We start from the raw sequence: 143661 nt of genomic DNA, 5'->3' as shown, positions 1-143661 counted from the left end.
GCTAGAAGATAGACAATTCAAGAAGAAAAACAGAGGAGGCCGAAACTAGATGGGGACCCAGAGACTTACACTCACACTTATACGTTAAAGGTCACCTTTCGGGTTACCTTTAAAGGTCACTCGAATGGGAATTAACCCATTACTCTATCGAATCACAGCCTTAAGGCGGAGCTTATATGTCCCCTAGAAATTTTGTTTTACCGAACGGCGGGGCTCTCCCTTCAAGCCAGCGTACCCTAGACACAAGATGGCGGCAAGCATTATCCCGTGACGTCATCTGACTATCCAGTTGGAGCAGTGATGGTGTCGCCGCAGTGTTGTAAATTTTAGTGTTAATTTTAGTTTCTTCGCATTATTGCAAATGATGCAGACAATACTTGGCCTGCTTAGCAGGAGAAACTGAATGAAGAAAGGGCCCACACGTCATCATCCCCATCGTCAGCCTGACCGCGCCCACTGCCGGGCGAACGCCTTTCCCATAAACCTCCCATTAACCCTGTCCTGTGCCAGCTGCTGCCCCTTTATCCAAGCACACTTCAATTCCGTTCAATTCATTTATTTTCAACTCGAGGTCGAAGGCCCCCAGGTGAAAATCGGTTTTATGACAGCTTAAAAAGTGTCTGTGGGCGGACACATACAAGGCAGCACAGGACGCAGCATAAATTACAGTGTGAGTTCACATCTTCAAAATTTTAAACAAATCCAGAATACAATGTTTTAACAAATCAAACGTGATTCGGTTTGATGTGGTTTATGGGGGTTTAACGTCCCAAAGCGACTCAGGCTATGAGGGACGCCGTAGTGAAGGGCTCCGGAAATTTCGACCTCCTGGGGTTCTTTAACGTGCACTGACATCGCATAGTACACGGGCCTCTAGAATTTCGCCTCCATCGAAATTCGACCGCTGCGACCGGGATCGAACCCGCGTCTTTCGGGCCAGCAGCCGAGCGCCGTAACCACTCAGCCACCGCGGCGGCGTAAAACGTGATTCGTGAAAATTCAAGTAATTAGCGTTCTGCCTCAGTTCAAAACTGAAGGCTGAAAAATATTGCGTATTTTATCCATATGTAGTCAGCGGAGCAATAAAAAAGCCTTTGTACCAAATTGAATTAAGTTTTCTGTAGTGTACATTCGAAAAAGATGTGAAGGTACTTTAACTGGCAAGCTTCTATAACGTCGCAAAATTTTAAATATAGAAACCTACACGGTGGACGAAAACTTACCGTGGTAGTGGGATTGTTTGAGCATATAACGAAGTAGAATTGTGTGCACCTTGCCGCGCGAGAGACCCTGCATATTGTTAGACGGAGGACTCAAGCAACTACACTCAAAGAGTGGGAATGCTAGATTGAGTACGCCAGATATTACAAACGATTGGTGACTGCAATCGATCAACCTCTCCCCGCTTAGAATGAGGCCGTTTGTAGGCCTTGCTTACCGCTCCCGGAAACCCTTACGCAGCGACCTCTACTGCCTGCTCGCGGCCTTTACACTGTGCGAAAGCGGTCCGTGTAAGCAAAGCGTGCAGGGCCAAGCGTGTAACTCACGCAGCAGCTCGGCTGCTGGAGTGAGGGTGTAACCCTCTCTTTCTCACAAGCGGAAAGTCATGCACAAGTACCGTAATGATGCGAATTTAGGCAGCGTTTCAAGCGTCGTCGGCATCTGTGGTGGAATTGGTTGGTTTCTTTTTTTAAGGCGACAGCGTTAAGGAGCTCTTGTCGAAGAAAATCCGGTGCCGTCGTCGGCGTCGTTGACCGTGAACGAAAGATCCACGAAAAATCCCCAGAGAACCCAAGTAGGCCACCGAGGTCACGTGGCCTTGTGGCGCCATCACAACCTGACCACCGGAATGTGAGCAAAACTGACCATTGGGGCAGGTCGCAGTTAAATTAATGAATGGTCGCTGTAGGTTACGGGCCACAACAACCTAGATCGCACAAGTCCCACCGGTGGCAGCACCTGCCATCGCAGGGCAATAGAGCATCACTTAAGCGCTGCAACACTGCGCCTGGCGCGGTATGAGAAGTCCCAGAGATCTATGAATGTTAAGTTGAGAATGGCCAATTGTGCATATATGGGCATTAGGGAATAACCAGTTCTGCATATATGGGCGTCATACCCTTAAGGCGCAGCTTAAATGTCCCCTCCAACCATTTTTATGCATGAAATGCATTACACAGTTACATTTTCATTCTGTCGTCACCGATATCCTGCTACCTACTCAGCTGGCGTCGGCTCATTTTCGTTTAATCGTCTGCGAAGATCGGGCAGTATCTATGAACGTGTTGATTTTCGGAGGGTCGAGATTAGAGGTCCTTTTATGCGAAAGCATTGTTGTCCCATTAGCACAAAAACCGGCGTCCACTCAAGCAGCACAGGTAATTGGCCCAATATAGCCACAAGATGGTCCCATCCTGGTCCTTTGTAGGGCCAGCCTTTGCCAATACGGTCAGAGCGCCAGTGCATGGTGTCACAACACATGTAAGCTGGCATGTATAGTCATGAATGACGAAACGTAACACACTAGGACCTATGAAAGTCAGCTCTCATGAATCATAGTAATATTGCAACGTATATCTCAGCACTTTACAAGTAATGTAAATGTAAGGTGAATAGAGTTCGTACAAAGTATCCGTAGTCAAGACTTACGATTCATAATCATAATGCCACGCAGCATGACTCAGCACTTTAATGCATTCGTATTCTTACACGCAAGCGGTCTTAAGTGTGTCTGCCAATTTTTTACCCTCAAGAGGAATGGAACGCTTGGGATGCAAAACGAGTTACTCGACGTGTCGTCACGCAGGTTGGTCACGTGGTGCGGTGCGGTGGGACTGCGAGCGCCGCGAAACAGCGAGTTCGTGGCCGGTGTAGCTTTCGCTACAAAACCAAAACCTTTTCGGTTCTAAACTTATGACATATTATGTACACTAGCAGAAAAATACAACACTTGTTTGCTGCCGTGAACGACACACTGTCGTGTATATCAACATAGAAACAAATAATTATCTCATTTTTAACATTATTTGGTCTGGTCGCCGGAGTTGCTATTATTGTCGTTACTGTTATCGTTCAGACGCCTTGGTCTTTTTGGCTGTTTGAAATATGCCGTCAGAGGCTAAATTTGCGATTGACAGGTGGAAGGTGATGTCACCGGACCGGGCAATCCTCATTGGCTGGAGCGAAGTGACGTCAGTTCCGCTAGAGGCATCAAGAGCTCTAATGCTGTCGCGTTGACAACACAGAATTAGGGGTCCCTGCGAATTTTTTTCATTCTCAGAATTCACTTCGCCGCCCTAATAGACCAACGGTTATTTCTTCTCCGCAATGCATGCTTCTCCCCAAATCCATTTGTTCTTGATTTCCCCCAGGATGCCATAAACGCGAGCGTGATCTCCTAACGACGCTGCTCTTTTTGTCATATGTCTCTGCTACTCCGGTATTTTTTGCTTTTTGTCGCTCCAGTGTGCTTCTTTTTCCCGTTTAGAACTTTTTCTGCCCTCTAAGCTTCTCACCCTACACCCAAAACACGAATACGCCTACATGGTATACCCGCCGCGGCGGCTCAGTGGTTAGGGCGCTCGGCTACTGATCCCGAGTTCCCGGGTTCGAGCCCGACCGCGGGGGCTGCGTTTTTATGGAGGCAAAACACTAAGGCGCCCGTCTGCTGTGCGATGCCAGTGCACGTTAAAGATCCCCAGGTGGTCGAAATTGTTCCGGTGCCCTCCACTACGGCACCTCTAATTCCTCCTTTATTCTTTCACTCCCTTCTTTCGCTCCCTCGTTTATCCCTTCCCTTACGGCGCGGTTCAGGTGTCCAACGATATATGAGACAGATACTGCGCCATTTCCTTTCCCCCAAAACCAAATATTATTATTATTATTATTATTTTTATTATTATTCACTCCCTTCTTTATCCCTTCCCTTACGGCGCGGTTAAGGTGTCCGCCGATATGTGAGCCAGATATTGCGCCATTTCCTTTCCCCAGAAACGAATTATTATTATTATTATTATTATTATTATTATTATTATTATTAATATTATTGTTATTATTATTATATGGTACAAAGAAGGGCGTAGTCTGTCCTCTAGCGCATTCCTTATATAAAAGAGATTGCTCTAGAGTACAGATTACTCCCTTTTTACTACACTGTTTAAACTTCATAGAAAGGATATATATATATATATATATATATATATATATATATATATATATATATATATATATATATATATATATATATATATATATATATATATATATATATATATATATGTATATATAAGGACATGAGACTCGTTTTGGACAGAGTTATGAAGGGACCCAACAGTCACCGAAACCAAGGTGCATAGGGGAATGTTTTTATTATTTTTTTACTGTGTAGTGCTAACCAGTGGGATAATAATACTTAGATTGATCTATTGATACGTCCGCCGCTATGGACGAGGGTGGCGCTGGTGACCACTCTCAAGGTTCGCTTACACTCAATAAACATAGATACCCACGAGGGCAGCAGATTGGACAGCCGTCGCCGTAGCTCAGTTGGTAAGAGCACCGGACGCGATATTCGGAGGTCGTGGGTTCGGATCCCACCGGCGGCATGGTTGTTTTTTCTGCTGATTTATAAGTAATTTTCTTTAAGCGATAGATCAATCAAGTATTATTGTCCCACTGGTTAGCACTACACATTAAAAAATAATAAAACATTCCCCTATGCACCTTGCTTTCGGTGACTCTTGGCTCCCTTCATAAGTTTATATATATATATATATATATATATATATATATATATATATATAATGTTGCTTATATATTCATTTTTTCACTAATATTGTTTATAATTAGGTCTTTTTGGGTGCTTAGGTTTTCATAAATTTTTCTTTATATTTTCTGCAATCTTTTTGTTGTAAGGCTCGCGAAGCGCTAAGTTCGCATCGATACGGTAGTGCACGTTCGTCTGTTGAGGCAGGGAGCGCCGCTTTGAGCAGACGACGGAAAGCGGCACTAAAGCCGACGCAGGTGGAGGAAGCCGGCGATTCCTAATTCCCTTCGGGGCCAAGGTCCTTTTATCTCACCGGTCCGTCCTTCGCAGAGGAGGTGCGCTGAATTAACCTTCAAAACGGCTTCGCGGCAGCGTAAACAAGATATTATCGCGATGTTAGTAAACTTTTATCGACGCGGTGTACAAGGGCTGCTGCTTGAACAATGCACGCCGCCGCAAGGGCCACCACCACCGCTATAAGCATCTCGGCCACGCGTCTTTCAAGGTCAAGCCTGAGACTGAGTGGGCCGATACACAGGTGCCTTGGTGAAGATGAAGCGAGCAAACGAGACTGAATGAAATGCAGACGCTTAACAACTTGAGAAAAAGGAACTCGAAAGCACAGAAATAAGGCCTATTTTAATAATAATAACAATCGGTTTTTGGGGAAAGGAAATGGCGCAGTATCTCTCATATATCTTTGGACACCTGAACCGCGCCGTAGGATAAGGGACAAGGGAGGGAGTGAAAGAAGAAAGGAAGAAGGAGGTGCCGTAGTGGAGGGCTCCGGAATAATTTCGACCACCTGGGTATCTTTAACGTGCACTGACATCGCACAGCACACGGGCGCCTTAGCGTTTTGCCTCCTTAAAAACGCAGCCGCCGCGGTCGGGTTGGAACCCGGGAACTCCGGATCAGTAGTCGAGCGCCCTAACCACTGAGCCACCGCGGCGGGTCTATTTTGCTGTAAATTATTCATGACGGATTTAACCGACCGACCGACCGACCGACCACCGACCGAAGGAAGCCAAAAGTCACCGAAATTTTGAGCGTAAGGGAGTGTTTCGTCCACGCGGGCCCGATGCCGGCCGAAAAAAAAAATTGAAAATTGGTTTTTGTGGAAAGGAAAAGGCGCAGTATCTGTTTCACATGCATCTCTGCGGACACCGGAACCGCACCGTAAGCGAAGGGACAAAGGAGGCGCCGATAGAAGAAAGGTGCCGTAGTGGAGGGCTCCGGAATAATTTCTACCACTCGGGGATCTTTAACGTGCACTGACATCGCAGAGCACACGGGAGCCTTTGGCGTTACGCCTCCATCGAAACGCGGCCGCAGCGGTCGGGTTTGAACCCGTGTACTCCGGATCAGTAGCCGAGCGCGCTAACCACTGAGTAACCGCGGCGGGTGCGATTCCATTTCAATGGAGGCGAAATGCTAGCAGCCCATGTACACAGTGGTCAAAATGTACACTGTCGTCTGTGGTCTAAAAGAACCCAAGGTGGTCTAAGTTTCCGGAGTCCTCCGCTGCGGCATATCTCATCGCCTGAAAAGCTCTGATACGTTAAACCCATATAAAACCCAAACCAAAAGTTCGTTCATCTAGCACGTTCATCTATAGCGGCGGACGTAGTACGACCTGCATTTCCGGTGAACACTGCATGGTGAACTCTCTCAAGGTTAGGTTACATGCAACATATATACCCCGGAAAGTAGCAGATTGGACAGCCGTTGCCGTAGCTCAGTTGGTACAGCAAGGAAATCGAAATAGAGTGGTCGTGGGTTCGGATCCTACCGGTGGCACGTGTCTGTTTTTTCTTCTATGTATACTTTCCAATAAATTAACTTCTAGCGATAAAGTGCACTACTAATTTTCCACTGAACAACATGACGAATTTAAAAAAAAAAAGAACACTCCCTGCTTTCCTTTCTTCTCCACCCTCGTCTGATTATAATAATAATAATAATTGGTTTTTGGGGGAAAGGAAATGGCGCAGTATCTGTCTCATATATCGTTGGACACCTGAACCGCGCCGCAAGAGAAGGGTTAAAGGAGGGAGTGAAAGAAGAAAGGAAGGAAGATGTGCCGTAGTGGAGGGCTCCGGAATAATTTCGACCACCTGGGGATCTTTAACGTGCACTGACATCGCACAGCACACGGGCGCCTTAGCGTTTTGCCTCCATAAAAACGCAGCCGCCGCGGTCGGGTTCGAGCCCGGGAACTCCGGATCAGTAGCCGAGCGCCCTAACCACTGAGCCACCGCGGCGGGGCCGAATAAATTTTCATTTTTTCCTGCGTACCGTAAGAGAGTTGACTTCCCCGCGACATTGAATGACACCGCAAAGGGATGCTGCAGGCTTCTTTTTAGTTGTTCATTGACTTGTTCCCTGGGATCTGTAATATGTAAGTATTTGTTCGGCTTTAGGTCCAGAAATCTTGGACATCAATTTTAATTGTAAGGCAACAGGAATATATTAAGGTAGTTTTGCAGATATGAAGGCGATAATCCATTTTTCCGATGCGTAACAAAATATTTTTATTAAAGTTTGTCCATTGCTCGTATTGAGTATTGGTAATATTGCCAAAAATACGAATTGGGAAAGTTCTCGACGATATATCAAGGAGGTTAATAGCAAAAAATGGAAGCGTGCCGAAGGCAGATCTGCGGATATCATTTTTATAGTAAATCTTACGGTGAAAAAATTATGATTTATGAACTATTTCCTGTTTAAAAATGCGCTACTCCCGAACTTCTAGATGTGGGATTTGCATTACGATCTGCAGTATGAAATAAGTTCTCAGAGCTCATGAGCGCTAATGGGAATGTAGGTGTGTAAACTCAGCACACAACCACGTCCCTGTCACAACTGGGGTTACTGAACACACTCACTGGAATAACATTTGCACCACACATCTGTCTCTGAAGATCACATTACATTAACGCTAAACGTCCAGTGATTTTATTTTGTTGCTTCGTCACTAAAAGATGTCGCCATGAAATGAAGTCACGTTGGCGTTTCGCGAAAGTTTACAGGCTTTATTCTAAATTGGGATTTCACGCCTGGCGGTGGCAACAACGGTTTGTTTACATATTTTAAGCTAATGGCACAATCTAAATGATAAATAAACAAAACTTTCAAGCGTGCTATGGTACACCTTGCAACACTGTTTCATTTTTGTTGTAAAGTGTATTTCTCCTTTTTACAAGTTCAACTATAAGTGCATATGCAGGCCCGGATAAGATGCGTACAGTACACTCGCGTGCGCCATTCATCAAGAGTTTCGCACGATGCAGATGCATCTATTTATGCATCTACGCAGATGTATCATAATTGTCAAATGAAACGCGAACAGGAAAACTGAAGGCTGAGTACAAGAATACAGAATATTAAGCTATAGGTTAACCAAACCTTGCACTCAACGGTTTTCGCTCCATATAAGGGAAAATTAGGCGCACTAGTGTTCAAATTTCTTCAGCTAAAATTTTGTTGTGTTGTTGTTGCCATTTTCTTTGTGTTGTTCCCGTTCAGTCTCACGCTAACTGTACTTAGGTATGTGTAAATATTCATAGATATAGAGGTAAATATAAGTACTAGTTAAGTCAGTTAAAGCTTGTTTATAATTACACACTCCGGTTGAAGATAACACGGAAACACGAATCAGGCACACTATAGATGAACGTAATAGTATGAAAAACTGTATTTCGTCTGCTGTTCGAATTGGAGTCCAGCCTGGTAGTACCTACGCCCGCCGTAAAAAGCTTGTGCAATGCGACTTTGGCGGAGAAATTTTAATTTCTTCGCATTCAGAGCAGACTGCTTCCCGTGAAATGGCGCGCTGTGTGTGAATCAGGCTTCGTATGCCAGTTTTGGGCTGAGATCAAACCAGGAAATGCTGTTAGGTTTAATTTTTTTTTCAATATGGAGCTCCTCAATTTCCGACTCCGGGCGTTCATTGAACTAAATAATGTTTTCTCAAAGAAAACTGGAGGCGGTGAAAGAATAATAATAATAATAATAGTAATAATAATAATAATAATAATAATAATAATAATAACAATAATAATAATAATAATAATAATAATAATAATAATAATAATAATAATAATAATAATAATAATAATAATAATAATAATAATAATAATAATTCGTTTTGGAGGGAAAGGAAATGGCGCAATATCTGTCTCATATATCTTTGGACACCTGAACCGCGCAGTAAGGGAAGGGATAAAGGAGGTAGCGAAAGAAGAAAGGAAGAAGAGGTACCGTAGTGGAGGGCTCCGGAATAATTTCGACCACCTGGGGATCCTTAACGTGCACTGACATCGCACAGCACACGGGCGCCTTAGCGTTTTTCCTCCATAAGAACGCAGCCGCCGCGGTCGGGTTCCAACCCGGGAACTCCGGATCAGTAGTCGAGCGCGGTGAAACCAGCGAACTTTAGAATTTGCAGCATTCGCTACGCTATTAGTGAGGCAACATGCACACAAAAAACAACCTTTTTTGGAATAAAAACTTCCCGTTAATTATTATTCAAGTCCGAGGCAGAAAAGGCAATAAATTAATTTTTTTTTTATGAACCAACTAAGCGTCCTTTTTCCTACCACACGCTTGCAGCTGACCTCGCTCTTTATACCAGCAATCCGTAGGTCGCCTCAGATCACGTGCACTATAGACTATATACTACAAGCGGTACAGGGACCGATGGTATCGCTCTCAGCGGTCCGACTATCAGCGTATCGAAGATGGCGTCCGCGGATAGCTTCCCCCAAGGCTCCGCGCCCTCAATGGGCTTGCACGATCACACGCCACGTGGCTTAGAGCCAGAACTATACAAAGCCTTGCCGCGTCTGTGCGAATCTGTCTCGCTGCACAGAAGGTCGCGGGTTGGAATCTCACGCGATGCTTGTCTCAAGGGCGGCAGGCGTAGAGGCCACGCGACGGCCACTGTCGCTTTAGCTGCGCTCAAGGTGCCCTGAAGGGAAGCCCCGACTGTCGGGAGCGCAGGCAGGATATTCATTCGACGTGAGATAATCTCGGGCGTTTGTAAAATATGGGAGTTGGCAAGCACGTGCGAAAGCTTAAGAAGGGGCAAGCACAGTGATGTGTTCGCTATCATTGACTCGGGAAGAACGCGAAATAGAGACACAGGAGAGAGAGCACGCAAAGCGGGCGGTCAACTGTTTCCTGAATAGTCGTGTTATATAGCTTTTTCCTATATAATATGGATGAAGACGGATGGAAAAGAGATTCAGAACTTGACCCGCCGCGATGGCTCAGTGGTTATGGCGGTCGGCTACTGATCCGGAGTTCCCGGGTTCGAACCCGACCGCGGCGGCTGCGTTTTTAATAATAATTGGCTGTTTTGGGGGAAAGGAAATGGCGCAGTATCTGCCTCATATATCGTTGGACACCTGAATCGCGCCGTAAGGGATCGGATAAACGAGGGAGTGAAAGAAGAAAGGGAGAAAGAGCTGCCGTAGTGGAGGGCTCCGGAATAATTTCGACCACCTGGGGATCTTTAACGTGCACTGACATCGCACAGCACACGGGCGCCTTAGCGTTTTTCCTCCATAAAAACGCAGCCGCCGCGGTCGGGTTCGAACCCGGGAACTCCGGATCAGTAGTCGAGCGCCCTAACCACTGAGCCACCGCGGCGGGTCAATTTTCTTCTCTGTCCACCTTTCCCTAATCGTCATAGCTCTCAAAATGCTTAAAACGTTTTTTTTTTCGCTTGTCTAGAAAAGAAACTACGGATATTTTATTGCACGTTTCCCTTTACTTCTCCTTTCTTCAAATCCTTATTTTTTTCTTTGTTTCCCCAATTATTCGACCTTCTAAAAACTGTGTAATGTGTTTTTCATTGCCCGTTCCCTTTCCGGTTCCTTGCTCTCCTTACAACGCCTCATCCCTTTTTTTTCCGGCGTCTCTCATAGCCCGAGTTGCTTTGGGACGTTAAACCCCTATAAACCATAAACCAAACCTTTCTTTTTTCCTTATTTTCATTGCACAAGCCTGCACACCTGTTTTTTGGAGGAAAAACGCTAAGGCGCCCGCGTGCTGTGCGATGTCAGTGCACGTTAAAGAGCCCCAGGTGGTCGAAACTATCCGAAGCCTTCACTACGGCACCTATTTCTTCCTTTCTTCTTTCACCCCCTCCTTTATTCCTTCCCTTACGGCGTGGTTCAGGTGTCCAACGATATATGAGGAAGATACTGCGCCATTTCCTTTCCCCAAAAACCAATTATATAAAAAAATAACGGGAAGCGCTGCAAAACAGCATGCGCACAGAAAATTGGCACCACATCTAAGGCGACGATCAGTACCGGTTTCCGCGTAAAGCTCGAGATCGTGGCTGCTTGCTTGGAAAACTGACAGATCCACTGAGTAACTGACTGACTGATTCATCGATTAGTTGATTACTTGGTTGGTTGATTCAATGTCTGACTGGGTGGCTTGATTGGTTCAGCAACTCGTTGGTCAATTGATTGATTGATTTCTAAAGATATGCCGCTGCCATTTGTGCACTCATTGTTAATAATTCATTAAGTGTTATCTGGTAATGTCAACGCAACACGTTCGCCAACCTGTTTGTGTACATACTCCTTTCAGTGTTTTTTAGACACTACTACTTATAGAGCGACTATGAATCACTAGATCTTGCTCACGATTGGCGACGGAAATCTAGGACGTGTTAACCGTGGTACATGTGGTAATGTTTATGCAAGCGCTTCCAACAATATCGACGCTTTTTGATAGTGCCGTTCTGTATCTAATCGCCGGCGATATATCACATAGTTGTTCACTTCATAACAGATAGCGCTACTCACAGGAGATGGTGAACCCTTGCTATTAAAAGAGGACATCCAATTCCGTGTTAGATACCATGTAGTCCCAGCATCACGTCTCTTCCTCATGAGCGAAAAAAAAATTCCAACTCTAATGCTTTCCATTCTAAGACATCTCCTTCATTTCACACACAAGATGGATCAAGGCCACGTACCTCACTGATGCGTACGTGCACCAGCTTCCACGTGCTTTTAGAGTACGTATACGTCTTCTAATGCCACGCAAATACGAGCAAGCGACATCTGCCAGCAAGGTCATTGAACAGGGAAAGAAAATCTTGAAACGATAACGACAGTTCCACTTTCGCCGCTCCCAATTTCTCTCCTGCTTTCTTTCTGGTCGCTTTCTTGGACAACTTTTCTTTACCATGTTACGTGTTTCCTTCTATCTTGCCATTTTTACTACACTCCCCCCCTCCCCCAGCCCCCTCCCAAACTCCTACTCCCGTCTCTAATCGTCCGTCCCCTGCTCCGTAAGAACGCGTACACACGGCACGCAGAGAAACTGGGACAACAGGTGTTAAACGAGGCGAGCGCAAAATCAAACAGAAAAGCGAATGAGCTGTCAGTCAAGCTGAGCATGCAGAGTATGAGTAATCCTGGCGTCGGAGTTCCATGCAGTATTGCTGTAAATGCTGCCGGCGGGTAGCCGGCCCAGTTAACAGGCGACTCTTGTCGAACCGGTTAACTTCAGAGTTATTTTTTCCTTTACCCCTCAGTTCGCTCCTTATAAGCGTACAGGAAAGTACAACACTGATTTTCCTGAATTTTTATGCCTGCTCTAAGCGAGAATTACTGAAACATCCTTTCTAAAGTTGCACGAACAATTAATGCTGGCTACCGGGAAAAAGATAATCGGCTTAGTAAGTAAAAAAAAGGGGGTATAGAGACGACAGGATAGAAGCACAACTTTCACCTTTAAAGTTGAAAGTTGCGCTTCTGTCCTGTAAAAACTAGCCCGTCAGAAAACCTTACTCCTACAACGTGTCTCACAACGTACCCCCTTTGCCAAAAGTTACCGAGCATCAGGTTTTTGCTTCTCAACCGTATAACGGAGCCTTTACGGCACCCCTAAAGACCGAAAGGCGTCAAAACGTGAGGACAGGGGTTCATCTTATTTTACAGAGAGGTTCAGAGCTCAAGGGCTGCCACAAGTGCTTCACTACGCGGCTAAGAAACAAATAACCGTTGCCCGGTTACTTTTGGCAAAGAGTGTTCGTGAGGCATCTGGACATTAAAACCGAACATCACCAAATAAGTTTTCTTTACACGCATGAATCCTTCGATTTTTTTTTTCGAATTCCACGCAGAAGGTAAGAGGCCCTTATTTTTGAGCACTCGCCGGGCGTTTTGTGTGCTTATAGTGCTTGTATACTTCCACTCACCGTCCGTAATGCTGCACGTAACTAATCGTCGGGGAGTTGCGCTCGTTCGCCGTCTGCTCCTACCGAGCGCCCGAAGCAGATGACGGCATTGAAAGTGCGCTTGCGCAGAGGGGCACGTTGATCGAGCGAGGAATTGCGCGCCTGGGTATAGCCGCCGTCGTCTGCAACGATTCGTGACCGCCTGCTGTGCGACGCGCCCCGCAAACGAAATTGAATAAGCAAAGCGTAAACATCTGCGAGCTCGAAGACACGCGAAAGGGAAAACCAGAGCGAAGGCTACGCATCGCTGCCTGTCGTGAATGTGTCCTCAAAAAAAAAAAAAGTATCAGAAGAAGCCGTCGTTCTCTCTGCGAAGAAAGTATAGTGTATGGAAAGTTTGAAAGCGTGCATCCTGAGCTCTCTACGTCTTTCGGTTTCTTTTGAACGCGGCTTGAAAAATGGCCAGTAAGGATATGACTCAAGCCGAAACAAAGACAGATGCGCCATGTTTTTCTGTCCCCGCCACCTACTTAATGCGTGGCAATGGAACTGCAAGGGGTTCCGCCGCAAGCGAGGCAACCCGCAGCAGTACGCCCAAAATTCGGACATCCCCCCTGATATCATCGCCCTCCAGGAAACTCATGGCCCAGTGAAACTACCTGGCTATAAACCATACTTCCCCCTATAGATGTCACCGTTCCCGACACCGCTATTTTGATTCAACGCAACTTGCCCACCGTCCAACACTCCTTAGGCGACAGCGTATACAGCGTCTTGCTCGAACTCCTCCCTCGTAAAAGGGGCAACCAAAGCCTCTTCATTCTTAACCTTTATAGCTCTCCAAAAAACAGAAGACGCTACTTCACCCCCTTTCTTTCTCGTATCAACAAGCTCGCGCACCATTCAGGTCTCCTCATTATAGGCGGTTTCAATGTTCACCACCCCGCTTGGGGTTACCACGCCGCCAACCGAAAGGGTAACAATCTGTGGTTACGAGCACAGGAGCTGGACTTCACCCTTGTTACTGATCCTTCACACCCCCACCCGCGCAGGAAACAGTGTGTCTGTTGACACTTCACCTGATCTAACATTCTGCAAAAACGTGCGGATCGATCGGTGGCTCAAGACTGGGGATACCTTTGACAGCGACCACTATATCCTTGCGATCACCCTCAGCACGTCCCCGTACCGTCGGAAAGGTCGCCCGACCCTAATCACTGACTGGGACAAGTTTCGTTCCCCACGTGTTGAGAACACCCCTACCCGGATTAATAACCTGGACGAGTGGATCTCAATCTCTGCAGGCAGATGTCTCTGCTACTGCTCAGGAATCACCTGCCACGGCCGATCAATCCAATACAGACATCAGTCTCCTCCACCTATGGCAGGCCCGCGAAAGCATGCAAAAACCACTGGAAAACACAACGCCACAATAGAACGCTTCGGCGTCGAATAGCTCAGATAGACAAACAGATTGAGGCGCACACTCTGGAATTGGCTCTCCAGCAATGGGGTCAAATTTGTGACAACATGCGTGACCAGCTCGGGCTAACCCGCACCGGGCACCTTCTCCTACCTTTTAGACCCGGACGGTTGCAAAACATCCCAACGAGACAGCATTTCCCGCATAGTCCATCAAAACCCCGGCTCAAACCAGGATCTTCTCGATGAAATTCGTGTGCGGTATCTCAATACTACTTCCCCAGACCCCTTCCACCCCCCCCCCCCCCCCCCCCATCATGGGTTGTGCCAACCCTGCCCTAGATGCGGAGATTTCGGAGGCTGAGGTAAGATTCGCTCTCACTCAGCTCCTATAGCTCTGCCCCGGGACCGGACTGCATTTCCAACAAAGCTCTCCGTAATTTAGATGGCCCGTCCATTGAGGCTCTCACTGCCCTTATGAATGATTGCTGGAGATAGGGTGAAATCCCTGCAGCATGGAAACATGGACGCGTGACTTTCATACCGAAGCCAGGCAAACGACTAGCGCTCGAGCACCTCCACCCCATCTCCCTCACTTACTGTGCTGGGAAACTGATGGAGCACATCATTCCCACCATCTTAATCATTATATTGAAGATAACCATCCCCTACCTCACACCATGATTGGCTTCGGCTCAAATCTCTCTACGCAAGACATGATGCTCCAGCTCTCTCTCGAGATACTGTGCCCCTCTACCAGAGCGGGCACAAAGGCTATTCTAGGGCTTGATTTAACTAAAGCATTTGACAGCGTCTCGCACGGAGCTATTCCCGCTAACCTTTCTCTACTCAATCCTGGTCACCGTACCTACGAATATATACGCACTTTCCTGTCTGGTCATACAGCTGAACTTAGCTTTGGCTCTCTCTTCTCAGACCCTATAACCCTCGGTAGCAATGGCACTCCCCAAGAATTCGTTCTCTCCCCATATCTTTTCAATGTCGCCTTGCTCACGCTACATTCTAAATTAGACGCTATCTCCCAGCTATCCCATACTTTATGCGCAGACGACATCACCTTCTGGGTTTTAACAGGCAACGATGCTGAGGTTGAATCCACACTTCAACAAACGGTGGATGCCATTGAGCGCCACGTAACCGGAGCCGACCTCTCGTGCTCTCCTCAGAAGTACAAGCTGCTACTCATCTGAGGTCAACCCGCCCTCCACGGCCATCCTCCCATTTGCATTACTCCTAGTGGCCAACCCACACTCGAAATATCCACCATTAGGGTATTGGGGCTTCTCATCCAGAGCAATCTGAAAAATACGGACACTCTGGCTAAACTCACATCTCTGTCTCGAAGACCATTTGCCTAATTCGTCGCATTGCTTATAAACATAGAGGCATGCGAGAGGCTGACTTCCGACGTCTTGTTCAGGAGTTTGTTATCAGTCGCCTCATAAATAACCTCCCTTACCTCTACCTTAGCTGCCAGGAACGGGACCGCGTTGACTGCTCTATTAGGCAGGCATACAAGGTGGCTCTCCATCTCCCCCACTGGAACACCACGCAAAAACTACTGGCATTAGGGATCTACAACACTGTGACGGAGCTCTCGGAAGCTCATCTCACTTCTCAGTACGAGCCTCTCACCCACATCTCCACGGGACGTCGCATATTCGACAAGCTTGGAATAAGCTTCGAAACGACCGGCGCCGACAAGGCCCAGCGTCTGTCCCATGTCCACAGCAACCTTATCGTTATCCCTCTTTCTAAAAACATGCATTCAGAGTATCATGTCGTTAGCCGCAAGGACAGGGCTAAGTCTCTGCATAAAAAAGTATTTAACAGATCAGACAGCGGTCTACGTCGACGCCACCGAATACCCCGATCAGGATGTTTTTTCACTCGCGGTTGTGAACTAGTGTGGACGGCCGTTGGTTGCGTACTCTATTCCCGTCAGATCGTCTGAAGAGGCCGAGGAGGCGGCCACAGCGATGGTCTCCAATGATGATCCATAACAGCGCGATAGACGGGCGGCCAATAAACGTTTTTAGTTGTGAGTCAGCGCTCTGTGTTGTGTGCTCTCTTCTCTGTCCCGTCTGTCGCGCTGTTATGGATCATAGTAAGCACCAACTCGCCCAACAAATGGTATGGTCTCCACCTCTACAGAAACCATCTTCAGCGACTCTAAATCTGCGATTCGTAATTTCGCCAAAGGCCGGGTCTACCCTGTCACCCTATCTCCCCTCCACTCCACCAACCTCCAACTCCGCCCGATCCAATTGATCTGGGTCCCTGCTCACTCATCCCATCCAGGGAATGAGGCGGCCCACAATCATGCCCGAGGATTCATCGAGCGGGGTGTGGTGTCGCCCGTCTTGCGGACGGCGAGAGACGTATGGTTACATTTCATGACAACCATGCACTACCGTTTAGGTAGACTTCTATATCCCCCTGCACATATTTCTCTCACCAAACCCCAATAGGTTGCGTAGAGGAAAATCCAAACGAACACTTTCCCAACCCCGCGATATATGCCCGCATATATCCTGGGGTCTACTCTCCCTCCTGTCAACTATGTGGCCAACATTCCACTCTATCCCACATACTCTGGGCCTGCCCTCGCGTTTGCAGCTCTCGAATCCAGACCAGTGGGAGGTAGCATTGCTCAGTTCCGACTCGAACACACAGATACGAGTTGTGACAAGAGCCCTAGAAGTCGCCGAACGCCACGGTCTCATGACCACTTGATGGGGCTATAACCCCAACCATTTGCTAACTTGTCGACGAAAATAAAGTTCATCCTCCTCCTGCCCTATTTCGACAGAGGTGACGAACTAGAGTGGGCTCGAAACAAGCACAGCAAAGGAATGAATAGAGCTGATGTAGACAGGATCGCACGGCTCACAGGTGTCGTCTGCGTTCAACGAAAATCGGTTCATATTTCTCTCTTTTCTTTGACGCTCAATGACAGCGTCATGTTCAAGTTTCTTCAGCAAAAAAAAAAAAATCTTCGAAAAAGTAAAGCAGGACATTCACCTGTGCAACGAAGCTGGTCGGGTGGTCTCCTTTGGCATACCTCGAGCATGACAATTGCTTCTGGTAGGCATGGGCGGTATCGAAGATACATGTGTCTTCGATACTATCTCTCGATCTCGATACATTTTGTGTCTTGGTATAAAGTATCGCTTGCCAAAAATGAAAGTACCCCAGTATCGGTATCGAAAGACGTTTTCAGTACATTGTGTATTTCAATGATAGTAGACACCAGAAAAATAAAGAAGTGTACCACATATTTTGCGGCTGCAATGAGTGAGACTTCGGGGCGGGGACGCTTGCTCAGGCGGTATACTGTAGCGCACCGAAAAAAAAGGGAAGAATTGGAAAGAGACGATGACAATGCCGTTGGTTCGACCAATCATCTTTCTACGTTCGTTGGTTGCTTTGCAGATAGACGACATATATGTTACGCTTCTGTTCACTTGATGACACAAGGGACGAAGAGACAGACACACTGTTATGGTAGAAACAGCACCTCTTCACCCCTATTTCAAGTTGAGACGGTTGCCAACCGAAATGAAAAACTTGTGCCTTCAACCTCAGGATTTTACGGAGCATCTGCTGTTTACTTGGTAGGCACGATAATGGTCACGCATGCTTCCACACACGAGTAAATGGGGTCATTAGCGACGTCAGCATCAAAAGAATGAGCTGACGCATTCATTTCGTTTGGAGGAACAACGCTACAGTAAGCCGTGCTTCTGAAGAGGCGCTAGTGAAACTTGAGTTTCTTGAGTTTAACTCGAGTATCCTCGAGTTGACGTGGCTATGCTTCACTTTTATTCGTTGATAAGTCACTTTCATCAAATACAACACAGCCACGTACTAATGTGCTCCTGTAGACAGTTTTTTTTTTTTTCATTTACATCGCTTAAAACACGTCAGCATTGCGGGGCTCTTTCGAACCAGCGATCTGAGGAAATACTCTCTCTTACTAGCGTTGAGTAAAAAAAAAGTGTTAAAAACAGAGCTTATGCTTTGCCTAATAAAAACTTAGCCCTTCTATATTTCTGGCTTTGCTTCTTTCCTTTACCGAAGAATGTTGAACTTAAAACGTCTGTTAAGCATATACTCTTACAAAGATTTCTATACACACTTTATAGACTGCCCATAGACTTTTGTCTATGAAGTCCATAAACTTCTATAGACCAATCCTACAGAGTAGTCTATACGTAACACAAATCCTACAGACAGTCTATAGACAATCTAGATTTATGGCCATACACTTCTAGTAGACTTGCCTCTACAGACAGTGTGTAGACTATGAATAGACAAAAGGAAAGATCTATAGGAAGGCAATAGAGTCTGTAAGAGGTCTATATACCATTTTCATAAGGGTTGTGCTGTGAAGCATAGTGCTGGAAGAATGTTCAAATTCAAACGTCGGTTAAGCATATAGTCTGTTATGCATAGTTGACTTTCCCAAGCACACGGAGCTTGCACCTTTTTGAACAGGGCAAATACAGAGGCAAACGGTATAATACTACAGTGACACACATATAGCATCAAAAACAGTTTTAAGTTTATTCGTACGTGGCTCAGTGCTCAGAGACCAGCTCGCATGAAGAACATTAGCTTAAAAAAGGATTTTGCTAGGCTGCTAATGGAAATGATCATTTAAACGTCACCATGGCTTTATTCTAATGGTTTTAAAACTTCGAAAAAGCCTTTGACAAAGTTCCACACAAGCGGCTTTTTTTTTTAAGCTATCGCATCTTAATCTCGATTCCCTTGTTCTTGCCTTGGTTCGTAACTTTCTAACTAACCGGCAACAGCTTGTTTCTCTATTCCTTTCTTTTCTAGACACGAAATGGTTCAACCATACTCTCCTGCAGGGATTTAAAATGTAGCCTGCATCATTGACTTTGTCCAAATAACGCTAGACACTTCGAGAAAAAATTTCAAAAGTCGTGTGGACAAATGTAGACGCCGTGCTGCAAATGTTTACGGCTTGCCATCGTCTGCTTAATTCTTTGATTTTAGATTTTCATTGCGTTAGAGGTCATTATTTTGGCGGGTATACTGAAATGCGCCGTCCAAGTTGCGCGCATACTGGAAAATCTCACGGTGTTTAATCAAAATCACCGAGCTAGTCGAGTTACTTTCGCTATTAGATATTCAGTCCGTACGCTGCCTGCAATGTAAATGTTTAATGCTCTAATATATTATCAGCCTACGCCACCACTCACTCGCCTCTGTGTCACAAAAACATATCGAACGAATCAGAACGGGTTACAAAAAGTGTAAGAAATGGTTCTGTGGTTACGGATTTCCATAACCGCAGAAAGATTGAGTTCGATCCGGGGCGCAGTGGGCTCATTTCTGTGGAGCCGCAAAGCAAAAACACCTCACCACTGTAATCTCAGTGTTCGTTAAAAGAGTCCAGGTAGTCCAAATTAATTTCGAGCCCTCCGCTAGTGCCAGCCTCATAGCCTGCACCATCGTTATGGCACGAAGACATTCATTAACCTAACCTAATAACAGCGCGAGCGCACGAAAAATCACTCGCGCGACGCGCGAGGGAGCCACCGGCACAGCTTTCTGGACTAGCAGACGAGTTCGATCCGTTTTTCGTCTGCGACGAGGAAAATCCAAAGACGGCTCTTGCGACGAATGCTCGGCGATAAACAAGGTAACAATAGAAGATAGCATAATCGAAAGATGCACGCGACAGACGGGAAGCGAGTGAGCCTGTATTAGAAGTGGGAGAGAGAGAGAGAAAAAGTGAGGAAAAGCGCACTAAGGATTGTCGCCGTCTGCTACGCGCATATAGCGGTGCTTTCTTATTTTCCTATTTTACCTCACCCTCTGCGTACTCCAAAGAAGCGTCGGTCCTTGACCCAGATTGCGTGCCAGTCGGGCCTGCTCCTACCCCTGCTCCTTCTCCTTCATGTGTAATGTTGTCGTCTGCTTATGCGGCTCGCTCGTTTTCGGGCTTTGGCTTTGGCTCGGTGTTTGGCTCTTCCTTTGCGTCTTCGATCCTCTCCCCCGTTTCCCTTTTCCTTCCTTTCACGCCACTTCGCCGATGCGGAAATAAGGAATAAATAAAGTAACAGTGGGGGAGAAGGGTGGGGCGCGTTAGGGAGAGGCGATTAGGCGGACAAAAGAGCTGCTCCAGGAATAGAAGGGAACACTTTCGATGTCGGCAGACCTTGGAAAGACAACAAGATGATGGAAGGGAGTGCTTGAGGACGGAGCTAGAATATCGGTGTGGGCCATTGACGAAGCAGACGACATGCTGTAATACGGTTCTGCTCTAACTCGTTTTGTGCTTCATATAATTGCGAAAGGGAAACCTTTCCTTGAACGGCAGGGTGATATATCGAGTCGCTCGTTTTAATGTCACTGCGGCCCGCGCGAAAGCTAAAATTAGAGTGTTATTCGCGTCTTTTGCATGTAACCTTTCCGGAAGCGTCGACATTCAGTTACTGAATGGCGTACTGAAAATATGCAATAGAACTCTCACCTCCCTGAGGAAGAAACGCAATTGAAGTCTTCTGGAACGTAAAAATTGCTCACACCTTATAATTTTGTCGAGTTAAAGATCGTTCGGCTTAATTCTGCACATGCGGAAGACGAATGGTGTTCATGTGAGCGAGAGAAAAAAAAAACTATTTGTAGTTTCATACACAAGAAAGGAATCTTAACATGGCTCGCGTTACAACAACTGGTAAACAAAGGAAATTTTGCATATGAGAATAAAGATACTAGCAGCAGTAGCAGCAGTGTATTAAAAAGATGCAACTATTGTTCAAAACAGTAGATTAATAAAAAAAAACTTCCAATCTGAGCGCTCTGAACGTTTCAAAAGTAATAAACAACTATTATCATTTTAATATGTCTTCGCTATCATGACTGCGCAGTCAAGTGCATATACGCCCAGTTTCTTTTATTGACAAGTTGTAACCGTAACGTGGGCACGTTAAAGATACCCTTCTTGTGTATGAACCTACGGCTCGCTTTTTCGACCTCACATAAGCCCCACGTGGAACATTGTTAGCCGACCAACCAGCTATGAAGCCGTTCCGTCCATATATTATCTTACAAAAATGCTCATTGAGTTTCATTTGAGCACAAAAATGCTCATTGAGTTTTATTTGAGCACTTATTGAGTTCCTGTTGAGTTCATAACATTTCAATAGAAACTCAAACTAGATCGAGGTCGTTAGGAAGTGAAAACGTCGTCTACTGATATGAGTCAACAGGCAGCCGGCCAATTGTTTACAGGTGAACTAAGTCTCTTTAATAACTTGTGTCAACAAGCGGCCAGTTGCTTAGAAGTAAACTGAATCTCAGTTAATTTTGTTCCACAGTTATTTCCCTAAAGCTGAATTTTACACGGAACGCTCAATAAAAACCTGACCAGGGGCGTGTGAATAAGAACTTTTCGGCAATATTTATGAAACATTCACTTGAATCATTGAAAGATTAGTACAAAGGAAAAATAAAAAACGTTCCAGATATGAAGATGTCTACCTCAAGCATCGATTTTTGTACTGAATTAAAGTTTTTTCGCTGTTCGTGCACTAAGGACTCACTTCACTAACTTAACTTTGCACGTAAATATCTTGATTTGTGCCACCCACAGATTGCGTCAATGGCACAGCAATTATTTTCAAAATCTGCAGTTAATAACACCTCACCACTAATGCAAGATTGAACAACCCTCATAGCGAGTATACAAGCATGAGCATGCTTATGCTTTCTTATGATACCGTCTCCACGAGCTTTTTACCTGCTGCTTCCAGTGTGCTGGAGGAGAGGGTATCAGCTGTAAAATTTTGTGATTTCCTGATGACAACAAATGTTGTTTCAGCCAAAGTTGCGCATGCGTTGTTGGTTTCGTGGAAATTTGAGAGCGTATTGTTAGAGTGCATGCGTGATATTTCAAGGAAGGTTAGAATGTATTGCGGACTAGATCATTTATTGCTCTTTTTTCCAAAGATATAATTTAATAAGGTTCTGGTAACGTATTCGTACCAGGTTGTATAGCTGTTACCACTCAGCATAGTGAGTGACGGGGCTCAGTACACATTCAATATCCACCCTATAGAACATATCGGGTGCGCTCAATTGCATCGACTGACACGGCATTCTTTTTCAATTTGAACGTGGTGGACTATTTTTATGGCAACTCAATAAAAAGCTTCAATATCGAGATAGTTTATTACAAAAATGTTCCATTGAACAGAGTGATTTAAACGTAAATTTAAACTTATTAAGTATTTTGCACTTCTGAAATGAGCAGAAGAAATAAAACCTCCCTTTTTTTCAAACTTAGCTGACCTCCTGCCAACGACTCAATGAGTTTACATTATACTGAGCTTCTTTGCCCTGTGCTTGTTTCATGAAGTCCGTACACTTCACCTGTACGCCTGAGGGCGCTCTATACCGCTTGGAGGCTGGAGCAAACCCCCCCCCCCCCCCTATCCAATTTTCAAGTCGCATTTGTACTTCCTCAGAGACCTTTTGAGAAGGCAGCCACGCGCTTTCAATAACACCAAAAACATAAATGAAACAGCGGTTCAAGACAAGCGCAAGTGAAACACGTGTGGGTAGCGCCGCATACACTCTCGATGTTCTGTAAGGTCATGTGAGTGGGCAGACGACATTCTTCGCTTTCGATCCTCGTAAACAACAGACAGGTGACGGACAAACTAAAAGGTGAGTAGCGATGGCGTGCGCGCGGAGTATGGGCATCTTATAAAAATTACCCATCCAAAGCAGACGATCGAGCCATGAATGTAGACGACGCGACTCCCAACAGCAATGCCAAGTCGTCTGCTCACCGACCTAGCAGCCCATGTCTTTCTAATCAAAGAGCAGACGAAAAACACGAACTGAAAACAAGGTGAGAGCTTTCTTTCTTTCTTTCTTTCTTTCTTTCTTTCTTTCTTTCTTTCTTTCTCTCTTTCTTTCTTTCTTTCTTTCTTTCTTTCTTTCTTTTCGGAATAAGTGCGGAGCGACAAGCTCAAGATGGTCCGCGCTCAGTGACGAGCGGAGCGTTTCGAAGACGGTCGACTTTGACCCAGATCGACGCGACTCGCATCGGCGAGCCTTGCAACTACCTTGCAAACGACAAGCGGGCGAGCAGAGCGGCATAAATAATTGACTCCGCTCATTTGTATATCACGCGTATATAGTATGTCGTCGTATACGCTCGCTGTTTCGGCTACCTTCTAGCCTCACGGCCTCGGAGAAGGGCCTAACCACGTTGCAAGTGGGAATAGACCCTAAACGTAAATAGCGTGCGGTTGATATGTTGCAGCCGGGCCCGCATGCCGGCTGCGTTATATCGCGTCCTCCTGGTAAGGGAAGCTGCAGTTGCAGGGCAGCGATTGTCCGACGCGGCGCGAACGTTCTGACCTTGGTCCCAATTCTCGGCATCCAATTCCCCCTCGCCCTCACCGCGTGTGCTCGAGGCAGGAGTGAAAGTTTGGGAGGCAAGGTCGGGACGCTAAACAGGAGTGCGACCGCGAACAGCAAACGTGCGCGGTTCGTTTGGGCATCGTACGTCCTGCCTCGACGCTGCGGCGTTCCTTTGTTTTATTAATGCGAAAGCATTATATGCATGGCTCACGAGGCGGAAAATACGGCACCGTCTTTGTCCATGCCAGACGGTCCGAAAACCGACGTGACCTCATGATGTCAGCAGCAATGCCTACATCATCAGGAAAGAAAGAAAAATAAAATTTCTGAGAGAAAATTTCACCCGAAGTCCGTTTCGAACCCAGTCTTGCACGGACAGATGAGCTTCGCTGGCCACTATGTTAGAGCAATGCGGCATTACCGTTTTTTAACATGGCATTTAATAGACTTAAAATATTTTCTAATTACATGTACTATTCATATAAGCTTTCTAATTAGTGCACTGCGACATCACCGCAGCACAACATCCCGCGCGCTACACTGCCAGCCTCTCGCGCTGGCTCGTCGTCTTCACCAACTTCCATTCGGGCGGCGCGAACTGCTCAACTTCGCTTGCTACTGCATTGGAGTAGTACGCCATCTACGCAGCACAACTCGCATGCATGCTTTCACATTTACAGCACAATCGCCCACAGTAATTTTTTTTTCGCTATCCTCGTAGCGACAACTCTATACAACCGTTGTACGCGGTTTATGCTGGAGCGAACGCAGGCATAACGACCTTTTCCGATGTTTTCGAGAAATTTTTTCAGATGCGCGAACAAGAGCAAAAAAAAAAGTGATCATGATGAACTGATGATTGGCAACACCCGACCACATTCAGTGGCTCAAAAACATGCACCCATGCCTGTACGTCAGTCGACCGTTGGATAGAAACTACTGCGCATGCGTCAGAGGTCTTTAGTCATTTCAGAAGTCTTCGTAAGCGCTTAGACATTCGTTTTATCCGCTTCCTACAGGGAAACGCTTTACGCCTGCCAAGATAGTACAGCAGACGATACACGCGTTGCATCGTCTGCATGCGCGCTGTGCACACGTCACTTTTTCGAGTCGCTTCAACGCCGTGGAAATTTTTCCTCTCCTGTCTGTTTCCCGGGGGCCAAAGACGTACTTGAGAACGCGTTTGCAATTACGCCAAAACGAAGTAAAGAAGGCACAAAACCAACGCAGCGGCAACCATGTTTTAACGGTCCCCGTTTAGTCCGTGAAAATGGAGAAGCCATGACCCAGAAAGAAAGCGGTGGCGCTTCGTGCGTGCAGTAACCGACTTATGCGCAAGGCGAAGTTGCAGACGATGTCGGCGAGTGGATCAGAAGGGGGGAAAAGCGGCACTTGACCCCACGACCTCTGACCGCGGCCTTGTATGTTCAAGCACTGGCCCCTAGAGCTAGCCAAACTTTTATGAAGTCATTAGCGAAGCGATGAACAAGCCAGAGATGAAGTTAGAGAGCGAAATCGACGTAGCCTTCTAGATGCATGCTGACTAGGTTCGTCTGCTATAGAACGCGGAATCAGACGACAATCGTGCGTGCTCTATCAGTAGTAGACAATCAGTGTTTTCTTGCAGCGTATCGTTTTTGCTGCTTCTTTCACTTGATGGAAACGGTGCCTGTGATGCGCCATGAGCGTATGTGCGTATATGCGTATTGTGCGTATGTGCGTATATGCGTATATGCGTATATGCGTATATGCGTATGTGTGCTGTAAGAAAAATAGAAATCGAATTCCAAACAACCTTCTACCTCCTTTCTAACGGCCAAAGGGTAAGGATATGACGATGGCGGCTTGAGAAGCCGGCGAAAGCCGTGCGGGGGGGGGGGGGGGGGGTGAAGTAGCTCAAGGCGAAGCCGATGTATAAGAGTCACCGCGCTTCAAGGTGAAGACTGGCAACAGAGATGGAGCGAAGGGGAGTGGTTGTCGGTTTGTTTTCCGGGAAGAACGGAGGTGGGCGAGGGAGCCAGCGTAATGGAAATGTTGTCCCCTGTTCAATTAAGCCTAACGAGGAAGGTGAGGAGCATGCGCGGAAGTAAGTTGTGAGAGAAACTGATTAGCGGTGTCCTTTATGGTCGGCCAGAGCGTAACGGCGCTGAGTTTTTAAAGTTGGCGGAAAGACCTAGGGCTGTAAAAAATCCATTTTGCGCAATCATCCTGACACAGAATGATTTACACAGCGATCGCTAAGATCCCCCCTCCCCCACCTTTACCACGAGGCACTTTTTTAAGTGGGGCGTATATCTGTCGAAAACAGTTGTCGGGGCTAGGTGCCAATTCATAATGGGAGAAAGCAGAAATTTTTCATCCATTAAGAATTTTCATCACCGAGCGCCCAAATTTCGTTTCGCCGCTGTTGATATCTTGTACAGTGGGCTCTTCAACATGTGGGGTGTTTTTCCTCTAGTGTCTCTTTTAGTCTGGGCCTTTTTCCACCATTATATTTGCTCCTTACTCTTACTAGAAATGCAATTCGCTTAGGAGAGGTTGAAAATAAATGTAGCGAAATACGTTTACCTCAGTACAAAAATTTTATTGTTCCTTTTGTGTGCGTGGGTTCAGTAACGTGCTCCGTCATTTTTTTTAATTTAGTGGTAATGCAACCGACATGTGAAGAGGGTAAGCCATTTTGCATATAGAAATGTATTGATATGAATACTAAACTATTAAAGGAACCGCCTCGACACAAGCGCAAATAAAGAAATTTTTCTTTTTTAGAGCGACATTTGTTTTTCAATAGTGCTGCTCTACTATATATACACTTCCACGTGCCGCGACTGTAGATAGAGCGATTCTGCAGATGTCATGGATTGCTCCACAGGCTCTCTGACACTGTTGCAATTACTTTTGTTGAAGGAATGGGGACGTGGAGCAGCAAAAAACAACAAAAAATAGACATGAGAAAGACACGTCTTTTGTCGGCATATCGTTTGTCTGCTTCTATTGGCACAGCTGCAGGAAAACACCGGGCGGGAGGCAACATTCGGAGAACTTCTCCAGCAAACCTGGGGAACATTCTCGCCGTAATTTCCGACTCGCAGGATAAACAACATCTGGAGACTTTGCTATCTATGGGTCTGTGTTAATTCGAGGTTTCAGAGCAGTTCGGCATTCGACTAAAAATCCTGCACAGAAGCTCTTTCAACGCCTTAAAGCTCGCGCCCCCTTGCGGCGCTTCATGTAAGGGGAGTGGAAACTTCGGGAGGTGAGAACTAGAGCAAGAGTGTACACGAGAGGCCTGTTAAAAGAAAGTGAAGCCAGACGATTGGCTCGAATCAGGTCACACACACCGACTTCCAGAATACCTGTTCAACAAGCGGGTTTAAGAAGAAACACAACAAAAAAATTAGGCACAAAACATCTAAGAATACAAAAGCGCAAAACTTTGTTAACGGAAGGTGTGACCTTGGATTCACGTAACTGGAGCATCGAGCGCGGTGTGAAGATGCAGAAGGCCGAAAAGTACCGAGAATGCGGTAGGCACAATGAAATCCAGATCTGACATAACCAGGTCAATGTTGACCCGTAAACAGCTCCCTGCATAGAAGCCGAAAGGAATAACAAGAAATAGAAAAAAATAAAAAGAAAGCATCCGAACCCGACCCTGGCCGACTCAACTTCCTGACTACTCTACTGCCTCCTTTGGACGGTACGCAATTTTCCTACCCACAATCGCGGGAAGGTCAGAGAGGGCTGCCTTGGCTGAACAAATTATAAAGGAAAAAAGCTGAGGAAGAGAGAAAGGCTGAATGCAACGAGCCCAACGGTCCACCGAAAGCCGCTGGGAACTGGTTCACCATACACGGGGTGAGATTCGGAGTTGCATTTGTTGCTTGTTTACGTCCTCACAAAAGCCCAACCCAGGAAGCGGCGTAAACAACCCACACCTCTACTCATGAGCTTGCAAGAAAAAGAAAAAAATCTAAGGGGGAGTTGAGATAAAATCTAAATAGAAAGAGTCCAAAGATAAGGCGGGCGTGCACCGGAAGCGGTGTGCAAGTCAGGCTTGCTGGCTCCACTGACGCCTTGGAAAAGGGAACCCGAAGAACTAGCAGACGGCATCCAGAGCTTGACGGAACGTCGGCAGACGGTGTGCGGGATTAGGAACAGTACAGTCTGGGTCACGCGCAGACGACATTCGGACTGTTACGTACTTAAATGCAATAAGAGAATCGACACGAAAAGCTTCCGGCTGATGCACACAACATCGAAAGAAGCGTCCTACCCTTCCTCCTGCTCAGGAGAAAGATAAAAAGGAAAAAGCAAACTCAAACAACCAGTACGACACAGTGACAAATACAGCAAAATTTAAGTCAGGCCAGATGAATTTTGCCGGTTTTCTCTTTCGGTTTTTCGGGGGGAGGTGTTCCTTTTGATCGCGTCGCGTTCGATAATCTTCTACGGTGGCCGCAAAGCTCTTCTACTATTCACGGTCACCGCACCACGCTACCTTGTTTTAGTTTGTTTTTTTTCCCTGGTTACTCCCACCCTGCAACTGTTGCGTGAGTTATTTAACACCGTCAAATCTCGAGTGACTCCGGACAGCGGCATCTTTGCATTCCCCATTGAACACGAGACACTCTTTGTCGGGGAATAAAGCCCGACAGGGGCGCCGCTGTGAAGAAATACTTAAAGTGAACTGAGACGCCATCCCCGCTACGCAAAACGGCACGTAGTCTGCACCAGCACTACAGAGCGCGAACGACAGCCGACTCGGCTAGAATGGAGGGAGGCCACCCCGTTTCAGAAATGAATACCCCAACCACACCCCCCGAAAAGGAAAAAAACAAGTACACAAACGATACCGCTTGTATTCTCCGTTTATATTTGGTTTCTATCCAACGTCATTTCCAGCTATTTACTTTGCCGGTCCCCGTTCCGCTGACAGGCTAACAGAAGCCGAATGCCCTTCTTCCATTGTACAAGTGTGTTCATGAGTCCAAGTGAGGAACCGTAAACCGGGTCACATAACTAAACCTAAAAAACCTTCACCGAACCCCCCCCCCCACACACACACACACGCAAAAACACGCACACAGGCGCACGCATAGCAAAATTCTTCTATTTAGATATGGCTCCGTTGAATCAAAATACGGACACATCTACCCACAAACAGGCTTCGAAATCTATGTAGAACAAAAAATACAACGGCTTGAAATAAAACGCAAAAAGGAACAAATACAACAGAACAGGGAGGGGCAGGGGTCGACTTCCTTGAAGGAAGGAACAAGAAAACTGGAGAGGGACGCCAAGCAACAACAAGTAAACAAGGAGCGGGAGGAAACGAGCGGGCAGAAGGAGACACCGTCACTTCCGGTATGCGGGTTCCTCGAGCAGACGCTAGCAAGAAAACGGGGAGTTCCGAGCAGACGGCAAGCAAATAGGAAACAAGCAGCGCCGCGCTGCAGGCGGGGAAGTTCGGTGCGTTGAAAAAGGAGAGAAAAAAAAAACAAAGATGGCGGCGCAGTTAGGCCTAAGAAAGGTGGGCGGTAGTTTTCGAACGAACAAACAAGGCGGCGGGAACCTGACAATTGCAAGAGCAGGCGACACAAAGGGGGGAAAGAGCAAGGCGGAGAAAGTAGAAAGGCGCGGGAGGTGGAGAGGGGAATGAAGGAAGGGAGGCAAGCGGGAACGGTGATAGATTGTGTTGTGCGCGGTGCTAAAAAAACAAAAGTGGGGCGTCGGCGAAAGGGCCCCCTCTGGCGGCGCCATGTTTTTCTGTCGAATATGGGTTAAGGTTACGCGAACCCGGATGGAAGCGAGAGCTCTCCCCTCTCTCTTCCCCGCTGTTGTGTGGCTCGCGTGTCGGCGGATGGAAAAGAACAGAAAAAGAGACTGGGAGAGAGAACGGAAGTCGCGCGTGCAGCTCGCGTGCATGCCGACGCGAGTTCTTGACCTGTTAGCGATCGTCCTAGTGGCTCCGTTGAATGACGCGACCCAGAAGACGGAAATCTGTGCTCTTTTATTATTCTCACTGCTTCATTATTTTTTTGCTTCACGGTAGTTTACTGTCTATTTTTCGCATTTTTTTTCTTGCAGATTTTTCTTCGTGGCGTTTTCTGCGGCAGGGCGTAGTTTATAAGAAAAGAGGGTGAATTTAGAAAGAGAAAGGAGTGGTTGGGTGGTTGGCAGGAAGGATGGAATAAACGTAGAAGAACACGACGGCTCGGCTGTTAAAAACGCATACGAGCGTCCCATCAAAGTGGGTCATGGTTACGAGTCTTTTTTCGGAAATGTCCCGGATGCGCCGTCGAGACGGAAGATAGCGGCGGTGTTCGGTGCTCCTATATCAAAACTAGGACGGCGCCGACAATGCAGGGAAGCCTTTGTTTGAGACCAAGTATTTCCAAATCGCGGCTGTAATAGGATAAAAAAAAAATAAAAGAACGGTATTGACGAAAGCAGGCTACGACCCGCACAGCAAAGCAGCAGACGTTGACAACAGGTGCGTATGCGCGGTCGTGGGTTTCGCTATCGGCCTCCTGCTTCTGCGCGGTGCGTAGATAAGACTTACCGCGCTGTTGTCATATGTTGGTTGTCTGCGGTGAGACCTTAACCCTTGTATCTGATGCTCCACATTTGTGTGACGAATATGCAGCCAAAATAAATTGAGCAAGGTTCCGGCGTCAGTGAAACCTAAGAAAGAAAATGGTAACACCACAGAAGGGTGGGGAGTTCGTCACGGCACTCACTTTGTGCACTGCCGGATTCCGTTCTCGTGTGGCCATTTCTACGTGGGCCAAACAGGCAGGTGCCTCAATGAACGCCTGTTGGAACACGCTAATTCTTTGGGAGGCTCTAGTTCGTCAAAGTTGGTTGCACATTGCAAATCCTGCCTTTGCACTCCGTACTTTGACAACACCGTTGTGCTGTATCGTCATAAAGAGCAAATAGTTCGGGAAGCAGTAGAGGCTTACCATATCTTCTCAAAAGTTGACTCGTGTGTCTCTGTCTCTGAACATATGCCCGATGCCGTTTAAACTTCTGACAGATAATGAGCGAGAAATGGAGTCCCACCTGCATAGCACAGCATTAAAACTGAGAAGGAAACACTTGATGAACAAGCATCTTCAAAGAACGATACAGCGCCACTAAAACGAAGGACCAAGGAAAGGATAGACGCAAGCGCTGTTTAGTTCTTTCAAGATGCAATACCAACTCACCCAGTACACTTTGTTGAATAAGCATTAATGACCCGTGCACCTCTCTTACTGCTTCACCAGGGAATTATACGTTTTCATCGTCAAAATTTCAGGTTTTCTTTCTCTTTTAGTGCACATCCAAGTGCGCAGTCTACAATAAAGGAGCGAAGTTATGTTCCGGGCCCGGAATGCACACATGTAATATAGGCAGCTTCAAGCGCCTCAAACCAATTCAGTACGTGCGTTCACAACTTATCTGTTGTGCCGCTTTTACCAGCGGCCCTTAACAATGGAACAAGTCTGTTACAACGAACTAGTATAACGCTGGTTTTATTTGAATTTAAACGAAGTTGTTGTTGGGCTGATTTGTACGTCCATATAAGTTGTTCTTGGCGCAATATAAATAAATGCAACGCATAGCGATAGAAAATGCACTAACTAGGCCGGCAACGTATCATTTTAATACATGTTAGATACATACATACAAGCGCTCATCCAACGTGGTCTCTATTCTGAATGTATTCATCTTGGGGTCCGAATCCTCGCCTTTACTTTAGACAGCTGTGATTTGTCATGTTTATACCAGTTTCTTCACTGCAGAGCTTACATAGGCAATCTTTAGTTCACATAGGTTCGAGAAAAGCTGTGTGATGACGAACAGTGAGGTTTTATTTAAGTTTATTTTTTTCGGACTGTTAGTTTCGTGAAAAAGGAAAGTAATTACCTTACTAGCTTAGTTATTCCCGCAGAGTTAGAATTTTGCAAATAATTTGCGCCACCTGGTAAAATAACAAGAGCTCCGTGTATAAAAACTACGAATTAATGGTCTGTCCAGGATTCGCTGCAGGGGCCACTGCAACCAATTTTTTAAAGGAACGCCAAAACGTTCAGGTCATGGCCGCTTTACCATGTGGCGCCCGCAATTTTTTGTCTAACGTCGAAATTCGGTCACCTGATTCCCGCGCATACCCGATCCCTTACCTGCCCCACGTTTTAGATTCTTGTACCGTCTCTGTGGACAATGAGGAGAAACCGTTTCGCAACCTGTGCAATACATGCAAGGTTACTCACGTAACAGGTTGACATATGAAACCTTTTTGAAGAGAAGGGAGCTAAAAGGGAATGGGGACGAAGCTAGAAGTTGTGTGGGAATGGAAATGTGAATTGGTGCCGTAAGTCGGAATGCGTTTCCTTTTTGCTGGGCAAAGTAAAATAGGAAAAGAAAGGATCGCACACCAAAAAAATACGGCAGGTAAGGAAGCCAAGAAACGCCCAAAGGAGAGGAACTCGGATTGGAACGGGGCCACTTTCATGGAGAAGACGATTTCTCGCCACATTCCCACGTGCCACTTTTCGAGAGCGGACTGTCGGAAGGGGAGCGGGAGGGCGGGGAAGTGGGGGCGCCACCTACCACGCCACACCACGCCTCGCTCTCCTCTTCACTTTTTCTTTCTTCCGGACCACACACCCCCAAGGCACCGCGTCAAAGGGAGACCGAGAAGGAATGAAGGAAGCAAGAAAAATGCTCTTGAGAGGGGAGCATACTTTGCTTAGCTGGACCTTTTTTCCTTTCTTTGTAGATCACTTTTCTTCTGCTGTCTTCTTCGTTTTAGTTTGACACCACAAAAAGCCTCCTAACGCGCTTTTTTTTTCTACTTTCCTGTTCACTTCGTCTCTATCCATGCATCTGCTTCTTTCCTTCTTTTCCTCTGTTTTCTTTCCTTTTCGTCCCTTCTTTCTTCCCGCTTTTTCATTCCCTCCTTTTTTGCTTTGTCGTCTGCTTCCCGGTCCGGGCGTGTCGTCTGCTTTCTAGCGTCCTTTTCTTCTCGTCTGCTTTCTTCCCTGGCTGCGGCTTCGGCGTCCCTGACTCGCGGAGAAAACGGGTCATTCCAGGCGTTAGGCGTGACCCAAATCCCGCTTCATTTCCCCTTATTTTTTTCTCCTTGCCTTTTCTATTTCCTCTTTCCGTGTAGATGAAGGGAGACGTTGTTTCCCCAGAGCTGTTTGATCCTTGCTGCACTGTTTCCCGTTCTTGTGGCGTGTGCACTCGCGTATGGCGCGCTTTCTTGGGACCACTCCTTTTTCTCATGCGCCTTGCATTCTGTCTATCCCCATGGAGAGCCTCCGTGGCCTACATTGCAGACGACCGCTCCCCTTCTGCGCACTTTCGTACGGGAATGAGGTTGGTCGTTTGGACTGCTCGATAAAGAAATAAACTGAAATTTATTTACGAGCGAGTTTAACCTACTTTTAAAGCAAAGCTGTGCTTCAGGTTTTAGGCCACAACAGAATTACTTACAGCAACTCGTGTATTCTTTGCGTGTTCGAAACCTCGCGCGCCGACGGTGTTTGCAGGAGGAACATGTGTTCGTGCTTCCAGTTGCGACATCACGTGCTTTATTACTCCACTACCATCACCTCGTCTGCATCCTGTTCGCTCTGAAACTGACAGACGTTTGACACATGTGCAGTTGCTGTCTCATCAAGGATTCACCAAAACCTTCACACAGTTCAAGCGTCGCTTGTGGGTTGCAATTAGGCGACCTGTAAGTATTGCAAGACAAGAACTGTCACTTGAATTAAGACGTAATTACTCATTAGCATTCACATTAGCGCAATCATGAGGCTAAAAAGGAGAAATGCTGAATTTTTCTCGCGCACTTAAGTTCCTAATTCAAATCTACTCCGCCTTGGGTGTTTCTCATAAATACACTGTAATAATAACTGACTATTGAAAGCAAGCTGCGTCATTTTTGGATATGACTGATAGCTACGACCTTTTACCGCGAGAGCCGTGAGCGACAAATGAACCTTTTTTGAAGGTTTTCGAAACTTACTGTGAGTCCTGATATCTGTCACTGACCGCTGCTCATTTTCCTGTGCTATTAGGGGCTGAATAAATTACTTCTAAAAAACAGGAGAAACTCAACTATACTAAAGAAGCGAAATCTTTTAACTGAACTAAAGACCAAAATCTTATCAACAACAGGTTGTCTGATCGACAAAGGAAATAAGGTTTATCGCCTAATCGCTTATCACTTTATCATTATATCGCTTGAACATTTTATAGCGCCTAAGCATCAACTTTACTTCAAGTGTTTGCATAATCTTCGTGTAGAGTTGTCTATGAATATGGTTACTGTAGTAGGGTACAACTTAAAAAAAGAACAGCAGTTGCTAACACTGGGCCATTTTCCGCGGCGTACTCTATTACTCCGCTGGCCAATCACAATTGTAAAAATGAAATCAACTTTTTAACTTTGAACTAAACAAGCTAGGTATCAAAATTCTAGAGCTTAAGATTTTTTCTTCTCATTAGCTTCTTGTTTAGATAGCATGAAAAGTTTTAATATCAGACCACTATTTGTCGTGGAGGAATCCTGTGCGGAGGTCCTGAAAGCAGACGGAGCGTAACTGCAGACTTAAGTTTTGTCCAACTATGACAGTGATTACAGAAAGCGAAGAAGAGTCAATGGAAGCACTAAGGAGCAAACGGACTAAGCTGATTATAATAATAATAATAATAATAATAATAATAATAATAATAATAATAATAATAATAATAATAATAATAATAATAATAATAATAATAATAATAATAATAATAATTAATAATAATAATAATAATATTATTATTATTATTATTATTATTATTATTATTATTATTATTATTATTATTATTATTATTATTATTATTATTATTATTATTATTTATTTGAACTTCAAGGGTCCCTGGCGGGACACTAATTGAGGGGTTGGCGCAGGAACTACGGTTAACAATGACATGGCTTCCTCGATGGCAGTCTTGTAATGGGCAGGATCAGGGATTGGCGCTAAGTCGCAGGGAAGGTCATTCCAGTCGCGAGCTGTGTACACAAAAAATAACTTCTGGAATGTAGTAGTGCGTGCACGATGCGGGATGACGCTGTTTGTATGGCCTTTGCGGGGTGTTCGACGGACTGGCAGAATGAGCTAACATAGCTTAGTTGAAGAATGTTAATAAATTTTGTAACAGTAAAATTTTATTTTTTTAAATCGCTTCGGGCACGCCAGGTGCAGTTCTTGGCTGCTGAAGGACTTGACTTAAAGCACACATTACTTTTCGTTCATCCTTTAAGAGTTCACTGTTGTGGAGACTTGGGCACCTTTAGTTACCAACATGTAAAATCACGTTCGAGTCAATTAGAATATATACTTTTATTCATCATATCAGAGGCCAAGACTTAAGCAGCGATAACCGGTGGATGGATTTAAGTGAAAATATAGTTTATGTGAAACAACAACAACAAAATAATAATAATAATAATAATAATAATAATAACAATAATAATAATAATAATAATAATAATAATAATAATAATAAAACGGTATTTACTTTATGTATTGCGATTACGACTTAGGTTAGTATAATAAAAGAAGTTCGTTTAGTTAATTCGGTGCGAAATATTTCCTTCTCCCTTCGCTGTATCGTTTCCGATACGACGAAGTCCTGGCAAGTCCGAGCGGACGCCTCCCGGCCGCTTGCCTGATTTAAGGTACCAGCTGTGCGCAATCTTTCAAACGTGCCCGATGCTCTGCACACGGGGCCCATAAGTGGGCCAGGGTGAAATGAAACGCGAGAGATCGAAAGCCTCGTGTTTCTGCAGCGGCTGCTTCTGCTGCCGCGCTTGTGACACAGTGTTGTTGGTCATATTACTCCCTTTTGATATTGGTCATGCAGTCTAGTGTACATATATGGCTCTCCATTTCATGGGCCAGTGGGTCTTATCGGTCGGGAGATATATGGCCCTTAATTAAAAAAACCTGCGAGTGGAGAGACGATGTATGTACCTAAGCGCATGATGCTGAAAATAGAATTAGTAACCACGTGATTCATCCTTCTCTCTTCGTCATTTATGTTCAGTAACTTTCTTTTTGAGGTATACACTGACACGGTTGCTAACAAGTAAATGGTTCGCAACCAGGACTAGTAAAACTTTAGTAGACACAGATTTCTGCAATCTTTGAAAGGGTAGTAAAGATTTTTAGGAAGGCAGTGGCAGGGAGTATCATAAAGTCAGGCGGGCAGAAGAAATTAGGAGGTCTGCGTGGATAAGGTGGCCGCAGTTGGCTTAGAACAGGGTTAATTGGTAGCGTATTGGATAGGCCGTTATCCTGCAGTGGCCGTAGTTAGGCTGGTGATGATGAGTAAATATTTAGTAACAAAGTACCAATTAACAAGCTGTCACTGGTACTAACAAAGTAGCAGCAAGCAGTCAAAAGTACCGTAAACATCTTCATTTACTCACCTCTTACCAAAGCCTTCTCTTTATTGGAAAAAGTGTTCTACAACGTTCACACACAAAGAGCAATGGGTGCGATTGAGCGACTGCCGTGTCTGCATGATTGCTACCGAGCTCGCATAATGGTGAGGAACAGCAAGTGCCTGCAAGAAAATAAACAGGTAAGGCCACGGGCCAGCTGACCGGAACAACACCGTCACTGAGCACAGACAGAAAGCGCAGGAAAGTAAAGGAGGTGAAAAGAGAAAAAGTTCGAAGGATATAGAGGGTGTGTGAGTGAATGCTTTCGAAATTTACAGAAGATAGGAAGTTGAAAAAAATGGTGGGGTTAAACTATTCTCGAACTATAGTAATATCGAGCGTAAGCTCTATTGTGCTTGGTTTAGCAGCTTGTCTGGAACGGCTGAGTTCTCTGTGGATAGCGAAACTGACTTGCCGACGAGCTACATCCGCCAGATGATCGAATTCGGCCTAACGCTTACGCCGAAGCGAGCGCGCAGACGGCCCATCCACCGGTGCAGCGTCCGTGCCGGCGGCGGCTCTGGTCACGTGACAACGAGATGTCACGAACACAACCACGCTCCGACAGCAATTACCGTAGTTGCCGTGTTTACCGTACGGCAGAGCTAAAGCTCTCTAGTGACGTGTTGCAGTAACTACCCTCATAAAAGTGGTCTATGGACACTCTATAGACTTCTTATATACTCTATTTCCGTCCTACATATAGTTACCTTCGTCTATTTATAGTCTATAGACTGTCTATAGACAAAAGTCTAATACAAGTGTATGGCCATGAATGTATAGATTGTCTATAGACTCTGTGTACGATTTGTATCGCCTATAGACTATTCACTAGGATTTGTCTGTGGACAGTCTATAGACTGTCTAAAGAAATATTTGTAAAGGTATATATCGCCAAATTCGAATTGCCTGCTCCATTGTACAATTGTATGCACTTTCATTCATTTCGTCGATCTCAAAAATAACGATAAGCCACATGGCCATTGCGATTTTTCTCTTGAAAATGAACAAAACGCGATAAATCTAAAGTAATACGATGACACAGTAAGAAGAGGAACATTTTATCTGATCATGAAATGTGGGCGTTTAGGAAAAATATGAGGTAGTGCTGCCTCGCGACCGAGTCGCCATAACAGCGTACAAAGCAGGAAAGGCATCTCAGGCAGACACTTTAACAAAATTCGCTTCCGTCAAGGCATCAAAATAAAATTTTTGGCTCGGAGTCGCATGTTAACTTTGTCGACTGTACATGAGAACATATCATTTTCAAGCAGTAATCACAAAAAAAAGGAATTCAGGTTTTTTCCAAGATTGGCAAATATCAGTGGTGGAAAAGGAGCCATTGCATACAAATCCGGGCTTTAACAGCGCGCTACTGCATGTGTGCACTGTATGGTAACGTATTCCGTGCACTGCGCGGCTGACGGGAATCTACTAAGCACGTAAAAACATTCAGGAAGGGATGCCACACCATCGTTTCCCTGCCCCACAGTGACTCACGCCTCGCCTCGTGGTGCCTTCTTCTGTCCCTGGGATGCACGGAACTTGCAAAGCCAGCTCAAGGTCGCTGGAACCGTTAGGGACGAGCAGCGCTTGTGCAGTACGCAACAACGACCTTCCAGCTTCTCTCGTGCGTCTTCTTCCGGGCGGCGAAAGATTTACAGTGTAGCGTGGCCGGGTCCCAGGGCAGACCATTTTTGCACTGCCCCTCGGAAAAACGAGAGAGGGTTGCTAAATACGCGGCACTGAGTCGTCGTAACCGATGGTTCCGAAATAAGGAAGCGAATCAGTTGGCGCTGCGCGCGTGCGCTGAGGGATTCAGACAAAAACTGGAACTGCAAAGAACTGCCGAGAGCAGGGCTCGAGGGCTGTATCGGTTTAGAAGAACAAATACGCGCAGGGAAAGACAAAAAAAGTAGCAAGGAGGGCAACGGATCAAGAGGCGAAGCATAAAAGTGGAGTAAACAGCACACGGTTTCCCGGAACAAAGCAGACGTTGAAGCGAGCAGACGACGGCAGGAGAAGGAAAGAAGCAGACGATGAAAAGGGGCGGCTGTCTTCGACGATAAATCTTGCCTGACGTTTGCGTAAACCTCAAGTGTACACTTTCTGTTTTTATTAAGTGGAACAGAGGGTCCATGAGGCGTCTTCCTTGACTCTCGGGCGATGAGTGGACTTCTTCAAAGCCCCTTTTTTTTCATTCCTTGCCGTTCCGGGAAAAAGAAATATACAAAAATGTAGCAGGAAGAAGTCTATGTGGACAGCGTTGAGCCGTTACTGAGTAGCGAAAAGGCGATGCTTGAAAGATGGTAGTTAAAAGGAGCGAGAGTCGAACAAGAAAAATAAACGGAAGAAAAAAAAGGCAACGAAAGCCGAGCGGTGCAGCGCTCCAAATGATGACGTAAACTTGAGGCTCGGGTTCCGCCACGTAATACTCAGGTACATTGAGAAAGGCCATATACTCAAACAAAATATACATAGAAAAGAAGTAGCGAAACTCGGGAAGGCTTTAGCGATTCGAAATAGACCACGGCACATACCTGCTGCTGTGCAAATGCAATGAGGTGCCTCAGCTCGTTTGTCTTCTGTTAAGTCCTGGAACAGACGGCGCTGAGGCGTCAATGTGGAGGGTGCAGAGGTGGAGGCAGGCTAAGAAGTAACGCAACACAAAATGGCGTCGCTAGGAAGGCAGACGATATATAGGACAGAGCAGGGTTCATTTCGTCTCCTGCAGGCGTTGCTGTGCTCTGCAGGAGGTGCAAGCGGACTAAAAATAAAAACAAAGTAGAACTGGCGGCTAAGGTATGGAACAGGCAGGAGGTGCCAACATTACGTAGCCCACGCCGATGTCTTGCCGCTTTAGAGTCGTAAATAATGGCCGCTTTTCCGTCTTCCGCTAGCCGTCAAGTTCCGAAATAGCTGGCAACTTAGCCAGTCAGGCGGATGAGCTGGAAGGCGCATTTCAAAACACGCTCTTCTGTCGCGAAGGTGTAACTCTTTGGCTACTTTCTGAGAGCGATATTTTTTTTGTTTTAGAGTTTGTTATTTGTGATCTCACTAGCCTTATCGATCTTCCTCTCAGAATGCCCTTCATTAGGCCGTCTACTGCAACCTAGCTGACCAATCAGGTTCTTGATCACACATATGTTGCCTTTGGCGTGCCAAGGCTTGCCTCATGTCGAAATGATAAAGCACCTCTCCTTCTTTTTTTGTTTTTAGTTTAGTATTTGACGCTCCCACGTGTGTGAGTGACGGGGACCGGCAAATTCGAGCACGTTGACGATTGACATCACTGCACAATAGCACACTTCTTGGATTCTGACGAACGATGGTTACTCGGAGTATTTTCTCCGTTTTCCAAGATAACGTGAAGTAACGCTTACGAAAGCGAAAGCTCAATGAGCTCCGAGAGTTCGAAAACGCGCCCAGGTTGAGTCGTCACTAATTGCTCGGTCTAGCCCCGGGTTACTGGGAACATGTGTCAGGTGCAGGAATTTGGCTCCCGTCAGAATGTACCAACAGAGGAATTCGCCAACTGGGCCGAGTTGTGCAAAAACACAAAGTCTGAAAAATTCTCGTTCCACCATATTCCCACCGACAGAACAACGCCGCATTAACTGAAGGGCCGGTTAAGTTTAGCAGTTCGTGGAAAAGCGTTACGTATTCAGTTGGCAGCTACCACGGCAGAAGTTTTTTCACGCTAGTTCACACCTGTGCGATTGACATTTGTATTTATTAGCAAGCTATGCAGTTCCCTTCCTCAGTGTTGTATCGATACTGCAGCGGTTTAAGCGCCTGAAAACTTCAGCCACCCATCGCTTTTCACTCGTTTGCCTCAACCGGTCTTCGTACTCAGACCTACATTTCGCCCCGTCCGCTTCGAACGTTAAGCACCACATGTGCCCCCAAGACAAGCCTGCCGACTGTCCTTTGCTTTACTTCAAGTGCAGAATATGTGGCATATTTCAAGCACACAGCAACGTTTACAAACTTCAAGCCCGGTATACATCGCGCCCTCCCAGATTCCCCGAATCATTTCATATCCGTTGTATATAAAGTGTGCAGTGTTTCCCGTAGCATCAGACACCCACAGCGCCCTATCCTTCATGACGGAAATGATTGTTTAATGATTGAGCTTTAAGTGCTAAGTTTAAACTTTTGTCGCGCCGCCTGTGGTCTCTAACTTTTCAGCGCTGTTCAAGACATGCAGAAAAAAACATTCAGCATGACATAGGGGTGATGGAGGTCAGTACATGGATTATTTTTTCTTTGCCCACTCCTCTTTTCGTGCTTTACAAGCCTGAAGTCCAAATGTAACACAGCCGAGATTCTTGAAGAGGTGGTCGCAGAGGCCTAGAAAAAAAAAGAAACACTTTACAGGTTGTGCTAAGTTAACGCGACTCCAGTAATATGAACGATTGGAAATAAGGGCTGTTTCCTAGGGAGAAAACTTCTTCAATGTATTTAGGCCTCGCTAATGGCGAAACTTCTGTCCGGAAAACAGGATGAAAATGCGCAGAACTAAAGCGCTATCTTACGAGGTCTAACCGGCTCACCGAGTTTATGTGAAGCTTGACCTGGGGGTGACCTTGCCGAAACCAGAAATATAAATAAAGAAAATAGATATAGACGCGACTGGGAGTCGAACCTGCGGCGTCGCGAACATATAAATCAGCTTCGCTGTCCACTGCACGAGAGCAAAAACTATGCTATCAACGCAGCCGACTGCGCCTCGTGTTAAACTGCAACACACCCTCGCGCTGTGCATTGCACATCGTCACCTTCATCAAATAATACTACTACAAAACTATAATATTCACACTTTTGTGCTATTGTATTGCACATCGTCATCTTCGTCAGCTAATGCTACTGGAGGGCTATAATATTCACACTCTTGTGCTGGGTACTGCACATCGTCATCTTCATCAACTAATACTACTACAAAGCTATAATATTCACACTCTTGTGCTGTGTATTGCACATCGTCATCTTCACCAACTAATACTGCTATCGAACTAATGAACACATTCTCGCGCTGTGCACTGCACATCACCGTTTTCATCAACTAATAATACTGTCAAACTAATATCGTCGTCAGACGTACCGACAGCCCAGCTAAGCAAAACCATGACCCTACAAGGCTAAACACATGCTTTCACACGTCTACTCGGTTTAACTACTTTAAAACCCTACCACTTTTTTTTGTCGCATTGATATTGACAACGATGTCTTGAAACCCTCGACTGCTATTACCCGAGGCTATATATGCTTCCTACAACAAATTAACAGCAAGGACCGTTAACATTTGATGCCAACCACCGACAGCGCCCAACAGTCTTTTATCAGTTCATCCTCCCACCCTGAGACGACGTGACAGTTCGCGCACTGCTGACCGAAACATGTCGTTTTCTGAAGCACGAGGCCTGACAAGTAGTCTCTAAAATGGTACGCTTAACGAATGCAATAGACATCTGCGGCTTACTGTAAAACTACATGATCGGTATGAGATATGTAGGGGCAATGAGTTGACAACATTGTGGCTGTGGCCGGATAATTATCGAGTGTTTACAGTAAAAAGTACTTAGAATGAGAATGTGGTAGGATATTAACGTAGTTAAAGCGGGCAGACGTGCGAAAACATGCAATCATTCTTCGCCTCTTCTTTCTGGCATCTGTATGTGCACGCGGTTCAGGTGTCCAACGATATATGAGACAGATACTGCGCCATTTCCTTTCCCCAAAAACCAATTATTATTATTATTATTATTATTATTATTATTATTATTATTATTATTATTATTATTATTATTATTATTATTATTATTATTATTATTATTATTATTATTATTATTATCAGCCGCCGCGGTGGCTGAGTGGTTACGGCGCTCGGCTGCTGGCCCGAGAGACGCGGGTTCGATCCCGGCCGCGGCGGTCGAATTTCGATGGAGGCGAAATTCTAGAGGCCTGTGTACTGTGCGATGTCAGTGCACGTTAAAGAACCCCAGGTGGTCGAAATTTCCGGAGCCCTTCACTACGGCGTCCCTCAAAGCCTGAGTCGCTTTGGGACGTTAAACCCCCAGAAAACCAAAAAAATTATTATTACTTTTATTATTATTATTATTATTATTATTATTATTATTATTATTATTATTATTATTATTATTATTATTATTATTATTATTATTATTATTATATTATTATTATTATTATGTGCACGCAACCGCGTTTCTAGCTCTTTATATTCACGCCTTCTGCCCATTCGGCGGCAGCTGGAACGACGCCCTCCTTCCATTGGCTACAGCTGGCGCGACGCTCCTACGAACTTACCCGATCTTCCTCCCATTGGCTGCAGCTTGGACGAAGCTCCTCTAACTAACCCGAGCCTACCCGAGTTACTCCGAGGCTTCACACCAGAATCTCGGTTGGGTTTGACCCCGTTAAAGCAGTGCTTTCGAACTAAAAGTGAGGTCCTCGCTCATATGCCCAGGGAGTAACCGTTAATTGCATACTAAAAAAGCGTCCCCTTTGATATCGCTCCGACCTGTTCGCACAGCGGCGCATAATCGTCGTCTGCAAGGTTAGTTCCTCGTTCCCGCTGTTGTACGCGCAATGACGGTATCCTCGTTTCTGTGCGCGCCATTTTCTTTTTCCTTCTCACGATCTTATTTTCCTACGCAACAAGTTTAGGCTGGGGGGGAGTAGCTCGCTCATTTCCATTTCAAGCGTCCGAGGTACAAAGTGGAAGCAGGCGGCGCGCACAACCGAAAGACGCAACGACCTCGTTGTGTCACACACACGCACACCACCCTGCAGAGCGTCCAGTCTCCAGTAGGCCGTTGATGCAGCCGCAACAGACGCCCGCTCTCTTTGCCCTCCTCAGCCAATGAGCGCAGATGAGGTATGCATACGGCTCCTACGATGGTTTCGTCGGCGAATCAGCGCGCACTATTTTTTTTCTCGCGTCGTTTGCTTTCGCGAGAAGCAGACGATGCAGCCACAATGGCAATGGCCAGTGAATCTTTAGCGTTATTTGGAAATTCGCACGCGCTATTTTTTTCTAATGGTTTCGCACTGACCTTTAGCGAAGAAATGATAGGAACGCTGGAACACGCCAACTATGAAACTGGTATAGGGCTTAGTGAATAATTTTTTCTTTGTGTTCGACAGCTGGTAAGAGCACTTTAAGTTTTGGTTACGGAATACTGACGCACAGCTATATAGCTTCACTGGCACCACCAAGCGTTCAGAGCGGTTTAATGGAAACCCAGATGGCCTGTTTGGTGCTGGGAGCACATACCATACTTCATTAATAGGGACATTCAGAATATGGTGACTCTATCGGTTAGGGGACAATAACCGCAGGACAATAACCGAAGGGAGGGGCGTTATTGTCCTGCGCATGCGCACTGTCTCCCCGCTATTCTCCTATGCCCCTAACCGATAGCGTCCCCTATTCTAAACTTCTCTAATAGTCCCCAGCCCTTTAGCGTTCGCGCCCATCAAGACTCCAGAAAGAGGCTCTGGCTAGCGCCGGGCACGTAAGGGGAAAACGGGGCGGGCCCTAGCATTGGCTAGGCTAGCTCGGTGGTGGTGGTAGTGATTTTTTTATTAAAATAATAGTAAAAAAGCAGGAAAAGATTTTTGCTAGCCCCGGCATCTGCCATCGATACTGAAGCACCTGAGCTGGGGCAGCGGAAATAAAGGATAGCAGGCAGAATGGAGAAATTAAATGAAAGAGGTGGGGGGACAGGAAGAGAGCATGGGGGAGAAGTAATATGTACAAACTATTTACAGAATAAAAAATGTGTCCAGGATGTGCGCATGATTAGTTCATTTTAGAGGAATTGAAACACACGCGCACAGCACTGTGTTGGCTACGAAACAGTTCTGGCCACCTGGTGGCTCTAGTGATGTGATTAAGCTGTGCGTTGATACTGCGTCAACTCCAGCGCCAATAGCTCATCTCAAAACTGCGGGAGGGGGGGGGGGGGGAAGCGAGAAGCCTCTTTCATCTTAACACTGGACGCCTTAGATGAATTGCAAAGGTAAAGCTAGCGAGTTAAACTATCAACCAATCTTTCGAACGTATAAGGTAGAGTGATCCAAGTCCGATTGAGCTCCATTTTTGGTCCATACAGGTTCGCTTGTATTGGAGGAATGTAATGCAAGGTCTGCTCTTAGGTCATACAGAAGGTGCAACTAATAGGTATTCAGTCAATAATTGCTCCACACTTATCTCAGGTAGCGCCGTATAAGGTATCATGTGTATATTGTCACGTACTAGTGACGGCAGTCCAGGCAGTGAGGAGGACAGGAGTGTGTAGCTGTGCTCTCTACAAGTCCACCGCGAAACACTTTCTCAACTTCAAGGAAGAATTAAGGACATCCCCTGCATGAAAACTAGTTGCCATTTTATGAAGTATTTAATAAAAAGAAGAAATAGACAGGTGTTTATGTGCAATGCGCAGAACTGACGATAGGTATAGTCCACTAAAATGTCAGTGCCGGCACCAAAAGAATTCAAGCTATGAGAATGTAGAAAAATGCTTGTAGTTTGCGCGTCTGCCACCACGTGCTGCACTGCGCTAAACAGCCAAAATTTACCGGGGGAATTTTTAATGTTCGGTGCACCCCGTTGATTGCCTATGGCCATCCCAACTAGTGGGTGCGCGCGCAGAAAGCACTTTATAAGTCGGATTTTGGAGCACGTAGGACGAGTGGGCCATCAGTATTAGTCTCTTTGCGCACCATCTCCCCGCACTTTGTAGTTTTCTCTCAAATAAGGGTGAAAACATTCCACAGAGTTCAGCGATGTTCAGTCGACAGATGGCGCTAGTTGGAGATGTCTACAAAATCTAGGCGTGAAAACGTCAGCGAAGTTCCCCGATGGGAAGACAGCAGAGTGAGCTTTGCGAGTTTTCAGGAGAGTAGAGAGAGTGAATGGGAACTACGTTAGATGTTTGCCTTCGAGTGTGGAGTCTGGTAATAATGTGGTCGCGGCTGCAAGAAACAGGAATTATCCGACGTAATTATGAAAGGTTTTAGTCCCTGGCGAAGAACACACCATAGAACTTTGAAAACAAGCATGAAACTTCATTTGAGGCACTTAATTTTACAATGCTGGCACACTATGATGAAAGTTAAGCTTTTTTTCTACCTCTTTACACATCGCCACATGAAGATGGCAGTCGTGGTTATAATGGTAATGGCAATGACACTTGAAACTTTTCATTCAGTTTAATAGTTATTTATCGAAAGCCGAGCCGCCGGTGCAGCTCAGTTGTTACGGCGCTCGGCTGCTGACCCGAAACACGCGGGTTCGATCCTGGTCGCAGTGGTCACATTTCGACGGAGGCGAAATGCGAGAGACCCGTGTAGAGTGCGATGTTAGTGCACGTTAAACTACCCCAGGTGGTTGAAATTTCCGGATCCCTTCACTACGGCGTCCCTCACAGCCTGAGTTGCTTTGGGACGTTAAACTCTTACAAATCAAACAATTAATCGAAAACTGACTGAGCCTTATCGCACATCGTCCACAATTTCAGCCAATAAGTGCTTCTAACGTGCGACTTGACATGCAGGACAGTATCGAACATATCGGAAGTCGTCTGCAAACCATGCTCTTAGGTTACGAGGGTGACTGCTGACGCTAAACTTCGAGTGTTGCTCGGCAGGTGGCACCATCCAAGTCAGCAATGACGTTGCAAGCTATTCAGGCTTGTTGCTCGCAATCGTGAAATCCGCCATCTTGGGCTGTGCCCTGCTGCACGGAACGTATTCAGCGCGAATTTAGAAAAAAGCAAGAAAGTCTTGCAGGTATCTTGGACGGCTGCTCGTTTAGTTGCCTAGATATATTTCAGCATTTCATTTCTGGAAGCCTAGATATGCTGTCCTGGAAATCTGCACACCTGTCAGCTCGCGAAATGATTTAAATAAACGCCTTCGGGATTCTGTCCCCTCACGCACCCTTTCTCCGGCGAAGTTCAAGTAGAACATGTTACGTCCTAATGAACTCTCAGTGTCAAATGAATTCAGAATGAAACAACTCAAGCGTGATGACGAAGGTAAAAAAAATAAAACCATTATAACCGAAAAACAAGTAGCAAAAACGAGGATAGTGATCTATTTCGAACACTTAGCATCGCAATCGTTATGCGACATTTAGCCCTGTAAAGACTCGTCTCCCTCAACAAGTATCTTTCTATTTTGTTGTACACGTTTCAGTGGCGCCGTGAGCGTTCGAGTCGACTCCGAAGGTATCACACAAACTCACCCCATACATTACCCAAATGTATTCACGTTCATACCCACCGCGTCGACTCCGAAGGTATCACATAAACTCACCCCATACATTACCCAAATGTATTCACGTTCATACCCACCGCCTTCAAGGTGGCAGCCCCCGAAGAGCAAATGACCCGTGGCAGACGACGCCGCGTAGTGTAGCAGACGACGCCGGCAGAAGGCGCGTTCGCACAACGTAATGTACGCGGCAGCGAAGCCCGGTGACCCAACCGGCGGCGCGCGGTGAAAGGCGCTACGCCACGCTGGCTCGCTTCCTAAAGTGAACGAACTTGAACCAGGGCAGCGACCGACGACAGTGAAAACGCGCGAGGTCGTTGACGCCGCCTCCGCGCTGCGCTGGTCGACGCGGCCGGAGGGCGACGCGCCTTGAGACGCGTGGCCGCCAGCATCGCTGGGACGTCGCGTGAACGCTGTCGCTTTAGCGCGGCACATGAGTCAAATACATGAACTGCAAGAAAGTTCGTTAGGCGTGCTTTGGAGTTAATTGGCAGACAGAGTTCAATGACGGGATGAAAGTGTAATATCCCTCCCTCTAACCCTCTTTGTAAGGAAGGCTGTTCGACGTCCCCGAACGTTTGAGGTGCGCAATATCTTATCACCGGTGTTAGTAGTAACATTAGTATTAGTATACTATCATGGCATTATTAAGGTAGTTGAAGCAAAGTGAAGAGAGCGATTTGGACGCACGACCAAGAGCAAGGAGCAGGACGGAACGCTCTGTCCGCTGTAGCAAGTTTCGGTAAGGCGAAGACAAATCGTCTTGTCGAAACGCTGACCAGTGGCCTGAGTCATTAATCCCGGTATATGTTCAGCTTTGTACTATTGGTAGTATTTCTACATCAAAGTTGAAATCATAATTATGTCTCCATATCAACACTGTGCGATCAACATCTTCTCGATGCTAATTGAACATTGCATTCCCTTTCAGCTGCCAGCTGTTGAGAACGCGTCAGGAGCAGTAGCGTCAACTAAACCATGGAGAACAGAGTGAGTCAAGTCGGTGGAAATATAGGGGCTGATAACCAGTGCTGCCAAATCGTGGGAAATTTCCCATACCGTGGGGAAATCAAGCCACTGAGAAGAAAATAAAATTTTGTATAGTAACCCATTGAAAACCTGGAAAATTTTGGTTTCGCTAAGGACAGGTGTTCTAAATGTGCTTTCTCGGGAAAATGTGCAGTGATGAAGTGAAAATGCTGTTATCATGGCGGCCTGATTAGTGTCGCGAGAAGAAATTTGGCTTGATGTTTCTCTTTAATTTGCTGCCTAGCGTTTGATACAGAGCCCTGGCCCATTCAGGTTCGTTCAGGCCTCGAGTGCTACGTTCTTGGATTTCTTCTAGCTTTAGTGGCAGTGACCCTTCCATTTTAATTGCTTCCAACCACTCCCAGCTCTTTAGTCACACAATCCCCTATGTACGCATGTTGTTGTAAAGGAATTCCTGAAAATTTCTGCGGTCTATACAGGAGAGGCAAGAAAGGAAATGGAAGTAGCCGAGCTGGTCCCCGTCCCAACGAAAAAACTAATAAAAACGAAGTGGTGATTGACGATGATGTGATCAACAACAATTCAGCCCTGCTGTTCATTATTAATGGGCTTTGTATTTATGTTATTTCACTCATTCTTATATTTATTACCTTGGGTGTGTTCAGTCTAAAGTTACTGTATTTTGAAAAAAATATATTTGTTGGAAAAAATGGGGAATTATCAGCCCACAAGTAGGAAAAACAAACTGGCCAAAGCGGCAACACTGCTGATAACAGTCTCTTTCGCTTCTCCACCTAGGAACAGGACGATTACTTCAACATTTTTCCCACCCCCTCATTTTCGCTATTTGTAGGAGTTAAGTTTTATTTTCTATTAGGTAGTGACCATTGCCGACAATGTTTCGAGATGGATTTCTCGTTAATTCCCCTCAGGGAGAAAGAAACCTTTAATGAAGGTCAGATTAAGTCCTGTGCATATGAGATGTGGCATTTTCATTTGTAAAGCATGTATAACTGCCACTCAGATAGCTATACTAACTTCAGGACAGCAAAAAAAAAACACATCACTCCGCAGGAAATGGTTTAAAAATCGAACGGTTACGCGACAGACATACAAACGAAGTAGGCGAAGAACAAAACCACAAGTCTGAAAAGTGTTATTGTACAGAAACTAAAAGTTTGAAAGACGTACTGTTTTCAGATATCCTAAGCCGACTAATAAATCGCAGTAGTAACTGCGGGAGTTTTTGCAGTGTATAATAGTTAAGAAACGCAGCGGTCTCCTTGTGAATACTTTACTAATAGATCCATTACGTTAAAGCCAAACGTTTTCACGAGCTCACAAGCGTAATGTAATCTTACGATTTAGGAAAAGGAATGATTCGCTTAAACTTGCAGATAGTGCTACTAAGAGAGGCAGCCTAGTTTTGTAGTTGTCTATGCAAGTTACAAAAGTCTCTTTTTTTTTACAAAATTTGAACAAACGTCATTAGGCATGTGGCTTGCGAAATCTTATCGCCTTGGCGCTACGTGAAGTGCACGGGAAGCTTGCAGATGAGGGCGTCATGGTATACCACACTATTTTCCTCAATAACATGCTCTTGAATCCTGCTATGCCCTGAGCCTCGGCTTCAGTGTATTACTTGTGAACTGCCTATTGTCTAGTGTTCTGTCTTTCCTCCGGTACTGTTTGCATCCTGGGATCTCATTGTATTGTATATAACTATATATACATACGTATACCATCTACGTCCTGTACAAGTGAATTTAGTTCTGGCTCAAGTACTGCATCTGTGTCTAAGTCACAGCGTGTCTCGGTTCCTTCATTCGACCCGGTCACCACAATCACACCCTAATCGAGAGATCTCGAAAAACTCCAAGATCGCTAGCCCACTTGTTGGAAGATGTAAAAACGAAGATATTGCAAATACAAAGATAGTATTTGATATCCATTCAGCTTCAACCAACTCTGCTTTCCTCATTCTCTCATTAGCAAATAATACTGAATTATTTGGGCAGTATTGCTTCCGCTTAGCAATAAAAGTTGAAATCTGTAGTGACTGATCAAACAGAACTCTTGCTTTTTTACAGAGGAACTCTTAGCACGCGCACCTCTCCTTCTCTGTCCTCTACTGCGCTACAGTGATTGAAAGCGAACTGCCAAGTTGTACCACGCATGCGCAGATCGAGCAGGCAACAGGTGCAAGCGACACTTGCCAGCCCACGTCAGCCTTAGCATGCGCACTTGGCTCCTCGCGGAAGCCGATCGCGCTTGAGACTTTCATGCGTTTCGAATGCTTTGAACAAAAGTCTGTGTAGGAAAATAATTTTCACGTGCTCCTCAGAATGCGCCTCGTCTCATGGAAAAGCATGACTTCATTAAAACAACCAATTACACCGGGTGTTTCAGCGGACACATTCAAAAATTCTTAAAAATAGACTTTTCGAGAATAAAAAGAAAACCTCTACATGAGGAAACGCTCAGCAGCAATGGAGGATAGCAAGTGTAAAAATCGCGGTGATTGGTTGGCTAATTAACTAGCATTTACCAATGTGTTTTTCAAGTGACGAAGGTTGGTGGTTATTGCCATTGACGAGTTTGCAACCACGGAGATGACGAAGCGAATCAGTTTTAAAGCGAAGACAAAGACATTTTCTAAACCCCTTCAGCGCGAGAAAATTAGTCAGAAGAGGTACTACTGGGGCTAGTTGAAAAATCCTTGAAGGTATTGGTGAGCGCTGGAAAAATACGGAAAGGGATGAACACACAGGATGAAACGAGAAAATTTTGTGTTTTTTTTTTCCGCACCAAACCGAAACAGCGCGGGAGGAGCGCCTGAAATCAGTGCAAACGCAACGTCGGTTGATAACGTGCTGCAATGACTGCGGCCGCCAGTTCGAAACTGATGTGTTATTTTCCCTGGCTAGCAAGCCTCGACGCTTAGCTTAGACCGCGACCGACGTTATCTTTTGCTTCTTCGGTCAACCCAAGAAAAAGGATACTCATCGCCGACTACGCGGCAGTCGAATTTTAGGGCTTAACCCTGATAGGCACTGGCCTTGCGCTCTGCCTTTGCAGATACCCCCGTAAGCAGGATTTTCTTTCTTTATTTCGTACCACCCTATTAAAGCTTCGTTAAAGGAATGAAGCCACCACGCTTCCGTGCCAGCATGCAGATTTCAGTTTAGCGCGGCCGGTTTCTTGACATGAATTCTGTAATTTATGTTAAGCGTTTATCTTTTCTTACATTTTATCACCTTGGCAGATAAAATAAACGAGAACGACTCCGTGGCTAAAAACTTTTTGTCATTGTAGGGCGACGTTGCTTCCCGCCAAACGACTCACTTCTGTGGGAGCGTGCGGAAGCAGACGCGTTTCATTTCTTGTAAGTATTGGTAGCCTATGATTAGGAAATTTTGACCACAGGTGTTTAGCAGTTTCGAGTCGTAGAACAAACATCAATGAACCAAGCCACTGCGGTGGCTGAGTGGTTATGGCGCTCGGCTGCTGGCCCGAAAGACACGGGTTCGGCCGTGGCGGTCGAATTTCGATGGAGGTGAAATTCTAGAGGCCCGTACACTGTGCGATGTCAGTGCACGTTAAAGAACCCCAGGTGGTCGAAATTTCCGGAGCCCTTGACTACGGCCTCTCTCATAACCTGAGTCGCTTTGGGTCGTTAAACCCCATAAACCATGAATGAACGAAATTTCCGCATTCTAACCCCATTTTTATCATATCCCCGGAGAAAGAAATGCAAAGGTGATAGATCGGGTGACATAGGAGGCCGGTCTGTGGTTCTATTCTACTGCATCCAATCTATTCGTTAGGATGTATGTACTTGTTCATGAATTGCCGAGCTGATGAAGGAAAATGCGACGGGGTTCAGTAATGCTGGAACCACATTTCTGTTTTCGCCACAACCAGTGGCGACTCTCGGACAAATTAGGAGGCGATGCCCTTTAGGACGCAGCTAATGTTGTACTTCTTTCCGGTGAGGTTCCCGCTAATGAAGTAAGGACAAACAAAACGGCCCTTATAAATGTCCCCCAAAAATTTGCTGACCACCTTACCTGGTGCTTATGCTGACGTAGCCAGCGTAGGTTCTGGTCGCACCAATAATGAACGTTAGGCAATCTGCCACTCGTATCCCTGCGAAATCGGGCCTCGTCAGTCCAAAGCACTCTGCGGAGAAACTCCGTGTCTTCGTCGCATTGAATCAGGCGAAAGAGACGTTTCTGAAAGTTTTCTGGTATCAGCTCTTGGTGAAGGCACACCTGATATGCGTAGTAGCTGTTTCTTGAAAATGACCTCCAAGCTCACTCCTTATGTCCTGGCAGCTTCCCTGACGTTTGCTAAAGGCTTGACGCAGACGAATGCCAGGACACATCAATGTCAGAATCACCGGTAGCAGTGGCTGGTCGCTTCCTTTTCTGAACATGGATTGATCCATTGGTCCCCAATCGATTAAATGTCGATATAAATGTGGGAAGAGTCGGCACACGACGGCCAGGATGTTGGGCAGCACAGTATCGATGCCAGCTGCACGTCCATTCGCGCGCTCACATAAGGGATCACAGTGTCCACCTTCTTGGCAACATAGCATCGGAGTTGCGCTGGCACAGCTATTCTCCAATATTCATGCTGTGACGTTGAAGTTCCGGTCTTTACATGAGCGAGATGACACATGCGCACATTTGGATAATTTGAGACCCTGACACTGCAATGACCATGTCACCCGCACACTATCAGAACAAGCACCTCCTAGGCGAACGTCAACGCTTCTTGTGAAACTTGCGCTAGAAACCAACAACCCCCTAATAGTCTGCAGCCACTGCCGCGCAAGGCATCCTTGCTTCGCGCACGAAACTGTTCTGCGTCTGACGCCCTTCCCAACACGCAGCAATTGCACACGTGCCGTAGCTAAACGTGGCGACTAAATGAACGCATGATGACGCCTCACATACAGCACGTCTGATAGCTACGTCAAAAGTGGCAGGGACGAAAAAAAAAGGAAAGGAAACTGCAGGCTGCGCTTATCAGGACAACCAGCATCGACGCCCACAAGTTGGGATGACCAAACGTTTTCATGCGCCGAGCGACGCGGAAAAAGATAACGCCGCCCGCAGTCTAAGCTGGGTGTTGAGGCTCCCTAGTCGGTAAAATTAGCGCACACGTTTCGAATTGGGCTCCGCAGTCTTCGCATTATGTCATCAGCAGACATCGCTTTTGCCCTAAATTTCCTGCGTTCCTTATGCGCTGAGTTTTGGTTTGGTTCGGAAAAAAGAAAGACTTTTACGCGTTACAAGGCTTTAGAAAATCCCTTTCCTTTACAAACTGACTATGACAGGGAATTTTCATGGCGCAAGGGCATCTGCGGCCGAAGAGCGCCATGGCACAAGAAATTTTTATTTGCTCAAGGTGGGGGTCAGAGACTCATTTACCAAGCTTTTCACCGCGATTAAGCCAAGAACCACGCCACGGGAAAGCTTGTACACGTTGCATAACCGGTGGGTACCCGGTGGCACTGGGGATCGAGCCCCGCACCTCCCGCATGCGAGGCGGATGCTCAACCACTAGGCCGCCGCTTCGGTCGCTTTAAAAACTGATATGGCATAGACCTCTCCGTGGCTACAAACCCGTCATTGGCAATAACCGCCAATCTTCGTTATTTTAAAGGTCAGTTAGTAGGTTTTGCAGAGTTGGCTACCCAATTAGCACGTTTTTTTTTTACAATTACTGACGTCTGCCATAGCTGAGAGTTTCCTCGTGTAGAGATTTTCTTTTTTTTGTCGAAAAAGCTATTTTTAAGAATTTTTTAAAGTATTTGCTGAAGCCCCCGGTATTCACAGTTCAAAGTAGCCCTCTCCACTGCTCCGATTCAAAGTGGACGCCAACAAAACCGTCCATGCATCCAAGGCAAATTTCGTTCCCAGTCTCCAGCCCCCTCTCTGTGAGACTATATTGTGATTTCACGCTGGTCACAAAATGCATCAAGGTATTGTGGTGGGCTGGTTGAGTCGCTTCGCCATAAGTTCCGCTAACAGGTAACTGTCCCTGTGCATTTCCAATTTCCTTTGGACTAATTCTTACTTGTTCCCCGATGTTCTCGAACTTATGAACACTTACGGATAGACTACTGTCGCGCTCTACTTTGCATCTGCGTGTTCGAGGCAGCACCAGTGTGACTTGTAACTACTAGTTTACTTTTAATTTTTTTTTTCCTTTCCCATCTGACGGTGCTGGAAGTCAAGTCAGGGTCGTCCGTTCCCAACCCTAGCGGTCACACTCACCGATCCATAGCCTCTGTCGCCGACGTACAAACTCTAAGAGACTCCTCATCCGCCTGGCAGGTGGGAGGTGCGGGGTTCAATCCCCAGTGTCGCCGAGTACCCACCAGTTTCCCAATGAGTACAAGCTTTCCCATGACCTAGCGGGAAATATTTGTGCAAATTGCTTTAATCAAAAATTGGCAGTGGCTTAGCTCAGCTATGCCAGGGTATACGTAGCGAGAGCTGCAGTTCCCCCTGGTCATGCGCCGCGCACCTGCTGCCCTTCTCCTGTCACCGCGCATGCGCATTCAGGCGCGGGGCCGTCATGTGTAGCCGGGCCGGCCCGGCTCTCCACGCGGTGGCGGCGGCGAACTCTGACGTCATGTGCCGCGCACCTGCTGCTCCTCTCTGGTTTTGCGCATGCGCACTACCGGCCTCCCAGGCTCGCGGCGAAATGCTCGACTGGGTAGCGTAGTGTAGCTCTAGCTACAAAAGTGCGTCTTTGAACCCATATTGTGTATACCAGAACACCTTGTTCCACGGCGTTACTTGGCCAAGGCTGCCCTGCGCCATTGGGATACATAATCATCATCATAACCATCGAAAAGTCTCCTAGAAATATATAGCCAATGATTCCCTAGGGCAGCCAAACTACATCTGTATGTCTTTAAAGTAATTCAGAAAAACGAGGTGAACGATTGTACTTAAAGCAACAGGCACAGCACAGAGCAAGGAGACACGACACGAGGCTATTACAGGTGGGTAGTGGTTGCTCTGTTCATGTTTTCTTCATTTTTATCTCTTTTTTAAAGGAGGTGAAGGGCTTACGGACCGTAGAGCAGCTCAAATCGTGTTATGAGAAAATATATGGTAATGGTTGTTTTCAAGCGACACGAACATAGCATATTAAGAAAGTCGACTTCCTGCAAGAGGTGGCCACGCGCATATACGTTACCAGTCTGTAATTTTGCAAAATAATCAAGTTTCGGAAAACTCCGCAAAACTTGAATATTTGCGTTTAACATTCCATAGTTTTTTTTTTTCTTCTGCCTTCACTGTCGGAACCTGAACAACCGAGACGTTTATCGAAAACCGTTTGAGGCGCATTTTTGGGTGTCAAACTGTCATGCGCTGATTAAAGAGCGGCTGCTCGACATCACTTTAACCCTTGATGGCCAGTTCTATATACTCCGTTTCATACATCAGGTGCAACGCTGTGAAAGGTACGGATGTAGTCCGCACAGAAAAATAAAGGGAGCCGTGTTACTCCGCGCTTGTTCTGTGGCCGAGTGGTATAAGGCACGTGAAAGCGACACCGTGTCGTCAGCAATAACAGTGCCTTTAATCAAACTCACGACAAATGTGCCATGTAATCAGCCTGCAGGCAAATCATTTAACGTGTTTCATTCACCACAATAAACGCACTACTTTTTGGTCGCGGGTGCAGTCAGAGCAAACAAGAGCGCTAGCTTTGGCAGTGTTGCATCTGATGTATGAAAAGCAGCATAAATCGTGCTTAGGTCAAGAGTACTGCCACTTTGTACTCTTAGAGGCAAGAAATAATCGATTTCAATGTAGAAACTTGAGTCTCATATAAAAAAATTTATACATTTCGGTAAGTGGACTTTTCTAAGCAGGCTCTTCTCCCCTATAGAACAAGAAAAGTTCTCTTGTGGAAGTGCTGGCCAATGAACTAATGCTTTCCTACATTCCATCCTTTGTGTTGAGCCCGTTTTAGCCATAGCTAGGTGTTAGGAACCTCTGTTTGGCTAGTTAACGTGCCTATGCTTCGCTAGTGCATGGTCCTTTGAGAGTTTTAGGCATCTCGCCAGCCATGGCTAGAATACGTATTATTCAGCTACATTTGCAGCGCAGCTGTTTAGGCCTTTTCTATGGGTTGAGTGATGACCGTCGTTGAAGCCTCGAGTAGAATCGGGAGCAAAGCAAGGGAGGAGGTTAGAGGTGGAAAGGAGGAATGATGAAGTGCGACGGGGGAGGGGCTTCGATTGGACAGTTTGCACCCTGCAAGTGGCGTTCGCGGACGCTGGCTTGAGCCTGTTCCGCCTGTGTGCATATTACTTGAGATCAAGTACCAAAAGCAACATACCGCACTTGTCGGCGACCGACATCACCACTCCGGTGTGCTTTCCATTCGTGTTACTGAGCATCGTAATTGTTGTCATTCCTGTTTTTTTTTTCAGGCGTCTATTCATCAGTTCAGCAAGGAATGCAGCTCCGCTTGTACTTTTGGTACGAACAATATTATTTCTATTCTTTTGAAACATGGGTTACCGAAAGTGACTAATAGGCCGAAGAAGCTCCTAATCATACTAAGAGAAAATTCAACGACGCGTTGTGTCGGGTTTTCCATTCCCTTCAACTGTCTGTAATGAGGACACGTTACCTGCGACTATGGCGTTGTAAAGCTTAAAATGCGAGATTGATCTCTCCTGGTATACAGCCGTTACTCCTCCATAAATATGCAATAATGCAAACAGGCAGCTTTACTGAGAAAAACGCTACTGCTGCGAAATTAAAATTACCAAGCTAAACCTACTTTCGAGCATTTAAACACAATCATACAGGGCGCACTTGCTCGAAAACACTTAGCAAATCAATAGCAAAATCATAATCATTCTGTCAGTGTCTGGGCAGCGATGAGTGCATTAAAATTTTAGATTGTTTCTCAGGCACGGTTTGCTTGTGAAGCCAGTTATTTTACACCTTGCCTTCCACATCTCAAGCTGGCTGCTCACACTTTCACTTTTCTCTTGAAAAATACGTCTCAGATGCACAGTTTGTGTAGTTCTCCGTTTGTCATATCTTGCGAGCATAACCAAGATCTATCGTGTTTTGTAAAGTCTGTATGGTACGTTCGAAAAGCATTACTGGAAACAATAGCAGGCCTTAGTGCCCACCCAAGTCCAGCATTCTTGAGGTTTGCCTGTTAAAGTAATGGTATTCTTGCGATGCGTAGCAAAACTTTTCTTCTTAAGTTTTTTAAATCGATGGCCCCAATTAGTTAATACTGCCATAAAACACTTATGGGAAACGTTTTTGGCGGCAGCAAAAACTTGAATAGCAGAAAAATGCAAGCCTGCCGAGTGGAGCTCTGAGAATGTATTGATTGACATAATTAAATCTAGGATATGAAAAAAAAATTGTTTCATAAGCTATTTCCCGTTGAAAAATGCTTTTGTCCAAAATTACCGGGTATGTGTGCTAAACACCTTGCCCTGAAAATAAACCAAATTTTTGCAAGCCATATTTGCCAGGTGGCACATTCACCACACCAGCAAGAAATACACAAGACGAAGTTTTCTGTACGCATATAATTTTTTTTTACTTCTCTTTATTGTCGATCCGCCATGAACGCGAAAAAAACCACGCTGACAGACTGTGTACAATACAGGATTGGACGAACGGTTATTCATATATGGGGCATGAACCGCATGCAGAGCGTGTCTCTGGTTTTCATGGAGAGAGATAGAGAGACAGACGGAGGCCGAAAGAAAAGTTGACATGTGCGACGGACAGGCAAGGAAATTGTCAACAACCTTCGCTCCACAACACACTTTCCCACAATATTGGCAAGGCGAAAAATTAATAACACTTTCTGTGCGAGGTGACAATATCAGAGCACACATAGGTGATCGATGAGATTTGCGAGCTTCACAAGAGCAAAGACAAAAATTCCCAACAAATGCTCGCGCGAATGACAGGCTGCAAGAAACAAATTTTCGAACTCTATCAGAAACTTTTGCAACATAATGCCACAAATGTAAAAGAAAAATAACAGAAAAGATTACGGACGCAATTGTGCTTCGTGCCATTAAATTGTCTCACAAATTCTGTTGCAGGCGGTATCCCGGAGACTGTTGTCAAAAGCGTTGCAGACGACAAAAGTAAGTTTTACGCGTCGTCTGCCGTTCTATCGTTCATCGCCAGCCAGTTGAGCTTGTCTTGGTGTTTCCAAAATAAAATGCGTCACTTCCGGTTATGAGCTTATCGGAAGTGAAGAACAATTTTTTGCCAAAACAGTTGTTTACAGTGCAGTCCGACACTACAGGAAACACCCGGCTAGACCTGCGCGAGGTGGCGTTGTTTGAACTTCTCTCTTCTGCTAACAGTTTTAAACTGAACGTGCCACAGGGTTTTGAACCCGAAAAGCGGCTGAACATGGTATTGCCAAGTAGTTACAACGCCTGCACTTGGACAGAAATGTTTGTTGAATGATAAACAGATTTTTTTCCTTTGTGTTATACTGTATTCCAAGTAATACCGAATCAGCACCTCCATTTTTTTTAGCAACCGGGGCTAATATAGCAAACACAGAAGAATAAAAATGGTTTTTTTCTGTGACTGTGACCGCAGTATCATCCGCATTGACCTTTTTAGAATTTCTTTTTGCCTGCGAGCTTAAGTTAGAGACAAACGATTTTGATCAAAGAATAAGGAAAGATAGGTGAAGCTATAAAAATAAAGAGACACTCCTCAAAATGGTTCATGTCACAGTGCTGAATAAGAAAGGATGCGCAATGGATTAGAGAAAGGCACATCAGCGACATTTCATATGAACACAAGACAGGAAACTATGCTAAGAAGAGATATTGCCGTATCACCGTCCGCATACGATGCATTTGGAATTCGACATTTGATAAACCGAGCGGCTCGTCTAAGCTCCCGTACTTGACGTTAATGACGTCACAAAGCGACTTGCGCCTAGCCTTAGAGCACACACAGTTGCTCGGCTGCGTTCGTCTGCCTACTGTGTGAGCAGACGATCAAAATAAATATTGTTTGAGATGTGCTTGTAAAGTATATCTGTACAGTTCAGACAACCTCGTCCGTTATACGTCTGTTACGACCACCGGAGCGCTGGCATTTCAACCGCTAAGATGGCGGTTGCCGGTCCTAAAAAATCCCGACCCCGCATATTTGGCGGTGGCGCTGTTGTCAAAGTGAAATCTTGAAGACTGTGCCTAGAATTTAAGTCGTGAAAGGACAAACGTCAGCATGTTTCCACTACCCATCAACCTTTTGCAGAAAGCGAACTAGCTGGCTGCGAAATTTGAAACTGTGCACATAAACAACAGAAGGACTGCTTTCAATGCAAACAAAGTTTAGTCTTACTTGTTTTATTCGAGTTTAAGAACAGCATAAAGCAGCCGATGATATACTTTTATTGACTATATCTCGACATTTGAGACAAAACTAAAAAGAAGGAGAAATAACATCGATTGACGACAAAAACTGATTCTTCCAGGCACTTCTAACCTGATTAAACATCCGTGGCGTTAACATAAAACAGGTATGGCAGTAAATAAACGAATCAGCCGCTACTAAAGCAATTGAAACACTGAACAAGTGGCATTAACAAGAAACATAACGCGGCAAAAAAAAATTGAAAAATTGCTTAGTACAGCGTAGTTCTAAAGCTGAGATCACCTCAATGGTAAGATCACCTGCCCTACTGTGTTCCTTAACTGGTCTTAAGTGTAATTCGCGTGCTTGAGCAACGCTTGCGAATACACCAACCATCGAATTCCAGACCCTTAAACAGGCGCAGATTTCTCGTCTTATGATGTCGGTTTTGACTGTAACCGAGGCAGGCAACTGCAGAGGCAAGGGCAAGGAAGGAAATCTGACACTGCTGACACACAAGAAGAGCTGAGATTGGAGCGTGAAGAGCCAAACGCGTTACTAGTTAGTTAACCTCCACGCGCAGGCCTCGCTGGTTTTAGCGTCAGTAAAACTGGCGATTGAAGGAAATCAGATTTGGTAATAACTATCAAACTAGAGACCTCAGTGTTTGGTTCTAGAATGAAACGAATCGACGAAAACTAATTATTTTTATGGATGCCGCCTCCGGTAATCGCTAGGAATTCATTATAGCAGATTTAATGCAATGTCATTAAGCATCAAGAGAAAATAACCAGAATATAAAATAAGCACCCCAAAGGGCACTAGTTTGCTGTGCAGCGAACTGCAGTGGCATAGATTTGGCTAAACATCTAAGTTGCACAGATTGCAAATAACGCATTCTTTCTCAAAAGAGGGCTTATGAAGAACTGTAGCTGTAATGGGTAGGCTTAAAAACGTAAGCCGTTATAGCACGACACATTTGCTCAGGTGGGCTTACAGGAAGCGAGAGGCACAACTTTGATTACAAAGAAGTACAGTTACAACCAGAACTAAAGGAAACAGGCTATTAACACCTATACTCAAGTATGGGTTTGAAATTGTCGGTTTGATGTCGAAGTCGTCTTCACTTAAGTGAGTGATCATATTGTTTTCTGAAAGTCTCATGAAGATATGAAAATAAATTTGATCATGTAGTAATAATTACTTTTGTGAATTCTGAGTGTAATTCTTAGGTGGAAATGTTCCCTTTAATAGTGCTTGTGCCTGTACAAAGTGATAAGCAATTACCCCTTCCTGCGTTCGTCGCCATGATCAAAGAGAACATTGTTACTAAACATGAAACCGGCTGAATTGCCTTTCGCTTGCGCCGACTTCTCAAGATCTCGGGCAAAGGCAACCAGAGGAAAATTCACCTCGGGAGCAAAAAAACTAAAATAATAATAGCAACCTTCTTACAGCGTAGAAATGCAGTCGTAAAAGAACAACGAAAACGTGCAGAAGTTGGAGGAGATGAAGAAAAACTCGCTATAAACAGGCAAACAGGGCGTTACAGCAGCACCAGCACTGTTTCGTGCAGTGTCCACGTCATTTTTCTTTACAGTAGTGACACAGTTCTCCACGCAGTGGTCACTCTTACACACGCACACACGCACAAAAACACTCACGTCACCTTCATAGTCATCAGAAGAAAGCCACCACAAATGATCGGCTTCTTTACCCCTCAACAGCAAAAAAAAAATTCGAAGAGTCAGAGAACGGTATCGATATACAGCGTTCGTCAATGTCCTTGTCTTTGCACAACACGTTTGAAACAAAAAAAGTATAAACAGCGTATCTGTGCCATCACGCGTTCCCCCTGCACGCCTGTTTGCACGACAAAACCACCCTGTTCGCTTTTCCGTCACACTAAGAAGTCTCGCTGTTGTCAAGCTCGGCCGGATGCCCATATTCTGACTGACGCTGCCAAATAGGCATGATGCGAAGTCCAGAGTTTTGAGTGACGTCATGAACGTGGCAGGTGTTGGAACCTACTGGCCTTCCGGAACTTCGTCGGCAAGAAAACGGTCATACCTTGGTCTTCTGGTGTCGGCAGTTTGTATTACGGGGCTGCGCTTTATTCCGTTTTGCTCTGACGCCCAGTTCGCAGAGTCAGCATGTTCATGAAATGCTCTTCCAGACAAGACTAAATATGGTTGTGGAGTTGCCAGTGTAGTATTACGTATTTCTTTCGAATTCCCATTTGGATGCATCCGCAAGCTGAGAATAACCGTTCTTGCTGACTCCGAGCTCATCGAAGACAGTGGACAGTGGCCGGTATAAGAACTCTTGGAAGTTCCTGGCAAGAAGAGGGGCCTTCTGTACACCTCAGTTATGTAAGCTACGCCACTAAGGTGACGCGCTAGCTCACAATGGGACAAGATTCAGTAGCACTGTCCCAGCACGAAGTGACCGTGAAGTGACTGCAGTGAGATTGTGCAAGGCTGCAGTCACGAGAGATGATTAGGGTCACAAACATCCAGGAGGAAGTCATCTGACTTGCGATGTTGTCTGAGAGCTTGATCTCTAATCAACGTTTCTTTAAATACTATACCTAAAGAAAGACACAGGTCGGAAATTAATTTGTTTTACCTCTTCATGATTTAAAGATAAAGACCAAATGACGCTAAACGTTAGGCCCGGGCCTCACGGCAAGCACAAAGCCCTGATGTAATTATGTGCCCCGTGTATCATCGGGCATGAATTTATGTCCCGATCGCTTTTGATTGCCTTGAAGGCCCCAACCTTCACCAGCTGGTGCGTTTTAGTTATTGCATTGACAAAAGCCGGTGAATGCGGAGAAGTTTTTGAAACAGCTATTTCTTATTATTCCAGGTTGGAAACCTCACCACGGTCACGCCAAAGTCATGTCATTTGAAGACACTGGAAAGTGCTTGTTCTATGACGGTCACCTGTGTTTCTGCAAGGTGTGGCGTTCAGTTGTCATGACGAGTTTTATCGACTTCGGGGTTTTGTGGCTCAGTTGCCTGCAAGCTGTTCGACATGTGCTGGCGGATGCCTGACCGCTCATCCAGTAGTATCGACCCCGCATACCGGTCTTGTTCCAGGTTCTCCTCTTCCGCCCACGTCGTGGTCTTTGTGTTAATTTCCGAATAGGAGCCCAAAGCTGTCGTCCGCGGCTCTCCGCTGATCTCTCGACACAATAAATAAAAGCACAGCGCGGGCGTGGCGACAATCAGCGGAGAATCACAACGAGTCTTTTTATAACCGCGATTCTTTTAGATCCGGTGCTGACGTCGGTGTGGCGGAAATTCGTGGTAACTTCATGCTAAAGGTTGATAAAACTAGAATGAACATGAAATATGATAATAACGTGAGAAAAATATAAGGCAGTGACAAAACTGATGCCGCATAGATAAACACTGTTCACGGAACCAAGATCAACCATGCCTCCACAGAAGACGAAGTTCACCGCAGCTGGCCGCTGCGCCATGGAAGGAAAAAAAAAGCACAGTGACGTGGAACGTCTTGCACGACAATAGTCGCCGTATTTGGTAATGTTTCATCACTGGTGACATACAACCGCCTTATTAAGGCAATAACTGTCTCTTTACACGATGTATCTCGTCTCAACGTGCTTTTTCCATGGCGTAGAGGCTTGCTGCACAAAAATGTAAGAACTTCGACGCGGTGTGAGGACCTACACTGAGATCGGGACCGCCCAGAATGGGACCCCCGAAAAAGAAATCTTCGAAACCCTGTTTGCTCCAAGGCAAACCACTCAATGCGACTATGGGGACAGTAGGTAGTCATCAGTCACTGACGACACGCAGGGGTGACTCGAACGACCGCTTGACTGGATTGCACAAGACAGTGACACTGACGCAGATGGCAGGAAGGTCTCGCTGGCTGGTTATTGCAGCACCGACTTGTCAGTCACTTTGACGATCACGACGCGGACGAACCAAGAACAAGCGAGGTGACAGCGCCGGTAGGGTTTAGCTGTCTTCTGGATGGCGTCAGGGAACACAATGGCTTCCACCGCCGGAAGGCTCAGTACTAGGTTACGACACGGCTGGTTTTCCACTGGCTGATGGACCAGCAGCTTTGTTGTTCTTTAGCTGCTCGTTTGTTGCAGATGCCGTCGGCTGCGAGAGCCAGGACACAGCAGGACGTGGACGCACACATGTGGAGATGGTAGCGGGACACGGACTACTGGCAGATTGCCCACGGGTCCTGGTATTACGATGAAGGCCGGCAAGACAGCCAGGTCAGGGAAAGGGTGCACGGAGCGTGAGCGCCCAGTCATTTGACGAGCGTCAAGCGCAAAATATGACGTATCCGGGTTGCACAATTTGTCCATTTTTGTGAAGACTGCAGACGGAACCGGTGGTACCGGCCGCAAACATCGGGTGGTGGTGCCAGGTGTTTAGTCAGTGGCAGAAAGCTTGCGTGTTCACACGCACACACACACGCGCACATTCATTTCTTCAAGTGCTACAAGCAGCGCGTGCCCGGACTGGATGGCATCAACTGACCAGAGCCACTGCGCATGCGTGTTTTAGTCTCCTTAAAATGGCGTAGGGACAGCACTGGCGTCATTCTGGCGCTTGCAAAAAGGATGACGTCAAACCGGAAAGGAGCGAACCGAGCGTGTGCCAGCAGCGCTGCCGCGCACGCGTGCCGCAGCTTCCGGTCGTGCGATGGAAGGGAAGTGACGTGCGCTCAACGGCTCCAACCGCGCATGCGCAGTTTGTTCTAGTGCCTCTTCCTTTCACAAGTCGGCGGCGCGCAAGACAAAAGCGTGAGAGCACCTTGGCTTTTAAGGACGAGCAAACGGGGAGGTGGCACAGTTCCGTCAGTGGCTGGGGTTGTCTTCCCGACTACCGTTCATAGAGGGCGCCGGCGTTCCGTTGCTGACGACGGGCGGCGAACGGTTTTCGTCGGCTCTGCCGCGACCATTGCTGCTTCCGCCGTTGTGGTGGTGGTGCATGTGCGACGGCGAGGTCAACTGTTGCATCGCCTGCAGGTGCTGTAGGTGCGGTGGCGGCTGCAGGTGCGGCGGGTGGTCGGGAGCGTGCAGCTCTCCGCCGGGTCCGGCCTGTAGCGGGTGCAGGTGCGGTGGAGGAGGCGCCCCGTTGTGAGGCGACGGACCTCCGCTCATCATCATGTCGCGCAGGTTGGCCACCTCGGCCGCCAGCCGCTGCATCTCGGAGCGAAGCTGGAAGTTCTCCGTCTGCAGGTCTAACCGCGAGTGGGCCGACCTGCACGAAATGCGGGCAATTACCGACGTTAGCGTTAATGGTCGAGGAAAACAACAACAAAATCTCACACGAGCTTGGCACTACTAAATGCAACGTGTCACCGTCGCTGTCCGTCGTGAGTACTGTCATGCAAACAAATTATTTGTCTATGCTGACTTGTGTGACAGGTTTCCATCAGTGTCCATTTGCAGAGTTAGCATTTTAGAGAGTTTAGCAAATAATGAGGCTAACTGAATAAACTGCCAGTCTTTAATTTAGGCGACCTACGATTCATATTGAATAAAAGTGCAGTATTCGATCTTTCACTGCCGTTCTGCGTACAAAACTCAATTAACACGGCGCGGCGTTCAAATCTAATTTAATCTAACCTGTAGCACTACAACAAAAGATATTAGACAAAGGCATGGTGGAGCTCTTCCTCGAACTAGACTCCGGAGATTAAATATAGCGGCTAGACTGACTGGCCAGGTGCCGGAGAGGCTCAGGCCATTCTTAATGTACAACTTCTTAAATGATTACTGTGTACCCCATGGACCATGAACACTGAGGTCAATCCATCCGTGTAAGCCTAGCAAACCGTTTCTTTCAAAAGAAACCATTGAAAAGCGAGTGCCCTCTCTACTTGATTAGTTATAATATGTCCAGCAGAGGCCCAACCAACCGCGAACGTCAAGTCGAAAACGCCCTCGCAATAGTGGCGGTAAGGGATCCGCACCTGTGGTGGTGATGGTGGTGCCCCGCAGCCGAGCCGTTGCGGCTCTTTCGCGAGGACTCGTCCCGGCGCGGAGAGGGTGCGTCCGTGCTCGAGGCGCCGCTGTCGCCGTCCGACGAGGCGGTATCCTCGCGGCCGTGGAACGACGACGAGGAGGAACGCAACTCGGGCGACGACAAGCCGCCGCTGCTGCCATTGCTCCCGTTGACGGTGCCGTTGCTGGATACCATGGCGGAGGCCGTGATGACGACGGCCGCGCCACTTCCCGGCGGAGCGACCACACCGCCCTCCGAGCCACTGATGTGCCACTTGTGCCTGAGCTTGTGCGGAAGGCTGAAGTGGTGCGCCGGAGGACTGTCCTCTGCCGAGGACCATGATCCTGGAATAACAGGAGAGATGTTTGTATAGAAATTATCATCGCTATTATCGTCATCAGCTTTTGCTACATTAGCTGCAGAATCGAGACCCTATCTCGGTGTCTTCCCCTTCTCAACTGTCTGGTCTCACCTCCCAATCTCACTTTCTGCAGCACGCCAACACTAAAAACGATTGTAACTCGATTTCATTCTAATTCGATTCTTCCCATCCTTTCTCGGTGAGCCAAGCGTCGGCGCGCTGCCACTGCCACCGCGACACCACCCAGTCGGCGCATTTGAGGGTAAGAACGCAGAGACATTCAAAAAGAAGAATCGATGTCCTATTCCGCATCATATGTCTATTCACATTCAAAACGCATAGTGGTGCAATAACGTTCGCTCTGATTCACCATAGATCAATATTATCCAAGGTCTTGCACAATGGTTGGCGTCAATTAGTAAGCCGAGAAGGTCTGATATTAGGAGGAGGCGTGGCGTTTAAGAATGTAAAGTTTCTTTGAATAAAGGCGCGCAGTATGCAGCCGTACGGAACAAAAACCACAAAATAAATGTCTGGGCAAAAGTTCCATTCGCAAAAGGAAGAGGAAGCTCTGGTCTTAAGAAACAATGAATTCCACCTCATGACTCCAACTTCCTACTTCATCCTGGTCATCGAGACTTTTGCCCCAGTGCACGCCCACACGCTCTAGACGTCCGCAAGGACAAATGCTTCAGGTACCAGGATACTACAGGAAGTCGGACTCAAGACCCCTAGAGAAGAGTCCCTCTTCAAGTGGATGAGGGACGACAATAACCCTCGGTGTCTGCTCAAGTTCACACATGAAAATAAACGTTACTAATACCTAAGGTCATAAGTCTTTCCAATTTTGCAAGCTCACACTCCAGCGAAATTCTAATAATCGTGTGAGACAGATATCTCTCCATCGGATGACAAACTTCCGCTAACCTGAGGACAACGGTGACGACTCCTGGTCCGTGGCCGCCGTCCTGTGGTCGTCCAGGGCCGGGGGAGGTGCTGCGCACAGCAGGGCTGGCTGGTGCTGTCCATTCAGCTGCTGAGTCAGCTGCTGGTGGTGATGATTTTGGTTCTGATGGTGGTGATTGTGGTGCGGCTGGTGTTGCTGGTGTTGCTGCTGTTGCTGTTGCTGCGCCAGGGACGTCACGTATGGTGTCGGTGATGTGGTCAGGGCTTGGGGGGCCGACGCCGAAGCGGGAGACTGCGGAACCAGGGCCGGAAGTAGCGCGGATAGCAACTTGTTCCGGCGCCCTCGCAGGTCGGTGAGGCCCGCGGCCGGAACCGGAACCGGTACCGGAACGTGGGTGGCCGCCGCTATATCGGCCGGGTGCTGCTGAGGGGCTTGTTCGACCACGAGCGAACCGCGGATTCCGAATTTGTCCCTGAGGGGAGAGACGTTAATTTTGGGAGGATTTTGAGCGCTGGAAAGAAGCAAGGAGGAAAAAACGTTGTAGCCGCAGACGGGGAAGAGCGAACAGCCCTTGCAAAAAATTCTTTACGTAGTCTATAGATTGTCAGTAGACTTTTGTCAATAAAATTTATAGTCGTTCTGTAGGCGACCATATGGATAAGTCTACAGACAATAGAAATCCTGCAGAAAGTCTAAAGACAATCTATAGACTTGTGGTCATGCACTTAAAATAAAAAAAAATTAAATATCTACAGGAAGGCAATAGAGTCTATGAGAAGTACATAGAAAGCCTATACACAATTTTTATGCGGGAGTAGCTGTGCAGTGACACAATCCTTCCTCTCATCACCGGTTCAAGGAAATAGCTACCTATTACTTTTGTGCTGAAAGCTTTAGGCGTACTAGATGTATTATGTGTCAGGCATCTGCCTGTCAGGCATCTGCCTGTTTTGGTAGAAATTAGGAGCTTCTATCACAGTACAACTGCCTCAGGGCGATGCACTTAATGTAAGCAGTGCACGCTTTGAGCCTTTCAGGTGGTGAGCGAAAGGTTATAGTTACACATCGCCGCGGCGACTGCACCACTATCTTCAACTGGAATCAGCGGCTCTATATTGAGACCTTTGGTTACTCAAGACATAGAATAGGTATGGCCGCCGAGACTATAATGGATGTCTGCGCTAGTGAATATGGCACCTAGTATAATTCAGCACAAAATAAACGAGTTTAGCAATATAGTTATGGCGCAAACACCAACCCACACTGGGTACAAAGAACACAAAATTAACACGACTCCAGAATACTCTTGCTGAACGTACACCAACTAGCCCCCACAAGAAGTCTTTCTGAGGGATATTTTTTTCTGCATTGGCCTTCTTGCGCTAGTCAACAACGTCCTTGAGAACCAGACATAGGCCTAATTCTCAAGTATGTGTCCCCTGTCCCGTGTACTGCACTCCGAGTCCTCTCTGTAGCACAGTTCTCTTCCTAAGCATGTACCAAATGACAACGAAACCGCGCCCTTTGTACTGACTCCGAATCCTCTTTCTAGCACAATTATCTTCCCAAACATGCACCATGTAGCCCAACAACGAACTCGTGTAATTTGTACTGACTCTGAGTCCTCTTTGTGGCACAATTATCTTCACAACCATGTACCAAATGTCCCAACAATGAACCCGTGTCCTCTGCACTGACTCCGACTCCTCCCTGTAGCCCAATTCTCTTCCTAAGCACGTACCAAATGGCCCAACTACGAACCCGAGTCCTCTGCACTGATTCCAATTCCTCTCTGTAGTAGTATTCTGTTTTTAAGCATGTACACCCTTTGTCAAAAGTTTAGAGCCCAGGGGGTTTCTCCCAAGCCACACCGTGTGGTTCGTAATGCATCCCCAGCTTTGCAAATCACCTGAAGGTTAGAATTATGGTCCTGCCCACTGCGATATATAAGACTCCCATGAATGCTATCGGAGTCCGCCTCACGACTTTACTTCTGACAAAGGCTGTACGTACCAATTCGCCCAGCAACGAGCCCTTCTAAGAGTGAACAAACAGTGCACGCCGTCCTCACCTGAGCGCGGCGAGCTCAGCGCGCAGCACGGCGTTCTCCTTGGCCAGTTCGAGCACTCGCGTCTCGAGCACCATGTCGTTGAGGCGGCGCTTCTCGCGCGATCGCTTGGCGGCCTCGTTGTTGCGTCGCCGCCGGTCCCAGTACGTGTCGTCCTTCTTGTTGTCCGGTATGAACTCGCGCTGCTTGCGCGTCGGGAAGAGCGGCTCGCGGGCGCGCAGGTCGACGGCTGCCGACGCCGCCACCGCCGCCATGGAGCAGAGCCACTCGCCCGGCCGGGGCTGCTTGGCGATGGGCTCTCCCTCAGTGACCATCATGGCAGACGCCCATGGGCTGCCGGGAGTTGGCCCAAGCGTGGACAGGGAACGATAGAAGAAGAAAGAGGGGGGAAAGGGGACGCGGGAAACGTCACTGAGATGGACTGCGCATATTCGCGACAGACGTACACACCCGCAAGCAGCGGAAAGATGAACTCCCCACACCTCGACTCGAGAATTATAGTGCGAAAGTAGCGCTTAACATGGTCCCAGCCAAGAGAGAGAGAGAATGAAAAGGAAACGCAGGGAGGTTAACCAGATGTGAGTCTCCGGTTTGTGTGAAGCCTAGGGAGTAACTCGAGTATAAGCTCGGGTTAGTTCGGAGGAGTGTCGCGCCAGCTGTAGCCAATGGGAGGCTGACCTTGAAGGTGGCCTTGGTACCCTTGAGGCTTCTTGCTTTGGCGTGACTACTCCATTTAACTACATTTAAGCCCTGCCACTTTTTTGAACTGCAATAATCTCATGATGGCTGGCGGAGCTCTAATAGATGGCCCTTCTTTGACGATTAGCGTTTCTTTTTATTCGACATTTTTCTCCATGATTACAAAGTACAGACATGATCAAACAGACAAATAGGTGACTTGATAGTGCAATCTTACCAGGCGTGTGCAGGAACAGGTGTTTCGACATTTTAGCACAGCGATCAAAATAATCACGACCGTCCTACGAGAAAAACAGCATTACCACGTTAATTTAACTGGTTTTAATCTGCTTCCTCAACTGCTCACTCTACAATGAAGACAATATAACAGTTAATTTGGTGAAAAAGCAAATGGAAGTGGGCAGGGGGAGGTTGCTTACTTTTGCTCACAGGTGTAAGTGTACAAGCAATTAGAAAGGAAACGCTGAATTTTGCAATAAAGAGCCCAGTTTGTGTTTATTTCGGCGAAAGTCGTTTGGAGTTTATTCACCCTAACGGGAACTGCTTACAATTCAGCGATTTGTGAGCATTTCGCCCATTTTTAAGGGAATACCACCGCTATGTATGCAACAAAGATGTCCCCCTCCAAATTGCTTATACCTCTTTACTCTATAAACGACGATAGACCGATATAAAAAACACATCGGTTGTATGGCTTGTTCTTCAGGACCATGACCATAATTCACTGATGATAATACACACAACTTAGACAAAAATTCGTCTGGTCATGAACGATGCCACAGTGATGAAAAATGTCACTGACAAATTTGGGAAGTCATTAACGTTCCGGTGCCTCAAGAGTTCCAAAATCCGTAGTGGTTCCGAAGTCGGGAATTGTGGTCCCGAAAGCCGTAGTATTCTGGAATTATCAACTATGGTTTCGTGGCCGTGGTTCATAAGACGAATATTTGGTGTGTGGCTGCATTTTTCGTTACCGCGAATGACCGTGATAGTGACGACGATGGCCATAGATACACAGATATGAGCTGCCTTATTGTGATTATGGTGGCCTGTTTCCAGCTCCAACACAAACTATTTAATTATCGAGACAAAGAACTTATAAACCTTTAATTGGTAGCTGCGCTGAGGCGAACCGTTCACTTGTGACTGATCCCTTCGGATGATTGGTCCCTTACCCTTCTTCTTACACAGCGAGCGTGAAAAGCCCTTAAGTTCTCTACTCTTAACATTTCTTGGGCTGCCAGAAAAAAGAATATATATCTAACATAAAGCTCCAACATGGCGCGCTGCACATGTTTAGCGCGCCACGGCGGTTCCATCAAGAACAATTTTTCACCACAGGCCGCATTCAGTTACGAAACAAAAAACCGCGAATGAAGAACTGCTCTTATACGTAAATACGGGAATACAGATTTGGCAGAGAAAAAAACAGTTCCACCTCATTTCTTGTTGATTTTTTTCTTCCCTTCGTGTTACACATACGGATAGCGCGGGCCAAATTTTTCGAGCGCCAGGAAATTTGGAAGGAACAAAAACAGGCCGACCTGGAGCACACATCACGCGAGCACCAATATTAGTAACACGCAGAAAAGAACGCGAGTAGTGCTTGCTATCCCAGCGTCGGATCGAGTGCGTCGGAATGACTATCGAAGCAGGTGCGAAGATTCCCTCGACTTCGCAAATGAGCCTGGCGTTGCCAAATTCTGCAGACACGATTGCTACGCAGAGTAGGGAGTGAACTTGACTTTTCGAATTCAGCTGTGCCTTTTTTTTATTTCGGCACGAAAAATAGGAGGTGCTGGCGTAGTCGGTGACGCCACCTAAATTCTGACCTTGAACTAGCCTCATTAGAGTTGAAAGGCTAACGCAGATTGCGATTGCCATTCGTTAATAGCCTCTTGTGAATTTTGCTCTAATTAACGCTTCCCTTAAAGTGGTTTCCAGTTCCGGGATTCTCGTACCGCGTGCTTGTGATGTCCCACCCTTTTAAAGAACCTCCGCTTATAGCGAAACTTTGGCCGACATTGCGATTTCACAAACAGCATAAGTCAACTACCAGCCTAGCTGTCACCTTCACGACAAGAACAGCTCAATTATCCCGATCAAAAGCAGCGCATTCGCAGTTTAGCGTAATTTCAAACTTAACTGAAGTCTTTAATTTCATTTGTACTGATGGCATACGTGTTCACTGGAGCAAAAACGTTACAGACAAATTGGCTCGTCAGGAGAAGTCAGCGTTAAGTTCGAAGCTACAGTCTGCATATGTAACAAGTTTCGTGAGTGGACAGCTAACTTCGCTTTAAAGCTTACAGTGGGTAGTAGCAAGAGTAGGTCAGTGAACAAACGTGAGTTGATGACATCCTAGTAGAAATCAAGAGGAAGAAATGGACTTGGGCAGGGCATGCAATGCGAAGGCAAGATGGTCCTTAAGGGTAACGGAGTGGATTCCAAGAGAAGGCAAGCATAGCATGAGGCAGCAGAAAGTTTGGTGGACGGATGAGATTAAGATTGCGGGGATAGTGTGACCGCACCTAGCATATAACCGGATTAATTGGAGAGATATGGGAGAGGATTTCCCCTTGAAGTGGGTGCAGTGAGATTGATGATGATGACGAGTAACAGCAAAGCATAACACAAGCAGCAGCAATATCAATACTAAATAGTAGCTGTGTGGGAAGCAGGGCCTAATAGTAGTTGCAGTAGTAGTAGCAGTAGTAATAATGACAGGAGAAGCCGTAGCAGTAGTGGCAGCAGTAACAGTAGTGCGACCAGAAGCAGTAGCAGCAGTAGCAGCAGCAACCTCAAGCGGTGGCAGTCGAAATGCCCGCCGTAGTATCGAACTCGAACTGACTTGTCTGCCCAAGCACCCCGTTCGTCGGTCTTCGGCGGACACCGGCTCCCTGCGTACTCTGCGTCCGTACGCTTTTCCTCAATTACCCACGCACACACAAGGCGCCACTACGGAAGGAGCAGTCGGGACAGAAAAGCAACCGCGCGCTGTATACGAAGGCAAACGGGGACGGGAAAAATAGAAAACAAGAAACTCCGGGAGCGAAATAGCGAAGAAAAAAGAAAAAGGCAAACGGAAGGCCCGGTCAGTGAAAGGCATCCTTATCTAGTCCTTCTCCACCTAAACCTCCCTCCTTTAGGCCGACCGTGTAATGGCAGCGATGCACGAGGGCCGAGTACCGAAAGCGTTCGCATCGGCGAGTAAAGGTCGGGCAACTTTCCCTCTCGACGACGGCCACTCAGGCTGCTGCTCCTGCCGCTGCTTCTACCAGTCGTGAGTCAATTCACGGCGCACGCACGCCCTCTCTTCGTGGTGTTCTCGCTAGCGGGAGGGAGGTTCTAAGGGAGTTATTAGTTGCTGGGACCTTCGTGGTCGATCGGCGGCAGATTAGCCCTGCGACGGTCGACGGCTACTGGTTCTCGTCGTTTGCTGCCCCGGGCCACAAGCAGTGGGAGAGGCGGTCGGTAAACACTGCCCAAAAGATCTATTTAGCCTCCCCCATGATCATCACCGGTGATGCTGAGGGTATTTTCTTACGCGTTCGCTTTTTCTTACCTTCGGTAATGTACTTCTTGCCCAATCGCAGTCGGCTGCAGATAGTGGTCACGTTCCTTCGAGAGCTCCCTGCCTTCGCTATTGTGATCCCCCCTACCCCCCACTTATTTTTTCTCACTGTCGTGTTGCGGCTTGTTTTGTTAGCGCGTTAGTTAAATGCACGGATCGTTCTTTGTCGCCCAAATGTCTTGACAAAAGCTGCGGCGTGCTGCTATGGTTAAGCCAACAGAGCGCCGTGAGCTTTCTTTCAGTGCGAAAGCCCTGCTTCAGGAGGCCTGAGCGGCTCACCGAGTTTGTGTAAAGCTTTAACTTGAGGGTGACCTTGTGCAGATCAATTTTAAAGAAATAAATAAAACAAATATTGCCGTGACTGGGATTCTAACCCACGGCGGCGCGAACAGGTCAGCTTCACTGGATAGTGCACGAGAGCACAATGCTATTGCCACAGGCGACCACGCCTAGTGTTAAACAGCAGCATGCCTTCGCGCTGTGCATTGCACAGAGTCGTCTTCCTAAGCTAACACTACTATCGAACTAATATCGCCGCCAGGCGTGGCGACGACCCAGCAGAGCAAAACAATGAACCAATAATCAGGCCAAACATATGCTTTCGCACGTCTACTGGGTATAACTACGTTAAGCCCCTACCACTTCTTTGTAGTGTCTTTCCAGCTGCTTCAATATTCTGGAGACAGACAGCGCGTTCTTAAAAGTGTATGAAGGAAAAAAATTTTGTTGCGTTTTTTTTTTAGAGTTGTGCGTTGAACATACTATACCTGAATCGCCAACTGGAATTCGCCTACTCCTGATAATTTATAATTCAGTTCATTATCTCACGCCACCAACCTTCCGTCTTCAACAGCTGAACGACAGCTACGGCGTCCCAGATTATTTAAGGTGACTACAGGTATATGAAGAAAGCTTTAATCCACTCCACTTCTTTACATGCCAGCCAGGCCCAAGAGGCGGAATGAGAGCAAATTAACAATGCTCCAGTGCCAGCCTAATGTGCCGTTTTAGGTCGCGTGATCCTGTTAGACCAGGGAGTGCATGGGCGCGTTAAAACAATCGCTGCCGTTTATTGGGCCCCTGGGAAAGGCGATTAGTCCAACTTCTTTCTCGAAAGTGGCCCGTCTGCGTCACCTTCGAGGAAACGTCGCCAGACTGCGAGAGGCGATATAATCTCCCGGTCGTCTGCGGCGTCGGTTAACCGATTGCGATCACTGAGGCATCTGATAAACCGCGCCCTGTGTGTATACAGCTCTGTTTGTGACCGCGCTCGTAGAAGTGTAAACCCGCCAAACAACAGGAAAACATAGTAGGAAGCGCTGCCTTGGTGTCCTAGTCTATACTCAGATGCCTCGGGCGCATTTAGTTGCTCATTCAACTCTCTGCTGCACTGTAAACTTGACGGGAGTATAAAGAGAGTAAACTGCCTTCTATCGCACTCTCTTTCACAGGGAGGTTATGCTGCCCAAGTTCTGGGGTAGAGTTCGTTCGCGAAGTTATACGGAATGCTTGCCTTTGGCAAGGAAGGAATATTCGCACTTCTAAGCATAGTAATTTTATGCAGTTACGAATGGAAGGAGTCTTTTAGACGCGCTACCGGAGGTTTTCAGGTTAACTAATAGCGGAGCTTGAAACTTCGGCTAGAGCCCTGGTAACTGCAAGAACTCCGCATGGTTTCAAGAGGGGATCTACATTCGTTGCTAACCATAAGTATTCTCCATTTTTAGCGATGAAAATCTACCCCCGGGCTTGGGCAGCGTACCCTTCCCCTCATGGGGAGTGCGCTAAAGGACTGCTTACAACCTTTTGACTACCTTATAAGGCAATTCGTGTTTAGAGCGGTAGATACATGCGTCGAGCGACAATTCAGCAAATAGAGCTCGACCTCAAGCAAGCAAACACATCTCTGAGCTCTACTCTATTCGCCCGTGATTTGCAAGTTTCCAATGGAACAATGCATTGTACCCACCGCAGTGTGTGTGTGTAGTGACTGTGCAATTTGGCTGCTCAGCGTAGGTTTGCGGGTTGGATCCCGGCCGCGGCGACAGCATTTGATGGAGGTATTAAAAGAACAACAACAAATACAAATACGCCGTGTTTTGAGTATTTGTTGCACGGAAAGGAGCCTCGCTGAAGAAACCAAGGAGAGGCAATCAAAGAGCGCATGTCATACGTAGAGCAGAGCACTGTTGGCTCTTGAAGGTAGCGGAGTAGATTACGAGACAAAGGCAAACAGAGCAGGCGGCAAACGTGATGATATTGGGAAGTTTTTGGTAATAGGGTTTCTACGGACGGCACAGGAAAGGGTTATTTTGAGCGGATATTGGAGATGCTTTTCTGCTGCTGTGCATTGAACCGAAGGGATGATTATGATGAAAAAAAAAAAACTTTGAGGTGGTCGAAATTTCTGAGAGGTCCTCTGTTTATGGTGTCCATCATATCACACGCTGTTGCTCGCAATCGAAAATAATGATTCATTGATCCAATGTCCAGTAGTAGCACATGCAAATTTATAAACGACGATGCAAAACTGGAAACAGCTTCAAAACTTTCAGGTTCTCAGTGAATGACGACGTGAGAGCGAGGATGTACCACAGCCGCTCTCTGAGGAGTGTGCCCAATCCAAAGCTAACCATAGGCTTACTCACTACTCATTACGAGCACCGACAGCACGTTATCAACCATACCCAGAAATTCTAGACAAGAGCGTTATTCAAAGCAATTTTTTCATATATTGTAAAGTTTCACTATAACAGTCAATACATACATATATCTCCTGTTGGCAGGCTTGCATTCATTTATTTTTCTATTAAGGTTACTGCTATCGACAGAAACGTTTCCCATTGGTTTTCTACGGTAGTCTTAACTGCTCGAGTCAAGAGATGGAAAAACTTTAAAAGAAAGGTTTTGCTACGCATCGAAAGATTGGACCATTGCCTTAAATATTTTTATAACACTACGTTACAATATTCCAGTATCAAAAATGTTGTCAAAGAATGCTGGACATGGTGCTCATTCTTCGGCTCGAGTGGCTCTGTCGACCTGGAAAACATTCCTTAGTTGTTTCTTGCTGGTTCCAAAAATTTCTTACGGGTTCTCAGTGAAGGCCACTTCCTAGCGAGAGAACCACCCCTCATGATACTGGTGGTCAAACGTTTAGGGGAATCCCCCAAGGCGAAAAGGATTTGTAATAAGGGAGTAATTAATCATTGGCATCCACCCGAGCACAGTCATACGACTACAAAGGAAAGCTGTACAGCCTTCTCAGAAACTTCGCAGTTAAATAAAAATTCGTCCTGGTCCGGGGTTCAAACCCGAGACCACCATTCCGTAAACTCTTGCCATAAACTACCGGCTATCGTTGCCCAAGAGCTGAGCACGCGCACCGCGACACCGTGCGGAAGTTGGAGGACGCGGGGCGACAGCTCGAATAAGCGACGCCGTCTCACAACGTTCCAACCTCGCCGCAGCCGCCAGAGGACGCCGTGTTGGTAAACAAGGTCTCGGCTGCTGCCGCTCTGGCTGGTCCGCTAATCGATTCCGATATTCCGCCGCCGCCGCGAAGGTTTCGCTTTCGACAGCAGAGGGGAGACCTCGCTGCATTCAAGGAAGCGGCACAAGCTGGAGTGTCAAGGAGAAGGCGTGTGTGTTTGCGGTGTGAGAGCTCGCTGAAAAAGGAGAATGAGAAAGGGGATGGAGTGCATTTTTAGCTCACCGCATTTTTTGCTTTTTCTATCTCCTTTTTTTCTTTCTTTCTTTTTTCCCTCCTTCTTTCTTTCCTTCTTTCTTTCCTTCTTTTCTTCTTTCTTCCTTTCATTAATTCTTTCTTTCTTTGATTTCATTCTTTTCTTTTTCCCTTAGCATGTAGCTGACTTCAGAATGCATTTACTGTGACGCCCATACACAAATAGCGGGCATTTCGTTACAGCTCCTTTACTAGCTCTCACCCTTTGAGGGTGGTTCGTAACTGTTAAATCACCCCGCTAGCTCAAAGCTTACGCCTGTAGTGGGAATGAAAAGCAAGGCAAGACTCCTTATTTCACAACGTAAGGATTCCCGACACAAACAGAACAGCAAAGAAAAAAACTTCAATAAACGCACTGAACCGTGTGGAAACTACTGTTTCGCTATTGTTCACGCAGAGGAATGGCAAAAAAAGATTGTGGAATATCAGACTGCTGCGACGCCCTTGGGACGCTCTTGGGACGCGTCTGCGAAGCGCTTGCGACGCGTCAGCGTCGCGCTGACTATGTCCCGGAGACGTGCTCCGAATGGAACCTTTCATGTAAATGACGTTAGTGGCACGACCAGCTGGCCTGTAAGTTCTGAGCCAACCAGAAAGCCCGATTATCAATACATGGGCCCTAAGGTGCATACAATTTCTCAAAACTACAGAGAGAGAAAAGAGGGGTCACTGTCTATTCTAGTTTCGTAGAGTGCTCCGACTATCAAAGTAATGCTGGAAAGCATACACTTTGCATTAGCTTCGCTAGTTTTTGGCCGAAAACTTGGATTCGTCTACAGAAATCTGGCTTTCTCTCGAAGCAAAGTTGCGAAACGTATCCTGCAGAAATTTCCTTAACTGCACGAATAGCTTACAGGCGTCATGACTAGTACAAATACTGTCTTTACGTGTTGTATTTATACAGTTAAGAATACATAATAGCCGAATGACTAGGCAATCACTGGCGACCAATAGCCAGGCGCAGCCACCTTTGCAATCCTATCCACGTTTTTGCCAAGCCATTATTTTAGGGGCCACTTAAGCTCCGTTTTAGGGGTATGATTCGATAACGTAATGGGTTAATTCCCACATATGCAGCAATCGATGTTCTAATTTACATTCATAGATAACTGGATGTCCTCATACCCCTCCTGGTGCAGTGGTGCAGCTGTTAACCGGATCGCCACTACCCTCAAGAACAAAAACAGCGCAGCAATAGGGACAAGAAAGAAGACGGAACAGGCGCAGGTGGTCCACCTGAATCCTAGGTTCCTCTCTGGGCACCGCCTGCCAGAGTAATGCTCGTGATTTTTCGCTCACAACACCGACGCCGGGTTTTCCGGATAACAGGGCCTTTAACGCTATCGCTTTAATACGAAGTTCGCACTTCCCGACATTCCACGTGAGGATGAAGCATACCTCAAGAAGCTCGCGCAGACGATGGCGCCTTTTTTCACCCTAGGCACTTTTGAGAGTCGTCTATGCCTCGCAGTCGGCACGATTAAAAAGCACCACACGGATTACCTTAATCGAGACACACAGAGAATCTTCTTACTGCGTCCGCCATGAGTTTGGCGCGCACGCGCCTACCCAAAGTTCGCTTCGCGTTCGCTTTTTCTGGTCGCTTTCCTGTCTCGTTCGCACGCGCGCTCGCCGTCGTCTGCATAGCCTCGACCCGATTGGGACTTTCACTCTCGCGCTTGGCGGCCGGAAGGCCACACGCCGCGCAGCGTGGCCGGAGGCTTTACTAGCCGCCATTTTGTTTTTTGTTTTTCACTCGTTATCCTCTCACAGTCCTCCCACGTGACGTCCCTCTCTCGTTCCCCTTGAAGCGCGCTGCGCTCTTCCCTCTAGTAGCCCGCAGTTAGCGCGAGCAGAAAACAAGCAGACGACGACACCGACGACACACACCGTTGTTATTGTAGTTCCTTTCGAGCCAAAAGCGTCGTCGCTCGCGGCCACGGGGACAAAAAAGCAGACGATCGTTTTGGTGTTTTCTTCTGCTTTCTCGGCCGTTTTTGTCGCGGTTAGCCTTCTACGCGATGCTTCCCCTTCTCTCGTCGCGTTTTTTGTACTTTCTTTGCTTTCGCCGCTTTTATTTGTTCGAAGACGCAGAAGAATAGTTCTCGCCAGCTCTTAGGTTCACTTTTAACTTCTTTTGCGAGGAATCAGTTGCAAATATGCAAAGATATCACAAATTTCCGCTGTGTGTCGCCTACTGTCACTGATTCGTTATTTAAATTGTCTACTGTGATGAGTCCACAATAAGTAAACAAAAGTACAAAAAAAATTCTGTAAGGAAATGCTGTACAATTCACACAGATAGTTACAGACAACGCATATTTTAAACACCCTTGAGACTTAGCCAATACTGGCCGTCGCGATGACAGGCCACGGTACGTGCAGTTGCACGAACTTAATGCTCAAGCTGGTGCTAACCAAAGCGTCAGTCAGGATGAAGGAAAAGATAACGTGCAAATATATTCCTACAACTCTAGCCCATGAAAGCGTCACTATTCATTTTCTGTCAAGCTTTTTTGCTGTTATTGCTGCTGTTAGTTTCTATGTAACGTTACTTTAGGACACCCAGTTATGGCATTTCGGCGCTAGCAAATTGGTACCTAATGTAAAGACTAGAAGTGCACTGTCATCTAATGCCAAAGACAAGCCGATCACATTGGTGTCACCCACACGTTCACAATCTACCTACCTGTCATGCAACGAAACAGTGCTGCTAACAGTAATGAACTAAACAGAAAAACCTGCGCATAATAGGCTGAGCGACTTATAAAAACCTTGAACTTTCTTTACAAGGTTGCAACGATAATCGCGTAGTGCGCTCCTGCAAGGATACCAACAGTGTAAAAACGATCACCGACACGTATAAGTCATGCTAATAATCCCTTTTTGACCACTTGACTCTCCTTCAACAACATGCGTGCAAGAAAACTAGACAGCAAAAAAAATCAACATGATCTGTTTTTGACGTGCCCTACGAATCACCGACACAAGATGTATCGAATGTCCTAATCTCAATTTTGTGATCTCAAGCTCAACTTTCGCATATCTACACAACCTGACACGAGCTGTGTGCATCATTTAACCATTTTTTAGCATGTCCAACACGAAATATAATAATGTGGTTTTTACCTGTCCTGAGCGCCTACCGCAGTGGCTAGCTCTGGGCCCTGTTAACGTCACGACCCAACACAGGAAACACGTCACTGCGTAGGACACACTAGTGGTGACGCAATGCGAGGTCGGGTACCAATTCACACACAGCTGCTTTAGCAAACTGCGATTGAGTGTTCAACTTGAAGGACGAAGAGAAAATAGCCTATCCAAATCTAAGGTTTGACCCTCAAGCAAACTGAAGGGTTAGCTTCTCCAAGTGCCCAGTTATAACGCAGTGAAGCACGCTCTGCAGGCTTAACCGTTGCTGATTACAGAACATGTCCATTCCAAGGTGTGTACTAAGCGCGCAATGAAAAAGACACCCAGGCTATCCAAACCTTTCCTTGGACGAAGAAGTGATAGTGATAGCGACACCGCACACCACCGCTCTCTCCTATCAGCACGTACTCATTCCCAAGCCTGAGCCAAGCTCTCCTTATGCGGTTTGACCGTAGTCTTTATCAGTGGGATTTCTTGTCTCGCCATACCTCGTACACTCACCGAATATAATCTCACCTAACCGGTCCTAACTGTGGAAAGCGGAGGCACTGACCCCCACAGAAAGTGACAAGCTCTCTAGAACAACGAGTGAATCCAGGGCGTCTTTCAAAGCCTTAATTTTTCGTCGGGTTGGTGTTACAACTTGATTTTATGTTGCAAATCTTGTTCATTGACGGAAAGAACAGAGCAGCATAACCTATTGCTCGCGAAACCAGGGTTATCTAGCACGTTCATCACTGGATACGCTTTTCTCAGCCCGCCAAAATATTTTAAAGTATTACTGAAAAAAGAGCCCTTTTAAGGCGTTCCACGGTGGGATTTTCTGCATTATTTTTATGTAGCGGTACAAAAAAAAAACGTGGCTAGACGTAACGCAAACATTATGAAACAAAATAAATAGAACAACAAGTATAACAACGTAATTTAATCACAGCGTGCAGTCAACTGCACTAGTTTCTTGTTGCCTTGCTTTCTTTTCACATCTTTTCGCATTTTTTTCTTTCCTGTTATTTCTTCTGGCACCCTCAGCGTTCTTTTGAACGCGAAGAAGAGCAACCGTTTATACCGACCCGGCAACCGCCGACACCGCTTCGCTTCTCAAGGTCATCTTGAGAAATAACAAGCTTTAACTAACCCCCTCCCGCTCCTTAACGGCTGACGTCATTTTGTGTCTGTGTTTGCGTGCCTCTATTTCCTTATCCTCGGGCTGCTGCTTCAAGGACCCCGTCGGCCCTCTGGGCTTCCGAAAATACACCGCCGTTCCAACGCTCTCATCGCTGCTTCGCTCCAGCCTCTAGTTGTGTGGGGAGAAGAGAATTAGAGGCGATTCGCTTTACAGACACGGCAGTAGGAGTAACTCTCGCCGGAGCAATCGATGTCCCCCTTTGGCCTACTTTGTCGTAGTACGTCCTCACTTAAAACTTCCGCCCTAACCTGCTGCTAAGAGAGAATGTCGTTTAGATGGGCTTGAGCTAGTGCCTGTGAACCACGTGGCCTAAGCCGTAGAGGGCCGGGAGAAGGGAATTAGTATGAGTAACTCTCGCCGGAGCAATCAATGTTCCCCGTTGGCCTATTTTGTCGTAGCATGTAGTCACTTAAAATTTTCGCTTTAACCTGCTAATAGCGAAGGTTTTTTAGGTGGGCTTCAGCCTTAAAGCGTCTGTGGACCACGTGGCTAAGCTGTACAGGGCTTCCGCGTCATCTCCAGTCACGTGGTCCAAGTAGGCCTGGCAGTGAATGTTTCTATTCTCTCAGCTCTGGGGTGGCATTCTAGATGAAGTTCAAATGAATTCGTCATGGCGGTAAAGAAAAGGGTAGTTAAGAAACTAACAAAACATAAGCGACACAAGTATTGGTGTGAAGGCACACATTATTTGTGTCAATGAGGTAAGTCCACGCATAAGTATACGGTGGCATAGTTTAACTGACATCTATTAGCGCCGGTGGAGATATACATGTTACAGAGATTGAGGTGTTTTTATTCAGTATTTAGTCGTCCTTTTTTTCAGACTGATTCAAGGCAGCGATTACCAACCCCTCACGCTGAGCTCTCGGGACCTAATATTAACAGTAATAGTTTACGGAGAAGACGCCGTAACTGGCTCGCTTTTCTGTGGCCACCAGGAGCGCATCATAGAGTAGGGGATCAACGAGGTAATGAAAAAGAAAAGTATAGAGAGGACTCCGGATGGTTAGCGTATTCGGCATGTGTCCTGAGACAGCACAATTCTTTTTTCGCCTCTAAATTTACTTACATAAGGACCACCGGTGCGGCGAAGTGCCACTTGAAGCGAGCGTCGCGTTATAAATGCCACGAACGCTAAGCTCGCCGGAAGGAATGCACCAACTCAGCAGCAGGGGAAGGGGGCTTAAAAGAGGCGTCGGGACGCCGTCGCCTCACCACCGTCACCACGGCGGCGACAGAGACCGGCGCTTCAAGGATCTAAATAGTCGGCGCCCAAGCGAGGTCTCGGTCCTTGAGACACACACAAACGCAGAGGGGAGGACAACCTGGGGGACCCGTGCAAAACACACGACTCACAAGCCCTGCGGTTCAAGAACGGGATGTTTGCGTGCTTCCGTTTGGGCCACGAACGGTATGGTCTCTTCTTCTTCGAGCATGCCGACCTAAATAGGCTCCGGCGAACCTCGACGACGCACTCTTTACTCCTGTCTGGTGGGAGAGATATCGGGTACAAACAACGGGCGAGAGAAAGAACCGCGTCTCGTGGCCCAAATTCCGCATGCACCGAATAGCGTTGTGTGTACTTTTGTCTCATAGCAATAAATACATTATCGTCTCCATGGAAATAATTTTCCAGAATAGGACTACTGCACCTGTCGAAGAAAAGTTAATAGGAAGCCAATAGGAAGTCAATAGAAAGGCAATAGGATGCAATAGGATGTCAATAAGGGATGTTCACAATTCCGCAAGTGCGCTTTCTCACATAACTATGTTGCCAAAGACAAGATGGCCGACTTATCTATAAAAAAAAAAACTATGAGGGGTACAGGACAGGGGCTATCGGTGTGGATATAATGTAAGAAGTGCATCTTGAAATAATCAAACAAAATCTAGACGTTCTTGCTTTGTTTAGGCTCGAAAAGCATGGTCAGCCATCTTATCTTGGGCAACATTGTTATGCGGGAAAGCGCGTAATGAACGTAGTTGACTGATGATGATTTTGATGGCGACATGCTCACAAGCGTCGCACCAATGTTAGCCAAGGAATATCCAACCAATATCTAGTCGGACCATTACGATGTCCCCAATCAGCGAAGAGAATTCCGAAGAAAAAAGGCAGAATCCAAGAAGCAGTTTGGAACAGACTGAGTGCCGTCACGCCGTAGATCCCTGAACTGGTTACGAAAAACTGCCACGTGTATTCCGGAACAAAAACCAAAACGATGAAATAAGTGGCGGTGTAGGAGGGCTGTTCATTAGGCGATATAAATGGGCAGGTGGTCATGATTGTGCAATGATTTCACCAAATGACTAATTGCTGGAGTACAAAATAAAATTTGAGAAGACAGAGAACATAAAAGTTGAAAGGGGATTAGAGTACCCCGCATAAAGCTAGGGCGTCCTAACGCAAAGCAAGAACAAAATGGCAGTCGTCAAGGTTTCGTTGGATGGCGTTCAGAGACGCCGCAGTGCCATCTGTCTGGCAGGCGCTTAGCAGACGATAATTGTTGCCAGGAAGCAGAGCCTGAAAAATGAAAAAGAAAAAATAAAGAGGCGAGAAGGAAAGTGCCTAGAGTCTTCTCTCCCGACAGCTGTCAAGTTGACAAATTTGGACAGATTTAGCTGGAAGTAAAGCCAAAACAATCAAAGCGACGGGACTGGCGTAATCGCAAGCCATGCGGACGAACTTTGAAAGAGCTAGTCGTTGTGAAATTGATTTTGTGAAACCAGGGGAGAAAAAAAAATAAGTAAGGCACGTGGGTTTTGCCCCACGTTCTAATGAGCAGCGTGGATGGTAAAAGCTATGCCAGGAAGAGCTGTGCTATAGGAAGGCACGGTCAGAAAAGCTCTTGAATAATTGGTCTGAGCCCTCGCCCAAAAGTTACTCAAGGGTGGCAAGCACCTTCTGTTCCGCAGATTTCTTTGTTTCTCTCTCTTTTCTTTCTTTGTTTTTTGAAGAACCTGCGCCTCTAGAAAGGCGCCATGATGGCAGCCAGGTTTGGTGGAATCTAGATCATGCCAGCACATTTGTTTTTAACCCATATTAAAATTTTTGTGCATTTCTTTTGTTCACTAACTCACTGGATGTTCATTCATTCATTCATTCATTCATTCAGTCATTCATACGCTTAAATTAATTCATTTTTTTAATTCCATGGGCTGTCAGTACTGAAATTCAAATAGAACTGAAAGGTGCGTTAGCTGTAATCATGAATTTGAGTTAATCAGAGGCGGCACTACACTGGAATTAGTCAGTGCAACTATCTGCTTCTCTGCAAGAGAAGCATCGTGTAACGTTGTCTCAGCGCTTTAAGGAGCAATTCCTAGTTGAAAGACTGATCTAAAAACACGAGCTTAGGTTCCGCCTGTTCGCACATACAACAGGAGTGGATTCTCACGAACGCCTCAGTTGCGTTCTTTCCTGCGGTACTAACACCGGCACTGGTTTAAAGTACAACGCGTTCTGTGCGACATCTTTAAGCTGCCCACACTATGAGTGCGATGAGAAAAAGTTATCAATGTTAGTGATTATGTAATACCACAGTGCAAACGACAGATTTTGCATTCAGCGAAGAAAAATCACATTCAGGCAGGCACGCAGGCAGGCGCGCAGAATTAGGTTGGTGAGACTGGTTTTAACTAGGCCTTAAGCAAGACGAAAGGAATCGATGGAAGAATAGAATAAAAAATGTTGCAGGCGATAGAGATACTTAGAGCGGCCGAGCTAACAGCCTTCATTTGTGAAGCCAAAGGCGCCCGCAAAACAAGAAAAAATGAACAAGACAAACACTTTATCAAATTATATCTCACCGAAATAAAACTGGCGAATCGTGTTCATTACGGAAGAAAACGACAGGCATGTGGCAGAGGAAGAATGTATAGCCCAGAGGAAATAGCTCTGGTTAAACCTTTAGTGGCGTGATAGCTACAGCTGGCCGAGTGGTACTTGGTCACGTGACCAACCACGTGACGAACCACGTGATCAGTCACGGAGCCGCACAGCCATCAGCTGTTCCGCACCCCGCCGAAGGCTTGAAATGCTACCGTAATGCAGCTATCCCTACAAAATTGAAATGCGAAACTGCAGAGGCAGCACAATGCAGACTAAAACCAATGCAGACAGCGCTAGCTATTAGGCTCGGCACGCAGAGAACAGAAGCTATTACTGAGATAACAAAGGCGGCAAGATAATAAAATGTCGGATGCAAAGCAAAATAACGACCATGCCTGAAAGGCAACGAATTCACTAGAAAAAGTACGGATTTTAAGCTAAAGCGTAAACGAAAATATCCAGTCGCGATATAAAGAGTGCTAAATTTAGTATGAAGCAAATGAATCACTTGTAAATCAGGAAGGTGGATAGTTTTACCAGTCGGTATATGGTCACATACATTGAAACCAACAGAAGGAACGCAAATACATAGAAGAACACTGTGGAAGGAAAGCATAGACTGAGAAGAGCATGGCGGGAAGGAATGCGTGCCCACTGAAGAACACAAGACAACGCTGGCCAATAAAATTCTATCATGTTCTAAAGAAATTCGAGTTCGGTATGTACACATCTTCGCACAAGCATAACTTCAATACGACCGAGGACAAAAAATGAACATTCACTAATATTTCCTGATATTACTCCGTAAATTTGACGGGCAAGTAATCTTCCAATTTTCTATGTATATCTGCTCGAAACGAATAATCCCCACAGTACATTTTCAACTTCTCTGTACGTAGCATTTTGGAAGGGTTAAGTCCCAATCTAGAGACAGCGACCAATTGAAGAGAGACGTAGAGAAGCGCCAGAGTAGAGCCAGAGTAGTGCCATAGTAGTGCCAGAGTAGCGCCAGAGTAGCGCCAGACTAGCGGTGACAGGCGTTTCTGTCAGGCTCACAACGGCACGAACGCGTCGCGACGTGCGGCAGGGCGCCAAAGATGCCGCCGCCGCTGCGGCGCAAGGTTAACGCCAGCGCGGCATGACCTCATCAGCGCTTTCCGAATCCGGGGCAAGGCGACTGCGCCGCCGTTGATTCGGGAGCCGCTCTTTCTCTGTGTGTGAGAGCGCGCGCGAGGTCGGGCCCATTTTTAAATAGTGCTCGTGGCCATGCCGTCAACGGGCCCTGAGGACTTTTTATAGACGGCGGCTACGGTGGTGAGCTTGTTTGTGCGCGTGCTTTGGGTGGAAGCAGAAGAAGAAGCCAAGCAAGCTGGGACTGCATTGTGGTCTCTTGCGTCACCGCCAGGGCCGCGAGCGCGCAACATTGCAGACGACGACTCATTTGGTGGCGCTCGCAGACGACGACGCGAAGTGGGCAGACGATGCATCGCGTTTAATTGTGTTGACAGCGCATGCCTTAACGCCTCAGACGGAGGAGAGCGAAGAGTGATGATGGCGATGCGGTAAGGTGGCAGGGGTGGTTCCTTTGATAGAAACGAAAATAAAGAAAGGAAAAGCGGTTAAATACGCGCTACGATGACACGCACGGCTTGCGAGACACCTTCGCTGGTTCAGCAAGCGTTCTGGATTACTCATATCGTCAGGGCTTCGTGTAGGAGGCAACTGGCAAGCAGGAGCATTTTTTTTCAATCGCAAACGATAACGCTCGTGGAGTTGCGGTTCTCCTATAATGTGAGGTAAGCTGGTAGTAAGGTAGCCTGAAGTGCTGTTGTGGAAGCCTTTCATGGCTCTTCAGTTAGTGAGAAAGCCGAAGATGTACCAGAACTCATGTAATATATGTGCTGATGAATCTATATCATGGGCCCAAAAACTTTGGAGCATCCCATATCGACGATAGCGGCATAACGGCCGAATGTTCCATGTGATAGCCGCCGCGGTGGCTGAGCGGTTATGGCGCTCGGCTGCCGGCCCGAAAAACGCGGGTTCGATCTCGGCCGCGGCGGTCGAATTTCGATGAAGGCGAAATTCTAGTGGTCCGTGTGCTGTGCGATGTCAGTGCACGTAAAAGAACCCCAGGTGGTCGAAATTTCCGGAGCCCTTCACTACGGCGTCCCTCATAGCCTGAGTCGCTTTGGGACGTTAAACCCCGATAAACCTAAACCTTTTCCATGTAATTATTTTCCCGGTAGAAAGCAGTGGCCAAATTGATTTTGTATAGGCGCGTCGAAAATACCAGAATGTGGCCCGCTGGCCGCGAGCGTTCATGGTTATTCCCAGCTTTCTGTCAAGCTTAACATACGTGCGGGACATCAGTGCAAGAAGAAACCAGAAGTGACATGCGGCGGCGAGCTCCCATGACCAACGGATAACTGTTTTAATTTATTGTTACGGACGCGAATCCGTTAATAAGTGAGACCCAAACCAAAGATACATCTCACAACGCAGCTGCGTATCATCTGGGAAATAACGTGTTTTCAAAGGAAGGGAACTGCAAGCACTTCTTCATCGGGGAGACAAGCCTATCGAAACAGGCCAGACGTTCCTGGAGCCACTCCAAAAGCGATACGCTCTATCCAGAAGCGGCGGACAACTACATCGATACACGGCTAATCGCGCGCACCGAATCAAAAACTGGTCTCGTGAGAGATATTCCCAGATATTCGCGCCGCCTAATTGAGCCTCGATACCCTCTAAACACCTTCAGCATGGGTGCGCTGGTAGGCAGTTTGCAGACGATAATCATTTGCCAGCAGCGAAGCGTCGTCTGCTGCCGGCTTCCGCGTTTGCCGACGATATGTCCTGCACACTTCTGCTACAGCCGGGCGTTCGTGCTAAGAAGTCGTTGCAGACGATATTACAGCGATTTCCATGGCGTTGTGCGAGCAAGGTCCGTACAAGCGGAGCTTCAGAGGTAAGTGGTGGCACCCCCCTTGTGCGTTTGGAGGACGAATTATGCACGATAGAGCGCCGGACTGCTGGGGAGGTCAGGAAGCAGGAAGAAAAGGAAATGAAGAAAAAAATAAAGGGGGCCAGGACGGTGGGAGGAGGAGAAGTGGGAAGTGGTGCCGCCTGTCAGGTTCACTGACCTTCTTTTGCTAGCGCACTGTTCGGGGTCTTCCTGGTTTGCTGCCCTTATGAACGCATGCGGCGGTGAAAGCCAATGCATTTCGACGTTACGTTCGCAGCAAAAGGGTGATTGCCGGTTTATGTCACACTTCAGTTGAAACGTTCACACGACGCTGTCGCTTATTATACATTTGGGCCAGGAAGAGATTCTATATGCATATTTAGAGCTCTCACTAGGCTGACTTTATAATAACAAACAACGATAAACAAAGCGTTCCAGCAGTCAGTGAATTAATAACTGTGTAGCAAAATTATTGAAATAGGAAGTTTGATTTGATGCACAGCGATGCGAACTGGGGAATCTAAATATATCATTTTTTTAGTATCATCTTCGCAGTACGGCTATATAAGAAAATAAAATGCGATAATAAGCGTACAGCATAGACAACTAGTAGCGTGTAGTCTGAGTTTATGAAACACAAGTCTATCGCACACATATTAGCACTTGACAACGTGTGGGTCTTAATTGAGCGCAGACGACTACAATGCAAACAGCATCACTATAAAGAAATGAAAGTTGGAAATCACAAGCATACCGGCTGACATGCACAAAACACAAAACTGACTTTGCCCCACTAAAGTTATAAAAGGCTCAAAGGAGTCACAGCAAACCAAAAATTGCTTAAATCTGGTCCGGATGAAGCAGTTAGCCTTAGAACTCTCTGCCGCGTGCTAGACTCACAGGAGCCACTGCTCACCGGCCGTGGATATCAACTTTTAAGTTGGTCCGCCATAAATTAGCTTGATAGAGAAACGTCGCACCTACAGAACCACAGCTCACTTTTTAGCTCGAACTGTGTCCTGAGAACAAAAAAAAAAAACTCTAATCAAAGTAGAGAGACGTATCCGTGATCATATGACGTCTTGACATCTTGAATCTTGACATCGTGTTCTAGAGAGGCATTTATCGAAAAAACCTGGCAGGTCGGAGAGGGGGAGGGGGTATGATGGGGGGAAGAGGCGGCTTGAGAAGCCTGCATTACTCTAAATACCAGACAAGTTCGGGCATTCAATGTTTCAGTGGTTCGAACCTCTCCAACAGTATCAACCAGAAGCACCACCTACACGCGACCTAAGCTCACGCATCGTTACACAGTTTCGCAGGCATGTCTTGAGGCCATCCTACAAGCACGATCATCCACTTAAATGGCCACCGATATGGGGTCGCGGGCAGATGAAGTCGACACCGGGTCTGATTTCCATTTCAAAAGGTGCAAGGAGGAGGGTCTCATTTCAGTAAGACACAAAGGCACTAACGAACAAGCACCAACAAGAACCTCCGCCTGCAGCTCGTCACTGGGAAAGGTAAATGACCCAGTGCGCGCTGTGACTGAACACGTGAATCACGAAAGGCCAAGACCGATAGCGAGGTACTAAGGGCCAAAGTAGATGCGAGCGGCGCAGGCCGGTCAACTCGACGAACCGCGCCTAACAAGGTACAAAGAGCCACCGCTCTCTAAACAAAAGCCAGAGAAAAATACGAACAAGCGAAACAAAGAAGAGCGCACGAAGCGTGAAACATAAACAAAACAACGTCGTTGACGACGACTAAAAAGAAACAGAAGACAAAAGAAGCGGAGCAGTCGGGAGGGGGTGGGAGAGAAAATGGGTTTGTGCGTACATCGACCTGCCTTCGCCTCGTCCCGCTATGTGCGACGCGTAGCGGTCCGTTCCCGCGCTGTTCTTTTACTTCTTTTCTCTTTCCCGCTTTGCATCCAGTGACGCAACCGTCTTTCCCCGCGCAGTCTTGCTCGCTCTGCATTCGGGCGCCACAGCGCGGGAAGGTAGAGGAACGCGGTTCAACGACCTCTCACTTGGCTTCGGCTGCGGCTAGCACCGGCTCCGTTTATGCGCCGGTTGCGGTGTTGGTGGTGGGTGGCTACGAAAAAAGAAGGTTACGCGGCTGTTCTGTCGCTGTCTTCCCTCCCCTCGGTGCACGGATGCAGGCAATGGACTGAGGGTGAGGACGTAGGAGAGGGGTGGTGATAAAGGGAGGGGGTTAGTGGGTATGGGCTCCCCGGCGGCCGTCAAATGTGGACCACTGCCGCGTTTCGCTGGCGTCGGCCTTCTTCCGCGAGTCAAGGAACCCTGTATGGAAGAGGCGATTCGGGGCCGTCGACCGCGCCGCCCAAGCCGCTCGCTTGCGCATGCAGAAACAGCGGCGTCCGTTATAGAGACGGCAAAGCGACGACATAATAATAAGAAGAAACACCGCTGTTGTGGGCGCCAGCAGTGCATTGTAATTGTGTGACGTCTCTCTGATGCAGGCGGGACTGTGCGGTGGTTGCTCTTGTACAGTGAGCAAGAGAATGCGATTATTTTTTACGTGAGAACTTGTGCATTCCGTTTTGTCATCAGGTTTGGCCGTAATGTACTTTCACCAAAAGTAACCGAGCAATGATAGTTTGTCTCTTACCCGCGTAGCGAAGCAGTTATGGCAGCCCTTAAGCTCTGAATCTGTTTAGTGTAAGGTGAACCCTTCTCGTCACGTTCTGACACTTTTATATCTTCAGCGGTGCAATAAAGGCTACGTTATACGGTTGAGGAGCAAGAACCTGTTGCTCGGTTATTTTTGGCAAAGGTGGTACTGACATCTCGGAAGTCATTCATACGTTAGTAGACTCCCAAAAGTATTTAATTCCGCCGACTTTACGATAACTACATCTTCCTAGCCCCATCCCAAAGATGTGCATTGAGTCATCCAGATCAAATTCGTTTTATAGTAAGTCAGTGAATCAACCAATAAATCAACCCAAAGCAGACAGGGGTGCCTGATACTGATGTATTAAATTTACTTTGTAGCCAAGAAAACATCGAAAGGCGAGAAAATTTAAAGCTAAAATTTACTATCTAAACGCAATATAAGCAATTTACAGTTAACCTTCACCAACACGATCGTCTACTTTTGCCCCTAGTGTTGCTTCTACTCCATATAAATAAGCGCTAGCCAACACGCACAAAACGAAAATCTCTCTTTAGACTGAGGGGGATCATTACTTTAAGTCACTCTGGCCTCGCAACGTTTGTTTTCTGCTCGTGCACGAGCGTTCCAGCCTGCGCTAGGCGTCGTATATTTTCGAAGGCCGCACGTCATTTCGCTCGGTGACTGGTTCCATTTGTTCTTGTACAATTTCCGGCAATTGAACTCTCGTGGAATGCAGGTCAATTGCTTTCCCGTCAGCGAGGGCTGACTGTGACAAGGCTTCACTGCAGGATTCCTCATTTAAATCTCTGTTAAAATTACACCGAGTTGGTCATCCAAAATCCTGTTGTTTCTTCTACAACGAGCTTTGCGCGATAAATGAGTTTCTTCTTTCCTGTCGGATTCTTTTCTGGCAGCTGGGGTCGACACCATCATTTGAAATTTTGCTGTAGTTTGACGCTATTCAGCCGGGCTGCAGTCTACAAGCTACGGAACCGTTTGCACTGTAGATCAATACTTCATCGATGACTCTGAAAAGAGTATTGGTGTTGTTTGCTCTGCGATTTCTCTTTATTAATCGCTTATTTTTAACTTCTCTTTTCTAAAGTTAGGATGCGGACCTTTTGTGGTATTTATTAGCCAGTTCATGTTTGATTTTAACAGTAATAAAAATTTTGCCCTTTTCGTACGCTTCACCTGCACGTTGTCCGTAACGCTCGGTGTTGAATCCTCTGCGTGGCCTAACCCTCTCGTACGTTTGTGCAATGTCACCTAAGGCGCAACCGCAACACATCCGCAAGATGTTGGCAGGAAGTCACGTGGCAGCGAGCGGCAATCCCTGCAGCGCCGCCATGTAGCAGTTGCCTGCGTTGGCGTCAGGGTTAGGAGGATGCTCTGCGCGAGCAGGACGCCGTCTCTAAGCCCACTAACCGGTCGTTACGTTAGCAGGAAGGGTACAAGTTCAATCAGGTGTCTCGGTGTGTTTTCTTATGAATATCCGACATCACCAGGCGTAGTTGACAGCCAGGCTCACTGTAAACTTGGTAACGCTGTAGTATCAGGAAGAAACACATCTGTCTTCCCTAATGCTAGCGACTTCAGCAAAACAATTTTTTAAGACGATGCGCTTATTTTGGAGGTTTTCTAATGTACCATTGTATTTTTCTGCAGTTCTGTCCCCACGATAAGGAATAACGCAGTACTACAGATAATTTGTTTTAACTAAAAGTTCACGAAAAAATGCTAGCAAGAAATCTTTTGTGACGACAGAAAAGTTTGCTGTGTTCTCCCATAGGGAAATCTTGCAAAATGATGCAAATAAGCATTAATCCGCAGTGCATAAGATTTCCGCCAGAGTGAAGCGAATATTATTGACAGGCTACAGAACAGACATTTGCGAATCATTATCACGGCTCGCATCGCCAACATTCTTCTAGCTCTGTCTTCAGGCGTAATTAGTCGCAAGCGAAACTGTTTGAGAAATTGATTGGCCCAGTCAGTAAACGTGAACAGCGGCTCCTGGTCACAGCAAGACACAAAGAACAGGTCAAGAACCACCACAATTTATGAAAGAGGTTATGGTTCTTTCTATACACTCCACATTTTTGAAGCCAGTCACACGCTTCTTTCTTTATCTCCAAAAGCACGTTAAAGTAGTGACCCAGTTTTCGTCTGCCCCACAGAGCAAAGAATGAAGCTTCAAGATTTTTTAGAGCGTAATATATTCCCGTCTCAAGCACATACGCCCTGTGAATCATTTCCAACGGCGTGTTTCGTCATTTCATTATTTTCGAAATGGTCAAGTAAGTATCGTATGGGATGTATACACCCCAGGGGCCATCAGGTCACATTATTATGCGACGATTCTGACAGCGCCATAGGCGGCAGCCCCGTTTGGGCGTCCTAGCTGAGGGGGTTCTGGGCTTAGCGCATGGCTACAATTGTTATTCACAGCACGCTGATACAGTTCATCTCGCCCGGTGACATCACCCACTCTTTCACCGCTGTCTTCGTGCCTTTATTTATTGTTCGCACTTTATACAGCCAAGTGTACGCACAGATAGAGATGGCCAAACGCATGGGCAGGAACAAACACATAGCCAACCCCTATCCTCACCGCGTCCAGCCCGCCTAAATTCAAACGAGCTCGATGTTGTCGTTATTGTTCCACGCGTTTTTACACTTTATCTTTCCACCTTGACCGAAACACGCCTGATGAATTAAGAGCGAAGACCGAAAGCAGTGGTACAACCACGATTGAGGGGAAGGTTATGAGGGAGAGGCGAGTTAGGGCGGAGCATCTTAAAAAAACCGGCCGTCCAAAAGTCAGTCACGCCGCATGGGGGGAATTAGAAGAAACAGGTTCAGCTCGAGATGTAGGGCAAGGTTGGTGCCTGTCCCGCACACGCAGCGTTGGTGCGTTTCAGCGAAACAGAAAAAAGAAAGTACATCGTAACAGAAACAATGAGGTCCTCTTTAAACAAAAATTATGACAAAAGATGGAAGCGCGCGTGCTGCGGGAGGTTAAAGCAAAACAAGAAGGCGCCGTTGATGGCGAGTTACAAAACAGACGAAACTCAGCACCCGTCCCCGGGTGTAACGAATGAGTATCGTCTGCGAAGCAATAATGCAGGCGAAAAAGGCAGGGGCGTTGTCTGCTTGCAACATATATAAGGTCGTCTGCTCGCTCGCAAGAGCAGACGACCTCCCTGCGTGTGTGTGGCAGACGCGTTCATTCGGCACGCTTTGCTGCAGTGTGAAAACGTGGTGGGCAGTTTGAGATGGAGCATGACTACCCGGTGGGTATGGCCGGTTCACGTCCGCGAACTATATGGTTTGCCCTGGATTACCTCTTTTCTTCTTTACTTCGTTTTTCTGACACGTCCCAGCTCTTTCTCTTAATACCTACGAGCAGTGCCGTGATCTTGAAAGAGGCTGGCAGTGCTCGTATACAAGCACCGCAAACAGGGTCACTGACCTCGTCCGCTCATTCAGTCCAGGCAGGACAACTATAGTCGTTCAGTGCGCGATTTATACTGACTGACAAGCACACATCCAAGTCATCAAGCCAGGAGGGAAGTTTAGATGGCATAAAGAACACATGCTGCAAGAAAATTGGGACCGAGATAAGGCTGAAGGGAAGCACCTGCGAAGAGATTCCCACTCCATTATTTGATAACGCAACTCAAACGCCATTTTTCAGTGGTCTCATTGAAGGAGGGAATCGAAGAAGATAGGTTAAACCGAAGGCCGAAACACATGGCAGCGTTTCTTCGGCGTCGCGTCAGCGTCCCGGTTACTGGCGTCACCGGAGGCGAAATTCCGGCGTTTGGAAGGTGCGACTAATACAGACAAACCCCTTCCAGCTACTGAGCCGGAATACCCGGGTTCCAACTCCCACGGCGGCCGCATTTTGATGGAGGCGAAATGGAAAAAGTACCCGTGTGTTGCACGATATCTGCACGTTAAAGATCCTCAGCTGGTCGAAAATATTCCGGAGTCCTCCACTACAGCACCTCTTTCTTCCTTTCTTCTCTGACTCCCACCTTCCTCCGTTCAATTATGCCACGGTTCGGGTGTCCACCGAGATATGTGAGACAGTTAATGCACCATTTTCTTTCCTCAAATACCAATTTTCAATTTTTCCTGTCAAGCGTCGAAATTTCGCCTCCGGCGACGCCATTATCCGAGATGCAGACGCAACGCCAAAGAAACGCTGCCTTGTGGTTCTGCCATTAGTGTTCGGACCATGCTCATAATAAATTTGACGTAACCACGCCTGCAAGTTGCTCTAGGTACTACGTCACATTGTCATGGCAGTGTGGCGTAATAATAATAATAATAATTGGTTTTTGGGGGAAGGAAATGCCGCAGTATCTGTCTCATATATCTTTGGACACCTGAACCGCGCCGTAAGGGAAGGGATAAAGGAGGGAGTGAAAGAAGAAAGGAAGAATAGGTGCCGTAGTGGAGGGCTCCGGAATAATTTCGACCACCTGGGGATCTTTAACGTGCACTGACATCGCACAGCACACGGGCGCCTTAGCGTCAGTGGTAAATGGGTATTTATTAGACTAAGTAACAGTCACGCCTGTCAATTTGACAACAGGCTCTGAATTTATTTGGAACACGTATTTATTTTTTTACGCACCTGAGTATAGCCAGTAAAGATTATCTCTAACCCAATATTTAGTGGTTACGTGGACATAGGTTTTAATAGGTAGCAGGCGGTGGTGTAAGTCGCGTGAATGTTGTGATGACGTCAGGAACATGTGTGTGCAGCTGCAAGTTGGTGGTAACCCTCGAGATAGGTATGATGATAAGGGCGAGGCGTTATAGCAAAACAATGCACGTAAAGGAATTCTCCTTTCCTTATTTTCGCGCAACGATGTCGCGATTAATTTCTTCGTTGATCTATTCATATCCCAACATTCGTACGTAGGGGACTACTTGTCTTCCTGTACGTTTCTCTAGATTAATAGTACGCACGCTTACTTGTCCTATAAACTCGGTCAGGGGTCACTGACCTCCTAAAGGCATGAATTTAGATTATAGTAAGCGATGGATGAATTGTCATCCTGAACACTGTGCCGAAAAGACAAACCGCGGCGGCTGCGTTTTTATGGAGGCAAACCATTAAGGCGCCCGTGTGCTGTGCGAGGTCAGTGCACGTTAAAGATCCCCAGGTGGTCGAAATTATTTCGGAGCCCTCCACTACGGCACCTCTTTCTTCCTTTCTTCTTTCACTCACTTCTTTATTTCTTCCTTTACGGCGCGGTTCAGGTGTCCAACGATATACGTGACAGATACTGCGCCATTTCATTCCCCCCCAAAAACCAATTATCATTAATGAGATGTGGGAGCATGTGTTGTATTGAGCAGGCTATCCATGTGCCACAAGACAATAGCTAGATATCAAGATCGCAGTGGCAAACACTGTTGAACACCACTATTACGCTAAAAAAGGTCGTCTTAAAGATCGTTTTGTGAGAGAACTATAACGGCACCAACTTTCTAGCCAGCAAACGAGTAATACAAATCCAGTTATAACCAAATGCACTGTGAGGCTTCGTTAACAATGTCTTGTCAGTCAATAATAATAATAATAATAATAATAATAATAATAATAATAATAATAATAATAATAATAATAATAATAATAATAATAATAATAATAATAATAATAATAATCGCTTTGAGGGAAAGGAAATGGCGCAGTATCTGTCATATATCGGCGGACACCTGAACCGCGCCGTACGGGAAGGGATAAAGGATGGAGTGAAAGAAGAAATGAAGAAAGAAGTGCCGTAGTGGAGGGCTCCGGAATTATTTCGACCACCTGAGGATTTTAACTTGCACTGACGTTAAAGATCCCCAGGTCGTCAGTCAAAGCGCTTGAATCTATGCGGTCATGTTCTGCCGAACTCAGACAAGTCAGACATATGTAGGTTGAAGGTATATGAGGCGGAGGAACAGAATGGTAAACACGTAACTGCTCGTCGCAGCCGATCAAAATTGCCGACACAGACAGATGAAAGCAAAGTGGCTGTGATCTGGATCATAACAGGATCGAAGCGTCTATCGGGGAAAAAGTATAAAGTAAGGTTGAATAGCACAGACGGGGAAGCAAGCAAGCAAGCCAGAGGACAAGCCAGCGAAAGCCTGAAAAGAAGTCGTTAGAGATTTCCACAGCGCATGCAGACAGGAGCGTTTGCGTGGCAAAAGTCGATCATGCGTGGCAAAAGCAATCTCGCCTACGCAACTGGCTTTAGCAACCAGCCGAAAGACCGGCACAGACACCTGAAGGCCGCGCAAACGCCCATTCCAGGAAAAAGAACAGTAAGATGCAAAGGAAAAAGAAGTAACGAAAAAGAAACAAGAACGGCGAGCTCGCCAGTGTGCCTCGAAATAAACCCCCGTCGCAGGCGACAAAAGAAGCAGCGAGATAACTGCGCGAAACGAAAAAAAAAAAGACAAAGGCTGAAGACACCGCTGCATGCTTGGTCCAACTAAGTCAATAACACGGAGAGGAACGGACACCTGTGAGAGGAAATTTTTCTTTTTCTTCCCCCTCGCCTAGGTTCACTAACAAGAAGAAGCCGGAGAGCAAAATGAGGAACATGGCGCCGGCACACAGCGCGAGCAACAGTAGTAGCGGTGATGCGGGAGGCCAGTGACCGTGCGCCTCCCATTCCCTTGCGTACCCACTTTCGGTTTCAAGGCTTCGGGCAAGGCTCTTTCCTCTCTCGACCGCTAGAGAGATAGCACGAGCCAGCCGACTGGAGAGGGCAACGCGGAAAGAGGGGGAGGGAAAGGGGTGAGCGAAAAGGAAGAAGGTTAGATAAAAGAAAGAGCAACGATAAAGAAACAGATAGAAAAGGGAGGGAAAGGGAAGAGTAAGAACGCTCAGTTGGATTTTGCAAAGGTCGTCGAACCAGCACAGCGTCGGGAGTACGCCGCTGCAAGTGCAACGACCTCAAGAGCAGACGACGCGAGCGGAGCAGACGCGACGGATGCGGGAGGGAGTAGCAGACGACGTTGGCTGTTGCGCTGCTGCCTCTGCGCCGTGCGCTCGAGCACCCGCTTGGCCAACCTGTGGCAGGCGACAAACTTCCCAAGCCTAACGGAGCGGGTTAAAAAACTGAGGGAAATCGATATTTGATTTGCATCGTATATGGTAGCGCTCCTGTACATTTATGAAATGCGCGTACAGAAGCCTTACTTCGTTTCGTACATCAGGTGCAACGCCGTCAAAGCTAGCGCTCTTGTTTGCGCTGCATGCATCCGCGGCCAAAAAGTACTGCGTTCCTTTTGGGGAACGAAACACAGTGAATGTTTTGCCTGCAGGCTTATTACATGACACATTTGTCATGAGTTTGATTAAATGCACTCTTATTGCTGATGACACACCGTCGCTTTCTCGTGCCGTATACCACTCGGCCACAGAACAAGCGCGGAGTAACACGGCTCCCTTTATTTTTCTGTGCGGACTACATCGTACAGCATTGCATCTGATGTATGGAACGAAGTATAGGGGACTTAATAATAATATTAATAATTGGTTTGGGGGAAAGGAAATGGCGCAGTATCTGTCTCATATATCGTTGGACACCTGAACCGCGCCGTAAGGGAAGGGATAAAGGAGGGAGTGAAAGAATAAAGGAAGAAAGAGGTGCCGTAGTGGAGGCCTCCGGAATAATTTCGACCACCTGGGGCTGCATTTTTATGGAGGCAAAACGCTAAGGCGCCCGTGTGCTGTGCGATGTCAGTGCACGTTAAAGATCCCCAGGTGGTAGAAATTATTCCGGAGCCCTCCACTACGGCACCTCTTTCTTCCTTTCTTCTTTCACTCCCTCCTTTATTCCGTCACTTACGGCGCGGTTCAGGTGTCCAACGATATATGAGATAGATACTGCGACATTTCCTTTCCCCAAAAACCAATTATCTTTATCGTGCACTGACATCGCACAGTGCACGTTAAAGATCCCCAGAGGGTCGAAATTATTCCGGAGCCCTCCACTAGGCACCCCTAGGGTTCTTCCTTTCTTCTTTCACTCCCTCTTATGAGCCAAGAGCCCCTATTTGCACATCCTTGATGTGTTCTGTTTCTTCATATTTTGTTTCCTGCGCCTTTTCCCCATCTTTCATTTACGGACATCAGGAAGAGTACGGAAAACTTGCTGCGTGCTCGCTTGAGCCTGGCTGTAGCGGGATAATTATTCTGCAACGTTGTTTTCGTGTCCTACGCATCGTCAGGCTGCACAAAATCTCCGCGAAAAAGTTTTTCTTTGCCTTTTATATTTACTTCTATTAAGCAATAAGCTTAGACTGGCCAGTTATAAATCAGTAAAAACAAGAAGATCTCACTTTCCTGCGCAGCAGACGTCTGCTGGATGGATAGACAGGGCCGTCTGCGAGACTCGCAACTGCCCCAGAGATTTCACAGGGTAACGGTTCAAGACGTCGATTTATACCAGAGTAAGACATGTTCTTCAACAGGTAAAAGATGACGCAACTAAGTCAGTCCGCAGACGGTAATGAAGTAAGCGGAAAGATCCGAGGACATTTGACGGAACGATCTTTGCACAACGTTCTCTAGTAAATGCAGACGTCTGGGACAAGAACGAAAAGATGAACTAAGTGCATTTGCTCAACAGCCAGATGATGTCTAGTTTATGAGGCTAGTATGAGCCAACATGAGTTGACATCTGAATAAGAACAGCCGCTTTTAGAAGGTAGGTTATAAGCCCATGTAAAGCAGCCGGCAAAACAGGGTCATGTGAAATTCAGACGAACGATGGCATCTCATCTTGCACAATAAGCAGACGACGGTGACAACACGACAGAATTTGGCAACTAGTCTGCGAGCTCTTCGGTGGTGACTAGCCTTGAGTGCATTTGAATCGACTTCGCGCACTGGACTTCAGTGCTGGACTAAGATTATCGAAGTGAACCGGGAGAGGTAGACGAACGGCGTTTATGCGGGCAGTCAGCTCTTCAGACTCGAAGCAAGAAGCCCACAAGTGTCAATGTTTGTGACCTGCATGTTCAATTTACAAGGCGGTGAAGAAACGCGTATGAAGAGGGGTGCGTGAACCCAGTGCGTAACCCGCACAAACGCCAGGAGTGATGACGAGAAAAACTACGCGATGAGAACGGCACTCTTTAAGAAGCGTGGGTATATGGAAAGAAGGACAGATTATATTATTTATGTGAGCTTCTATCATACGTCTCCAGCCAGGGCCATTTCCCAGAGACTAACGAAAGAATAATGCAAGAGGCCAGGAGATAATTCAACAAGTTTTCTTTGCATGCAACATTGATTATATCCCGAAGTTTTTTTTTATTTTGCTATTTGAGGAAAATATAAGACCGCAATGTGTTATTGACTCGAAGTGTTCCCATTAATAGCACTAATTTGCGACTTTCCTTACCTCATTGCTGGTCTAAAGCTAAAGACACCTGCGAATGCCCGGATTATAGCCGGAAAATTCAACGGCATGCATGGGAACAACAAAAATACAAACAGAACTGAATAAAAGACCACGATGAGGCTGAGAAAAAATAGAGAGGAGGAATGGACCAGCCAGCCAAGTGATGGAGCGGCGAAACCCGCTGACCCAGTCGCGTTACAAAACCAGTTAACGGAGGCATCGGGAACGAAGCGCTAAAGGCGCCGGCACCATACAAAGAAGCAGCCAACAGCGACGGCAACAAGGCGGACAGACATAGAGAAAAAAAACGAGAATCTTCAAAAAGCGTATCAGAAGAATATAGCGGAAGACAAACAACAGAGTGCCCTGCTCTTTCAGCTCTCCAGTCTCCCCTGCGAAGAACCTGAGAAAAGGCTAGAGGCATGACTGCAGGAGGGAAAGGGGAGATAAAGGCTGAAGCGGAGAGGAGGAGGCAAAATTCACTTTCGCCCCCACCGCGCTTCCCACAGGCTTCGTCGTCCTCTGCGCTTCCTCGACGGGCGGCGTTCAGCAGGTTCAACAGGTGCGGCGTTGGGTCGTTCCGCGCGGCAGCCATACTTACGCCCTTCTCACTCATGCACCTCCTCTCCACACCTCCTCTCTCTCTCTGGCGTTCCGTTAGATGCGAGAGTGGGTGCCCGTTCAACGGCACCGCTGTCGGTCGGCCCTGTCAATGACCTCGACGGCCGAGTGCGTCGACCTTCGCCGCGCGCAGCTCTGCGGCCGCGTGTTCTCGCCGCTGAAGCCTATGCACTTAGCGTATAGTAGGGTATGTAAGATGAAGCGGGTGGATTACCGCGTGGTGGAGCTTGGTGGAGGCTTGCAGTGGAATTTTCTGGAAACTACGCTGGCATCGTGAGCCATTAACGGGACACTCAGTACCAACTGATGTTCACCTGCACCTATAGGTTACCGCGTTCTCACGGCAATGAATCTTAATTCACTGAAAACACAACTTTAATAAGCTAGAAAAAACAAAATAAATTGCCACCCCTAGTGGTGTTCGCAGGCAAACTCCGGTTAGGTTAATGTAGTTTTTATGCACGGATCTCTAAGGCGAGGACAAACTGCGCTGCTCTTCCAAACAGTGATCAAATTTTCGAAATAAAAACAAACTGTTTTGAATTGTTCATACTGTTCTCTTAAGCTTCCTTGAAACTCACCATCAATCCTGGGTTGTTTCAGCTCTTAACTTCAGTGTTCGGAGATAACTGCAGCTCTTAACAGCACCTCCTATCTGCCGGTTGTTCGGAGATAGCCTTCGTACCACCCCCTAACTATGTACCACCAAACCCGGCACATGTCAACCTTGGCAGCTAACTCACTTGAAGTGCATGTAATCAGAATAACCTCACCAAGCTTCAATGTAATAATATTTAACTCTAATTTTTATCTGGAAATGCGTTTAGCAGGGGTCTTTTTCTTGCGGCCGCAGTAACAAGCGAGACAGGCATCAGAGCCACCAGCCAAAGGCTTCGGTGTTGTGCATCGACATTACGCTGTCTTTCCTTCTGCTATTTTTTACCAAATCATACACTATATAAACAATATATCATATTTCCTTCTCTTTAAAAAAATACTCCAGGAAGCGGCCCTCGCTTTCAAGGACCGCTGTCTACTTTCACATAGACATTAGCCAGCAACTCGATTTACCTTATGTTATCAGGCCCCTTTTAAGAAGACAGAGTCTCAGTTTGAAGAATATGTATCTTATTTTGTGCAGCTGCTTTCAGCATGCATTAAGTTTTGTAGTTATCCTCCACCGAACCACCAAGTTTTTCTTTCTGAAAGAATTCCGGCAGTTTTATTCACTGCTAGAGCAAGCTCTGTCCTACACCAATCCTCTCTCGCTGGTGGTTTCCTCTTCCACGAAAATTTAACGCGCGCTACTTTTGAAAACCTTGAACATCTCGGATATATCGTGTGCTGGAGGCTAGAAGGACATACACGGCATAAGATTATAAGCGCTATCGGAGTTCCGGTCTTGCCTGCAGCCGCGTCTAACGGAATCTGAGTCGTCAGATTTTTTTTTCCAGTAGGATTTCAACTTCATGTAACTAGCCAAAGCCTTTAACGTTGAAGCGCTTTCCATAGAACTGTCATCCGATACCATAACATACCATACCGTACACTGCCACACCGTGCTGTGCCGTACCGTACCGTACCATACCTTACCGTACCGGACCTTACCGTGCCTTATTGTACCGTACCTTACTGTACGTTACCGTACCGTACCTCACCGTACCTTACCGCACCGTACCATACTGTAAGCGACAGGGCACGGTGCTGACGTCATCTTTGTCTATGCTTCCGTAGCAAAAATAGTTTATAGGAGACCGCACACCTATGTGCACCATCTCCACATTCTTGATAATCCTGGTTGCTGCCATAATGGCGGCGCCTCTTGACAGCCCGCCGGTACCCTGCGGACGAAAACCGGAGTTGCCTAATCTTTGAACATTCTAAACTGTTCCACTATTGCTACGAAATTGAAAGTTGCAGCAGTCCTGTTGCTGTAAGAAGCGAGCCATTAATGTTTGCCTCTCAAAAGGACGTACAGGTTTACAGGAGATATTCAGAGACCAGAATTGGGAACAGTTGGGGATAAGAGTTAATGGAGAATACCTAAGTAATCTGCGAATAGCTGACGACACTGACTTGCCATGTCAAACAGCGGATGGATTGCAAAGCATGATCGATGACGTAGGCAGGCAAAGTAGAACGGTTGTTCTAAAAATGAATATCCAGAAAACCATGTAATGTTCAACAGTCACGCAAGGCAACAGCAGGTTACAGTTGGAAGCGGGGCGCAGGAAGACGTAAGAGAATGCGTCTACTTAGGGCAAGTAGTGACCGCGGATCCGAAACACGAGAGTAAAATAACTAGAATAACAATGTGGTGGAGCGCATTTGGCAGGTACTCTCAGATCATGTATGGTAGGCTATACATATCTCCCAATAGAAAAGTACATAACAGCTGTACCCTACCGGTACTCAATTAGGGCAGAAATGTGGAGGATAACGAAAAGAGCTCAACATAAATTGAGGACAACGCAGCTAGCTATGGAAAGAAAAAGGATAGGTGTAACGTTAAGAGATGGGAAGAGGACAGAGTGGGCTAGGGAACAAACGCTGGTAAATGAGATCCTACCAGAAATCAATAAGATATGGGCTTGGACAGGACATGTAACGCGTAGGCATTACCACTGATCGTAGTGAAGGGTAAGGGACAGGATTCCAAGAGAGGCAAGCATAGCAAAGGGCGGGAGAACGTACGACAGGTGAACGAGATTTTGAACTTTGCGAGGATAAGGTGACCGCAGCTGACACAGGACCGGGTTAATTCGAGAGATATGGCAGACGCCTTTTTCCTGCAGCGGGCGTAGTCAGGCTGATGATGACGGTTATGATACTGATGATGATTTGCACAAGCATTCTTGGCGGTACCACGATGGTGCCGCAGAAGGTTATTACAGCCTTTTCTCGCCTCCTTATACTCCCTGAAAGCGGCGTTAGGGTGCCTCGATGCCAGCGCCGCCATCGAGGCGCCTTAAGCGGCGTCTCGAACGAGCGACATCTGGAGGCCGAAAAGCGAAACGGAATTCGCGCCGCGAAGCCAGCACGCAAAGGATCATAGTTTTTTTTTTCCTCCACGCAACGGAGCCAGCCGAGCCAAGCCGAGCAGCAGCACGTGGAAAGCGGCCGGCGCTCCGCCCAGCAAACGAGGAGCGGAGGGGCGGGTAAGAAAGAAAATGGATCCAAGGTCGTTCTACACAACTCGCGCTTTCGTTCGGCCGAGAGGGGGCTCTCTCGCGGATGCCAGGAGCGCTCGCTACGCCAAGGACACTCAAGGCCGCTGAGGAGAGCGCGCGGGCTTTAAACGCGAACGCGCAACTATTCAACAATCACGAGCCGCGTGTAAATCGTAAACCGAAGAAGCAACCGATTGGCGCCGCGCCGCGTTCCTGGTTACCATGATCCATAGCGAGCGCTCACGCGCGCCTGCAGCCGTTTTGGGAATACAGTGCTGCGCACACTTAGGGGGAACACGATGCTTGCGTTGCAGCCACGTAACATCAAAATTCGTTATAATATGACAGAAATTAAGAAGGCGCAGGTTTATAACACGTTAGGATGACATCTAGTCAAGACGAATCAGTCTGCAGGACCCAAGGCTAAAACCTGAGCAGTAATCGAAGCTAGGCGAATACAGTAACAGTCGAACCCCGATATAGCGAAACGGTTTATAACGAAATAATGGATATAACGAAGCAACGAGGTTTCCCCTTGGAAGCTCGGCTAACACGGGCTATAACGAAGCTGCAGCTATAACGGAGTAATCGCCGGACACCTTCGACTTCGTTATATCGAGGTTCAGCTGTGTAACCATCTGTCAGAGCGCCGACTCATAAATCCCGGCAACTCAACAAGAAAATAAATTGGAAGAGAATGGACATCTTGTCGTTATTTCATCCATACCTCAGAGTAGTAATTGTGTGCCCCATTTAAGCATCGACCGCGCTGTACTCAAACTCAATACTCAGCAGTGCAATATCTTCTGAGCTTGGCGCTGACGTTATGAACTTAATCAAGCGCGGTTTTTTTTTTTTTGCGACACTCCCATTTCGAGTCTGCTTTGAATATATGTTCGCACTTCGCAGCTTTTCGAACGAAGCTATCGTTTCCGGAACGTCGTATATACTATTTTTAAAAGGGTACAGAACAGACTGTAGTTCGTAAATGTCAGTCATATTGGGTAGTGATTTATTACACATCTTCTGCTAAGAAAAGCTCATGAACACACAGCGCTTTAAAGACAATTTTCAGGCATGATGTGTCGCTTATCGCCTGCTAAAATAAAGAGTAGTAGTAGTGGTTTATTAAAATATTAAAAAGGAAGGATAAGATTTTTGCTAGCCCCGGCGTCTGCCAACGATAGTGAGGCACCTGAGCTGGGGCAGCGAGGATGAAGTATAGCAGGCAGAATGGAGAAATGAAATGAAAGAGGTGAGGGGACAGGAACATGGGATAGGGGGAGATGTATTATACACAAACTATTTACACAATAGGAAATGTGTACAGGTTGCGAGCGCGATTAGTTCATAATCAAACAACAAAACAAAGAGCATACCACGTTTTCTGGTCTCTGCAATGTAAAGTTGCGAAGTTGTCCACATAAGGCAAAAGAAAGTTCACGAAACAAAATCGAACCAATGAGGGGCAGAACCCAAGGATAATGCAAAGTGTGTACGACTGGATTTTTTGTTTATTTATTTCCTTAGGAATTGGAAGGAGTAAACGACAGCCGCAGACGGAAAGCCGAACACGATGCTAAAAGATAATAAAGAGAAGAAAGGGTATAACGAAGTGAGAGGTGCATGCCGGAGGCAGCCAGGCTCTGGCATTTGGGGCCAAGGTAAGGACGCGTCAAACCTATTCACTTGTTTTACCTTTTTTCTTCTCCCTTCTGTCTCTCGCAATTGCCGCGCCACGCAAACTGTAATCGACGTAACATACGACGTAAGCTTCGCGCCCCGATTGCGAGGCAGAGACGTTGGGGCGCACACCGTGCTCGCGCCAGACGACAGGTGTATAGTTTCCGTTTTAAACGCCCCGCTGCCGGGAGAAAAGACTCCGAGTTTAAATCAGTGCTGCGCTTTACTAAAGCCTAGATGGCATAAGAGAGTATGCGGTTTAGGTACCTCCAGGTGCATTGCATTGACGTCGTCAAGTGGCCGCCATGCGGAAAGTGGATGCCGCCATGTTGGACTTCTCTAATCCCTGCTGGAATTAGCTGCGCTGTGAAAGCTATGCCCGGTGCTCCATTAAGGCGTCTGTGACTTCACGGGTAAGCTACGTATTAAGTATAACATGGCCGTGCTACTACAAGCTGGCCCTTCCACTGCTCACCCACTTTTGTACGAACATTACAAACCTAAGGCTTCGCTCGACTAACTGTCCGAAGCTTTATTAACCGAGCATTCCGGGACACAACAAGCGATTCTGCGATTCATTTAATTTCCCTTAGGGAAATTAAATGTACCATATATTTCGTGGGCGTCGTTCTCGAAATAAAAACACCTATCTTACTGAGTGCACGCGTACTAGTTACGCTATAGGTAACTCGCCGTCAAAATCTAGCACTGTAACGGCGAACTGAATTACTGCAATAAACACAAAAGGCGCAGCAGCAAAACGAAGCCGCACAAACGTGCTGAGCGAGAATGTGAGTTCTTAAGGATTTCTCACGAGCTAGGAGGATAAGGCATCGAGCTATCCAAAGCCACCGACATCGAGCCGATGGCGAGGACCTAATCGTGCCTTCCTCAGTGTCGAAGGACGAGTTTGTTGTCTCAATTGGGCCAGGGCTGTCGCTAACAGAACGCGGAACACAGCTTTTGGCTAAGCAAGATACGCTTTGGCTTTTCACCCCCACACCCGGTATATATGTATAAAGATCCGAGTGGTCACAGTAGTTGGGGGCAAGCCCAAAGTGAACCTCTGCCAACAACTATCCCAACTAACTACCCTGTCTCTCTATAAAGACTGACGAATAGGCGACAGAAGCAGTAAAGGGCAGACGAACGTTGACGCTGGGCTGCTGTAGTGGATACCGCCGGCCAATAAAGAGCAGGGGGGGGGGGGCGGAGCAGGCCAATAACACGCCCACAGCAAGCACAGGTAGATGACTCGGCGTCTCTTACGCAACTCTCTCCGGCCCGAGGTCGCCACAGTACGCGAGAAAGCCAGAGAGTTCGTGCGCCAAAAAGGAGAGGTAATCGCCTTCGACAATCTCGCCCCTGGTGCAGAGTAATACGTGGATCGAAGCCATATCGGCGATTACGGCACGTCGGCTCTCGCACCCGCTGTGAATACGGCGCGCGTTACCTTCGCGAGAAGAGAATGAGATAAGGGAAAAGTAAAAACGATCCAGCGTTCTCTTTTAGTTGCCCGTGAAGTCCTCCCCCCCCCCCCCCCCCCCCCCTCCCGCCCTGAGAACGCTCTCGGATTCGAAAAAACATTCGATGTCAAGGCAAACGTGCCCGAGCGAGCAGCGAGGCCCCGTCGTCTGTTACGCACCGCGAAATAGCAGACGACAAGTTCGGCTCCCTGCTCGAGCTAGAACGGGAACGCGAATGGCGCCTCGCTTGGCAGGGTCTCGATTGGAGCAAGTGTTGTAGAGTACGAGAGACTTTCTTCAGAGTTCAGCGCCTTGCCCTGTCTTGTATGTTTGTCTTGCACCATGTTTCCCTTGGGCGCGTCTTTTGGAGTCGTGTCGTTTGGCCAGTGAGTACTTAGTTCCGAAGCCGCGGCACCCTAAGCTTGGACACACTTGTTTCGTCCTCTTTTGGATGATGCAACGCGAACGCTTCAATTTGGTCAATCGGTTCATATGTTCATCCACACACTGAACATGGAACAGTTTGTAGTCATCAATTCTCTTTTTCTGCGAAGTGAGTTTGCGTTTTCGCGTAACAGCGCCAGGAACGTGCACACTAGACTCCACCTTTGTTTATCGCACCATAGAATTTTGCTATTCCGCAACCTACGTTTGGTATTGCAACACACCTTCATTAAATGTTCCCGTTAATCATGAGCGCAACAGTACCTTCTGCCAATTTTAACACATTTTCGCCTCAGGTTAGCATTAAGACGAGTGCGAGTTGCGTCATCTGGAACATCAGTGCAAGGTCTAACGGCAAGGAAGCTCTTTGTGAACATGCAAGCATCGTTATAATGATCAAGAGATGCTTTGGTACGACGTCTGTTTTGCTCCTCTTCATCCCCCTGAACTTCCATCACCTTTTCTGTTCGTAGGGAAATTCACTTCCAGTATTGTTTCTGCCACATGGCCTTAAATTAAAGACACATAGTCGTGTCCGTACTTAATCAGTCACTCTCATTCGTTTCTGACCATGATGTTTAGGCACCTATTTCATGGGTACTAATTTGAAGGCACTCATGTATGGCTCTTGCATTCAAACATTCACATTTACTCCGTAAGAGCATACGAACCAAAACCGATTGACAAAGCAGGCTTTCTGCAAGGGAGCAAGCAATCACGTGTCTGCCTAGAATGGAAAATCGGCGGTTGTACTCCCGAAGGCAGCACTTGAACGGGCTATGTCCCATGAGCTAAACGACACAACACCAGGCTATGAAGCAGTTACGTCGTAGAAAAACAGTGAACTTGAGCGGAAGATTGAACCTCGGGGGAACACTTCTAATTCGGGGGGGGGGGGGGGGGGGGGGCTCGTAATACGACGCGATATCTTTAAGGCTATTAGCTGTAATATACGGAACGACGGGCACACATAGACTTGAAGACAGAAAAACGGTAGGTGGCCCGTCGAATCGAGCCGCCCAGCCTCATCAGCGAATGACAGAACAATTGCAGAAGACATTACGCGGTCGTGCCGTTAGCAGACGCCAGCAATCAGGGGAGCATTAGCAGACGGCCTCGGAACGCGGCGCTGTCGGGCCGCAGCACGTGACAACTTGGCCATGTTTATGGAAGAAAGGACCGCACAGTTGATTCGTTTCATCGCTACGAAGTAGCTCGATGATTAAAAGGACATTAGCAGAGGGAAATTAAAATGTGAGACTAAGCAGACGGCTTCGCGAAATGTTTGAATCGAGCGCTAGCTTGTGACAGCTAAGACAAACAGATTCATAACGTGAATGCTAATGACATTAGCGTGATAAGCTTATCACGCCGAGATACCAAATTTTTCCGGAACTTTACCACGATGAAATTCAACATTGTAGTGGAAAGTTAGAACAGTGCGACGCATTAAAAACTCAGGGGAGCAAAAGCATTATTGGACGCTCAAGAGACGAACACCGTCCACTGATAATCATGTAAGCCGCTTAATAAGAGAATGGCTTGGATGTCAGAGTTAAAATGCGACAGAGGAAAGGTGCATTTGCAGCAGGAAGCTACATCGTAAACCAGTCTTCGACAAGTTATGTCGAAGGATATATGGGCTAAACTAACGCAACCTACGATTCGACAGCAATGAAAATTAGGAGCATAGAAGAAAAAAAAATCCATCAGGCAACCACGTGGCCAGGGGAAAAGGCGTAACCTCCAATCTCAAGTGCCGACCTAAAAATCGAGCATAAACTTGAATTTATTTGCAGCATAAGATACATAACTAAAAGGAACCAGTGGTAAACGAGAGACATTAAACATTATAACCATAATAATGATGCAATGTAAAATAAAAGTTAAAATTAGAATGCAAATAAGAAATAAGAACATTGAAATAAAGCTGATGAGGTCACCAACGCTTATCAGGCAACGCAATCATTGCATCTAGATAAACAAGCAAGTGCGGTGCCTAGCCTAAATTTGGAATGCCCGTTTGCGTTGCGGGCTCAAATTCGAGTCCGGGTGGAAAAAAAGTAGAAAAAAATAGTCCAAGGGAACGGCGTTGTAACTGCGAATGGGGAAATAAATAGTACGTCGGTCTAAGCGTATAAGCTGAAATAGGGTGTAAACAGGCCAAGTAGTGCATCTGGTATCGCGAAGGTCGTTCAACTGGGAAGCAACAATGACGTCACGACAGCTCGCCGGGCAACCTCGTGGCACGGAGACATTCGAAGCGCCCCCTCTCTCACCGGCTCTTCGTAATTTACTTGCTTATTATTATTTGTGTGTCTGTGTGCCAAGAATCGTCCTGTAAAACGCGCAGGGCATAATGAAGCGGGCGCAGTTGCACAAGAGAGCTGAAAGTTGTTCAGCATTAGTCGGAGTAAATAATTTCCTGCCCCGTCAACTTCAAGAAGTATCGCAGTCTAGACGGTCACAATAAAACCAGCGCCAAATATGGGCGATTCTGGGAGTCATTCATGAGATATCCTTTTCCTTTACCAAACTGCAGATGTCCTGCTTTCTTCCTAAATGCCTACCATACAAAAAAGAACAATGTCGTGAAAGTGTTATCGTATATCCTTGGTAGGCCACCCAAAACGACAGTATTAAAGATATGTCTGCGCCAGTAATTTTTTCTTGCTTGCAAACCAGCTTGCATTACGCAGACGGACAGAGGAATTGCTACCTGCTATCTTCACAGGCCTAAGAACTTAGCAGGGACAGCGCACGAGTGGTTATCGTCTGCGTTTGATTCTAAGATGAAATTTGCAGCCGTGCGCACAACCTGAAATGTGTTCTGTCAAATTATTGCTATCACCATCATGAGCTTTATATGAGGTCAGTTCCAGACCATTTGAAAATAAGGCAACAAAAGAAAGCTATTGACCACTGCTCTGCGGCTTATAATTTCATAAAACGACGCCCGAGCTACTTGCGAAAACATCACTTTAGAAGAACTGCAGTGTTTGACAAACGAACTCACCTTGTTTGAAAACAATTGACGAACGCTCGACGAAGAAGACGAGCACGGTAAAGTGTCGGAGCTCAAATCCAAAGAAAGCGAAATAACACAACGTTCACTCGGAATGCAACCACTTGTCTTGGCAATTTGACGACTAGGTGGTTTCGGTTTTGTTCCCGTCTCTAGCACTTCACATGTTTCGCCGCGCGCACACACTTTGGAGTTCAGTCTCCGGATGGGACTTTGCGCATTCAACCATTAACATCAAAGTGTTCACCCTCGAAACTGTACCGTCTGTACATTTCACCGCCTCCCAGCAGGAGCCGCTGCGACGCGCGGAAAATTACGTTTTTGAGCGTTTCACCGGCAAGAGTCACCACCGTCTTCGGAAGATTCTCGAAACCGGCATTCGGCGCCGAAACGGTGCGAAAGCGGACCACTTCCTTTAGCTGCACGCAGGCGCACGACGAAGCTTCCAAGTCAGCGAAGCTGTTGCACGAAATGTGGTTTTTGAGCTAAACACGGCGCCCAGTAAATAAAAAAACACACAGCGATGCTTGCAGAGGCGCTGGGAAGCCGAGAACCGGGCCGTAGTAGCAGAAGACACACAACGCCGGTTGCAGGAGCAGACGACACACGCGCTCGCAGATGACGCCGGAAGAGAAGTTCTAGCAGACGGCAGGCGTGCGCTTTTGTGAAAATTTTCGCGCCAAATACACTGGAAGATGAAGCGCGAAGGCCGCAAAAAGGAACTTTGCAGGAGGTACGCCTTCTTTCACCCACACGAAGGATTCAGGGTTCACGCCGAATCTTGCCGGCGAACGACGAGCGCCATCGAAGAGAGAAGCCCTTCGCTGAGGCGCGCGGCCGATCTTTTTCTGGCAGCGGGCCGTTTCGCGAGCAGCCGCCAGGCACCCAGAGAGAGCGAGAGCTCACTTGGGGAGCGCGCGCGAGCGCGTGTGTGTCTGCGTGCTCCATGACCCAGTTTTGGGCGGGGAGAAGGGAAGCAGGTCAGGGGAACCGGCGCTCGCCCGCTCGCAAGCGGGCCAAGGCCCTCGCTCGTTGGTGTTGCCGCTGGCGGCAGCCGCGCATGCACAAACACACACACAAACGCCGCCGCCACTAACCTCTCCTCCTCCGCTTAGCAGCGAAGAGAAGAGAGTGATTTTGTGAGAGAGAGAGGAAAGAGCGCCGTGAACGACTACGGCGACGAGCCCGGCGGCCGGCAAGTGAAAGCTCTCGCGTAGAGGTTACTGGTCGGTGGCGTGCGCATGCCGCTGGTGGCGCAGACCGTACAACGGTGCGATGACTCCGCGGTCGGCTTCGCGGCGTCGCATCCGCACCCGCTTTCGTCTGCTTTCTTGATTAGCGTCGTCTGCTCACTGGGCTCCCGCGCAATAGTCGCGCAATATTATCACTACGACGACGAGACCAGCGGCCGGCAAGTGAAAGCTATCGCGTAGAGGTTACTGGTCGGTGGCGTGCGTATGCCGCTGGTGGCGCAGACCGTACAACGGTGCGATGACTCCGCGGTCGGCTTCGCGGCGTCGCATCCGCACCCGCTTTCGTCTGCTTTCTTGATTAGCGTCGTCTGCTCACTGGGCCCCCGCGCAATAGTCGCGCAATATTATCACTACGACGACGAGACCAGCGACCGGCAAGTGAAAGCTATCGCGTAGAGGTTACTGGTCGGTGGCGTGCGTATGCCGCTGGTGGCGCAGACCATACAACGGTGCGAAGACTCCGCGGTCGGCTTCGCGGCGTCGCATCCGCACCCGCTTTCGTCTGCTTTCTTTATTAGCGTCGTCTGCTCACTGGGCCCCCGCGCAATAGTCGCGCAATATTATAACCCCGACGACGAGCCCAGCGGCCGACAAGTGAAAGCTATCGCGTAGAGGTTACTGGTCGATGGCGCGCGCATGCCGCTGGTGGCGCAGACCGTACAACGGCGCGATGACTCCGCGGTCGGCTTCGCAGCGTTGCATCCGCACACGTTTTCGTCTGCTTTCTTTATTAGCGTCGTCTGCTCACTGGGCCCCCGCGCAATAGTCGCGCAATATTATAACCCCGACGACGAGCCCAGCGGCCGACAAGTGAAAGCTATCGCGTAGAGGTTACTGGTCGGTGGCGCGCGCATGCCGCTGGTGGCGCAGACCATACAACGGCGCGATGACTCCGCGGTCGGCTTCGCGGCGTTGCATCCGCACCCGTTTTCGTCTGCTTTCTTGATTACCGTCGTCTGCTCACTGGGTCCCCGCGCAATAGTCGCGCAATATTATAACCCCGACGACGAGCCCAGCGGCCGGCAAGTGAAAGCTTTTGCGTAGAAGTTACTGGTCGGTGGCGCGCGTGTGCCGCTGGTGGCGCAGACCATACAACGGTGCGATGACTCCGCGAACGGCTTCGCGGCATCGCATCCGCACCCGCTTTCGTCTGCTTTCTTGATTACCGTCGTCTGCTCACTGGGCCCCCACGCAATAGTCGCGCAATGTTATCATTCCCGGCCGGCGGGGCGTCGTCTGCTCCTAACGACTTAACCCTGCTCGTTTCTTTTTTTTAAAGAAGAAACGGCTTTTCCTCGCACCCTCGTCGGTCTTGGCCATTGCTTTCGCTTTCTTTTTCGCTACCAAACTTTTTTATCGCGGAAACGAGAAGCTGGCTCCACGACAGGTGAAGATTCGCACAATTTTTTAATTTATTTTAATTATGGCGCGCCAATCGAAAACGCTGTCCTCGACCCGGTGCACAGTGGTAACCCGCTTCGCATTGTCTACAAGAGTGCAGTTCGACCCAGATGAACCGGAAAAAGTGCCGTCTGCTTTCTTATGTTTGGGCGGGAATTCGTTTCTCAGCGGCTCTGCCTTTTGCATGTGCTTCCGGGTGGGATGTGAACGGGCGCGCGACTGTTTTTGCATATGATTACAGCGTTCAACGAATCGCAGTAAGTCTTGGAAGGAATACCGATGGTAGAATGCGAGAAGTGGAATCCGAGAGCCCATGTTTCCTAAATATGAAGAAGACATCCTTCTGTCCCGTTGGTCTTCTACGTTGTCGTCTGTTTACGGTGCCAAACGGGAAAGATGGCACAATTCATAGATTTAGGTGAAAAAAAATTACTTATAACAAAAACATGTTAGCAATGTATTAATTGACGCCATGCTCCTTACTCGATAAAAAATGTGTTCTTTTCAAATGTTTGCATGCACCAAATTGCTAATGCGAAATGATGACAGCGTCAAATAAATTATGGCAGTCGTGATATGCATGAATTCCTTTAGCAAAATGGTATATATATATATGCATCCCGAAAGTGCAGCAGTTTGCACACGAGAGCAGCAGATTGGACAGCCGTCGCCGTAGCTCAGTTAGTAAGAGCACCGGACGCGATATTCGGAGGTCGTGGGTTCGAATCCCACCGGCGGCAAGGTTGTTTTTTCTGCTGCTCTATAAGTAATTTTATTTAAGCGATTTATTAATCTAAGTAATAGTATCCCACTCATAAACACAACAGATAAAAAATAATAATAACGTTCCCCTATGCACCTTCGTTTCGATGACTGTTGGCTCCCTTCATAAGTTTCATAAGTATATATATATATATATATATATATATATATATATATATATATATATATGCGTGCGTGCGTGTGTGTGTCGAATGGTATCTTGGCAGCTGACTAAAATGGAAAGCGAAATCAACAAAAGATGAAAAATATAACAGTAAAAAACTTCACTGTTACGGTTCTTATTTTTTGGTAATTTCTTTCTCTTTATACATACACACACACACGCACACACACGTACATACATACATACATACATACATACATACATACATACATACATACATACATACATACATACATACATACATACATACATACATACATACATACATACATACATACATACATACATACATACATACATACATACATACATAATTGGTTTTTGGGGAAAGTAAATGGCGCAGTATCTGCCTCATATATCGTTGGACACCTGTACCGCGCCGTAAGGGAAGGGATAAAGGAGGGAGTGAAAGAAAAAAGGAAGAAAGAGGTACCTCAGTGGAGGGCTCTGGATTAATTTCGACCACCTGGGGATCTTTAACGTGCACTGACATCGCACAGCACACGGGCGCCTTACCGTTTTGCCTCCATAAAAACGCAGCCGCCGCGGTCGGGTTTGAACCCGGGAACTCCAGATCAGTAATACATACATACGCATGTGTGTACATGATTCCAGAATCGTTACGTCATTCAGTTTTCTGTTACGACAGGCATATATGCTACTGCTAATACGACCACTATATTACTCATTTATCTATTTCCAAATACAGCAGGCAGCAGTGCTGCACTGGCAGGAGAGGGTTAGAAAAGGTAAGTTTGCAAAGAACTCTCAAAAGTATTAATATTAGCACATTCAACAACCGAAGCAGGCAGGCGATAAGGTGGCAAGACACCCTGAGCCCCTGTAAGATCTGCGTGAACTGCCTTTGCTGTCAGTCATGCTCGCAAGACGTGTTCATTGTAAATAAAAAATGGCAACTAAGTTTCCCCATTGCATGCAGCGGCGTAAGCATGGCGCCACGGCACCTAACCGCCCATAAAGGGAAGCTGGCCTCCAAACTGTGAGTCACGGAGAGCTGCGTAGCACCTACAACCAATGCGCTGTAAACAACGACCTCGGCATTTAAACGAATGCACGGCATTGAAGCTGGGTCTTGTGGGGGCGGCTATTTTGAAAGCCATTTGGAGAGGAAGGCAAATATCTCATGACGAAGCTCGGCTTCACTAATATGGCGCCTTTGTTGAACATCTTTAAACAGGTTATTGTTTATTGATGCAGTAGTTTTTCTGCATGCTTTCATTTCGAAGTAATTTTTCTCACAATAGGAAGCTTTACTTTTCATTTTCAGTTTATTTCTTCCTAGTTTTCCGTGTACAGAAAACTAAAACGTAAAGGTCAAAAGGTACGATTTGTATCTGACTGGGTCCCTAAACCTTTAACTTAGCTTGGAAACAGCGCAATTTTCTTCTAAAAAAAATACACACTTACCCCACATATAATTACACTGCGGCAATAAAAAGAGGGTGCATATATAGCAGAACATGAAGACGACTGGCACGTGATACATCAAGTAGGACAAGGAATATACATCTTTGGAAAAAAAAAAGATTGCTCGTATCAGTCATCTCTGAAGTGCTCTTAGTTAGAGCTTGCAATGGTAAACAGAAATTCATCAAATAAAATACAGCATTAATGCAGGTCAGTACAATGAATGACTCAGAATACAACAAGTAAAACAATACATCTTGCATGGAAAAGGGATCATTCGTATTATCGATTTGCGAAGTGATTATCAAGTAGAGGCAGCAATAACACCGGAAACCATTAGGACAGATCAAACAGTGTAATGTTGCTCAACTAAGTATTTAACTAAATCTCTCTTGAGGAAGTTTGGTTGAGGAAGTTTCTATTGCAGCGTTAATTTCTCTCTATTGCACATAATCGTTAGCGTGAGAAGTCGGTGAATAAATCAGAATAAATCGATGTTTTTTAAGCGAATAAGCTTGCCATGTACAGATAAAAGGAAGAATAAAGTTCAGATTTCCAGAAACAAAAATTATGAGATGTTTTTCATATGAATTTTACAGAATTTTATCTCCTGAACCTTTTACACCGTCATTTTTACAGCTCTAAGTGCTAAATGGATCAAGAAAGCAGATATTTCAGGGCCACCTACATTATTATTTATAGAGTGTTCGGGATGATCGAAATTTACTTGATCATCTAACCTGGCTCCATATTTCTGCGAGGTATTGTCAATGTATCATTCACTGAAGATAACAATAACTGTCAATGTTATGTATTGTAAATGGTCTAGCACACAAAGCTTATATTACTGTGATAAGTGTAAAGTGAAGGCAGTCAGAATATAAATAAAGTTCTGAATAGTACGCAAAGACATGTGGGCTAGCCATCTGTCCCAAAGTTGCCGAAATATCCTGCAAGACATTTAATTACGTGTCAGCACCTCATACCCGCCTTTGTTTGCATATAAAGCCTTTGTCCTGTTTCTCGCGCAACAAATTTCATCCCAATCAACCGACCACTGTTATGAGGAAAATAATTTCTTCTTTGCGATTTATGTAGATCGGAATGTTAGAGCATAGGCTTCCGTTCAAGATTATGCGGTCCTCAGACCTTTAGTAAAATAGTTGGTAGGTACTAGGAAGATGAGTAGCATCACTTCGGAAGACACGTGTTAACACTTCTGTCTAAACAGTTAGCATGTAAGCATGTAAGTGAACAAAAATTAATTTACATGCTTGGGAGCCACGCCTGGATTTGTAAACTTAATTCCAAAATACTATATGGTGTACGCCGATTATTTACGAACAAAAGAAACAGTGAGTTTTCACCCAGAAACTGGTGGCGCCATCAGCCGCTGGGGAAGCGTTACAAGCACAAAATGTGTTTCGCGTGTCTACTTTCCAGAGGTGGGACACGTCGTCACTGTTGCCTAATGTTATGAAATTCTCCTTGCCTGACCGCGCGACTGACACTGCCGATGTTGAATTTCCGTACTGTACAAAAAAAAAGGGTGAGGTTTATAAACGTGGCTTTAAACAAAACCAACCGCTCAGTACCGCCTCTCCATGAAATGATATGAAATATTCTACAATAGCAGCTACCCCTTTCCGGTAGAAGCATGTTTACCTACCGACGTCATTGAAGCTAAGCGTCTTTCTGCACTTGAGGGTAATCGATGCGCTAAAAATTCTTCCTCGTAAGACAAAAACGCAAGTGATATCGAGTTTCCTAGGCTTGCAAAGAGCTACAAACTCACCCAAGTCCAACGAAGCAAGCGCAACCTAGAAACACACAAATGTGCGCCATTTGTATCCATAACAAGGGCGCGCAATTGATCTGAACTGATTTTTTATGCACACGTTTGCATGTCCACTAAACGAAAGCGTCATCTGCATTCGCATACGTGGGCTGAAAGCGCTCACAAGCGCTTCGCTTCATAAGGGTTTCGGCTTTGTTTTGGAATCAGGATGAGTCGATGACCCAGATTCGGAGATAAAAAAAAAACATCATACGACTACATGATTGTTTCTTGCTCCTGCGTTCTCTATGGCTACCTCTCCTCACCACTTTTTTCACATTTTCCCTCTCTTTTTGTTATCTGATTTCCCTTTCTTCCTACCCATGCACTCTCCACATAGAAACCAGGCGACACTCCAGAGAAAGCGAACGTGCGCGTCTGCACTGACATGCCATCTATCAGTGCGATAACGGCCCCAGTAGAAGAGGCGAGATGTAAGGGAAGATTACATACAGCGGATGCAGTTTTTTTTTCTTGTTTCTTTTTGGTTTGCTTTCCTTCTCACACTGTTTACTCGGAGTTGTAGGGCGGACTACTTTTGGCTTTGCCCGTAGCTGATAAGACCCCGGAGTGTGTCACATGCCCTTATCAGGGCCGCGTCAAAGGATATAGGCATGTCTGACACAATTTCCAGCCTTCCAGTGTTAAGGCGCGCGCATGTGTGCCCCTTTCAGTATCGGGTGATAAGAGCGACGATTTTTCCAGAAAACCGAATCTAATCAACGGTAACATTCGGGAAATGTGTACGTAGCTGAAGTGAAATTAATGGCATATAAAAGAAATGGTTTGGTTTATGGCAATTTAACGTCCCAAAGCAACTCAGGCTATGAGAGACGCCGTAGTGAAGGGCTCCGGAAATTTCGACCACCTGGGGTTCTTTAACGTGCACTGACATCGCACAGTACACGGGCCTCTAGAATTTCGCCTCCATCGAAATTCAACCGCCGCGGCCGGGATCGAACCCGCATCTTTCGGGCCGGCAGCCGAGCGCCATAACCACTCAGCCACCGCGGCGGCTATATAAAAGAAATGGTATGATTATCGCTTTTGTGATATAGGATTCAGAAGCTGGGAAATTTATTCCAGTTTTGGTTGCAAACTATCAAAAATAAGCTGGAACTATACAGGCATATTTACATATATTATATTGCTAAAAGAGAAGATAGAAAAATGAATTCATTAGTATTATTCAAATTGCATCAAGACTCGCAATCTGGATATGTCCGATAAGTGGACATATCAGCTTCGGTCAGCGCTCATTACTTGAAGCTTCAAATGCGGAGGATACGGCTGTATGACTACGCCTAACCCCGTTCTTCCTGTTACGTCATTTAGGCTGACACTGAACTTGCCATATTCCATCAGTAATTGCAGTCCGAAAGTGAATATTCCGGAACTTGTGATGCAAGTACTTGCCTTTTACATAGAGCGCTTGAAAGCTGAAAAAATGCGGCACAATTCGATTTAAAGGCAGCCGGACGTTCTACCCAACCAATAGGATCCGAGAGAGTGTCGACTTCGGCGTCAGCCATTCTTTGCAGCAAGAGACAGTGATCAATTAAGTCAGGCCATTTAGACATGCGAACTTTGTGGACACTTCAAAAATGCAGGCTCTGAAGTTGTGCGCTGAGTTCACCAAAGTTCGTATCTTTTACGTCTTCTACTGAAATGGGGTGGAAGGGAGCTTCTTGACCACATCCCTTCAAAGTGCACATCCTCAGGAGCTCCTAATTCCCGAATCACGTGACCATCATGCTGCACTCCTGCATGGAGGGAGCTCTGACTGGTCAGAATATGAGTACGTTTAGCACTGAGAAACTGCGCGCACAGCTTTAGCTAAAAAACAAAACAAAAGGAAGTGATTTAGTTACCGCCACGATGACAACGTGGCGATGGCGTTTTGGTCCTGAATGCGAGGTAGTGATTTCAATTGCTGGCCCCGGCTTCCAAAATGCCCGTCATCTCAAATTTAAGTGTCCATTGGAAAAACGTAGGTAGTCTACCTGGAGACTGATCAATACTACAGAAACTCTTGTTGTTGCTATATGAATTTCTGTTGTCACGTCCTAAAATACTCAATACTCAAATAATCAATGAATTTTCCTTGCGCACCGGGCTCTCTCTTTTTAAGCCATCGATTTTGGAGGTTGCTTGCGAAAAGTTATCGGCTAATTTTATTGAAAAGTGACGTTGATGCGAGCTCGGTTTGCTCCCTGCTGAGGGAGAAATCTGTAAGCAAAAGCTGCCGCCTTGTAAGGACACCAGATTTCAAAAGTTCCCAAGGTATCCCGTGAGCGATTAGTACAGTCGGGCCACAGTTTTGTTAGCTCCTGAGTCCTTCGACTTCATGCAGTAAACAACGATTTTGTTATCAGTTGCTGGGTCTCTGTAATTTATTGCGCACCTGACTTACAACGGCTACTTCTGGCAAAACTAAGCGGCTGGAAAACTTTTGAGATTCACTGTACAGGATTCTTCTGAACCTCTATTTGACAATTTTTCTGTGGTTAATCCCATCATCTTCATCATCATCAATCTGACTACACCCACTACAGAGCAAAAACCTCTCCAATGTATCTCCAGTTAACCCTGACTTCAATTGAAGACTTTAATTGGTTATGTGCAAACAAGAAAATTCTAAAACGGGAAAAGAAAACTTCAACAGAAGAAAGATGAAAATTTTGTACTATTACAATATTTTACATACAACAATCGTTCCTTATAAAAGTGGATTCGAATATTTTTTAGAACAGAGTACGAAAACGCATCAAACCACCCAGGCATATCTTGCATGGCGCCTGCCTTACTGTCAAAAAAAAAAGTGCGGCGTAAAAGAAAATTGAACAAAAAATAAGCTACTTATGTGCAAAATAGGTCACTCAGAACTACCTCGTCTTCTTCAGCGAGACACAAGTTTCACGTTCTCTCCATTGACTGGCCCGCCTGCAATCGCATACCGGAAGCTCTTGACTGTAGACGCGTCCGCCATCTTAGTCGCCGAGCAGACGATATTTCTCTTTGTTTCTCGCCCAGCGTTCGCCCCCACACACGATTGGCAGGTCCAGAAGGGAACGCTGACGCATCACTGCTGTCGTCTGCTGCCTGATTTCTCGAGAGAACAAGCAAGGTGTCGTGATGCAGCGTGGGCAGCAGCGCCAGGATCTGCTACACCCAAGACGCAAGGCGTGGGCTGCGATCACTGCGCATGAGCAAAAGCTGAGGGAGAGCAGACGAAGACTACGCGGCAACCATGTCGTCTGCACTGGGGCAGATTTCAAAGGGGTGCAAAGCGGGACGACCTCGCCGCCAGCCATCAACAAACGAAAATTATCTGTGGCAGAGTCCGCATGGGCCCTACTTTTTTCGGCGAGAAGCTAAGTTAAAGTCTTTGCGCCGCCAGCCTTTGAAGGCTCCAAACTCAAACCACCAAACTACCCCCAAATACACTATGTTCAGCTTTCTAGGACAAAAAAATTGAATATTAAAAAATTGCAAGGTACTGTTATGGAACAATATTTGTTGCGCTAGTTGGTTAGGATACATGCTAACAGCACACTAAAGATGAGGAACAAGAACAAGAAGTACGGCGTGACAAGCCTCTGTTCTTGTGCATCGTCCTTAGTGCGCTGCTAGCATAGACTTATGGAAATAGTGAAGGTAATGGCCCATTCCTCAGTAAAACACTCAGCGGGACAAGTTGGTGCGTAGCTTCCAGAATTTAAGTGTTCTGAGTGCTGTCTTAGTTGCGCCTGAATTCTGGGGGGCCATTCTTCCGACGTGTAGCAGAAACTTTCTTTTAAAGTTTTACAATCGCTCGCATGGAGCAGTGAAGACTACCACAGCAAAAAAATAAATAAATAGGGAAAGCCTTTTACGATCGCAAAAACGTTAATAGCAAGAAAAAAACGCACGACTGTTCACGGGAGATCTCCGGACATACTGATTGTTACAGTGAAATCTTGCAATATACGAAAAAAAAACACTGCGTTCATTAAATCTTTCCAGTTAAAAAATGTTTTTGTCCAGAATTATTGAGTGTGCTCACCCCGGTATGGAGGCCTTCGAATGGCCCTTTACTCCGGTAGTACGCGCGCCAGTGCTAAAGTATCTGTTTGCATAAGCCGCAGTAATCCATTACTGATTTCAATCTGGTATGTTAACGTTCAGTTTTACTGAAGTAACTTGCAGGCCAGGCACGCTGGCCCATAAGTTAATTGATCGGAAATCAATTGGAGAGGCCTCTACACTGCAGTGGTCCTAGCTGGGCTGGTGATGAAGAATATACGTTACTATCTGCTACAAAGTATATTGCGACGGATATTGTAAACGAAGACGATGTTAACGAAGTACCTCGGTGGTGCGCGTGTTGATGTGTCATTAAGCCTGATGACATCATCGTCATCGTCTGGGCTTGGGTGTCCTGTGCTCTGTGCGGGCCCTGTTATCTCGGCCTGTGCGCTGTGTCCGAGTCTTTCTTGCGTCGTCCTCGCCTTGGGCCACGTAAGATGGTGGAGGCGCGGGGTCACAATATTAATGCCGCGTGCTACAGTGCTGTACCATACCAGAATGTAGTAGCAGCGCTCGTAATAGCAGTACAGCAACACTACAGTGTAGTACAGTAGTGTAGCTCCCACGCCGGACGCGCGCGCGCAGGTGCCTCCTAATGCTCGCCGCCGATGGGAGCCATCGCTTCGGAAAAGCGAAAGTGTCCCCGCGGTGATATTGGCTCGCCGCGAAAGCAGGCGAAAGTGTCCCTCGAACAGAGCGCGGAAAATGCTGTCCTCGGCCCGGCCGCGCACAACGGAGAAGTCACCTTGCGTGTAGTAAACAACAACGCTCCCGGCAGTCGAGAAATGGGGTCATACGTCGAAGTCTTTGCCGTCGCTAGTTCGGCAGCGAGAGAGGTGAGGAGAGGAGGAGGAGACGTGTTTCCCCTTTCCATCTCCTCTTCCTCCTCACTCCAGCTTAACCGTCTCTCTACTCTTCAGACTGTGGCGCCGACGGCGGTCTCTCCCACCCGCTGCCATGTATGCTCACACACACACACATATACCTTAGTTTTCCTTGATTTTTTTTAAGTTGCGCTGTGAGTTCCTCCTCCTGCTTGCTAGCGAGGCTCTTATCACGTGCGCAACCCCGCGGTGACGCAAGACACGTTCGCGCGAGGAGTGTAGTGTGTACATACTTGGTGATGTAGCGCTGTTTTGATTTGGGGGGGTGGGCGTTGTATGCAGTGCGTGTGTGCGCGTTGGCGTTGAAAAGCGGTTCTTAAACGATGTGCGGTTTGATTTACAGCGAAATGCGTTGTTAATGGACAAAGCGTATCGATTCGCCTGCAATACGACGTTGACGCACAGGGTTGTAAACTTTGCCGGGTACGAAATTCCGAACTAAAATCTTGGCATGTACAGGTATGTTCAGTATGACATTGAATAATCAGTCTGCATAGTTCTGTTGTTGCTTGAGCACTCAAGTTGAAGTTTATCATGGACATTATTCATCCAGTGAAAAATGTTCAGAAGGAAAAGTATATTTTTGTTTATATCTTTATTTATTCGTTCTTATTTTTAACCCTTAAAGGCCCTCTGTTTTAAAGTCCTGTACATTCTTACATATATGTGGTTATGATGGGTACGCTGGGTATGGGGTTATGTTTGGTATGTATGATGGGTTATGGTGGGTATGGTGGGTTCTCGTTGTTGGTGCAGCTTCCTGTGTGCTCAGCAGCCACTTTTTGAGTGTTAGCGGATGAAGGTACATGCTGTATGAGCAATGAACTTTGCTAATGGTGGAGCCTTAATCATCTTCATTTCTCCGTCAGAAGAATGCCTTGTAAGTCTGTATTAACTGCTTTTGCTGTAACTCTTGAATGCATTTGTTTTTTAAAGATTTATTATGAGATTGAGCCCTCAGCCCCTCCGTCATGAGTGCCGTGATAGAAGGCCAAACTCCGAGTTTTGAACCAGTAGGTCGACTGCTGTACCGCGACACATGAAACTCGAAGATGTGTCTTGCGGCTAATGACGCCAAATGCCTTTGGTTCGAACGATTCGTCTGATACACTGTTTTAGCCTAAAACAGACAAAAGCTCGTGCGCTGAGTGCTGATCGCGCGATTTAAACTGTCAGTACTCCCAAAGAAGCCTGCAGCAGAAGCTGAGCAGGGAAATGGGAAACGATGGATGGAAAATAGAAAACAATGGATGAAGTGTTCGGGGGCAGCAGACAGTCATCACCTGCTTTGTTTCAGGGGGCTTTGACCACGTGCAAAGAATGTTTGCACGGGCAACGTATTCGTGAGTGTTTGTACTAGAAGCGTGCCGGCATGTCCTTGATATGCGCCATTCAGCACATAAACTTTCGCACACACAGGAAAAATACTAGCTATGCAATGACATCCACATTACAGCCACGTGCATGACAGTACAACCCAAGCTCTTCAAGGCTAATTTTTCTTTGCGAAATTATGAATGCTTCCAAAGAGAAAGGGTAAATTTTGCAGAAAACAAAATAATTCTTCTGGAAACTTTCAACTAAATGTTGTAAACACTCCAGAAATATCAGAACAGTTCGTGCAGCAGTGGACAAATCTTTCATACATTTTTAAACTCTTCAAATTTCATTGCTTTGTCCTTATCTGCAGTTGACATGGCGTATTTAATGGATGAGGTCGACCATGCTCTGCAAGCCGGCTTCCTAGCAATACAGAAGGCCGCCATCGTGTCCTACCAAGAAGTTCTCTTGCGGAATGGTGCACATCTCTTGGGGACGGCGGTAAACGTTCGAGTGAAGTCGCAGACTAAATCATGATCGGCAAAAAAGTGAAGAAACTGAGAGCAGCGTGATATAGTCAGAGCCTCGTTAACCATGCCACTTAAGAAACTGCGAGTCATAATCTGGCAGCAAGTTTCTGGAGGTGTGCTGATTGAAATTCTGCTGAATGCGGCGAATGGGCTGACTGCTCACCCATTGGTGCAGTCCCGCCACAATGACCCCGTTGCAACTATTGCTGACGAGTTCTTCCGAACTCCGTGCGGTGGCGCGACAGTCAGTTAACCTTGGAGTTTACATCAAGCAGTGCGCCTGATTTCAATTCCTGGACGCCACAGGAGTTATGCAACTGAAGTGATCAAATAGCTCTATGATGAGTCCCATACGGTAATGTGTGCTATTAGAAAAAAAACGCGCCCCTCGTGGTCACCGTTCACAGCGGGGGAGCAAATGAAATCCGGAAAAACACTGCGCATGCGCAGAGTGTTTCAGCAACTTTTTTTCCACCAGAGATATTCAATCACACCAAACTTAGAAACTAAGTTTTAAAGCATCCGCGTCTAAGCCAGCTAGTCGTAGGAGGTTGGCAGACGAGCGCGCTACCTATGATTTCGTCCGTCACCTACTGCCAGCGTCTTGCTGTATTAAACTGCTCTTGAACAAATTTCAATGTAATAATTACACAACTTTAAGGATACGCCAATTTTCCAGAGAAGTCAGTGCGACCGTTATGCGACGGAGTTCTGCGGATGATGCGATTAAACACCACTGTCATCTAACTCTCTGTGATGTACAATACGGCATGCAAAATTGAACGATTAAAAAAGTTCCTTATGAGCGTTTAGTTAATTCAGTTGATTTTTCAATAAACGAAAGCCCTGAACCAACGATGTTCCGATGCTGCTTGTCTCGTTAATAAACTTGAAGCGAACAACACAATAGCCTGCACATATCGCACAACGGCGATGCTGGGATTGCTTTTTAGCCAATGGTGCATTACCTGTTCTTGATTCAATTTCTTGGGAGTCATTACTACTTTATGACTTGATATCAATAGAATGTAAGAGAGCCAATGGATTAATGAGGCACATATTTGGTGCCAGTTTTGAGGCATTTGGTGCCTAACGACTGAAGTGAGAAACAGCACGCCTGTTCACGCAGGTCGTGCTCAATTCCACGTTTGTTCCCACCTACACCCCGCAGATTCTTACGGCAAAAAATGGCTTGAAGCTGTAGCAACACTAACAACATCCTCGTAGGGAATGAGCACCTCGATAATAGCTCGCAGTGCGCGCAATGCACGCGCCTGAACGCAATTTGCATAAATGGCCGTCCGGAGACGAGTCACTTTTCACGCCTTGGCGGCCGTTTTAACCCCGACTGCGCAGGCGCTCACTGAGTTAACCACCGACAGCGTACGTGTACGAGCGCCCTTGTCCCACAAAGGGCTCCGCAATCGCACGTACGCACGTGCTGCAAGAAACACAGAGGCGCTTGCAAAGCCCTTGCCTACCAAGCTGTGCAAGAATCACAAACTCATTGGATATGAAAGTACTGCCGCCTTATTTGGCGAAGGACGTTCTAACAGGAGGGTGCATTGCCGCAAGGCCGTGGTAGCTACACACAGTATCGCCTTCCATACATTTGGCACTACAGACGAACCTCGTTATAACGAAACGGTTTATAACGAAATAATAGATATAACGAAGAAATGACGATTCTCCTTGGAAGCTCGGTCAATACGGGCTATAAGGAAGTAATCACCAGGCCCCTTCAACTTCGTTATGACGAGGTTCAACTGTATATGACGCCGGTACACAGCTATGATTGCTGCTAAAATCTTCGGGCAACATTTCTTGCTGCTAAACTCAAATCTCTGAAGCTGTAAGGATAAATACTTTATCTCTAAAGAGAAATATTACCTTTCTAGACTATTAAGACGATCTCAAAATATTAATTCAGACTCATTTAGTACCAACTGACGCCGTGGTACTAGTTATAAATTGTGTCTAACTAGATACGTTGTGCAGATTGTACGTTTTGATCTGTAGTCAACTACATGCAATCATGAACTATCACAGTGAATGGCGGTAATGGTGTCTCATCGTCATCATCTTATTCATGAGCCGGACTACGTCCGCTATACTGTACAAATGCTTCTAACTCTAGTTAGTTAACTAACTAACTAATTAACTAAGTCTAGTGCCAGTTGATACGACCTTGCAAAATTTCTTAATTTCATCCATTCACCTGACTATTTGCCCCCTTGCTACGTCTACCTTACCATGGAATACACTCCGTTTCCCTTAACGACTATTGGCTACCTTGCCTAGCTTTGAATTCCCTGCCAATGACCATTTTTTCTCCTTGATTTCAGCTAGGATATCCATAACTCATGTTTGTTCCCTAGCTCATCGGGCTCTCTTCCTGACTCTTGCCGTTTACGGCAGATATCTTGCTTTCGATCGATGGAGCACTGTATAGTTACCGCTAATATATCGATCCAGTTCGGTATACTGTCCATAGACTTTCCCTAGCACGACACGCCCGCTTCCCTCTTCCTCACCACCCTTTCCCTCGTCTCCAGCCACGCGCACGTGTGCCTATACAGGGCTCCCCGATGCAAATTCAGCTTCGTCAGCACCCGCAGCAGCCCCAGTCCGCAGCGGCACAGGCATTTTAGGGTCAAGGCGCTCCGGCGCCGTTGCGTTGGCCAGGGTCTCTCTGACCTAGGCCTAGTAAGCGCCGCCTACCACCATCATACCTCTTGCTGCTGGTGGTTGCAGAGTTGACCTTCCGCCTTCCGCAACAACAACAACCTCCTCACCCCAGACCCTGTGGCGCACTTGTTGTACCGTTCTTCTTCCTGGTGATGGTCGCCCGGTTGTGGTGGTGCGGTAGTGTTGCAAGAAGTCTTTTGTTATCTTTCTTTCTTTCTAGCCACCGAAAGCATTGAGGGTGGCCGACTGCGCCAGCTTTCCTCTCGTTCCCAGAAAAGACTCCTTGTGTTGCCAATCAGTGCCCAGTCGACGGACACGACAGGATCGTGCACAAAATACGACAGAACTGTTGTCCTTCTGTCGTACGACAGCCTTCTGTTGTACGACAGACTTTTCTGTTGTAACTACAGAAAATTCTGTCGTTACTGTATTATGGCCAACGACTGATACAAAAGATCTGTTGTGACGACAGAAAATTTTATGTTATGTTTTGCGACTATGTGGGTATGGGGTCCATTTTTTTATTGGCGATCACTTGAGATCAGAAGTAGAAAGCGCGTAACAGTAGTAGCTTTCAAGTATTTACCAACTCGGCTTATATACAGGCTAAACAAAAGGCTTGAAACCAAGTGAGGAAGGAGCGGAGAAATAGGAAAGATAAATTAAGAGGGGATATGCTTGCGGGAAAGAAGATAGCAGAGTGTGTTAAACATGAAGTAATGATATCTAGTTGAAAACAGAAATATAAAATGGCCATGGACAGGGATTACTATGCTAAGGGAAGATGACCGACGATCTCGTAGGGTAACGGGAATATCTCTGTAGCCCGCCCCCAGGACGAACACGGAGGGGTCGCGGTGAAGAACGTTGCCGTAAGTTTCGGCCATGTCCAGACGTGGCTAGAATTTCGTCACTAACGACTCCTGTCGTCAACACCTGTGTTCGTAGAAGGTGCGAATCACTAGAGCGTAAGAATCTTCTTGCATCATTGCATCGATAAACTTTTACTACTGCCGATCTTTTTGCGTGTCAAAATGAAAGTGCAGTAAGTTTCGAAACTGGCCGCTTTGCTGAAGAATCTAAGTAACATTAATCTATGCGCAGTCATAAGCGCAGCTGCTTGTAAAGGTAACCAGTGAGTTACTCTTTTGTGAAAGTGACACTTAATTCCCCCACACCAGCACTCAGAAAGCCAAAAGTAAAAGAAGACTACCAGGAATCGGTCCCATAGTGCCGATGTCACTATTACAAGTGACTGCGCATGCGCAAAGAAGCCCCTGATACTCTTAGGGATGCATACATACCGAAACCTACATTTGGGCCCGATAGCCCGTGTACTGCTTCAAACATCGTATATTGCATAGGTAGTTGATTATCAGGGGTAGTTCATTACCTCCAGAAAATAGCCGCGGTATTCATACGCTTGTATCTAGTTGGATATAAGATCTCCTTATGTTTCCTTCATACACGCCTACAAAAAAATGAACCCCTTTGTCCAGCAAGAAATCAGCTGCCAATTCAATTGCTTGCAAGCTCGAAACACCTTTTGACGGGGGTCGGTATTGCTCTTTCGGCGAGGGGGGGGGGGGGGGGGGGCGTAGCGCTTTTACACAGGCGCAGCGCAACAGTTGCTGCCAAGGCCGCACTTTCCCGGCCGAACAATCGCCGCCCCGTGCCACCGGACAAAGAAACGACGAGCAAGCTCGACTGAACGACCGGTTGCCCTCAACGCGTGCTCGGGCGCGCGACACGACCGGTACAAGAGAACTGACGCGTGCCCGAGGCTCCGGTGGTTTCCAACGGCAGCGCCAAGCGCACGGCACCGCGCAGTAGCGGTGAATCCGGATGACTGGCGCCATCTGAGAGCGGCGTTGGCAGACGCATTGTCTGGAAAGCTGCGACTGGAGCGCCGCCGCTGCGTCTGTTGTGGGGGTCATGGAGGAAAAAAAACGACGAAAGCGAAAGTGGAGACCTTGTTGCAAGACCGGATATTTTGCGCTTTGTGCGTTTACCGTGCGCTTCGATTAGTAAAGCTGACCTAGCCAGTGTACGGACCACCGAGATGGGGGAGATAAGAGGGAATAATAGTAAAATAAGCGCAGCACTGCAAGGTCAAAAGCAGACGACGAACGACCTCGCAGCGAATGGCGCGCGTGCCGTCTGCGAAAACGACCACTGCGCGTCGGCTCTGTTTTGTAAACACGCTCTTTTAAACGTTGAATACTGCAGTGAAGCGCGCTATAACAGGAGCCTTTCGCTGCCCTTTGGGGTGGATTATCAGTAATCCGCAATTTACAGAGCCGTAAGCCTTCATAGGAAATACTCGTTTCGACCAAAAGATAGAGAAAACAAGGTAATTGATTCACGAAAACGACCCCATGCCAGTGGCGATCGAGCATTAGTTATCGCATACCCGAATAGAAGCAGATAGAACATTGCATGTGAGCAGACTGAGGGTAGGTAGTCCGAAAACACATGGCGTCAAGAGAAAATTACGGATGTTTCTGTCTTATTTTCCGCTGACCTTCACAAAGCGATTAATCTTGGTATATTGTTCAACTGACGCTGGGCCTCTGGAAGATCATGCATGCATGTTGCGACGCGGACCTTATGAGGCAGCGCGGATAGTTGCGGCAAACCGCAGTCCATGCCGCAGTATGATGAGTCACGCGGATCAGCAGGGCATTAGTTGAATGTACAAATAACATCTTTTAATTATTGCCAGCTTATACACCCCTACACACTGCTGAATTTGTTTTGGGTTCTAGGGTGCAGAGTTTACTGCTTCAGGCCTAGAGTTTCCAGAGATGCGTTCTCTCTACCAGGGAGGGGGTCGATTGGGGTTGACGGAGCTTTACAGTGGTGGCTTGTAGCAAAAGACAACTGAATGGCGCCATCACACTAGGAACGCTTGATGACCTGCTGGCCAGTGCTAGCATAGCCTACTATCTGTGGTCATGTTATTTCTGTGGCTATTAGGCCCTCTGGGACGTCACCGCTCCACTTTGGGAAAGAAAAAAAAAATTTCGATTTACTTTGTTTACAGAAAAAAATCTCGTTATAACAACCTTATTACATTCATTACGCTGTCGTCCAACGGATTAACAAAGTCGAAGAAGAGAGGAAGTCAGGCGCAGCCGGAAAAAGGGCCACGAAGTGAAAATCCCTACCCTACATCGAACGGCCTCCCCCAAGCCTGGTGACACCCGGTTTCAGCAATACTTTTCGTCTGCCAGTAATAATTACGCGAAAGCGATGACGACACCGAAGCCGTTGGTAGGTAACTTCCGATCGAGTCGCTATTTCGACGTTATTATGAAACTCCACTGCATGCAGTCAAGATTTGGTCATTAACCTTCGTTTTCTTAGATTTATGTCTTCCTTCGTTCGCCAGGCTTGGAAGGCTAGCGCCATTAGGGAACCACTCTCCAGGGACTACGTTCTTCACGGACCTCGATCGATACCGGCGTGAAAACGAAGCTTGTTCGAGTGGTTCGACTTTTGCAAACCCGCTTTATTTATTGACCGCATGGCGAACTGATTATCAGAGAACGTTTTCTCGCAGCAGACGACACAAGTAGCGCACTCACGACGCGCTAACAAAGCGGTCGTCGCAAAGTCGATACGCCCCGCTCGCGCGCGAATACACGTGCGCATTGCGCAAGCGAATGCGAAACTTTGCGTTATATGAGTGTGAGAAGTCTCCTGCGACATCGGTGCGTGCCGCTTCGCGTGTCGGGACCACCCCCCGATGTGAACGATCGCTTGATGACCGCAGTGTGACCGCAGCGGGGTAGTGTGTTCCACCACGTGAGCCTGGGGCTCAGTTGCGAAACGACTGCATAGGCTCCGATGAAAACCCGAGGGTGAAGTCGAAGGGCCGAAGAAAAGGTAGGTAACAAAGAAAGGTGGAAGGAAGAAAAAGACGTACAAAGGAAAAGGTCGACAAGATCTCACGCCGAGCCACGTGAGTGTAATCCCACGCCTCCTTTGCTTGCACCTTGCTTCTTTTCAATCCAGCCTGTGCTCCAACCTCCGCTAGCATTGCACTGCGGCCTTTGAGTTTGCGTGTATTTTTTTTCTTTCAGGCCCAGGTATTGTGGCTGCTCGTCGATAACAGAGCTGTGCGGTTTTATAAGACTCATATCGGGAGGAGCGATAATTCTTTCGCCACTTCCGCGCGTGGGGCGGGCCAGCAGGGCGCGTCGAATGACATCATTGCGCAACCAAGGAGCTTTGGGTCCGGGCTCTCGGAGACGGGGGGTTTTGTATGTCACCGGAGGGGGGTGTATACTTCGGCGAGGAGGTAAACAAGCCCAAAGAAAAAGAAAGAAACAAACAAATACCCCTTCTCATTCTTCATATCGCATTCACACTTGCGAATTCTTATGCTAACCGTTTTATTGCTCAACATGGACGGATGATGCGGTTGAGGTGTGATAAGGCGAACCCGATGGAGAGTCGCGATTCCAAGCAGTGCATTGGGTTCTTCGCGCAGAGTCCTATAGCGGTAAGAACAAAGCCGCTACGATCGCTCAAAACTGAGCTTTTATGAGCTAGGAAAGAAGAAAAAGTGACATGCAGGTGTCTAAACACTGCCTTTGGCCGCAGCATAACTGTGGTGTGTTAAGGCAGCTTGTTTTTATGTCGGATCCCGGAGACTAGTCTGCACTGTTACTCCATCCATAACGGCGATCACGGAGCCCTTTGTCGTATGGGCGTCATGAGTTTGAATGGAGCGGCGGGAAAATTTTTATATCCAATTTTCTCGGAAATAAAGGGGTCTTTGGCTCACATTTAGTTTAAATAAATAACTACTGCTACTAGCGGACAAGCAACAACATAGCCAGAAAAAGCCACAGAATCGAGCTTTACTGAGAACAAAAGGTAGAATCCAGTCGAAAATGGCGACAGATTCATGCTCAAAAGGTGACAAAATATTTGGCCGTGCTGTCGTAACTACAGGTTTTTCTACAGCGTTGCGATACTTTTCTTAAAATTTTAGTAATTATCAGTAGTATTTTCTATATTTCTGTCACTACGACGAGAACGCGCAGCACTAAAAAGTTTTGTTGCTAATAAAAAAGTTTCGTTAGAAAAATGCGACAGAGTCAGGCTCAAAAGAAGTCGATCTTTTGCCGTGCTGTCGTAACTACAGATTTTTTTACAGCGATGTGATACTTTTCTTAAAATGTTAGTATTTTTCAGTAGTATATTTTATATTTCGGTCGCTACGACAAGAAAGCGCAAAACTAAAAAGTTTTATTGCTAGTAAAAAGGTTCATCTCGTCACTAAACGTTCATGTCACAAAATACTTTAAGAATCTACTATGCTGACAGAAAATTTTTAGTTGTGTCTTTCGACAGGGCTAGAGTTGTCTTCAGTGCTACATTAACCTTAAATAGTGCTGTCTTGCACCAGCCGCTCTGCACTCAATTCGTCCAAAAATTCCCTATATTTTCTCCGCACCGCAGTCTGCCGCCTCCGGCTTCGTTTTACAGCGAGAGCTGTATGTGGCACATTCGGCGAAGTTAAGTTTCCGTCGGTGTCGTCCGCGCTATCTCCTCCCCTCTTCTTCCTTTTTCACCTCTCCCATCCCTGTATCCCTCGCTTCGCCTTTTACGCCGCACGGCCGCCTACATGGATGGATAAACTGCCTTTCGCCCAACGCCGTCAACGTGGTGATGATGACTTTTGTTGAAGCAAAGGCAGCTTGGCCAAAGAGCGTCATCGTGCTAAGTGTTTCGCTTTTTTCAATGTGGGATCAAGGACCCATCATCCAAGCATTTTCCCTAGGAAAACCGAGCACCAACCAGGGCAAAGCTTGCGCTCATTGTATCCCCAGCGGGTACCTGACAATGGGAATCGAGCCCTGTACCTTTCGCATATGAAGTGGATGCTCAAACCTCTAGGCCACTGTTGGAGTCAACGAAGTACCAAACGAACCCAACGGGTCATAACTAGCTGCCGCCGCCGCAAAAAAAAAGGGGGGGGGGGGAAGTTAGGCTTCGCCTGTAAGCGTATGGCGTGATAGCGTCAACACAGACACGGGCACTGTTCTTTGTTCGCGATGACACAATTCACCACAACACAGTAACCACACTTCGCAGGTTCCGCACTCAGAAATCAAACGAAGATAGATAAATAGATATTTGAGGTCTTGCCCTTTGTAACGAAGACGTACTGTTCGCGCGCCATCTGTTGAGGAACGGCGTACATCAGATCGCGGGGGTTTCCCGGTGACCGCCACATGCCGGCGCCACTATGCAACGTTAAGCGACGAGGATATTCGCTCACACCGACGATGCCGAGTTTTCTGGGTCGCGGTCCCTTTATGCTATCGCGAAAAAAGAAATCTGCTACGCGAAACGCACCAGTCGGCTTGTGAGGCGACGCCCGTTGAGCGCTGCAGTATCCGCGTATCCCAACATTTGCCTTTTAGCACAAGTAGGCATAACCGCCTAATTTAATCACGAAAGACGACGTGCAAAACTTTGCACGACTAACCGCGAACAGAGGTGTCGAACCGAAGCCGATTCCAGTGTTCACGTGATGTCACGGGCGCCATCTTAGGATTCTGTGGCTAGCGTCTACAGTGTACGAGGGAACCAGTTGGCGATGGGCGGATTAAGAAAACATAGGAGATTTCGCTGCGTTTTCCAAGCCTAAACATGGCGGCCGCTATGACGTCGGTGAAAAGAGTGTAGCGGAAAGCGGGTGGGCCAGGACCCTAGCAGCACAGGACATCGGCCCAACATCGGTCCAAGGTTGGTCCTTTGAATGACCGGTCTTTACCAACACATTTCCAACACTGGGCATATATATGCTCTGTTCCGCTTGGAAAGGTGCGTCCCGCTCGTTGCGCGCGTTGAATCTGCTGCTTCTTATCGGTTTCGCAGCTTTCTTGCTGCGCTCCCTCTCCAGTGACAATTCCTCTTATAGCCCCTCCCGCTCTAATGTCACTAAACCAGCACTCCCCTGTCCCCTACCCCATCCTCCTTAGGTAGTTCTTATGGGCCTCTTTAGACGTCGCTCATGCCGATGCTTCTGAAGCCCATGCAGCTGCCCCATCCTTGCTGAGTGCTGCTGAGTCTGAAGCCCAGGGCGAAAGTGCCAGGGGTTCCTCCTCAACTACCACTGCATTAAAAAAAAATCAAAGCAAAGCTACAGCAAGTGTATGAAGCCACTACCAGTAATTTGGAACTGCGCACACTGCAGGCAGTGCCGCTAAACCTAGCGGCTTAACACATTCTGGCCTGCAGGCACTCTGTCATTTTCTTTCTTTCTTACGTCACGGGTGACGTTAACGGGCTATTTGTGGATGATCAAAGCTCTGCGCCACGTGGTGACTGCCAGGTGAACTACAGGCGGTTGTCCACAATTCCTGGCAATGGTTTCACTTTAACTGGATTCCGACAACTGTCTGCTGACGCTGTTCGACGTGATCCAAAATCTCCGTAAATACGTGTCCTCGCGCTTAAAAATAAACACAGGAATAGAAGGCAAGTCAAACAAATAACGCTGCTATGTGTTCGTCTGTTCTTTTTTACATTGATAGCTGTGTGTCGAACTCGCATGTCTGAATGCAAAACAGAAGCGCCTCATAGCGGTCGCGGCGCGATACAGCGAAATACCAAGGTACTGCGACCAGACGAAGAGAGAGAGACGCGCCCCACTTCGCGGTCAGAATGGGGAAACCGTGAATTCGCAGAAACAAGAAAAGCTATTAAGAGTATAGGCCACATGCTATTAAGAAAAATGAAAGGAAAAGCCGTTTTCACGCATAAGGTTTCATCGGAAGTTTACATTTGTTAAAATGCGATTGGCAGCGACAGCTAGGGAGCTGGAAAATGATCATGCTTGTAGGAGTGCTTATTACCTAGAATATATTTCCCTCTACGCATTTCCCTCAGTACTCTCAATACAGTCGTAACCTCTTTATACCGAAATAACGGATATAACGAAGGTATGACGATTCCTCTTGCAAGATCGGTAAACACGGGTGAATCAACGTCTATAAAGAAGTAATCACCGGCCCCTTGAACTTCGTTATAACGAAGTTCAACTGTACTGAACTGTGGCGTTGCGACAGTTCACCCGCCTAGTGTGCCGACGAAGACAGGGCGAAATCTCAGGCACGTTTACCAGTCGGAGACCTGTCGCTGCTTCAAAAGACGCGGTTCCCACAGCCAGCCTGCAATGGTAAAAAATAATGCACTACGCATTTGTGAGAACAGAGCCTTTGCTACCTTCGCCCAACCGCCGAAATGAATTAAGCAAGCGCAAGAACAAGAAAATGAAGCCGAGCGGAGCATTACGGGAGACCGCAACGACTTTCTTGACGACATCGGCGCAATCGCGATGAAAAGAAGAAAAAAGGAGTAAAAGGGGTGGGGCACAAACGCTTACCCCAGAGAAGCGATCAAGGCTCATTTGGGACATAATATTACGTTGGAGCGCGTTTCATCATCAAAGTCCCACCTTCAAGGTGTACAGGGACTGTTTTCGGACACTAATAGCGCTGCGGGTTTCAGATATTCAACGCACGTGTTCTAACATCCGGAGCAGCGGTTTTTAATGCGGGACTGCATTCTAGTGACCGTACGCCAGATGCTCACTCGCTTCTGTGTGTGGACTCGAAGAGCTCGATAACAATGCAGGTCATCGAAGCTCGCCTGATGATGATAACGGATATTCAATGGATACATGGTCACGTTGATAGTAGGGTACGGTATCTGTGTTACGAGGTGAGCTGTGGATGACTGGAACATGAATAAACTAAAAAAAGAAAGTGATGGAATATAAAGTATATGGAGGAATATAGTCTGTGATTTCTTGGGGGAGGGGGGGGGGGGGGGCTAATGGCGGATGTGTGTGCCGTGAGCAAGTCTGCAAAATTAGAATCAAAAGCATCGGCAGCCCGAGATGACCAGCCCAGTGCGTCACATTGCTTGAAACGTCGTGTTCCCTTTACTGTGTTGTATTTCAGCGAGACGACATGCTAACACCTCTCCCATGTGCCATCAACGCACAGCCTATACGCGCAGGCTGCCGAGCAGCGCAATCAGTAACATTAGTTCAACCGGTTATTTGATTTGAAGAACATATCGGTAATTATGTGGCGTGATTTTCCGGAGTTCCAAGACAACAGGGCTTGCTGATGGCGGCTGATCGCACCTTGTGTAGCGTCTACAGAGTTTCGAATGCAACTATCATCATCAAAAGCTCCAAAAAAGTCGACTGATTCTAACGTTTAGGTCGCTTTAGGTAAGAGACTGCAGGGTTTGCTGACGGGAGCTAAGCATACCGTGTATAGCAAGCTGCGCTTGAGGGCTTCGAGTGCCTACAAGGTCGTCGTCGTCATCATCATCATCATCAGCCTGACTACGCCCACTGCAGGTCAAAGGCCTCTCCCATGTCTCTCCAATTAACCTTGTCCTGTGCCAGCTGCGGGCACCCTATCCCCGGAAACTTCTTAATCTCATCCGCCCACCTAACTTCCGGCCGCCCCCTGCTACGCTACCCTTTCGTTGGAATCCAGTCTCCTACCCTTAGGGAGAGGTGAAGATTTCCTCTTCACTCGTTCAGGGCATTAAAAGTGCCAACGTTGCGACTATATCTCGACTATCCCATACAAAAACGTCCTATGGGCGTCTGTGGAAAAGCTTTTATGAAGGTCTATAAGCACACACAGAGGTGCTTATTGCCAGCTATTGAAAAATCTGAGCCACTAAAGCTATAGCTTTGGAACCATACAACTGTCTTAAGCTCTCTATAGAAAAATATATCAGCCTGTCTAGACAGCTATAGATAGAAATAGGAAAGGTTTATAGCTATTTGGGCCAAAATTCTATAGCCGGCCATATGACATTTTTGTATGGGATGTGGCCCGGCAACATACCTTATACGGGCTGAGTAGTTACAGGAGTTAGAGTTGGCTGAGTTGGTACAGGAATCCCCATAACAAAAGCCCAGCAGACGCGAATGAATCAATCAGGCGCTGCATCGTGTCCTCTCTGTTAAAGCCGCGTATGTTGCGCAGTAGATACGGCACAGGCACATAGACAAGAAAGCCACAGTGTCTATTCCGCCTGCGGTTCATCACCATGCCTTGTCGCCTCCGACTGCGGATCTTGTGCCTCGCATTACCCTAGAAGCGTCAATGCGAGATGTCGCTATCCCACTTGGGAAGTGCCTATGAACGCCTCGTGACGCAAATATGCGACTTGAGAAGCAGTTGCTCTTGGTCTCGTCGGTGCGTTAGATGAGCGTAGTAAATGTTACGAAATCTCCGTTACGAAACCCCGAGAATATCCAACGCGATTGAGCGTGCGCCGTCGCTCGTACAGATGATGGGGCCGCATTTAGGCGTCCTGCAAACCTTGCGCACTCGGTCGCCCGCCATCATAGAAGCGTATGAAGAGGCATCCCGTAATATCTGTTGCGAGCTCCCGCATGGACGTGTGTTGGTCATCGTTACTGCAGGTGACGTTACGCATATTAGGCAGAGCTGCAGCGTGACGTCATTCTGGAAGCTCCGCATTTCGTAACGCGTGGACGTTGTACCCTGTAGTTGCACGGCTAACTGCGGCTGCTTGCGTCATGCCATCGCACTTCCGGGAGGAGTGTTTATCACTTCCGTTAGCTTTTCTTCTTTTTTATCCCTCAGAGATAACTGAACAGAGGACTTCGTCCGGTGTAAGACCTTTCTGGTATGTAGTAGCCGGAATCTCCCGCCTTCAAATGCTGGCCGGTGAAAGTGTGGAGCGGAATCGGCACCGTTATTAATCAGGGGGGGCAGCAGGGAGTTACGCAGGTGAGATTAGAAAACGGAAAAGGGGGGGGGGGGGGGAGTGGCGGAGCGGGAGCGGGGGAGGGAGGGGGTGTGGCGGACGAAATGTCTGGAAATTACTTGCCTTTTCTCCTAGCAGAATTTACGTTATTCAGTCACACCATGACATAACAAATTTTCTGCAACGTTTTTGTACCAGAGCTTGTAGGAACAAATCAAGCATTTGCAGATACACCAGAATTCTGTGTAGTTAGTAGAGAAAAGCACTGCAGAACTACTGAATAGAGACAAATACTGCAGAAAAATTACAGCACTGCATAAAAATGCTACAAAAGCACAGAAAAATGTGCGTTAAGACAAAACGGCACAATGTTTTCTCGTATTTTTGACAGGGTTCTGCCTTTTTTTTTTGCTGGACGTGAATACTTATTTACTTTTGCTTCTTTTTTCTTCGGTTTTTAAGGAAAACGCTACCACACTTTGTATTTCTAATTAGGCCTCCTGTTACATAACATGAAATCTGTATGGACAGTCACTGTCTCAACTTCATGGAACGCGAATATGGTGAAGAAATTTTATTTGTTTTGAGTCCAGGAGGTAGTTCTGGATACTTAAACCGTGCGCGTGTAATTTGAGCTTTAAATATAAGATATATATTTTTTTCTGAGCTGTGTGCAACGGCAGCAATTATATAATTTTTTCGCAAATATTTATATTCTAAAAACTTTCTACTCCGTGTGTATCTCATTCGGTTAGAGAGAAGCCAAGAGCCCTCGAGACCAAAAACCGCAGGGTAATTTTTAGGATTATTATCATTACACTTACTTAGAGAGAAGGAAAGGAACTCAGCAGTCACACAGGCAGCAGATAATCCAACAAAAAGTGGAAGACAGCACGCTACTGGTGAGATCCGATCCCATTATCTCGGCAGTGACACAGTAGTTCGCCTCAAAGATCCCGGCGCAAAAAAGTTATTTGACGCTATCGCAATTTTTTTGTTGTGAAAATTTCCAGTGGGGGCGATATCTGCCACTCATTTTGTTGTTCTTCTCTAGATTATAAAACTTGCTTTTTGACGGAGGTAGCTTCTGTGTGTCCCTTTATTCCCTTATTTAATCCCTTGGAGTGCCGAATTGAATTGGCCATCAACAAGGCAGCGCTCTAAAGTGGGCTTGTGTTCAGTACGATGAACTAAGCAGACCGAGCAAGATTATCTCCATCTGTAGTGTGTTTTTTAAGTCTCTTTGAAATGCCCTTCTTTAGTCTAGCAGCCGAAATTTCGGGCATATGTAACTTCACGTGACCATAGCTAAAAGCTTTGACGGATTCCCCTGTCAATTCCATTTCAATCGGTGTCATTTACAAACTTTCTTTCAAAAAAGAAGTATTAATCTCCAAAACAAAGGCACACCTTGCATGGTACCAGAAGCAGCTTCACGTACAGTCCGGGTCACAAGTTTCTGCCCCCTCCGGCTTCCTCAGGGGTAGCCACTTCTTATCTAAAGTGGCGCTGGGCATGACATAGTCACTCCAGACAGCTCAGTTGGGCGTGGCAATGCTTCATTCTCATTGGCCAGGACAGAATCACGTGTTGCTAGAGTGTTGACATCACTGAAATTGTGCGACTACTACAGAATTCTTCAGTGCTCCAAGTTGCAGAACTCCGAAATCAGAATTTGCACATGGCCTGCGGCATGATTCCAGAGGAAAGTCAATGGTGGCGCCGCCTATGATTCGCGAAATTAGCTACGGTGGCACAATCCAACAACTTCTTTCCGCCACCATAACTATGCTTTGAGCGGTGCTTTGCCCTTCATCTGAATACCACGAGTGGTGTGAAAGGCAGATAACCACCCACTCTTACGTCAATGAGAGGGCTGGATATCGATAAACACGTAATTTTCGACCCGGGACAAGAGGAAAGAACTTGCTGCAATACTGCAAATCGGTGATATTTATAAGCAGAAAACTTCCTTCTCCGAGCTACTTTTGTAGCGTTAAGTCAGCCTTTGTCAAAGCTGCATCGAAACAGCAGCCGAAAAGCAACAAAAATTCGCAAAAATTCCGCACCGCCATTACCGCTACGCACCAAGACGTCTGCGATCGACAGCTCGTTGCGGTTAGCGACAACCGACGTAACGTCACTCGGCGAAGGCTCATATCGAAAGACGGGACGGTAGCAGTTGAATAAAAAGGAAGGTGCATTAGAAGCCGCAACTTTGTTTCAACCCCATTACCGATGGATGGCGTGTGACTGCGGTTATAGCAGCTGGACGGTGGGCCGCCTCTTTTCCCGCCGTTGCGTAACCTCGCTCGAGCGGATTAGGGGCGATGAACGTTGCTCAACTTTCGACGACGTTAAAACCGAACAGCTTCGTCCACCATCACATACTCCATCAGAGCGCTGCGGGCGGCAAGCCATTATTTCTACCCGCACGCTTATTACGCGGGATCAAGTGATGTAAATGCTAGCTTCAGTCGACCTGCTTTTGCCGCTTACTACTTGGAGCTTTTGATGATGACAGCTGTATTCGGTAGTGAGCGGTACTGAGTGTTTAAGTGCCTGGTTTCTGAATGACAGGCAAAGTGACGCTTGTAGGTTTGTTTCTATGTTTGTCTTTGTGATTGCGGTTGTGCGGTCGTGGGTTCGAACACAGGACCACCGCGACGCTAGCTCCACAGGCAGAGCTATGAGTAGCAAGAACTCTGCTTTTGAAGAACGACATTGATACCTTTTCTGTGGGAATAAAATTCCCAAAACCTATAACGCACGTGGGACCACCCCCGCAACTTGAGCTTGAAAGACCTGGTACAAAAAATTCTTAAAGGCTGTACACAGCCTAAAAATGTTTGCAAAGGTATTCGACAAAACCTACTGTTCAAATGTCATGACGAAATCTTCGAAACATGTCACCGCGTTTCACTCAGTGCAGTGAAGTAATGAAGGCTAGAGGCCCCACAACGAATAGTGTCATCCTCCACTGCAGCCTTACCATTGCTTGGATTCGTTACACATTTTACTGTAGTGTAGCGAAACCTCAACATATATTTTACAACTTGGCTCGCACTTTTACAAGCGCTTCAGATTAAGTTTGAAGCACGCATTGGTCATGACTGCATTAATGCAAAGAAGCAAGTAACAAACCAAACATAATTAGCCTCCTTATGGTAACTTTTCTTCAGCTGATGTCAACCATTATCGACATTGCAACTCGTTTTACCACACTGTCTTGACGTATGAAAATGTTCAAGACAGTTTTAACACGCCGCCGCACATATCGACTGCGGCATCGCAGTAAAGCTGGTGAGGCAGTTATTCTAAATGTCTTCGTTTATTCAGCTAACAAGACGCCATTAAGTGTTCTTGCCAACACAAAGCTCGCCCAAGTACTTGTTAAATATCCACGTGAGACATGCATCAGCAGCTATAGCTACCGCTTAACCGTTGCTATTACTGGATTAACGTAAATGCAATCACTAGTGCCTCGATAACGACTTAATTGGCCACAGAGTACCGCAGACTTTGTCTCGCACTCATTGATAACATAGTATCAGCAGCTGGGGGAAAGTCTGGTTTGGTGTCGGCGTCAGTCATGTTGTAATGCCGTTTATTAGTCTTCATAGCTGCAGTTGGGGTCCAGAAGACGTACTTAGACGCTGCGGCGCGTCCACAGCTTAGCCCTCACAGATAACATACAGCTACACCAATGAAACTTCTGCTTTAAACGAGCGTCAGACTTTCCGAGAAAGCAATGACTAGATTTTGAACGAGTGGTGCCATTTTTGTAGGTTATATGATGTATATCATCGTGTTCTGTGCACCCTTTGACCATTTTTGTTAGGAAGGCTGTATGTCAAAATATAAAACAAGCGCTTCCATTCGGCTAGTCAAACCACAAAATTGGCGACCTTTGCACCGAATAAGGCAGGGAGGGGCGGGGTGTCCTGAACGTGATTTGAGTCACCTCAGACCCCTGCCTTCGGGCATTCCAGCCTCCCTCATCACCTTCCTGGTGGGTGGTCGACAGCTGTACAAATGAAACCTCTGATTCAAATCGTTTTCTTGAAACCCGATTTCCACCGTAGGATTCATCAGCTCGTTCCTTCAGTTTGTGACGAGCAGCCCATAAGCTGGAGAAGACTAAAATCAAGAAGAAAGCCAGGAACAAGTCTATTCCACTCACCGAAGCGACTAGGATGAAAGTCTCGCTGCCGATCTCCTCCACCGCGACCAGCGATGTCAACGAAGCAATAACTGCTGCGCCGGCGTCGAGTTCGACGACCGTCAAAGTCCACAGAATAAAAGACGTTCGACGACCTCTGCACAGAACGTCGGAGAGAAAAATAGTGTTTCTTTCACCGCCAAACTTGAAGTCGACGTCAACGTCGGGGTGCGCTCAAAGCGCCGGCGACTACAGGAGGCGAGCTTGTTTATCCAAGAGGAGAGCACAGGAGTCGCGCGGCAAAGCGCTCTAACCGGGTGAATGCCAGCGCACTCAATGAGCGGAGAAGCCGAACGTCCGGGCTCGCGATCGCCGCCGACGAGAGGACGTAGTTCGAGCGGCTGCCGCCAGGGGCCTTGGAGGCAGCGCCCGGACATTGCGGCTGAAGCCCGACGTTCGAAAAACACTGCACTCTCTCTCATATTCCCTTTTCTCCCCTCGTTCCTCGCTCTTTTCCCTTAGCTCTTCCCTCCGTCCTTGCTCCCTTAAGTTCTCCTCACATTTTTCTGTGTCCCTCCTCCCGAATGCTGGGAAAGTCGCACCCGGTACGCTTTTACGGCTTGGCGTGTGAGCCAATGACAAGGTTGTTCACACCGAGCGGTTTCATACCGGGAATGTAAAGCGAGCACCTGCTAACCGGTGGCCTATCAGAGTGTCAGAATGGGTAGCACGTGAAGGAAAATGCAATTGCGGTAGCCTAGAGTCAGAAGTCCCCGCCGCGGTGGCTCAGTGGTTAGGGCGCTCGACTACTGATCCGGAGTTCCCGGGTTCGAACCCGACCGCGGCGGCTGCGTTTTTATGGAGGAAAAACGCTAAGGCGCCCGTGTGCTGTTCGATGTCAGTGCACGTTAAAGATCCCCAGGCGGTCGAAATTATTCCGGAGCCCTCCACTACGGCCCCTCTTTATTCCTTTCTTCTTTCACTCCATTCCTTATCCCTTTCCTTGCGGCGCAGTTCAGGTGTCCAACGATATATGAGACAGATATTGCGCCATTTCCTTTCCCCAAAAACCAATTATTATTATTATTAGAGTCAGAAGTGTGGACAAGCTCGGAAGGTTATCTGAAATAACGTAGAATCGACTGCTTCCACCTTCAAATGACTGAAGGTTGTAAAGAGAGACCTTTGTGCTGCAGCGGACTCAATTCGACTATTGCCGCTGATGATGATTGGTGTTATTAGCAACTGAAATGATCTTAATAAATCTTCCTCCGAACCGTTCTTATGACGTTTTATGCTAAGTGTTTAGGACCAGTGTGTCCTCATAATTGCATATTTACCACTAATATATTCAATTCACTCTCCGAACAGTCATTCTCTGTCTCGAAAAGCTTAGGAGACGGAGTTATGCGTAAGAGGCGAAGAAATGGCAGCCGGCCTTTTTAACAGCCTTAAAACATTTCCTAAACAGTAAGCGACATAAGCAGGTTAACCCCTCACTGCCATTTCGGTACAGTAGCGAGACTTCCTGGACGAGTGAAGTCCTTTCTTGTAGAACAAATTGTACAAAAGCCTGACGCACACGAACGCTATGGAGTAGGAATGCAACGAAACACACTCGAATTAAGGAATACACTACTGTAACGGGAAAATCTATGTACCGTCAGAGTCAAATGAAATGCAATAAGGGCAACTGAAACGTGAACGAAAACACGTAAAAGTATTAGCAGTAGATACAGGTGGGTTTAATGACAACTTAGAATGACCAGTCTTTGCCCCTTTGAAGTGAAATTTAACTGTCCTAGGATTCATTGTTCCACAAATAAGATCTCGTTCTGCTATTCGTGTTTTAACTGCCTTGTCTGCGTTTGATTCGTCGATGACAGTACGTCCGAGCATTTCTTCGGTCGTCAAAAAATTGCACTGCCAGTATCTGCTCTGGTGCTTTTAGTGCGAAGCTCCTTAGTGCGCGCCACGCACACAACCAGTGACGTCACGGGTAAACCAAAGATGTCGACAGATACAGGCACGTGTAAAGGCACGAGCCACCCGCTGAATTTTCGTTAGAAATCGGAAGTAGAATTTTTTGACATTGCATTGGAGAAATCAAGAGTTATAATAACTAATATAACAAATTTCACTCATATACTCCTATTAGTATGAGCTTTTGTATAGCGCACTCTGCATTTTTTGTCTAGTACAGGCTCTTTGTTTATTTACGCCTTGACAACTTTCAGACTTTGCTTTGTTCAATTCCTTGTTACTTCTGAATAGTTCCTTCTGCACATTTCTCTGTCCTACGCACTTGGGAAGCCAAGGCTAACAAATCTGCG

At 46.8% G+C, this 143661-nt stretch overlaps 2 protein-coding genes across 5 annotated transcripts in view; both read right to left on the bottom strand.

The window, feature by feature from the left end:
* aux (cyclin-G-associated kinase) overlaps positions 1-52494 on the bottom strand; it is a 142832-nt gene extending 90338 nt beyond the window's left edge. The window contains exon 1 of the mRNA XM_077642959.1: positions 51690-52494. The gene's annotated coding sequence lies outside the window, so the exon portion shown is untranslated. The remainder of the gene's footprint in view (positions 1-51689) is intronic.
* A 4715-nt stretch (positions 52495-57209) lies between these two features.
* Positions 57210-141666, bottom strand: LOC144111059 (uncharacterized). 4 transcript variants are annotated; one of them, XM_077644178.1, is made up of 5 exons: positions 141350-141666; positions 68381-68710; positions 66330-66781; positions 65010-65385; positions 57210-64294 (listed from the first exon to the last, which is right to left on the bottom strand). In XM_077644178.1, the coding sequence occupies exons 2-5, from the start codon at positions 68692-68694 to the stop codon at positions 63889-63891; spliced, it is 1548 nt and encodes a 515-aa protein (XP_077500304.1). In that variant the 5' UTR covers positions 68695-68710; positions 141350-141666; the 3' UTR covers positions 57210-63888. The 4 variants fall into 4 exon arrangements, with proteins under 4 accessions (XP_077500304.1, XP_077500305.1, XP_077500303.1 ...); XM_077644179.1 differs by lacking the exon at positions 141350-141666 and adding an exon at positions 110009-111069; XM_077644177.1 differs by lacking the exon at positions 141350-141666 and adding an exon at positions 110009-110867 and having other exon boundaries at positions 66330-66820.
* Between the last annotated feature and the right edge of the window lie 1995 nt (positions 141667-143661).

This window comes from Amblyomma americanum, chromosome 11 (assembly GCF_052857255.1).
Source record: "Amblyomma americanum isolate KBUSLIRL-KWMA chromosome 11, ASM5285725v1, whole genome shotgun sequence".
Taxonomy (NCBI): Eukaryota; Metazoa; Arthropoda; class Arachnida; order Ixodida; family Ixodidae; genus Amblyomma; species Amblyomma americanum.
The sequence above is the reverse complement of the archived record's forward strand: the minus strand, read 5'-3'. Positions and strand labels throughout refer to the sequence as shown.

Coding starts and splice junctions, on each gene's coding strand:
- LOC144111059 (XM_077644176.1), bottom strand. CDS start 68,694: ATGATGGTCACTGAGGGAGAGCCCATCGCCAAGCAGCCCCGGCCGGGC. Junction 65,386..66,329: donor GTCGTCACCGTTGTCCTCAG/GTTAGCGGAAGT, acceptor CTGTTATTCCAG/GATCATGGTCCTCGGCAGAG. Junction 64,295..65,009: donor CACCACCATCACCACCACAG/GTGCGGATCCCT, acceptor CATTTCGTGCAG/GTCGGCCCACTCGCGGTTAG.